The sequence below is a fragment of the Bubalus kerabau genome, chromosome 11, assembly GCF_029407905.1.
Source record: "Bubalus kerabau isolate K-KA32 ecotype Philippines breed swamp buffalo chromosome 11, PCC_UOA_SB_1v2, whole genome shotgun sequence".
In the NCBI taxonomy this organism is placed as follows: domain Eukaryota; kingdom Metazoa; phylum Chordata; class Mammalia; order Artiodactyla; family Bovidae; genus Bubalus; species Bubalus kerabau.
In genome coordinates this window covers 31752544-31896722 of record NC_073634.1, presented here as the reverse complement: position 1 = coordinate 31896722, position 144179 = coordinate 31752544, and the positions used below count along the sequence as shown (strand labels likewise).

Here is a 144179-nt window from a genome sequence, read left to right as displayed (position 1 = left end):
CGTGCACGAACACTGACAGGCAGATGGATTTCCAACAAGTGGAAACAGAGAGCTACACTGGCGAAAGGAGCAGCCAGCAAGCATTTTAATCGTGATTTGGCTCATCTCTGCTGGTTCCGACTCCACAGAAGTTCATCTTTAGGAAGCACCTTCTACCAAATGGAAAGCTGGCAAGAAGTAATGCTTGAGATTGCTGACACTGAAACAACCAGAGCTTACTTAAAATTGAAAAAACATTTCCCCCTATCATTTGTTTGGATATGTCTCAAAGAACCCCAAACAGAAAAGCAATATTTAAATTTGATTTTGTCCCAAACATTCTTGCAATGTGTCCAGGATTGGTGGAAATACACTAAGCATTTTTGAAAAGATTATCTGACCCAAGTAGAGGATTGTTCTCTTTCCATGAATGAGAAAATTTAGATATGGGAGTGATGAAAAAGAGAGACTGAAAGAGACAAAGGGAATGACTGGGAGTGTCCTTCACTAGAAAAAAGTATTGGGAGGAACTGGGTGGAGTTGGAGAATTTGGGTAGAAAAGCTTTCAGAGAGGGGAGGTTTAAATCATTTGACTGGGCAATAACTCCATCTGGCTAATAATGGGCATCTGTAAAGAAAGAGCCATAGGTGATAGAAAGGAACGACTATAGTGCTACCATTGGGTGGTAATCTGACTGCTTAGTGACAGCGAATGCAGAGATGGGAACAAAGTAACAAAAGAAAGGGAGGTGCCCAAGATGCCGTAAGAAGCCAGGCTGCAGGGGTTTTTTTCTTCTTCAGTCAAATATAGTTTTTCTCTTCCCTTTCCACCATCTCTACACCTCTGCCCCACTCTGCAAGAAATATCCGTGTTCACAGGCCCAAGTTTGTTTAGCTTAGTCCTCATTCACCACTGAATGATTCGTGGAGACTGAGACTGGTAACCACTTTTTAGCAAGGACTTCAGCATTAATCAATCAGAATTGGAATGATATAACTTGGTTCCCAGTCAACCCAATTACAACCACAGATCTCTTTGAGCTACAGCACAGTAATGTGGTGTCTTGGCGGTTCTGCTGCTGATTAATGGACTGGACAGAGAAGTGTTGGAAGGGCCAATGCAACTCCTGCAATAGTCCACTGCTTTTCTGCCATATCGGCTTTAAAAAAAAAAGCTGATCATACCAAACCATGTTAGCCAATTACCTGTATTGTTTGCCTGAACTATAAAGCACAACAGTACATCTTGTTCTTTTGCAATTCATTATTAGAAGAAAGAATATAAAGAAGAATTAGACCATGCCTATAATATTCAAGATAGCTAGACAAATGTGCATACTCCTACACTGCCCATTGGAACATGTCATTTGCACACTGATATGGTAATGATTATTCTCAAAGTTAGATGCAGTATCACTCCCTCTTCCTCTCCCTGCCAAGATTCAGTGTCTATCAGGCAGTGGGACAAGGACACGGTCTTGCCAGCTGCTGCTGCTGCTAAGTCGCTTCAGTCGTGTCCGACTCTGTGCGACCCCAGAGACGGCAGCCCACCAGGCTCCCCCGTCCCTGGGATTCTCAAGGCAAGAGCACTGGAATGGGTTGCCATTTCCTTCTCCAACAGCTGATGCTAAGGAGGACCAAAGATTCAAGGACCAGCTGTACATATAGCTCATTCACCTGCCTCTCACAAATCACCCAGTCTACACACATCATCGCCACAGGAGGAATCAGGTTCTCCAAGGTCGTCCTAAGGATGATTGTGGAGGGTAGCTGGACCCATGGGATTTTGCCTTGTTTTCTCCACAGATACCTTTGCAATGGCTTTTGGGGGCCTGTGCACTCTCAAGAAACTGATGCCTCCTGTGTGAAAATGTAGAGAGCCTGGAAGAATGGAACATATCATGACTAATCTCTGAATACCTCACCCTGGAGCGAATTGTTCTTGCTTTCACAAATAATTCAGTGCTCAGTCGATCAACACATTTAAAGGAAGTTTCCAAACATGTCTGAAACTCTAGGTGCGGAGACTTTAGTGCCAATTAACAAGGGCAGTTCAGAACAGAACACAACAGAGGTAGGAAATGAGGAAAGTGAAGAAGCAGTGTGATACAGTAGAGACAGCCAGCTCTGTCAGCAGCTAGCTGTATGCCTTTGGTGATTATGCCCGCACCTCAGTTTTCCCAACTCTAAAACGAAAGGAACTTGGTGAGAAAAGCACATTTACGGTGTCTCCCTGTATGCTCTCCCTGACATTGAATTCCCTGCGGACATGCGGCTGCCAGCCCTCCTCGTCATGCTTTCCCTCGCCAGCCCTTTCTGGCCTCCACGGTTTTTCACTAGGGATGTTTTATTGAGAAAGACTGGTGGCACCTGGCACAATATCATATGCTGTCTCCCAGATTCCTGAATAATTTCTTCTAGGTTGGAAAGGAGTCTCTTTCATTTTCAAATACCTGTATCTAATGTCAGCCTTGCCTTGAGGAGCAACACCACAGAGTTGGAGGGTGGAATCTTTAGTTAGCTTCTCTGAGGCCATGTGCTAATAAAACAAACAAACAAAATAAAATTTAACAAATCTTTTGTGCATTTGTCTTTGTTGTTGTTACTGCTGCGGTTTGATTGTCGAAGAATATGTTTATAACGTCAGGACCATAGAAAGGGGTAAAACACTTAGAGCAAGTCAAAACCTTGCCGGATAGGTTGCCAGCTTTTTTGATCTCTTATTTCACACAATCTCATGTCTGTTTTTTATGGTAGAAGATATATATTGCTATGTTCTCCTAAGGCCATTTTCCTCATATAGAGTGCATCTCAAATACTTTGGAAGGAAAAATGATGTATTTTTTGTTTTGTTTTGTTATTATTGTTATTATTTGTAACTTTGAGAGCCTATAATTTTTATTCTTTCAAAATAAATCCTTAAGTCCCCTTGTATTTCACACCAACTCGGTAAACAAAGGAAAATGGTATTCAAAAATCTTTCCTTTCCACTTATCTTTCTGAATTCTCCTATATAACTGAGGAATTGCCATATTCTGAGAAGTTGGGGGAGGGGAGGGAAGAGCATTCCTCTAATTTCAGGCCTCCTAAATCTGGGATTCCTTATGTTGCTCAAAGAACTAAGCATTCTGAAAATTCTGCAAAAATTAATGCAAATATTGTTCTCCCGACTAAATGTGGTCATATGGTCCCTTGGACTGCAAGGAGATCCAACCAGTCCATTCTGAAGGAGATCAGCCCTGGGATTTCTTTGGAAGGAATGATGCTAAAGCTGAAACTCCAGTACTTTGGCCACCTCATGCGAAGCATTGACTCACTGGAAAAGACCCTGATGCTGGGAGGGATTGGGGGCAGGAGGATAAGGGGATGACAGAGGATGAGATGGCTGAATGGCATCACTGACTCGATGGACGTGAGTCTGAGTGAACTCCGGGAGTTGGTGATGAACAGGGAGGCCTGGCGTGCTGCGATTCATGGGGTCGCAAAGAGTCGGACACGACTGAGCGACTGATCTGATCTGATCTGATCTGATGGTCTATCTCTTACAGGAGGATTTATTCCTTCTTTCTTAATTAAATGAGAAATAAAAGGAAGTCATGCACAAGCTTTCAGAGCAATGACTATAATATAAAAAATGTAGTTCCAGGGAGAAAAAGAAAAGAAAAAATGTTGAAATGGGAGAATAATAGAAGGTCTTACTCAAGTAGATTCTTATGCTCCATCCAAGTGCTGAAAGAATTAAGAAAAGCTCTAAAGAAAGGTAGAAGAAGGCAGACAATGGAGCAAAGCAGTCAAGGACAGAAAATAAGTGTATAGAGTAATAAATTGGAATCTGGGATGATTCTTAACTAAATCACTTGCAAACTGCAATTTTCAGATAAAAGATAGGGTTGAAAAAAACTCACTGCTAGAAAAGAAAACAAAAATAATTTGTAAAGAAAGCCCATTTTGAATAAAGTCTTCAGAGATAAGGTCATCTGGCTAGAAAAGAGTTAAAACAAAATAAAGTGGCACAGGTGAGGACATTTGCTAAAAAAACCAAACCATCCTGACTCTGCTGCATCCACCCAGTGCATGTGCTGCATCCACCCAGCTGCAGCCTCCCAGAGGCAAGTGTTTCACCACATGTGCTCTACTTCTAGAAGGGACTGGGTTTAGTCTACTGTGTTAGTTCCATGTTCCTGTGTAACAAATATTCCAAAACAGAGCTTACAACAAAATTTATTACCTTACAGTTTCTTTCTGTCAGAAATACAGGTACAGCTTAGCTGGTTTCTCCTGCTCAGGGCCTTTCACAAGACTGCAATCAAGGCATCAGCTTTTTAAAAATAACAATAAAATACACACATACTTTTGAAAAATACAAAAACACACAAAATGACAATTGAATTCTCACCCTTTGACTCCCTCCCTACTCCCACTCAACTTTGAGGGTAAAGATTTTTAACTGTTTCTTAGATATTCCTTCAAATATTTTAAATGTGAATGCATTGAGTGTCTGTGTATGTATTTACGTATATGGAATCATAATAATATTGTTATACATCTTGGTTTTTAAAAAAACATAATGATATGTCTGGGAACATGTATAGATGAGACCCATCTCATTTTTTTTCTTGACTGCATAGTATTCTTTTAAATGGCTGGCTGTTTCATAATTTATTTACTGAGTCTCCACCTAATACACATTCATATCCATCCCTCCCACAACTTTTTGGCTATTTCAAACAATGCTGCAATGGGCATGCCTATCTCTGCGTACTCTGGTGAGTTTCTCTTACAGACGAATCCCTAGCAGTGAAATTCCTAGGCCAAAGGATATGTTCATTAAAATTTTTTAAAGCCCCTTTTTATTATAAAATACAAATACAGAAAATCAAATAAAATAAATGCAGAGCTTAATGGATTGTTATAAGGCAATACCCCCTTAACCATCACTCAGGTCAAGAAAGAGAACTTTGCCAGCCTTCCATGTGCTCCATGATCACAACTGCCTCCCTCCCCCATAATAACCACTATACTGATTTTTATAGAAATCAATTTCTTTTGTGGTTTTACCCCCCAAGTGGCACCCATAAATATGATAGTTTAGTTTTGTCCATTAAAAAAACTATTGATATATCTTTCAAATCTCTTTAAATTTGCAGTTTTCCCTTCCAAACTTTTCTTTTCCATGCAAGGGCTGTTATCACACGAGCCCAAATGCTTTTAAGCAAATGCCTCTTGGCTGTTATTCAACTTTTCCATCCCCTGATCTTTTGGATACACTTTCTCATGGATTTCTCTGCTTCCTCATACATAGGTGCTGATAACAGGCAGGTCTTCTGGCTATCCCATTTGGTTGGTATTTTGATGTTCACAGAGCTACTTTATCACCTAAAGCTTTACTGTAAATATTTTCAAGGGTTGTGAGTTTTCCTATCCAGTTATTTATTTTGGGGAAGGGATCAGGGGAGATTCAAATCTATGCTACCACTTCCTCCATCTTCCCAGAGTTTCCTCCTCATTTTAAAATTTGGTTCAGTTCATTTCAGTAGCTCAGTCGTGTCCAACTCTTTGCAATCCCATGGACTGCAACACGCCAGGATTTTCTGTCTATCACCAACTCCCAGGGCCTGTTCAAACTCATGTCCATCGAGCTGGTGATATCATCCAGCCATCTCATCCTCCATTGTCCCCTTATCCTCCTGCCATCAATCTTTCCCAGCATCAGGGTCTTTTCCAATGAGTCAGTTCTTCACATCAGATGACCAAAGTATTGGAGCTTCAGCATCAGTCCTTCCAATGAATAATCAGGACTGATTTCCTTTAGGATGGACTGGTTGGATCTCCTTGCAGTCCAAGGGACTCTGAAGAGTCTTCTCCAACACCACAGTTCAAAAGCATCAATTCTTTAGTGCTCAGCTTTCTTTATGCTCTAACTCTCACATCCATAAATGACTACGGGTAAAACCATGCAGGTCAGGAAGCAACAGTTAGAACTGGACATGGAACAACAGACTGGTTCCAAATAGGAAAAGGAGTACCTCAAGACTGTATATTGTCACACTACTTATTTAACTTATATACAGAGTACACATCATGAGAAACGCTGGACTGGAAGAAGCACAAGCTGGAATCAAGATTGCCGGGAGAAATATCAATAACCTCAGATATGCAGATGACACCACCCTTATGGCAGAAAGGGAAGAGGAACTAAAAAGCCTCTTGATAAAAGTGAAAGTGGAGAGTGAAAAAGTTGGCTTATCATGGCATCTGGTCCCATCACTTCATGGGAAATAGATGGAGAAACAGTGGAAACAGTGTCAGACTTTATTTTGTTGGGCTCCAAAATCCAAAGTCACAGATGGTGACTGCAGCCATGAAATTAAAAGACACTTACTCCTTGGAAGAAAAGTTATGACCAACATAGATAGCATATTGAAAAGCAGAGACATTACTTTGCCAACAAAAGTCCATCTAGTCAAGGCTATGGTTTTTCCAGTGGTCATGTATGGATGTGAGAGTTGGACTGTGAAGAAGGCTGAGTGCTGAAGAATTGATGCTTTTGAACTGTGATGTTGGAGAAGACTCTTGAGAGTCCCTTGGACTGCAAGGAGACCCAACCAGTTCATTCTGAAGGACATCAGCCCTGGGATTTCTTTGGAAGGAATGATGCTAAAGCTGAAACTCCAATACTTTGGCCACTTCATGTGAAGAGTTGACTCATTGGAAAAGACTCTGATGCTAGGAGGGATTGGGGGCAGGAGGAGAAGGGGACGACAGAGGATGAGATGGCTGAATGGCATCACTGACTTGATGGACGTGAGTCTGGGTGAACTCCGGGAGTTGGTAATGGACAGGGAGGCCTGGCGTGCTGTGATTCATGGGGTCGCAAAGAGTCAGACACGACTGAGCGACTGAACTGAACTGAACTGAAAACCATACCTTTAATTAGATGGACCCTTGTCCGCAAAGTAATGCCTCTGCTTTTTAATATGCTGTCTCGGTTTGTCATGGCTTTTCTTCCAAGGACCAAGTGTCTTTTAATCTCATGGCTGTAGTCACCATCTGCAGTGATTTTGGAGCCCAAGAAAATACTCTTTCTATTGTTTCCCCATCTATTTGCCATGAAGTGATGGAACTGGATGCCACGATCTTAGTTTTTTGAATGTTGAGTTTTAAGCCAGCTTTTTCACTCTCCTTTTTCACTTTCATCAAGAGGCTCTTCAGTTCCTCTTCCCTTTCGCAAATTAACTAAAATTTGGTAGATGTGATCAAATTACCTGGAGGATGATGTGCTTTCTGTGGACATTTGCCTAATTTTTAAAAAGTACTTATTTACTTTTTTTTTTTAATTTTATTTTATTTTTAAACTTTACATATCTGTATTAGTTTTGCCAAATATCAAAATGAATCCGCCACAGGTATACATGTGTTCCCCATCCTGAACCCTCCTCCCTCCTCCCTCCCCATTCCATCCCTCTGGGTCGTCCCAGTGCACCAGCCCCAAGCATCCAGTATCGTGCATCGAACCTGGACTGGCAACTCATTTCATACATGATATTTTACATGTTTCAATGCCATTCTCCCAAATCTTCCCACCCTCTCCCTCTCCCACAGAGTCCATAAGACTGTTCTATACATCAGTGTCTCTTTTGCTGTCTCGTACACAGGGTTATTGTTACCATCTTTCTAAATTCCATATATATGCGTTAGTATACTGTATTGGTGTTTTTCTTTCTGGCTTACTTCACTCTGTATAATAGGCTCCAGTTTCATCCACCTCATTAGAACTGATTCAAATGTATTCTTTTTAATGGCTGAATAATACTCCATTGTGTATATGTACCACCGCTTTCTTATTCATTCATCTGCTGATGGACATCTAGGTTGCTTCCATGTCCTGGCTATTATAAACAGTGCTGCGATGAACATTGGGGTACTCGTGTCTCTTTCCCTTCTGGTTTCCTCGGTGTGTATGCCCAGCAGTGGGATTGCTGGATCATAAGGCAGTTCTAGTTCCAGTTTTTTAAGGAATCTCCACACTGTTCTCCATAGTGGCTGTATTAGTTTGCATTCCCACCAACAGTGTAAGAGGGTTCCCTTTTCTCCACACCCTCTCCAGCATTTATTACTTGTAGACTTTTGGATCGCAGCCATTCTGACTGGTGTGAAATGGTACCTCATAGTGGTTTTGATTTGCATTTCTCTGATAATGAGTGATGTTGAGCATCTTTTCATGTGTTTGTTAGCCATCTGTATGTCTTCTTTGGAGAAATGTCTATTTAGTTCTTTGGCCCATTTTTTGATTGGGTCATTTATTTTTCTGGAGTTGAGCTGTAGGAGTTGCTTGTATATTCTCGAGATTAGTTGTTTGTCAGTTGCTTCATTTGCTATTATCTTCTCCCATTCTGAAGGCTGTCTTTTCACCTTGCTAATAGTTTCCTTTGATGTGCAGAAGCTTTTAAGGTTAATTAGGTCCCATTTGTTTATTTTTGCTTTTATTTCCAATATTCTGGGAGGTGGGTCATAGAGGATCCTGCTGTGATGTATGTCATAGAGTGTTTTGCCTATGTTCTCCTCTAGGAGTTTTAGAGTTTCTGGTCTTACATTTAGATCTTTAATCCATTTTGAGTTTATTTTTGTGTATGGTGTTAGAAAGTGTTCTAGTTTCATTCTTTCACAAGTGGTTGACCAGAGTTCCCAGCACCACTTGTTAAAGAGATTGTCTTTAATCCATTGTATATTCTTGCCTCCTTTGTCAAAGATAAGGTGTCCATATGTGCGTGGATTTATCTCTGGGCTTTCTATTTTGTTCCATTGATCTACATTTCTGTCTTTGTGCCAGTACCATACTGTCTTGATAACTGTGGCTTTGTAGTAGAGCCTGAAGTCAGGTAGGTTGATTCCTCCAGCTCCATTCTTCTTTCTCAAGATCGCTTTGGCTATTCGAGGTTTTTTGTGTTTCCATACAAATTGTGAAATTATTTGTTCTAGCTCTGTGAAGAATGCTGTTGGTAGCTTGATAGGGATTGCATTGAATCTATAGATTGCTTTGGGTAGTATACTCATTTTCACTATATTGATTCTTCCAATCCATGAACATGGTATATTTCTCCATCTGTTAGTGTCCTCTTTGATTTCTTTCACCAGTGTTTTATAGTTTTCTATATATAGGTCTTTAGATTCTTTAGGTAGATATATTCCTAAGTATTTTATTCTTTCCGTTGCAATGGTGAATGGAATTGTTTCCTTAATTTCTCTTTCTGTTTTCTCATTATTAGTGTATAGGAATGCAAGGGATTTCTGTGTGTTGATTTTATATCCTGCAACTTTACTATAGTCATTGATTAGTTCTAGTAATTTTCTGGTGGAGTCTTTAGGGTTTTCTATGTAGAGGATCATGTCATCTGCAAACAGTGAGAGCTTTACTTCTTCTTTTCCAATTTGGATTCCTTTTATTTCTTTTTCTGTTCTGATTGCTGTGGCCAAAACTTCCAAAACTATGTTGAATAGTAATGGTGAAAGTGGGCACCCTTGTCTTGTTCCTGACTTTAGAGGAAATGCTTTCAATTTTTCACCATTGAGGATAATGTTTGCTGTGGGTTTGTCATATATAGCTTTGATTATGTTGAGGTATGTTCCTTCTATTCCTGCTTTCTGGAGAGTTTTGATCATAAATGGATGTTGAATTTTGTCAAAGGCTTTCTCTGCATCTATTGAGATAATCATATGGTTTTTATTTTTCAATTTGTTAATGTGGTGTATTACATTGATTGATTTGCGGATATTGAAGAATCCTTGCATCCCTGGGATAAAGCCCACTTGGTCATGGTGTATGATCTTTTTAATGTGTTGTTGGATTCTGATTGCTAGAATTTTGTTAAGGATTTTTGCATCTATGTTCATCAGTGATATTGGCCTGTAGTTTTCTTTTATTGTGGGATCTTTGTCAGGTTTTGGTATTAGGGTGATGGTGGCCTCATAGAATGAGTTTGGAAGTTTACCATCCTCTGCAATTTTCTGGAAGAGTTTGAGCAGGATAGGTGTTAGCTCTTCTCTAAATTTTTGGTAGAATTCAGCTGTGAAGCCGTCTGGACCTGGGCTTTTGTTTGCCGGAAGATTTTTTATTACAGTTTCAATTTCCGTGCTTGTGATGGGTCTGTTAAGATTTTCTATTTCTTCCTGGTTGAGTTTTGGAAAGTTGTACAAAAAGTACTTATTTACTTTTGACTGTGCTGGGTCTTCATTGCTGCACAGGCTTTCTCTAGTTGCTGTGCATGGCTTCTCACCACGGTTATGGTGGCTTCTCTTGTTGAAGTGCACACACTCTAGGATGTGCGGGCTTCAATAGTTGCAGCTCACAGGCTTAGTCACCCAGTAGCATGTGGAATCTTCCCAGACCAGGGATCAAAGTCATGTCTCCCGCATTGGCAGACAGATTCTTAACCACTGGACCACCAGGGAAATCATGGACATTTTCTTTAAATTAATAGACTTCCTATTCCTAAATAGCAGAAAGAAAAGAGTGAAATCTTAGGAAGAGACTGTGTGTCCTGTGCATTTTCATTCTGAACCAATGTCCGTGAATAGATATCAAAGAGGTTTGTAAATAAGAGCTGGTAGGATCCTCAGTTCTGTAGGATCTTTATGCACTGCTCTGAGATGAACAGTGCAGCGGGAGGACAGGGCAACACACTGCCTTTCAGAGACCAAATCAGGAGGACGTGCCTATGGACCTTCAGTGTACGATTTTCAGAGACCAAATCAGGAGGACGTGCCTATGGACCTTCAGTGTACGATTTTCAGAGACCAAATCAGGAGGATGTGCCTATGGACCCTTCAGTGTATGACTTTCAGCGACCAAATCAGGAGGATGTGCCTATGGACTCTTCCATAAGCCACAGTGCCTTTGAAGCAGAAACTGAAGATCTCATGGGGTCAAGTTTTAATATTAATATGTTAAAGGAGTCTATTCGGGCATCTCTCAAACCACAGGTCATATGTCTGTGTCTTTCAGCTGGGAGGGACAGTTGGTTTTTATTATATTCCTCTATTTCAACAGGGTTCTCATGAACAATGTGCAGCCACTGACAGGGACTTTTGTTATGTTCTCAAAAAAATATTGCCTTTTTTTGTCCTCATATTTTGTTTATGTCTATGCTGTTGAATTGAGTCCAAAACCTCTAAAATTAGCAACTCGTATAGTATTGACTAGTCAACTAGCGCAGTTATCTAAGAAAAAGAAAACATTCTGTATTTGACTATCTTTCCAGACTGATGTGAGGAAGGCTTCCTAGTCATTGACTAATTACGTATTTTAGAATATTAGACTCAGCAATCTTCATATGTTTGGGTCAACATGCTTGTCCCTGTGAATTTCGTGTTCACTCCCAATTCACTGAAATATGATGCCACCTGCTCAGTGGCTTGAGTATGTAAAGGTGAAGATCCCGTTTACACGTCCATGGAGCCCTGCTGGCATTAAACCTGTCACTAGAAAACTCAGGATGAAACTTCAGTAGAGGCTTTTTTGAGGAAGTTTGGAGTGCAGTGATGAGTCCTTAGAAAAGAAGAACTTAGAGTGGACAGTTCAGTGAAAGATTAAAGACACTCTGGACAATTTTCTAATTTTAACCTGCTTTTTAAAAAAAAGCTTTTCCTGAGTGAATGGGTGCAATCCTGCCTTTTTGGAAAATACACCAATGAAACGTTAAAAAGCATCATTGTCTAGAACTAAGTAATTTCCTTAAATATATATTCCTGTAATATTTGTGTTAATTCTGTAGAGTACTAGCCCACTATCTAGAAGATCCCAAAAGGACTATTATCTCCTAAAAACTTAAACCCATACACTCCATCCATTCCTTATCAATCCACTACGTGATTTCTATCCATCCATCAAGAACATTCATAAAGCTAACTAAACTGCCACCGGACAGCTGCATTAAGTAGTATAACCTACAGGACAGTAGGCATTTCTCATATAGTTATCAGAGTAAAGCCTCATCAATTATTTACAATACATTTCCTATACCCAAGGCGCCATGCTAAATCATATTCCATGTTTGTGGAGTAGTTTAATAGTTAATTATTACCTAAGTGCAAGTCTCACAATTGACATTTGTGAAGTATGAAATGTCAAAAGCTGCATTTTTAAGTGTGATGCACAGAAGATACTGTTAATTGCTAAAATTTATTTGGCCTAAGAGACCTATTTCCTCCTCGCTGCACTGGCTACACAATAACTGGAGAAGGGGAAGTCTTTTCTTTCTGTTGTGTTTTCAACATATACCCTGTGACAAGAAAAAGATGACAAAGAACGAAGAGAAAAGAGAGTTTAGTGAGGGTGTAGAAATAGGGAAAAGAGAAAAATGAGGATGGGTAGGGAGTAACAAGAGGGTTTGTTGATTGGGATTCTGCAGGAGGAAAGGAAGGATATATTGGTTGTTTTGTTTTGCATCTGTTTATTTTGAGCACATAGATGAGTGCTTAAATGTACACAGAAAACCAAAATCAGGGAAGAGAATGCAGCAGCAGACAAGGAGTTTTGAAGGAATGTTCTAGACAGGTGTTTACTTCAGTTATAGCTGTTTTATTTTTTTCAGTAAGGACGTTTATACAGCAAGAAATATCTGGGTAAGAAGCATGGATTAATGACAAATGGTGATGTGAAATACTGACCTGTTTATTATTAAAGAGCCATGTAAACATCAACCTGGATATTTGTAGAATCATGGCAGTCTAAACCTCGAAAAGTTATTGCTTTCTCTCCTGGAAACAGTACACATCAATACAAATATGAAAATCTAGAAAAGCTCCAGAAGGGTCTCAGAAATGACTTGAGGACTGATGACTTACTGAATGGGGTAAAGCACGGTGGAAGGAAGACTGAACAGGAACATGATTAGATTTTATGAAACTATGAAGTTTATATACTGTGTAATCAGGAATGATTCACCAGATTTTCCACCACTAAAACTAAAAGGGAGAAGGAGCTTTTGAACTTTGAAAGGAGTAATTTTAGAACACGTAAGAGGGGATTCTACTTTTAGTCTCTGAGTTATAAATTCATCATACCAAGAAGACTAGAGACATGAACGAAATAAATGCTACTGCAATGTAGGTAACTGCATGGATAAAGAATTCATAATGAGTTGTTAAAGGAAGCAGGAGCTGCTTAGGATGTGTCTATAATTTTGTAAAGATGATGTATTGAAGACTATTTTTATCCTTCTATAAAAACAGTCCTTGGTTTGGCTCACGGTTGTCTTCTGAATAAGCCAAACGAGATCCAACCTATTGTACTATTCAGTACCTCACACAGTGCCTGGTAGGAAGTAGGCTGTTAGTCTTTGCTTGGTTTGCTGATTCTCTTTTGTACATCAGAGAAGTATGGCCTTCAGAAAGGCCATGTTGTGACCTCGTATCCTAATATTTAATTTGGATGAGGAAGTCATTTGAGCAATGCAGATAATTGTCATTAATAAACAAATGGAATGAATTGTTATTTAGCAATGGGATGTGAATGATAGGATGCAAGACTGGTTAAGTTTCCTGAGTTCCACTGTGGTTTCTGTGACTGTTCAAGGAGTGGTCCATTCCCTTTGATAAGTAAAATGACACTGATAAACAAGGCTGGGCCAAGACAGACAGATGCCTTAATGGGACAACTTTGTATTGCTTCAAACACATATAGAAAAATATGTGCTTAATATTTATTTAAAGACAGCTTCACAACTGCAAGTGAAAGAGTATAGAATCTGTCTCTCTTCTATTGGCTTGAGCCATTTAATTCTGACCCAAACTTGTACCTCTGCTCAGCAGAAGAAGAGCTCTACAGCTGACCACATCCCACCCGAATCTAAAGGCAGGTGAGTGAAATCCTGTTGTTCCTTGTGTAATTCCCTTGGGAGTCTCCCAACCCAAGCAGCTTCCTGAGAGGTTCCAAGTAAGCATAATTAATTCTATTTTATTCCATTTCAGTATACAGACTGATTCAGTATACAGACTGAGTGTACATTTCATTTATAGAATGAGGCCTGGAGTTCTACCCTTAATTCAACTCTTAAGATAAAACAAAAAGAAGAGAGACAAAAACTATCCACTAAATCTAAGCTTTTTACTAAAATGACTTGCAGGAGCAATAGATGATCACAACATTGGCATTCGATGAGGGGTTTCTGTGTTATTTCTGTATCTACGTAAATTCGTCCACTGTGGGCAGAGCATGCTTAGTCAATGCAGACAGAAACAGTGCATGGTTGATAAAAGCAGGTAATACTGGGACTTCCCTGGTGGTCCAGGGGTTAAGACTCCACCTGTCAATGCAGGAGACACCGGTACAATACCTGGTCCAGGAAGATCCCACAAGCTGCAGGGCAAGGAAGCCTACATGCTGCAAGTACTAAAGCTCGCACTCTAGAGCCCGTGCTCTGCAACGAGAGAGGCCACGACAATGAGAAACCCATGCACGCTAACTAGAGAAAGCCTGAGTGCAGCAACAAAGACCCAGCGCGGCCAAAATAAAATTAATTAATTAAAAATTTAAAAAATGATTGAGGGAAAAAAAAAAAGATTAACAGTGGGTCACTCTCAATCTCCTCTTTCTTTGGCCCATGAAGCCAGCTTAATGACCACCATACTTTATTCCCACATTGACTCATGGCGAGAATCCATTTTCAAGTTTGTGAGAGAAAGCAGCATCCTTGAAAGAGGGCTCCTCATTTACCGCTAGCCAACAACCCAGGAAATTCAGGGTATTTTTTTAACCTATTCTATTTTTTTTAGAATAACTCAATATGCATTGTATTAGACTGGTCCATATGAAGTAGCCTATTTTCAACCATTTTTGACCTGCAAAGAGGCTAGTCATAGTGAAAACTGCATTGTTTCCTTGGTGGAAAGAACATGGAGGCCCGCTTCTGGAATTCGGAATTCAAGTATCAGTACTGTGACTATGTCAAGGAGCCAGCTAACCTCCTCCAGGTCACATGTGCTCATTCAATAAAGACTGAGCTTACAGTCTATGTGAGACTCTCCAGAGAACACAAGATGTGTGACACACACTTTCTGTCTTTTTGGACTCATAGTTTATTTGGGGAGAAAAAAATTCACCTGCAAAAAAAGCTATAATCCAAGGCAGTATATGATGGCTTTGTACACCTTTTTTTATTAACTCTGTCCCAAGTAAGAAAAACTACTTCTGCTGCTATAATCAGAAGAGCAATATAGAAGAGAAGACAGTTAAGCTTGGGCTTAAGGGACAGTTAAATTTCATTAAGCAGAGAAATGAGGGAGGGCAGTTCAAGCAAGTGATGGCAGGAGCCAAGGTGCAGAGGCTGAAACACGGTGCTATTTGTGTGACTGGACAGATGGTTTCTGTGGGCAGGCTAGGAGACAAGACTACAGACCTGTTTCTACCATGGCATATAGGGGCAATTTTTTATTTCAATCGCTACACTGAATGAATGAGAAGGGCTTCCCGGGTGGCTCAGTGGTAAAGAATCTGCCTGCAGTGCAGGAGCCTCAGGAGATGAGGGTTCAATCTCTGGGTCAGGAAGATCCCCTGGGGGAGGGCATGGCAACCCACTCCAGTATTCTTGCCTGGAGAATCCCCTAGACAGATGAGCCTGGCATGCTACAGTCCATAGCATGTAGCATGGACTGTAAAAAGAGTCGGACACAACTGAAGTGACTTAGCACACATGCACGAATGAAATAAGGAAGATTGGTAAAAAGAACCCCAGAATGGAAATCAGGAGACCAGACATCAGCTTTGTCACCAATTACCTGGACTCCCTCAAACAAGTCACTGTGGAGCTGAACTGTCCTCGGCTGTCAAACAGAGGTATTCTGACTCATCTCTACATGCTCCTACAAGTTACAAGGACAAAATGAACAATCAGAGGGAAAACTCTTGAAAAAGGAAACTGCTGTGCCTTTCCCCCTAACATGAATTGCTATGGATTAAAGTCAATTTAGATGCTCTTGGTAACAGCAAACCTGTGTACCTTTTTCTTCGAGTGCTTACTACATGATAATCTCATTTCTCAGGTACAAGTGGAAGAAACTGGAGGAAAAAACTCAGAATTATGATCACCTGGGTCAGCCAGGAACACAACAAAATCTCGGATGAAGGCGTGGACAGAGATGGTATGGAAATATTAAATGAAAGCCTCAATATCAAATCATAGGTTCATCACAGTACCTGGAGAGACATGAGGAGAGGAAGCCTCCTGGAAGTAGGAGATCAGAGGGAAGAATTCACTGAGCCCCAGGATTACAGACTACATAAACCTCTGGCACCCTTCCAGTTCTACACCCTGCCCTTCCTCCTGCAGCACACGACCCATGCACAGGTTACTGATGCGGAGAAGGAAGAAGCATTGTTGTCCTTGCCAGTGACTTACCTGGAGCCAATCTACTTTGGCAGCCAGCCACCAGGGCAGAATGGGCGTTCCTCCATTACAGCTTCTTAAATGAGTCTTGCTCGTTTTAGCCAACTTTCCTTGGCTCACAGTTCCAGGATGAACTCTACCAGGTTAGAGTATACAAACAGCTCTGCATTTCCCAGATGAGAGTTGGCTTAACAGCTTCTTCTCTGTGGACTCAGATCAGGTCAGATGCCCACTGAGGCACCCCCTATGCAGATCCCAAGGAATGTGGCTGCTCCTGGTGTTTACACTCTGTGGGTATGAGAAGGCTATAGGCAGACAGACCCATCCACGTGGTGCTGCCACCAAAGCCACAGGGCAGAGCAGCCATCTTCTGGGGTGTTTTTCTTGGCACTCTTGACCAAAGTCATTGCCATCTGTCAGGTCAGTGACTAGATGAGCTCATTTCCTCTGGTGGGATGAGTTATCCTAGAAAATCTAGAAGAAACTCCTACAGAATAGAGACTCAAGGACTCCAGTTCATCAGGGAGTAGCTCCCCACACATCTCCTTCCTGAGCAAGCACCAGAGCTTCAGCCTCAAGTAGAGCTCATGGCAACTCCAGGAAAAAAAATGAGGATCGGATGGCCATGGAGTTGGGGCTGGGTAGCAATGCCCTTCACCTGTTGTTTCTGTTCCCTAGTCAATATGATTTGGGGCCAGGCTCAGGTTTTGCTGACTGGGAGAATCCCAGGCTCCCTCATCAACTTACTGCGGAGAAGCAGGAGTCACAAAGGCAGAGATCCAACCACAGCAGGAAAGGATGTAACTTCATGCAGAAGAGTAATGCTGGTTAGCAAGTGTGAAGAAGACAAGCACTAATGTTGCTCTGTGTCAAGAATTAGAGTAACACTTATCTGATCCCCTTGAGAAATTTTCTCTTAAAATTCAAGTGAGCAAGAAAGATCCAGTCCATGGAAGTTCTCTACTATGTAAGTCTCCTGGTCTGGGAAACCATATCAAAACACCCCCATTTAAATCTGGAGGTGAAAATAGCGGGCCTGTCACTGACATCAATATTATTTCAGAAGGACTGGCTGATGCTCATGACGTGTTTTATTGTTATGGCATTTGAGAATCTGTCAATGTTCTGGGATCATAAAAGGAAGATAAAGGTTAGTCCTGAGGGACGACTCCATGAAGACGAGCACAGAGCCTGACGGTGAGCTATTAACAGGACTGGCATTTCACAGCACAGCTTCCATGAGTGAGATCAGAGTTCATTAATAATACCTTGGCACACAACGGGAGCTGTTTGCCCTGTCAAGACAGGCGAGGGTCTGGGCCTCGGAGCTGGAGATTCTCACGCTGAGGCATCCGTGAGGACCAGGGTCAAGTGAGGTCTCTGAATAATGGATATAGCAATCCTCTTGACTGATTCCCAAGGACAAAGCATGAATAAGAGTTAGGGGCATGGATACACTGCATAGGGGCATGTCACCACAAGTTTGCAGTGTACAACTTGTGTACTTGATTACTTCTGGTTTGTTCATGTATAATGATGTATATTTACAGTAAACATTTATGTCCCCAATGTCATCACCTTCTCCCAAAAGTGGACGAGGCTGAACATTTTAGGAAGCCTGCTTTTGCCATCAAAAGTAGCGCCTGGAGCCAGGAGATACATATAGAAGACATTTCCACTCCTCAAACAGGATACTTTTGGGGATTGATCGGATGTGTAAGATTTTTACTTTCTGGTATCTACCCTCTAGAAATGTGTCCAAAATAGTTTGACTAAAGCACAGTTCTCAAAGCAACAGAACAGACATTGGGATGGTCGGGCAGGATCTATCCTTGGGCTTCCTCTGATTCCTCTGGGTAAGGTTATTGGGTTGGAAAGGTTTTTCTTTGTTGGCAAATTTTCTCCTTCCAAAACATCCCAAATGGTTCTGTTTACCCCGCCCTGTGTCCCCTTAGTGCTTACGAACCCCCTTCCCTTGCAGTTGTTTATTCCATGGTGCTTTGCAATTATTCTCTTTCTAGTAACCCAGAAGCTCCCTAGCGCTGGGGCCTGCTGCCTCGCCAGGATTTCCCCAGAGCTGGGACCACTTCTCTTCCAACCAGCCTGGGACACTCATGGGTAGATGCTCATCCTTCACCTCCTGTCTCTTCCCTCGGCCCCCTGGGAAGTGGGCTGCTCTTAGCTGCTTGCCCTCAGGTTGCTGGCCAACCACGTGCTTGCAACAGGACCACAGATAAACAGGCCTTCTTTCCATGGCAGCAAATTCAGTCATGGCTAGAGCTGATTCACAGACGCTGGAGTCCACAGCGAGTTTTCAGTGGTTCATCTAGTCTGCTCCTTCTCTCTGTTCTCTCGTGTGCTCTTCCTGCCCCCACCCTTCTGTCTATCTCCTGCTTATTTTCAGTAACCTAATCAGAAAGCCTTTGATGTGGAAGAAAATGTTCTTCATCTGCCTCATACATTTTGCACAAAAACAAAAAGTAAAATACACTGGCACTGTCCTGAGTCTTTGCCATTGGTGGGGTCATTGCCTGTGAACTGGTGAAGTTGGGAGGTTGGAGTGGATGTGGTGGTTGGATGCTTGTTAGCAAAGTTTGGAGCCTCTTTTCTGAGCCACCCCATATCACAGCCCCAAGTTATTTGGATCCCTTTTGGGGCAACTGCTTGGCCCCCAACTGCTTTTTGAAAAAAAATGAATTGGCTGCATTTAGCAAAGTAGAGTTAGTGTTTTTAATAGCCTGAAAAATGATATCCAGATGCTCGACACAAAGGAGGGGGGCCCTTCCCTCTAATTTCAAGCCTGCCACAGTGATCCTCAGCCTGGTCCCTCCCATCTGGACAGTTGCCCTATGCTCTCTGGGGGTCTACCTTGGGAGACCGCCCAGGAGCTCCAACTGGCCCCAAACCCAAAGAAAAAGGCAAACCATCTGGAATGCATCGTCCAGATTGACTCCACACAGCCCAGGCACCCTGACAGCTTCTTGGGACGGTTGGCGGCTTGGATTTAATCCATCAGGCTCTCCAGTCAGAGGCCTCCAGACCTCTCTTTGTCTCCTTCCAGAATTTAGATTCCACAGAGGCACAATTAGACCTGCTAGTCACTTCCAAGTTTGGCTTTCTCAGGAAAAGGACTAAGGTGTGTTCTGAGTGACTCATTCCAGCCACTCTTGGACTAGGAATAAATGAAGGGAAGGGAATGGTTTTAGCAAGAACCTTTTCCTCACCTCCCTTTTCATTCCCACTGCCACATCCTGACAATCTACTGCAGTCCAGATGGTTGACACTTACTTGGAGGGGAGAAGAAAAAGCTGTCCCATTCTAGGATGTTTGAGGGACACTTCAAAATGGCAACCTGACTTCCCACACCATCTCACCAGGCAAGGTATGCTTGGGAGAAACAAAAGAATCAACTCTACAGTGGAGGGAATCACTAGAAAAGAGGTTCAGAACCATCCTCAAATCAAATTGTAAAAAAAAAAATAGAGAGAATGAAGTGTTTTAAAATTTTTTTCCCTAAAACTGTAAACCCCCATCAACTGTCAATGCATTTATTGCATTTTCTCCCCAAGGCAGTAAGCCAAGGATTGCTAAATTTGCATAGGCTAAACATGTTTCCTACCATCTTGTCTCTACTTCTGATTTGTTTCTTCACAGACAAGAAAAAGGTAATTTCACCCAAATCCCTGACCATGGGAACGCAGATTCCAAGTTAATTGGATCCAAATTTAAAAGACTATAGAGTGTCTGATATCAGGCTAGCTCTCTCAAACGGTGAGAGTGGAATGACAATGAATCCCAGAATAACCCAGCACAGTCATCTCAGAGTTGCCTTCAAAGCCTCCGGTGTGTTTGGCGAACAGGGGCTATGTTTCCTGTCCCTGCCTAAGTCTACCTGGCAGTTGCTTCTGTGTCAAGCACTTCTCCCTGCTTCTCCCAGACCCGCTCACCCCGCTAGCCGGGGTTGACCAACTGGAACTAGCAGTTTCCGGCCTAAAATCGAGGTCCAACACTCCTAGCTCATAAGTCTCAGCAGAGATGAGTGGAGCAGACCACGTTTCTCTATATTGTCCTGTTGTCTCACTCCTCATGTCTCCACCACAAAAGCTATAGAGGTGTATCTAGATTTGGAGTAGGGAAGAGATCATCTTGCCTGACAGCAGACAAATTAAAATTCAACAGCAGAAGTCCTCTGGTCATGTCACATAGGGAATGTCTTATTGGCTCCTTTCCCCCTAGGTTCCAGCATCTTTCTATGTCACTCAAACTACTCCAGACTTCTCCAGGGTCCTCTCTTTTGTATTCTTTCCTTCATCTCCAGTATCTACCAACTCCTTATGCAGAGTAATCTAGCCAATTCTTTGTCTCCTATAAGACCATGTCTTTGGAGCATCACTTCCAAATGAAAAGAGGCCTGTAAGGTACCATTGTGGATGGGTCAGTGTATCCCTTCCCCATGGTGGGGAAAACCCACTCGAAGCATTGTCCTCTTTAGGACGTCCTTGTGCTGGGTCTCACTGGGCAAACCAAGGAATGTGGCTAGGGTTATATGGGGTTGGGGAACTGATCCAATGGAGAAACTGGCCCATGATAGGTAGACAAGCATCATCCCAAGGGAAGGACACTTTAAAACGGCAACCTGACTTCCCACACCATCTCACCAGGCAAGGTATGCTTGGGAGAAACAAAAGAATCAACTCTACAGCAGAGGGAGTCACTAGAAAAGAGGTTCGGAACCATCCTCAAATCAAATTGTAAAAAAAAAAAAAATAGAATGAAGTGTTTTAAATTTTTTTTTTAATTTTTAAAATTTTTTGATGAAAATCTCAGCTTTGACTTATATGAGGTCAAACCTGGGATTTCCAGTCTGGCAGGCAGAGCACAGACCCTGGGAATTCAAAAGATAATTAGTGCTCAGAAGACCTCTGAATGGACAAAAACCATGTAGGAGGCTGGTCCATGGGCTGTAGGACCCAACCACGGGGTTTGGGTATAGGCCAACACTCCGGCCCAGGAAGGGGACCAACAGAAGGATAGTCCCCCAGTGCTGGATGGTCATTGAGAGTGAGCTCCAGCCTCAGAAGGGGACTTAGTTACTAAGCAGAATAAAGGGCTTAAATGTCAGACACTAAGGTCAAAGCCCTGGTGAACGTGGGAAGATGTAGAAAGAGCTATTCCTCAGGGCCAATATGCATGACCAGTGGTCACCAGAGGCCTCAGATCTCAGCTCAGTTACCCGTGAGGATATGAGGGGAGTAAGTAGGCGCCCTGGCTGTGGGAATAGGACCTGGTTGTCAGTCCCACTGGATGGTGGAGCGAGTGGGCTGGGCTGGGCTGGTCTATTTATGTCCTGAGCCAGCACAGCCAGTGATGTTGGGCTATGGAGGATAGCACAGAACAACGTGGACACTGGTTATCTTCAGCCATAAAGGATAATATGTTTATCATTGGAATGGCACCTCCCTGGCACTCTGACCATGCACCAGCTTGAAGCAGTGGGAAAGCACCAGATTAGAGGTCAGGTATCTCTGTTCTCGTCCGGCTTTAGCTAATAATCAGTTGTGGGCCCTTAAACATGTACTTTTAATTCTTGAGCTTCAGTTTCCTCATCGGTGATCTGGACATTGGACTAAATTAGTGGTTTTCCAAGTGTGGTCCTCAGACTGGCAATATTAGCGTCACTTAGCAACTTTTGAGAACTACAAATTCTCAGGTCCCACCCGGAGTCAGAAACATTGGGTCGAGACCTAGCAGTCAGCGCTTTCACAAGCCGGCAGGTGATCCTGATGCACAACAAAGTGCGAGATGCCCGGGGCTAAATAATTTCTAAGTTCCTGCATGCTCAAACGCCTTTGGATCTGTTGCTGCTGCTGCTAAGTTACTTCAGTCATGTCCGACTCTGTGCGACCCCATAGACGGAAGCCCACCAGGCTCCCCTGTCCCTAGGATTCTCCAGGCAAGAACACTGGAGTGGGTTGCCATTTCCTTCTCCAATGCATGAAAGTGAAAAGTGAAAGGGAAGTCGCTCAGTCGTGTCCAACTCTTAGCAACCCCATGGACTACAGCCTACCAGGCTCCTCCATCCATGGGATTTTCCAGGCAAGAGTACTGGAGTGGGGTGCCATTGCCTTCTCCGTTGGATCTGTTAGGAGATGAAATCAATCTCTCTGCTTCTCTCTCTCTCTCTCTCACATACACACACACACATGCACACACAAAACACAAGCCACATATAACTTGGCCAATAAAATACCAGTCTTCAGATTTTGTATTTAAAAGCCCTGTGAGCAGGTCTTTGCTACATGTTCCAGAAACCTAGCCTACATCATTTTTCTCCTCAGCCTGTCACTAAAATCAGAGCCTGCCTCTGAAATGAAGACATTAGTGTTTCAGTCAGCAGGTGGCAAATTGGACCATAAATTCTTGTCTCCTCTACCTCCTGCCCAATTAGCCAGAGATAAGATAGGAAGATTTAGTCTTTTCCACAAGCAAGGTCACAACCTGGAGCCCTAATAGAAGCCAGTTTCCAGCCTGGCTCTCCTGAGGCTCCTGCAGCGGATTGGCTAAGAGGCAGGTGGATCTGCCTGGTAGCAGGGATTTAATAGGCAAAGCGGTGCAGGGAGGAGAACCAACGGGGAAGAATAGCTGTGCTAAGCCTGTTGCCTTCTAGTTAAAAAAATTTATAGATCTATTTATAACCTGTCTTGCTCCACAAAGGATTTGAGGCGCTGCCTTCTTGCTGAAAAAAATCCTTGATGCCGTGGACATCCCCGCCTGGAGCAGAGGGTCCAGTCTTATTTGTACAGCCTCTGTGAAGGATACAGTGGCTGCTCCAGGAAGCCTGTTCTAGAGTACCCCTCTTCCTGCTCATCCCCTTCCTTCTACCTGCTTCCTCAGAGAAAAGATAGTCACCACGATCCTGTTGCTTTTTGTTTTTAAACTGCATAACTTGACACCTGGCTTTACAATTTCCCGTTTAGGTCAAATAAACAATACCCACTAGAAAATGTTTGAAAGCCTGGTTTGAGGAGTGGTCCTGGATGGTCTATACATAGAATTCTTCAACTTCCCTCAGTGATCTATTCCTCATGGGAAAACACCAACAGAAAAAGCATCAGCTGGATACATACTCTGAGTTGATTTAGGTTGGAGTAGGTGAGATTTAAATAAATTACTACATGCAATAAGTAAGATTTAAATAAATTAGTAAGATTTAAATAAATTACTACATGGAGTAAGTGCCTGGAAGAGAGATAGGCCCCTAGTAAATGATCAGTGGTGTCTAAACAAACAAACAAACACAAATATCAGTAAATGGACATGGATTCATACCAGAACCATCTATGTTCTTTTTGGAAGAAAACAGATTGGTGCTATGGGTTCAGCTAGGTTTGTCTCTTGTGATATTAATTGATGCCTACGAGTCTGAATCCCCAACTCTGGCTTCTTTTCCAATTTTCATTTGTCTCCTTAGCCTAGAACAGTATTCAACAATTAAGTCACTCCTAATTTTCCTCTTTTTTCAGAATAAGTAATTCCAGTTCTTCAGTGTGTGCATGCTTGCAAAGTCGCTTCAGTCATGTCCACCTCTGTGCAACGCTATGGACTGTAGCCCGCCAGGCTCCTCTGTCCATGGGATTCTCCTGGCAAGAATACTGGAGTGGGTTGCCATGCCCTCTTCCAGAGGATCTCCTGACCCAGGGATTGAACCTGTGTCTCCTGCACCGGCAGGCGGATTCTTCACCACTGTGCCACCTGGAACACCTGTTGCCACGGTTCTTCAAGAAACCTCCCCAAACGTGGGGGTTTAGTACCTTTATGATATCCCTGGGCCACTGGGTTAATAAAAATAAGCAGAGATAGCCTCATATCACTTTTTGACATTGGCTAAGCTTTCCCATGCTAGGTGGTATTCTGGCTCCAGAGGCCTCGGTTTCTGGATTTCAGATATGCTGTGGTGGTTGGTGCCACCTTTCATCACCTACTCTGCCTCAAGTGGTCCTCACTGGTGTGCATGCGGATGCCCACCCGACTCCTTCTTCTATCCACGCCAAGTTCTTTCAGAAACTTGACAAACCATTTAAAACTTTTTACAGGGAAGAGCCAAGAGCAATGAATAGATAAGATACTTCTAAAAAAGTAAAGAGACTTACTCTATCAGATATCAGACTTATTATTAAGCTTATAGAAATTAAAACTGTTATTGGTATGGGGATATATTACTAGACTAATGGAATAGAAGAACAAACCCAGAAAGAGACCCACACACATATAAATACATGACTGAGAAAGCACTAAAGATAGGAAAGGGAGTTGAGGGACTATTCAGTAAGTGAGACTGGAAAATTAGTTTCCTTTATCGTAAGGAAAAAAAGAAACTTGATCCCTACTATGTACAAAAATGAATTTCTGATAGAATAAAAATTTAAATGTAAAAGGCACAATTTAAAAGATCCTAAAAAAGAACTACAAAATAAGTGTAGAAACTCAGCATTGGAAAGAGTATCTCAAGTCACAAAAGGCATAAACCATTAAGGAAATGAATAGTACATTTTTTCTACATTGCATTTTTTAATTCCTATTAATTAGAATTCACCTTAAAGAGAGCAAAAAGATAAGTCACAGTCTGGGAAAGTATTTGCAACATATATAACTGGTAAAGGATTATTTCCTGCAATATAAGGAGGATACCAATGAATCAAGAAGAAAGAGAAACACCCCAATAGAAAAATGGACAAAAGTCATAAGCAGGCATTCACAGAAAAGGAAAGACAAATGGCTAATGAACAAGTAAAAAGATGCTACAATGAGATACCCATTTCATACCCAACAACGAGCAAAAATTTTAGTCTGCTGCTACTGCTAAGTCACTTCAGTCGTGTCCGACTCTGTGTGACCCCATAGGCAGCAGCCCACCAGGCTCCCCCGTCTCTGGGATTCTCCAGGCAAAAGTCTAACAACAACAAATGCTGGAAAGAAGGTGGAGCAAGCAAAACTCCTTATTAGTGTGAATGTATACAGGTACAAGTACAGGAAAATAATTTGGTATTTCCTGCTTAGGGTCAAGACAGGCATACCCTACCATCCAGTAATTCTACATGCAGGTATGTACCACAGACATTCTGTATCTATGTTTATATCTATGCCTATACCTATATTCATATCCACATTCATGGATATCTGTGTTCTAAACCCAGAGATATGTACAAGAATGTTTTGAGCCACATGTTCAGAATAACCAACCCAAATATCCATCCACCCTAAGTGAACAGGTCAATTTTGATGTATTCCTTTCAATGCGATATTATATAGCAAATCAACAATAGCTACACACCTCATTATGGATGGCTCTCATGAACTACATTAAGAAAAGCAAGACCAAGAAAAATACACTGTGTCCTTTCATTTACATAAAGACAAAACCCAGAAAACCTAAACATGTATTGTTCAGGGACACAGGTATGTTCTCTCGTGTCAGTCAGTGCTCTGGCAAGAAAGAAACGGCATCCACCAGCTGGGTGGCCGGGGAAACTTTTTAAAGGGACTCTTTACAAAAAACATGAGTTGGTTTGAGGTATACATTCTCAATGAGGGGCCATATTATCCCCAAGGGGGCAAAGAAGTATTATTCTTTTCATGTGTACAGCAGAGAAGTGTATAGTACATAAACAGATACATGGTATGTCTGTGGTATTAAAATTTCATGGTGGGGAAGAAGATTAGGAAAAAAATCTGAAAAGGCTACTTGGTGGTTGAGGTGGGTGGTGAAAAATGGGAAAAAAAAATTTGAGAAACACTAGGTTTGGCTAACCGCAAAGAATGGTATAGTGCCCTGGGGCTAGCAAAACAGTCCAGAAGCTTTCCCATCCCTAAGTCTGAAGGAGCTGGTGGGGGCAGGGGAAGGACAGGGAGGGAATAGCTGCATGGAAGGCTGCCTACCTTTGGTAGAGGAATGCAACTGATTTATTACAGTGGGTGACCCAGCAGGGAGGGGCAGGGGGGCTAACACCCTGGCCTCATTCTGCTCATCCTCTGATCTCCTGCCAGCACTTCACTTTAGCCAAACCGATCAGGAAGCCAGGGATCAAGGGAGCCTCCCAGGGCAGTCAATACAGGGCAGCTTCAGGGGACACTAGGAATGATGAAGAAGACTGGAGAATGGATCTGGAGGGGCAAGTGGCAAGGCCACAGCAACCACATGTGGTAAAATTATAAGGCACAAAGGAATCGCTGGAACACATGTCAGGATTGTGGTTACCTCCAGGGCTGGAAACAGAGGGGAATATGGCACTTCAATCATATTAGTAATATATTATTCCTTAAGTTGAGGGGTGGGTTCATAAGGACTTAATTTTCTTAAACAATACATGTTATATTATTTCTATTTATTTGCACATACAATCCATTTCATATTCTATTTTTAGAAAGTTAACATGATAGAAACTTGGTAGGTGCAGTAAAATGAAAAAGAATAGCCATTAGATCTGGAGATGGAAATGGAGGACTAGAATCTAGGTTTTACTGCTAACTAGCTGTTTGAGATTAAGCAAATAGGTTAGTTTCCTTGATGAACCCTGTTAAAGGCCGAGGAACCACCCTCCCCAGCCCCACCTTTTCCCAGGGATGTTCAGATTAAATGAAATTAGTACGTAAAATCATCTGATACACTAAATGGTGCATAATAAATAGTTTTTCTTCTTCCCTATTCTATCTATCCAATTCTATGTCCTATTGTTTACTCTCTTACAAGTTCCTGTGTCCCAGCAACCCCACCTCCTCCCTGACCCCCAAGTGTGGCCTTGCATCCAGACCTGGGTTCATGCTGGGTCCTTCCCCAGCCTGATCCTTTCTCTTGTCCATCAGCCTGGCTCTAGTCCCACCCCAAGCCCCATCCGTACCAGTAACTCCTCCCTTTCCCCTCCAGCACAGTGCCTCCTTCAGTTCAGTTCAGTTCAGTTCAGTTGCTCAGTCGTGTCCGACTCTTTGTGACCCCATGAATCGCAGCACGCCAGCCTCCCTGTCCATCACCAACTCCCGGAGTTCACCCAGACTCATGTCCTTTGAGTCAGTGATGCCATCCAGCCATCTCATCCTCTGTCATCCCCTTCTCCTCCTGCCCCCAATCCCTCCCAGCATCAGAGTCTTTTCCAATGAGTCAACTCTTCGCATGAGGTGGCCAAAGTACTGGAGTTTCAGCTTCAGCATCATTCCTTCCAAAGAACACCCAGGGCTGATCTCCTTCAGAATGGACTGGTTGGATCTCCTTGCAGTCCAAGGGACTCTCAAGAGTCTTCTCCAGCTCCACAGTTCAAAAGCATCAATTCTTCGGCGCTCAGCTTTCTTCACAGTCCAACGCTCACATCCATACGTGACCACTGGAAAAACCATAGCCTTGACTAGATGAACCTTTGTTGGCAAAGTAATGTCTCTGCTTTTGAATATGCTATCTAGGTTGGTCATAACTTTCCTTCCAAGGAGTAAGCGTCTTTTAATTTCATGGCTGCAGTCACCATCTGCAGTGATTTTGGAGCCCAGAAAAATAAAGTCTGACACTGTTTCCACTGTTTCCCCAATATTTCCCATGAAGTGATGGGACCAGATGCCATGATCTTCGTTTTTTTTTTTTTTTTTTTTCAGTGAACAAGGCCCGCACTTTATTTTCCAAAGTAGTTTTTATACCTTAAGTTATGCATAGAGGATAATGGGGGAAGGGGTAGAGTCATGCAGCAAGCCAGGCTTTTTTCCTGTAAACTTATCATATGCAAAAGTTCAGGTGATAGACATCATCTTCTGGCCCGGAGGCCTGTTAACATTTTAAGAAACTTATCTTTCTCTAAAGGTGATTATTCCAAAGTCAGGCGCCAGCCTTTCAAAAAGCATTGAACAAAGCTGCATTTTACATTTCTATACACCCATTATATCAATCAATACACTGCCAAGGACACAGTAGGTAAGGAGTATGGAGACTTAGCAGCAAACATTGGCCCAACAAGTGAAAAACCCTTCACCAATACATTTTCTAATCAATCTTTTAACTACTCAAAGGAATCTGTGTTTAGGCAGTTTAGAACATCTCCTGCCTCTCACAGTTGGGAGGCTCTGAACAATCACATGTGGCCGGAAAAACCCATTCAGGCAGGCTAGAGGATTTCCAAAGGAGTTTGTAGGTTAAACACTGTCACATCCAAGAATTATTAACTGGAGCTGTAAGCTAACTCTTTTTTCAGAGAGAGGTAGTGGGAGACAGCCCCCCGTAAAGTCAGAGGTGTAGGTGAAAACACAAAGCAGAAAGTAGGCAGACTCTGGTTTTGGGGGTAGATGCTCGAGAATTTCCAGGGGGACTCCTGAGGCTCGATCCCGCCTTTGCGTATGCCGAGCCTCCTTCCTCATGACCTTTGTCATGGGTGGAGTGCCTCACGCTGGCTCTCAGCAGTGATAGAATTCCAGTTGAGCTATTCCAGATCCTCACTCAATATGCAATATGCCGGCTCCCAGCAGGGGCCCGATTCCCGCAGCTGCCCCTGGGACAGGATCCCTCTGGGGGCTGAGAGCACAAAGAGGAGGGTCCACAGTGGGTTCATCTTCGAGCAGATGAGAGTCACCACTCCCGCAAATCTCTTCAAGCTTGAGGATGAGGCTGAATTTAAGCTGATCTTCGTTTTTTGAATGTTGAGCTTTAAGCCAACTTTTTCACTCTACATTTTCACCTTCATCAAGAGGCTTTTGAGTTCCTCTTCACTTTCTGCCACAAGGGTGGTGTCATCTGCATATCTGAGGTTATTGATATTTCTCCTGGCAATCTTGATTCCAGCTTGTGCTTCCTCCAGCCCAGCATTTCTCATGATGTACTCTGCATATAAGTTAAATAAGCAGGGTGACAATATACAGCCTTGACGTACTCTTTTTCCTATTTGGAACCAGTCTGTTGTTCCATGTCCAGTTCTAACTGTTGCTTCCTGACCTGCATACAGATTTCTCAAGAGGCAGATCAGGTGTTCTGGTATTCCCATCTCTTTCAGAATTTTCCACAGTTTATTGTGATCCATGCAGTCAAAGGCTTTGACATAGTCAATAAAGCAGAAATAGATGTTTTTCTGGAACTCTCTTGCTTTTTTGATGATCCAGTGGATGTTGGCAATTTGATCTCTGGTTCCTCTGCCTTTTCTAAAACCAGCTTGAACATCTGCAAGTTCACGGTTCACATATTGCTGAAGCTCTTACAAAGTGTAGATGGTAATTAAAAAAAAAAAAGGAATTAGGATATTATTGTAGATGTTGTCATCAAATGCAAAAAAGCAAAATGGCTGTCTGGGGAGGCCTTACAAATAGCTGTGAAAAGAAGAGAAGCGAAAAGCAAAGGAGAAAAGGAAAGATATAAACATCTGAATGCAGAGTTCCAAAGAATAGCAAGGAGAGATAAGAAAGCCTTCTTCAGCAATCAATGCAAAGAAATAGAGGAAAACAACAGAATGGGAAAGACTAGGGATCTCTTCAAGAAAATCAGAGATACCAAAGGAACATTTCATGCAAAGATGGGCTCGATAAAGGACAGAAATGGTATGGACCTAACAGAAGCAGAAGATATTAAGAAGAGATGGCAAGAATACACAGAAGAACTGTACAAAAAAGATCTTCACGACCCAGATAATCACGATGGTGTGATCACTGACCTAGAGCCAGACATCCTGGAATGTGAAGTCAAGTGGGCCTTAGAAAGCATCACTACGAACAAAGCTAGTGGAGGTGATGGAATTCCAGTTGAGCTGTTTCAAATCCTGAAAGATGATGCTGTGAAAGTGCTGCATTTAATAGGACAGCAATTTTGGAAAACTCAGCAGTGGCCACAGGACTGGAAAAGGTCAGTTTTCATTCCAATCCCAAAGAAAGGCAATGCCAAAGAATGCTCAAACTACTGCATAATTGCACTCATCTCACACACTAGTAAAGTAATGCTCAAAATTCTCCAAGCCAAGCTTCAGCAATATGTGAACCGTGAACTTCCTGATGTTCAAGCTGGTTTTAGAAAAGGCAGAGGAACCAGAGATCAAATTACCAACATCCGCTGGATCATGGAAAAAGCAAGAGAGTTCCAGAAAAACATCTATTTCTGCTTTATTGACTATGCCAAAGCCTTTGACTGTGTGGATCACAATCAACTGTGGAAAATTCTGAAAGAGATGGGAATACCAGAACAACTGATCTGCCTCTTGAGAAATCTGTATGCAGGTCAGGAAGCAACAGTTAGAACTGGACATGGAACAACAGACTGGTTCCAAATAGGAAAAGGAGTTCGTCAAGGCTGTATATTGTCACCCTGCTTATTTAACTTATATGCAGAGTACATCATGAGAAATGCTGGGCTGGAGGAAGCACAAGCTGGAATCAAGATTGCCGGGAGAAATATCAATAACCTCAGATATGCAGATGACACCACCCTTGTGGCAGAAAGTGAAGAGGAACTCAAAAGCCTCTTGATGAAGGTGAAAGTGTAGAGTGAAAAAGTTGGCTTAAAGCTCAACATTCAGAAAACGAAGATCATGGTATCTGGTCCCACCACGTCATGGGAAATAGATGGGGAAACAGTGGAAACAGTGTCAGACTTGATTTTTTTTGGGCTCCAAAATCACTGCAGATGGTGACTGCAGCCATGAAATTAAAAGACGCTTACTCCTTGGAAGGAAAGTTATGACCAACCTAGATAGCATATTCAAAAGCAGAGACATTACTTTGCCAACAAAGGTCCGTCTAGTCAAGGCTATGGTTTTTCCTGTGGTCATGTATGGATGTGAGAGTTGGACTGTGAAGAAAGCTGAGCGCCGAAGAATTGATGCCTTTGAACTGTGGTGTTGGAGAAGACTCTTGAGAGTCCCTTGGACTGCAAGGAGATCCAGCCAGTCCATTCTGAAGGAGATCAGCCCTGGGATTTCTTTGGTAGGAATGATGCTGAAGCTGAAACTCCAGTAGTTTGGCCACCTCATGCGAAGAGTTGACTCATTGGAAAAGACTCTGATGCTGGGAGGGATTGGGGGCAGGAGGAGAAGGGGATGACAGAGGATGAGATGGCTGGATGGCATCACTGACTCGATGGACGTGAGTCTGGGTGAACTCTAGGAGTTGGTGATGGACAGGGAGGCCTGGCGTGCTGCAATTCATGGGGTTGCAAAGAGTTGGACACGACTGAGCGACTGATCTGATCTGTCATCAAATGCAATTGGGACTAGTGTTAATCAGTTACTTGAAAACATTGGTTAGAGCAGATAAGACAATGAAACACACAAGCCTTAAGCATCTTGAAAGAAACAAAGTGTTAGTTGCTAAATTGTGTCCAACTCTTTTGTGTCCAACAGTTTAGTTGCTAAATTTGTGACCCCATGTACTGCAGCCTGCCAGGCTCCTGTGTCTATGGAATTTTCCAGGCAAGAACACTGGAGTGGGTTGTCCTTCCCTTCTCCGGGGGATCTTCCCGACCCAGGGATCGAACCAGCATCTGTTATAGCTCCTGCAATTCCCAGGCAGGTTCTTTACCACTAGCGCCACCTGAGGAGCCTTATTTTAACTTAAAACATACAGGTAGGGGGTTATTTACCAGTCTTTTGGTGAGAAGCCTAGGCTTTTCCTCTGAGCCTGAGTTCCTCATCATCTTTCTTGCATCATGTCAGCATCTCTACGGTGGAGCAAGAGCAGTCACTTGAGAAGCCCAAGGTCGCAGAGCTTGCAACAGACCTGATACCAGAATGACTTTGTATTCCTCAGCACAGTGCCGAGTGGAGCAGTGTCCTATAAATTTAGTTGAGTGCACAGAGCAGCTTGGATGGGTGCCTGAGGAGGGCTGGGATGGGAACAAAGAGGCTAATATGTGAGCCGCAGGCGGGTGCCAAAGACAACTTGACTTAAATTATGACACTGCCTCTGGTGGCCATCCCTGGATCAAGCGCCAGGCGCAGCTACACACACCCTCACACACAAAGCTTCAGCTGGCATCTGTCTCTCACAGCCAACTGCTCATTTTGGGATTTACTGATTTTTTGGTGTATGTATTGCAGGGTGAATACAGGAGGCTGGGTAGGAGAAAGGGACATGGATGGTGAGGAAGGTAGACTTTGGCTTCCCTGGCATTTTTAGGCCCTTTTTTGTCCAGTCTGTGCTCCAAGGTTAGAATCTAGTCTGCAGCTATTTAAAAGCCTTGACTTGGCCCTGGAATGCTGGCAAGCTCCAGTGGAATTACAGTTCATAAGTACAATTTCCTAGGGCTGTTGATGCTTCATGTGAGAGGCTTAGCAAACTCCGGAGACAGTTGGTATGCATACATGCATATAAATACATATGTGTGTATGTGTGTCTATGTACGTGCATATATGTGTGTGGATGTGTGCTCCCTTCCCCACCGAGACCAAGTGAGTACAAATTGCACAGGGAACCAGGGAGTGCCTTTGCAGTTCAGGGCTCCTAGAATTTCAAGGTGCATGTGCCGCTGTAGATTATACTTTTTCTCATAAATGTTATCTTATTGTCCCTACCTGGGCAGTGCTCTCCCAGGGGACAGGGGAGGCCATGCAAGTCCAACCTGTTTGTGTTGGCTAGGCCTGCCCTGGGATAAAGCATGGTGGCCACCGGCTCTTCCCTTGGTGCAGGTGGCCAGCTGTGGGGGAGCACCTGAGCTGCAGAGGGAGCAGTGGCAAGGTGAAGCCACACTGGCTACAGTGACTGTGGGGGAGCGGTGAGGTAGAAACGCAGGTGATGCAGAACCCCTTCAGCACTCACTATGCTTTCATTCTCCTGCCTATTCAAGGGCCTGATTTAGGAGAGTTATAGCACAGCTCTGCAAGTGCTGTCCAGCCGAGCAGGATGTGAATTCCTGATGTACTCCTGATGAGTACTAATCTGTTATTTCCTATCAGTACAATTTAGGTTATTGAGAGATTCCGGCTGGGCAAGACGAAGTCCTTCTTTGAGAACAAGAGTGATTAGAGACTGGGTCAGAAGCTTTTAGATGGTAGATCATTCCAGAATAGCTTCTGGATATAGATATTCAAACTATAGCCCAGAGAGGTTCACTGACTTGTCCCAGGTCACACAGCTCATTGGATTGGATGGCATGCTTCATGAAGTCTTTTTTTATTTTTTAGGACTGAATTGTGGAGAATTTTTTCATTAATTTTTACACTAAATAAAGAACAAAGTAGCAACTGGCTTCTCTGTTTACTAGCTGTGATACATGTGCCACAATGTACCTTCTGTTTCCTCCTCTGTAAAGTGCAATAAACAACACCTCCCAAGATCAGTGTGAGGAAGAGAAAGTTAATGCATGTGAGGCTTCTATCTCAAGCACTCAAAGGGCTCTACAAACGCTAGTTCCTCATGCCTTCTCTCATCTTCATTTTCTCCTCCCTGCTCTTTGAAATCACAATAAACAAAAACACGAGCACACCTTATTTCATAGACAGGCTCACCTCAAATCTGGGAGGATATGACAAAAACCAGTTAGAACTGATGAGATCCAAGATGGAGGAAGGCTCAACTTAGTAGACCTTGAGCCTCATTATACACTCATTATAATATGAAAAACATCTATTTCTGCTTTATTGACTATGCCAAAGCCTTTGACTGTGTGGATCACAATCAACTGTGGGAAATCCTGAAAGAGATGGGAATACCAGACCACCTGACCTGCCTCTTGAGAAATTTGTATGCAGGTCAGGAAGCAACAGTTAGAACTGGACATGGAACAACAGACTGGTTCCAAATAGGAAAAGGAGTTCGTCAAGGCTGTATATTGTCACCCTGCTTATTTAACTTTTATGCAGAGTACATCATGAGAAACGCTGGGCTGGAAGAAACACAAGCTGGAATCAAGATTGCCGGGAGAAATATCAATAACCTCAGATATGCAGATGACACCACCCTGATGGCAGAAAGTGAAGAGGAACTCAAAAGCCTCTTGATGAAGGTGAAAGTGTAGAGTGAAAAAGTTGGCTTAAAGCTCAACATTCAGAAAACGAAGATCATGGCATCCGGTCCCACCACTTCATGGGAAATAGATGGGGAAACAGTGGAAACAGCGTCAGACTTGATTTTTTTTGGGCTCCAAAATCACTGCAGATGGTGACTGCAGCCATGAAATTAAAAGACGCTTACTCCTTGGAAGGAAAGTTATAACCAACCTAGATAGCATATTCAAAAGCAGAGACATTACTTTGCCAACAAAGGTCCGTCTAGTCAAGGCTATGGTTTTTCCTGTGGTCATGTATGGATGTGAGAGTTGGACTGTGAAGAAGGCTGAGCGCCAAAGAATTGATGCTTTTGAACTGTGGTGTTGGAGAAGACTCTTGAGAGTCCCTTGGACTGCAAGGAGATCCAACCAGTCCATTCTGAAGGAGATCAGCCCTGGGATTTCTTTGGTAGGAATGATGCTAAAGCTGAAACTCCAGTAGTTTGGCCACCTCATGCGAAGAGTTGACTCATTGGAAAAGACTCTGATGCTGGGAGGGACTGGGGGCAAGAGGAGAAGAGGACGACAGAGGATGAGATGGCTGGATGGCATCACTGACTCGATGGATGTGGGTTTGGGTGAACTCCAGGAGTTAGTGATACACAGTGAGGCCTGGCGTGCTGCAATTCATGGAGTTGCAAAGAGTCGGACACGATTGAGCGACTGAACTGAACTGATCTGATCTGATAATATATTAGCCTATGCTAAATAACACACCCACAAGCTCCAGAACAGTTCTGAGGCCAACTGTAAAAGGCCAAAAGTGGGTCGTGTCCCAATTCCTGGAAATCCCCACCCCTTCTCCAAGATAGTTAGAATATTCCTCCCACTGGTTAGCCTATAAAATTACCTGGCCCATAAAAACTAACCAGCCCCACGGCTGCTCTCACTTTCCCAGAGGACCCCATGCCCTGGGACTGCCTCTTGCCTTCTGAGCCGGTCCACACTCTGTCAATGGAGTGTGTACCTTGCAGGATAAATCTGCTTTCACTTTACCATGGCTCACTCTTGAGTTCTTTCCTGCACAAAGCCGAGGACCCTCACTTGGCAGCCCATCCCAGGTACTCACCCGAGATCTGGGACATGACGATCCTCTCCAGCTCCACTTTCCTGCAACACCTTGAGCTGAAATGCAGACCTGAGTGCACGATGTGGGTGGTCCATCCTTCAAGCCCAACTGACGCTCAATTCAGGTCTCTTCTTGAAAGCTTCGTTAGAGGAAATCTAGAGGCACATGATGACCTTAGCTGTGTCTCCCTGGGCAACATTAATTTGTACAATTCAATTGCCTTTGACTACCTGGGTTCCCAGGTGCTCCTTTCCTCCCCCAAAAGTCATTGTGAGGGAATCTCCCCATCGTTGTACCCCATCCACTCTGCCATGTGGTGGCTCCCTTCTGCAACTTCCTACCCACAGTTCAAGAGCCCAGAAACCAAGGTTGATGTGTCAGGCACCAACCATCATCTGAATCCTCCACACAGACAAGGGGTCCAGAGGCATTGGCTCCAGGCAGGGTGTAGAATCCACACAAGGGAAGAAACGGAATCTCCAGTCCTGAATGCCAAAGATTTGAAGAGAGCAACATCCAGCCGAGAAATGGAAATGCAAACCTGGTCCCATCCAATGTAGTCATCTATCCAAAAGGGCTTTGGCGAGATAGAGAATCCATTTGCAGGCAAAGCAGTGCAACCAGGAAGAAGTCCCTGAGCCTGAGAGCACAGCTTCACCCACATTGTAAGAGGTGGGAGAAGAAGAAGAAAGGGACCATAGGTTGACTGGATAAGCAATGTCCATTCAAGGCTTACTGCTCTGGTCACTCAGCCCAGAGGAGAAGATTCTTGTTCTCTCCATGCTGCTAATTACAACCCTTACTAGGTTGCCGAAATGAAATTTAATGCTGTCTCTGATGAAGGACCTGAGTGAGTTCCTAGGAGTCTACAGCTATTTGTGAGTAACCTTGCTGCATCTCTGATAAGCATTATTCCTCTCACCCTGCCAGTCCCCTCTGCCTTCAAGTTCCCCCCTGCTTGGGACAGATAGTCCTGTGTCTTCCCTGGAATCAGGGGAGCAAATAAAAAATAGCACAGGTGAAGAAGAGAGGACTGAGTTCTCTGAGCCAAAGATGAGAGTCTAAATTGATGAAGCCAGAGAGATAATGCCAAGACAACTGTGGCTTCACACTGGCAAGTAAGTTATGGTAGAAATCTGGACTGTGGGCTGGAGCCCTGCCCCAGAGGCCCCAAAAGGCAGCACGTTCAGCCTCCCTGGCCAGTCCAGCTCAGGCCCTCCAGGGGGCTTCTCCAGGGACCTCAGCTCACCTATCTGGGGCTTTCCAGAACTTCTTCCCAGAACTGAGGAGGTGTTTACTGTTCCTCTTTTGGGAAAGGAAAGCCTAGGGCTTTGGGACCAATCATCAATCCTTAGACGTCTTCTTTGCCATTTCTCTCCAAAGAGATGGGAGAATTGTCTTTCATGTAAATAAGATCTTTAACTGTGTCCTCCTTTTCCTAAACTCAGGGCTTTTTATGTATCCTGCCTCACCCCAGACTTCTGCTTCACTCATTTAGCCATTATCCTAAACTGCCAGTTATATTTTTTGATGATTACAGCACATGTGTTTTGTCACTCCAATTAAGTAGTACATACTTTGTGATTCAATATGGGGAGACTACTATGGTCTAGACCCTTTGCTAAGGGCTTTACAGACTATCTCAGCTAATCTGTGTAACAACCCAGTGAAGTAGGCATCATAATTTACTATCCCCACTTTTCTGGGGGAAGTAGGGGAACAGAGATGTCAACAAACCAGCCCAAGATTCTTGCTCCTGTGTGAGTTGAGCAAGTTAAATAACTTCTCTGTGCTTCACCTCAGTCTCTGTAAAATGGGATGAATAACAGTACTAACCTGCTAAGACTTCTATGAGGTTTAAAGGAGCTGAATGTTTAATTAAGTGCTCAGAAGAGTGTCTGGCCCATAAGTATTGGTGAAATAACAAATGACCTTCTGGCAGAGCAGGGCAGAAGCCAGGTGGTTTGATTTCAGAGCACATATCCCTAACCATGATCCATTTCCTTGTTGATCGTGGCCCATTTTATTTCTTCTGGAAATTTTCTCAGGGCTTTTGATTTCCACTTTACAAAGATGGGCAGACTGAGCTACAGAAGTGATCAGAACAGGGTGACACATGAGCTTCTCTTCCTGAGAATTCCATTGTGACAGTTCATGTATTCTCATGGGCTACACATTGCTTTCCTGGCTTGGCTAGTTATGGTCGATCGGTGTGTTTTAAAAAAAGTAAACCGGAGCAATCTCCTCCATTAGGAAAGAAAGTCTCCCCAACAATGTTCCTATGATCTTGTGATTTAACACCAAGAGCAAAACTTCAATGGGTCAAAAAATGGCTGCAGGCTTGTGTGCTGTGTAGGGTGACCAACCATTCTGGTTTGCCCAGGATTAAGAGGTTTTTTCTAACACAGGACTTTCAGCGTTACAACTGGGACATTTCTTAGCAAACCATTTTGATTTGGTTACCCTAGAAATGGGCCAGACTGGGAGAATCTGAAAGTTAGGCCATGAAAGTTAGGCTGGGGCAGTTATTGAAACCTGGGGTCCAGTGCAGGGCGTGCTCATAGACTACGGCAGACAAGGTGAGGCAAAGAGTGACTTGGGTCCCTCGGTAAGAGGCTCTTCACACGTGACCCACCAAGCTATTATTTTGTTTTCCTTTCACATTTTCACTCTTCCTAAACACTTCTCTTAATGATTTCCTTTTAGGGGAAGGCAAGCAGCAGAATAAAGAGATCTGGCCTTGGCTTTAGGGAGACCCCATGAGTAGAAGAAAGACTATGGACTTTGGAGGCAGAGAGATCAGGGTGTGAATCCTGTCTCTGATGTGTCATTTTAGACCTTTGTGCAAGTGAGTTACCCTCTCTGAAATTTGTCATAAACGGATAATATAAGATCAGTGATGATATATATAAAGTGATTTGCGCAGGGTGGACTGATAGATGCTAAATGACTGATGAAAGAGGCCATAGCTCAAGGTTGGAGCTCCCAATGGACTGGTCCTGATCTGAAACGGGAGCTGAGGTCTCCAGAGAGATGCTGCTGGGTGTCTGATTCATGCCTGATGTTGTCTCTTGGCCAACTTCTTCTCTTCTTACCTTCAACGTCACTTCCCTAAGGAAGCCTTATTACAGACTCATACTTCTTATAAGAGGGATGCTATACTTCTTCACACGACTTTTTGTAATTTGAATTCAAATTTACTAAATCTTAAAAATACAACAAGTGACAAAAAGCAGACTCACAGATATAAAAAACAAACTAGTGATTACCAGTAGTGAGAGGCAAGAGGGAAGGGGATTAAGAGGTACAAACTGTCCTGTATAAAATAACCTACAAGAATATATTACACAATCTGGGGAATATAGCCAATATTTTGTAATAACTACAAATGGAAGTCAGCCTTTAAAAATTATGCATCACTATAATGTACACTTGTAACTTATATAAGATTATACATCAACTATACTTCAATTAAAATAGTAAAAATTAAAAAGACAAAAATAAAAACAAAAATGTACTCGACAAATTATTCAATTTCTGTCTTTCCCATCTGACCACAAACTCCCTTAAGGCAGGGACCATGTCTGTCTTGTTCACTGTTTTAGATTTAGAAGACAAATGCTCAGCATACAGTAAGCATTCACTAAATGCTGTTGAATGAAATGAAAGGATGAATCAAATGACCATCAACTGTACTAGAAGACATAATTTTGTGAGGGAACTTAGGCAGCAGTAAGCCACTAGATGGAGCTACTCCTCTGCATGAAAACTATCCGACACAACTTGTGGGAGAAATGGGGCTTTGAACACTGGGTTGTCGGCCTCCAAGCCTGTGCTCTTTCCAGGGTTTTTACTCTGGTAGTCCAATGCAGCCCGTGCGCATGCTTCCTGCTGCGACAGTCTCCCCACCCTTACCCCGACCTTCTTTCCTCTCACGGCTTGCTGCTGTTTATCACATACCCAGGCAGAATCCTCCACACAACCACTGGTTTCTAAAACACCAACTCAGAGAGGGGAAATGAGAGGCAGAATAGACTCAGTGTCTCTTAGACCAGACATTTGATTTAAGTCCTGAGTTCATTCATGAGCTAGCTGTAGCATTCTGAGGAAGTGGCGAACGATCTTCAATGTACCGATCAGTCATCAGTAGTTCTTCACTCAGCATCTATGTTGTATACACAGGGCTGAGCAAACACAGATAGGCTTATAATCTAGTAGGCGACACAAGACATGCCTATACAGGGCATAATACACTCTAGTACCTAAGAGCTTGTGGATGATACATATAATAAGTGTACTAGGAATTCAGAGGCAGAAAGATTCCTATGACTGAGGGTAGTCGTAGATTTGAAAAAGTCAGGGTCGACCTCCATAGAAAACACATTTAAAGATATGGGTACCAAGTAAACTTGTCCCTTTCTTCTAGAGGTGTGGACTAAGGACCAGTTGCTTTGACACCACTGAGAGCTTGTTAGAAGCGTAGGACTGTGGGTCTTGTCTTGGACCTGCTGAACCAGAATCTGCATTTTAACAGGATCTCCAGATGGTTTCAGACTTATGGGGACTAAGTATCAGTATTCACATGTCCCTTTAAAATGAAATAGTACTCTATCTAAAATGCTCCTCAATTTTACTGTTCAGTTTAACTTTAGATTTTTGCTTCTTTTAAAATTAATTTTTACTGGCGTATAGTTGCTTTACAATGTGTTAGTTTCTACTATATACCAAAATGAGTCAGTCATACACATACATGTATCCTCTCCCTTTTGAACTTCCTTCCTATTCAGGTCACCACGGTGCATGTGGTTTGCTTTTACAATAATGGTATGAAGTACTTCAAATTTCTGCCATTTCTGTCTATGACAACCTATGAAGATTCCTAATAGCCACATTGTCTGTGGCCTTGTGATTCACTAACTGAAAGGAAATCTTTAATTCAAAGCACCTTCACATGTATTTATACAATGGAAACTATGGTTGAAGAAACTAGGCTTTGCATATTCCTAAAGGATGTTTTCTGAATCACTAAAGTGTATGACTTCCGTGATGGTACAGAGGATAAGAATCCGCCTGCTAATGCAGGGGACTCGGTTTGATCGCTGGTCCAGTAAGATTCCATATGCCTCAGGGCAACTAAACCACACCTCACAGCTACTGAGCCTGCATGCCCTAGAGCCCCTGCGCCACGAACAGGAGCCACCACAGCGAAAAGCCCATACACCTCAACAACAGCAGCCACTGCCCACTGTCATTAGAGGGAGCCTACGCTCAGCATTGAACACCCAGTGACGCCAAAAATAAACAAATAAATAAAAATGGAAAATAAACAAAAGAAGTTTATTTTATTCTTACTATACCTGTTCAATATCATCTTGGTACATTCTAATTCTTTTCTAACCTATGTATGATAGAACCGAAACACTGGATCATCTCCTCAGGTCACACCCTACCTATCCACACTATGTCTTCCTCTAGTACCTTTGCTGACCCAACATATGCCATGAAAGTAGAGCCAATAACTGGGGGAAATGTTCTCTTCTAACAGTAAAGTGTACAACTTCTCTGACCCAATAATATCAAGTCAAATGATCTGATTAAGTGTCAAGCCTACATTTTAACATTGAAAAAAATATTTTTGCTTAAACTCAAGCATGATATTAACTCTACTCGTATCAGCTGGATAAATGAAAATTCTTGGAATATGAAATCTGTGATAACTCTGGAGAAAGTTAAGACACCAGCATATCATAATATTTGCTTTGACCTCTCAGTAGGAAGTGATGGTGGCCTTATGTCTAACGGTGGTCCCATTTCTCTTATCCACTCACGGAAGTTGGGTGAGTCCATTCAGAAGGCAGCGTGGTAAAAGGAAAAGAGCACTAGAAAACTAATGAGGAAACAAGGGATCAGGTCTGAGACATGCTAGCTGTATATCTTCACCTCTCTGAGTGTCAGTTCCTCATCTATCAACCTGGGATGTGAGCTAGACACTTGCTAAGGTCCCTCCCTGGCTTAGCATTGTATAAGCCTAGTTAAGTAGGAGTTAGAGCATGGTGGTCATTCATTAAAACCAGATTATATACTCCCAAAGAGAAACAGCCCATACTGTCTTCACTTACAGATAGAAAAGTTGAGAAGGTTGGTTACCACAGCAATTTACCTTCACAGAGTCGTTTACTGATTTCATTCTGTGAAGTGACGGTATCATGAACCGGCACCTGCACAACTCCCGAATGTTTCCTTTGCTTCCATTCTCCACGAGGGGACAGTGCCAAGAGTAGTCCTTATCTGGAGAAGCAATCAGAGTTCTCAAGCTGCCTTTCGGTCTGCTAGAACAGAAGGTGCTGACAGGGGTGGGAGTGAAGGCAGGCTTCCTTTCAGTTTACTAATTCTGTAGCCGCCCTTCACAAACTCCAGCAAATATTTTGCGATGTTGCAAGGTGTTACGAGAAGTGAAAAGCAAGCTGTGATTCAGCTGGTATGAAGACTTTGCAAACAAAAAAGAGTGATCTGTTTTGCAACAAACTATTATTCTGCCAGAGTCCACAGACTGGAATACTAAAAGAGGTAATTCTGCAAGACATCGCCATCACAAATATTGGAGTTGCCAAATAAGACTAATTTCAAATGAATTGGCCCAGCAGGTTCCCACTTGTGGACCTCAGACCCCTGGGAGTGGTGGAGTTACCTGAGGGGAATCTGCAAACCCACATGCATGTTCTGTCTGTAGACTAAGTGAAAAATGTGCACATCCATATGGATTCCTTCTCAAATATGCATAAATGTTTTTATGATGAGTGAAATTATCGTACAATGTTGCTGAATATATCTTAGCTTTTTGTTATGTATTTTCTTAATCAGGTGGATACTAAAAAAAGTAGAGTTAATATCATGCTCAAGTTTAAGCAAAAACATTTTTTTCAAAGTTGACATGCAATCTTTATACTTGGATCATTTGACTTTGTTATTGGGTCAGGGAATTTGGACACTTTACCATTAGGAGAGAACCTTTCCCTCCAGTTATTGGCTCTACTTTCATAGCATATGTTGGATAGTACACTCACCATTTGGTTTCTAGAAACTTAAAACCTAAGAAGACATTTTAATGGCTACTTGAACACAGCTGCTCTGTGGGAAATGTCACCCCTAAATATAAGGTATGAGCAGTGGATACATGTCTTAATCCACACATTTATGTAAGAAATAGAACCTAAATTTTATTCCAGTCTTCCATTTCTTGGCATTGTCAGTAACTTAATCTCAGTGAATTTGTAGATTTTAACCTCCCCTTACCCCTGACTGTGTCTAGTTCCTAGGAGGGGTTTATGAGGTGTCAAGGTATGTATGTCGTGGGGGAGGGGGAGTGGAGGGAGTGCTGAATCTGCTCCCCAAGGTTGTTCTACCACATACACTGGTATTTACTGAGACATCCATTACCCTGGTTGCATGACCCCTTCAGGTTCAGAAGCACCCTCCATTTCTCAGGCATCCTCTCAGGCACAAGGAGAAAAGCTTTATGTCTCACTGGGGCATGAAAAATTCTACCAGCCTACCTAAAGCCCCTTCATCAGGGAGCCACCATGCACCTAGTCCTTCTCTGAGGTCTTGAAATCTTCCTGGGGCCCTCCTGAGGGTGTAAGAAACATTTTCTATATTCCCAGACGACCATCTAGGATTGTGCCTCCTTTCCAGGGTGACGCTGTAGAGTAGTGCACAGGACCTGGAAACATGGTATTTTCCCAGGAATTCATCTCCTGCCCCTCAGGGATAAAGAGCTCTTTTCTATGCTAATTATCTTTTCCTCCAAATATTTTGTCTATGGTATAAGTTTTCTTCTTTAGCCTAAGTACAACTTTTGAAACCAAAAGCCGTTTTCTCTGACACTCATTTCTCTACTTCTAGCTATCACATCTCTCCTCTGGGTAAGAAGCGCAAACTAGGCTAGTTGCCTGAGTGAGGGGAAGAAAGAAGGCAGTTAAACACAGGGAAAGGGATAGGCTGTACTATCCTGCCACATGTATAAATTAATACAGATTTCATGCGTCCAGGGCCTGCAAGAGAGGAAACCAGCCCCAAATGAAATCAGACACTGAGCAAAGAGTGAACTTTTGGAGAATAATTAAAATAAGACTCCCAGCAGTGGTGCAGTTTTTCTAAGGCTCTTCATGTTTTCTGCAGTGTTTGCATTCAAGACTAAATGACTTTTAGACATGATGCTGAATAAGAAAAGGATCTTTTCCAGGGATGAGGTGAAGGTTGAAAGCTCCTCTGTGGAATATGAAGGCTCTCCAACCAGTCAGGCTGGATGTTGGGAGAGGAAGGGTAAGGAGGGGAGGACAGGGGAGGTGCGGTACACTGCTGCACATTTGTGGCTCTGCTCTCGGGCTCTCTCTGGAACTTCCATGCCCCTAGGGCTGTTGGAGAGGCAACTGCCACTAACTCTGATATTCCTGCCCTAGGTAGATCTGAAGTGTGTTTGTTCAGTTCGTTCATTCTTTAATAACCACTGAATTCCTATACTATGTTCTGGAGAACAAGCAACCCTGTTTTGGTCTTGGTGACTTTATTTAAGAGTCTTGTTGAACAGAAAAGGCATGGTCACTGTATTTCAAGACCTTACAATTCAGTTGGGGAGGGAGTGGAACCCATGGAAAGGATAGGAGAAGGAGTGATGTCAACATCATGATGGGAAAATGCAGGCTGTAGTGAAACACTGCGGCAAGCCTGAAGGTGTCAGAGAAGGCTTCCGGGGTAGGAGGAGGAGGAACAGGTAGAACTTGAGAGAAGTAGCACCAGAGCTTTGGGGGCAGGGCAAACTTGGGAGGCTCTGAAACAGCCCAAATTTCCAGTAGCCATACCTTTCAAATTTGCTGATTATGAACACATATATTTCTCATTCAAAAGGCTTCTGTTAACTGCAAGCCTAAGCCAGAATGTTCCATTTCCCTGTTTCTCAACTTGTGCTAAATCAAGAGCCCAGGGGAGAAATGGGTAGGTGTGTGAGTGGGGCGGGTCCTTCACCATGCAACAGCCACAAACTCTCCTCCTGGCCTCTTAGAGACAGAATGGCAGTTGACTTAAAAGATCCTATATTTCACGGACTTCCCTGGTGGCCCAGTGGCTAAGACTCCATGCTCCCAAGACAGAGGATCCCACATGCTGCAACTAACAGTTAACATGCCACATCTAAAGATCCCACGTGCTGCAACCGAGATCCAGGGCAGCCAGATAAATAAAAATAAAATTTAAAAAAGATCCTATATTTCAAGAGAAGAAGAATTTGTTGTCAAAACCAACAGACACCAGAGAACTTTTGTAAGCAATGTATTTTTATCATTAAACTCTTGGCCAAAGCTCATGTGTTCCAAATGGGCTATCTTAGCTGAGTATGCTCACCTGAGTTTGAGGAGAGAGTCTTGAAAATAGAGGTTTGTTGCAAATAATCCACAAAGAAAGCAAGTTAACACTTATTTTATAGATGAAGGATAGTGTGAGAAGGCAGGAGGATCTCTGGCCCACTAAAGCATGAAACAGGATGATGTTTCTCCAGCTGGGTAAAACTTAATATCCTGTTTGGGGAATCTCAACGACATCACCTGAAGGTCAACTTGGTGATGTGGAAACAAATCAAAGGATTGCATTGGCAAGAGACCCCAGCGTTCCAGATCACACAGGAAACAATGATGTACTATTACTCTTGAGTGCATGTAGCAAGAAAATAAAATCCTAGGGTAAATAATTGGTACAAACTAAAGACATTTGCATTAAACTAAACAGTCATCTAGATTGAATTACTTAACAGTTTAATCCATCAGTGTAGAATAACATGAGCTTTAGCTTAGGCCAGTAAGATAACCCTGAGAGACGTCTGAATGACTTCTGGCCAAATGTGGCCCATAAGGTGATTAAGGAATTACGAAACAATAAAAGTAGCAGCATGGGAAAACACTGTACCACTACTGTGCAGCCACTAACCTTTTATACCTACTCAAGATTTTTCCCCAAATGCTGATCATTTCTAGAACTATCTAGAACAAGAGTTAGCAAAATTTTTCTTGAAGGGTCAGGTAGTAAATATTTTAGCTTTGCAACTCTGCTGTTGTACAAGAAAGTAACCACAGACAATCTCTTAATGAATAGTCATAACTGTGTTCCAATAAAGATGTATACACAAAAACAGGCAACTAGTCTTTGGGTCACAGTTTGGGTCGTAGTTTGCTGACTCTTGAACAACTACATAGATGTAGAAAAATTGCAAGCTCATTTGAAAGGATTACGAGTTTTCTGAGCAGCTCAGCAGCCCAGTTTCTGCAGGGCCGAGATGAGGGTGTGTTGGTCCATTTGTCAGCAAACCGTGCCCTGTTTCTACAAACATTACATAAGCAAGCCTGGATGCGGTGCTGTCACGAGGCTAGGTGGCTTGCAGGCAGCAGACCTGGTGCTGGGTTCAGAGAGTCAGTCTGAAGTGCACACTACTTACACAGGAGTAGGCACACTAAGCCAATCCCAGTCTTTCCACATTTCCACCACTATGGTAGCTTTGTAAGCTTTGTAAGGTAGCTTGGGGATTCTGGAGCTGACTTGACCAACTTCGAAAGGCAAAACTGTACACCAAAAAGTTTCATTTCTGTTCTAATTCAGATTCATTAAAACAACTCTTCTGTCTGGGTGAGTCAGTGTGCCTGCCATATTTGCAGCTGCTGTTGAATGGACAGCGCAACCCATCCTCTGTCACTACTGGCCACTGAGGCATGTGTAACGTGTGCCCTGAACTGAAACGTAGAGCTGGGCCCTAATTCTCTTTCAGTAGTTTGAACTGAAACACTAGAGGGAAGAAATAATTGGTGGTAGAGATGAAGCCAAAAAGGTCACGTGACCTCGGGAATTAGAATGGCCCTTTGTGGGCCTTGTGCCAGATGTGTTCACTATAAAAGCAGAAGTAAAAAAGAAAGCGCTTCTGTTCCAGAGGACTGGCTGTTCTTCAGGAATCTTTATATTTCAGTGCAACCACTCTGTGAATTTATAATAGCCTCCCTTTCCCTTTTCTTGACTTGTCTTGATTGGGCCTTTTCTCAGTAAATCACATGGTGCTCAATCAGGCACATTTCTTGCCACAAATGACATTTGGTGTTTCAGATCTACCACCCATGAATGTAAGACTCTATACATTCGACTATGATCTAACTTCTATACCTGCTGGACGTAACAATCAAATTTTCCCTGTCAATGACTTTTAAACCTGTCCTTTCCATTCCCATGCTTCCCAGTATGGCCTAGTTTATCACTCTATCTGAATTTCAGCCACAGTTCTGGAAGGCTCCTCTGCCTCTACTCATTCCCTATTCTTGTCCATATGTTGTCAGAGCTCTGAGATTAATATTTATAAAATCTACTTTCATCAAATCACTTCTCAGATGAAAAGTCCATAATGCTTTCTGCCTGCCTCCTGGATTCAATATGATATCAACAAACCAGTCTTTTAGGCTTCATAATCTGATCACACCTTATTTATTATATTTGTATCTCCCATAACCCTTCAAGATGAACTTCAATTTCAACCAGTTAATCTCCAATAACCTCGTTAACATCTTTCTCTTTGTTCCTACTTCCCAATTATATTATCTATAAGAAAGGGTGGGAAGGAAAAAAAGGCTGTATCTGTTCTCTTCCACCTGATAGTCCACATTCCAAAGGGTAAGTGTCTGAATACAATTAGAAACATGACAAATATTTAAAGTACATGAAATTGAAGCTTCTGGATAAAGACAGTTGAATGAACAGCATATCTGGATATGATATCTAGGAATGAAACATACCTAGTTTTCATCCTTCTCAATCTCCCCACATAAAAATACAGTAAAGGAGTGGCATAAATCCTAAGGATAAAAAGAGTGAAAGAGGATACCAAAAGAAACAAATTTTGGAGAGTAGAAAGCAGACAAATAGTAATGGACTTGGCAAACTTTGAAAGACCACAAATAAGTTAGTAAACAGACATTAAGTATAAGCACGCTCAGTTCAGTTCAGTTGCTCAGTCATGTCCGACTCTTTGCAACCCCATGGACTGCAGCACACCAGGCTTCTCTGTCCTTCACCAACTCCTGGAGCTTGCTCAGACTTATGTCCATTGAGTCGGTGATGCCATCTAACCATCTCATCCTCTGTCATCCCCTTATCCTCCCACCTTCAATCTTTCCCAGCATCAGGGTCTTTTCTAATGAGTCAGTTCTTCGCATCAGGTGGCCAAAGTATTGGAGCTTCAGCATCAGTCCTTCTAATGAATATTCAGGACTGATTTCCTTTAGGATTGACTGGTTTGATCTCCTTGCTGTCCAAGGGACTCTCAAGTCTTCTCCCACATCACAGTTCAAAAGCATCAATTCTTTGGCGCTCAGCTTTCTTTATGGTCCAACTCTCATATCCATACATGAATACTGGACTCTAGAATCCTCAAAAAACTCAAGGATCGATGGCATCTCCGGAAGAGGGGTTAAATGGGGTGTTAAAACAAGGAAGACTGGTTGAATTAAGGTTGTTTGAGGATCAGGTAGCTTCCTGGATTTCTCCTCTTCCCATACTCCACATCACTGGTTGATCATACCTCCCACACTCTGGCCAAAGTCTAGAGGTTTAGGCTTCAGAGATGGGAAAACAGATGGATTCTGGTTGGAGGAAAACCAGTCATGGTTGAGGGTGGGTAGTACTTAAAACAAGCAATATAAGTGGATGCATGTATATTGAATACTAAGACTTTCTGCTTCTTCTGCCACTTTATCCTTCAGCCAAGAGAAACTGGAGGACTACTCTGTGCAGAATATGACCATCTCAAAAAGAAGTATCTAAATATACTGACTTTAGGAGTCCCTTTGCAAATACCTTAGATAGATCACCCCAAATCAGTGATTCTAAACTTAAGACACATATGGCGTATGGCAAAGTCTGGAGACATTTTTTATTTTCACAAAACTTGGTGGGGTGGGGCGTTCTAGCATCTAAAGGGTAAAGGTTAGGGATGCTGCTAAAATATCCTACAATGTGCAAGAAAAGCCTCCTACAACAAACGATTACCCAATCTAAAACATCAACAGTGTTACTGCTGATAACCTCTGCCTTACATGAAACTCATGGTCAACTTCTACCAACACGAGCAGAGTTTCCAATAGTTTCCCCAAAAAAGAAAAAAAGACCAGACACTTGAGGAAAACAAGAAAAGAAACCTAAACAAACAGATAAAAGCACATGGAGGAAACAGAGACTGCAGGAAGAAAAAAACTACAAAACTACACTTGCCTCCCACTTCTGACCATGATGGACTACCAAGGACCAAACAATTAGGAATCCAGACAAGTCTAGAAAATTGCTTTCTGATATTGGACAACAGGACTGCCTTTCACATCTAAGTCCTGGATTTGGCTTTTGTTTACGAGGATCCAGTTTTAATTTACTGAAGAATTTCCGCACTGATTTATAATGCCACTTGCGTCATCTGCCACCTTTCCACACATGCATTCATCTACTCTTAGTTGCTGTTTCTGTCTTTGTGCTGGTATAATACTGTCCTAATAATTCAGTTTTATAACAAACTTTGATATTTGGAACATCAAGTCCCTCCAACTTATTATCATTAAAAGTGTCTTTTGGCCCTTTGCTCTTCCATATAAACTTTATGATCAGCTTGCTGAGTTCTGTCTTGTTCAATAAATTTTGTAACTTTCTCCAAAAGGACTTGGACACCATTTGTTATATTTACTTTTATATAGTTTCTATTATATATAGATTCAAACTACATTTAGTTTTTGCTGGTATGCTTAAATACATTCTGCTTTTGTATGCTGATCTCCTTAGCAATAAATTGCATAAACTCTTTATTCAGTGTAATAATTCATTGGGGATTCTTTGGGGAGCCACAACACACTGAAATATTGCAAACACTTAGTTTTGTTTTTTCCTTCTGACCTCTACACTTTTTCCTCTTTGTCTTCTTTTACTGCACTGGCTAGAATCTCTAGTCCAATGTGAACAGAAATGGTGAGGGACTTCCTTGGTGGCTCAGTGGTAAAGGCTGCACTCACAACGCAGGGGGCCCAAGTTTGATCCTTGGTCAGGGAACTAAATCACATGTGGTACAACTAAGACCCAGAACAGCCAAATAAATAAAAAGGCAGATTCTTTACCATCTGAGCCACCAGGGAAGCCCAAATAAAAATAAATATTTTAAAAAAGAAGTGGTAAGAGTAGGCATTCTTGTCTTGTTACTAGTTTTATTATTTTTTTTTTTTTCTGTGCGGGCCCATAGACGGCAGCCCACCAGGCTCCCCCGTCCCTGGGATTCTCCAGGCAAGAACACTGGAGTGGGTTGCCATTTCCTTCTCCATTGTTACTAGTTTTAAGGGTGATACATTTAAGACTTGACATGATGTTTGCTGTGGACTTTGATGTTACCTTTTAGGAGGTTAAGAATTTCCATTCTAGTTTTCATTGTTTGTTGGATTTTACCAAAAATGATCATATAGTATTTTTTCCATTTATTTGTTAATGTGGGTAATTAATAGATTTTTTAAAATGTTGGCCAATCTTGCATTTCTGGGATAAACCTGCATTGGTCACAAAATATTATCAACTGTTAAGAACGGAGTAATTAGTTTTCTAATATTTTCATCTTTGCTCATGACTGATAATGCTCTGTAATTCTCCTTTCTTTACAGTACTTGCCTGATTTGGGTAACAAGGTTATACTAGCCTTATAAAGTAAGTTGAGTAGTCCCACTTTTTCTCGTTTAAAAAGGTTTGTGTAAGTCTGGAATCACTTATTAGAATTTTGGTATAATTCACCTGCAAAATTATCTCATTCTTATGTTTGATTCTTGATAAAATTTCTTTAGTGACTATAGGATCTTTCAGGTTTTTAAATTTATTCTTGTCAATTTCAATCATTATTATTTTTATAGGAAAATATCCATTTCATCTATTTTTCAAATATACTGACATCTGTCCACAGTATCCTTTTTCTTTGCTGTATCTAGAATTAAGCTCTAATATCTATTAAAATTGTCTTTTTCTGATTTTTTAAAAATCAGTCTTGCTATAGGTTTTAAAGTACTTGTCTTTACAAAGAATGAACTTTTGTTTCCTATTGTACCTTAGTTTTACATGTGATTCATTTATAATCTTATTTTTATTAATTCCTTCCCCTTACTTTCTTTGGATTTGTTTTCTAACTTCAGTTCAATTCTTAGCTCACTATCAGACTTTCTTTTCTTCCTAGATAAGCATTTAAAGCTATACACAACCCTCTGAATTCCACTTTAGTTGTATCCCACAAGTTTTGATAAATTATTTCATTATTTGATCTTAAGTAAATTCTAATTCAACTATGATTGTTTGGACTCAGTTATTTAGAAGCATGTTTTATCCAAATACAGTTGTCCCTCCATATTTGCAAGGGACCGTTTTCAGGACCACCCCCAATACAGCACAGTTTGCAGATGTTCAAGTCCCTTATATCAAGGGATGTAGTATTTCCATATAAACTATGTACAACAAGACACGGGTGCCCACTCTCACCACTACTGTTCAACATACTTTTGGAAGTTTTGGCCACAGCAATCAGAGCAGAAAAAGAAATAAAAGGAATCCAAATTGGAAAAGAAGAAGTAAAACTCTCACTGTTCACAGATGACATGATTCTCTACATAGAAAACCCTAAAGACTCCACCAGAAAATTACTAGACCTAATCAATGACTATAGTAAAGTTGCAGGATATAAAATCAACACACAGAAATCCCTTGCATTCCTATATACTGAGAAAATAGAGAAATTAAAGAAACAATTCCATTCACCATTGTAACAAAAAGAATAAAATACTTAGGAATATATCTACCCAAAGAAACAAAAGACCTATATATAGAAAACTATAAAACACTGGTGAAAGAAATCAAAGAGGACACTAATAGATGGAGAAATATATTGTGTTTGTGGATTGGAAGAATCAGTATAGTGAAATGAGTATACTACCCAAAGTAATCTATAGATTCAATGCAATCCCTATCAAGCTACCAACGGTATTTTTCACAGAGCTAGAACAAATAATTTCACAATTTGTATGGAAATACAAAAAACCTCTAATAGCCAAAGCAATCTTGAGAAAGAAGAATGGAACTGGAGGAATCAACCTGCCTGACTTCAGGCTCTACTACAAAGCCACAGTCATCAAGACAGTATGGTACTGGCACAAAGACAGAAATATAGATCAATGGAACAAAATAGAAAGCCCAGAGATAAATTCACGCACCTATGGACACCTTATCTTTGACAAAGGAGGCAAGAATATACAATGGAGAAAAGACAATCTCTTTAATAAGTGGTGCTGGGAAAACTGGTCAACCACTTGTGAAAGAATGAAACTAGAACACTTTCTAACACCATACACAAATATAAACTCAAAATGGATTAAAGATCTAAACGTAAGACCAGAAACTCTAAAACTCCTAGAGGAGAACATAGGCAAAACACTCTCTGACATAAATCATAGCAGGATCCTCTATGATCCACCTCCCAGAATATTGGAAATAAAAGCAAAAATAAACAAATGGGACCTAATTAAAATTAAAAGCTTCTGCACAACAAAGGAAACTATAAGCAAGGTGAAAAGACAGCCTTCAGAATGGGAGAAAATAATAGCAAATGAAGCAACTGACAAAGGATTAATCTCAAAAATATACAAGCATGCAGCTCAATTTCAGAAAAATAAATGACCCAATCAAAAAATGGGCCAAAGAACTAAACAGACATTTCTCCAAAGAAGACATACAGATGGCTAACAAACACATGAAAAGATGCTCAACATCACTCATTATCAGAGAAATGCAAATCAAACCCACAATGAGGTACCATTTCATGCCAGTCAGAATGGCTGCTATCCAAAAGTCTACAAGCAATAAATGGAGAGGGTATGGAGGAAAGGGAACCCTCTTACACTGTTGGTGGGAATGCAAACTAGAACAGCCACTATGGAGAACAGTGTGGAGATTCCTTAAAAAACTGGAAATAGAACTGCCATATAACCCAGCAATCCCACTGCTGGGCATACACACTGAGGAAACCAGAACTGAAAGAGACACATGAACCCCAATGTTCATCACAGCACTGTTTATAATAGCCAGGACATGGAAGCAACCTAGATGTCCATCAGCAGATGAATGGATAAGAAAGCTGTGATACATATACACAATGGAGTATTACTCAGCCATTAAAAAGAATACATTTGAATCAGTTCTAAGGAGGTAGATGAAACTGGAGCCTATTATACAGAGTGAAGTAAGCCAGAAAGAAAAACACCAATACAGTATGCTGCTGATGCTAAGTCGCTTCAGTCGTGTCCGACTCTGTGCGACCCCATGGACTGCAGCCTACCAGGCTTCTCTGTCCATGGGATTCTCCAGGCAAGAACACTGGAGTGGATTGCCATTTCCTTCTCCAATGCATGAAAGTGGAAAGTGAAAGTGAAGTCGCTCAGTCGTGTCTGACTCTTAGTGACGCTGTGGACTGCAGCCTACCAGGCAGGCTCCTCCATCCATGGGATTTTCCAGGCAAGAGTACTGGAGTGGGTTGCCATTTCCTTCTCCAAATACAGTATAAGAGCACGTATATATGGATTTTAGAAAGACGGTAACGATAACCCTGTATACAAGACAGCAAAAGAGACACAGATGTATAGAACTGTCTTTTGGACTCTGTGGGAGAGGGCAAGAGTGGGATGATTTGGGAGAATGGCATTGAAACGTATATTATCATATGTGAAACGAATCGCCAGTCCAGGTTTGATGCATGATACAGGATGCTCAGGGCTAGTGCACTGGGATGACCCAGAGGGATGTTATGGGGAAGGAGGTGGGAGGGGGCTTCAGGACTGGGAACACATGTACACCTGTGGTGGATTCATGTCAATGTATAGCAAAACCAATACAATATTGTAAAGTAATCAGCCTCCAATTAAAATAAATTTATATTAAAAAAAAACTAAGTACACCTTCCTACCATATACTTTGAATCACCTTTAGATTACTTATAATGCCTATGCTGCTAAGTCATGTCAGTCGTGTCCGACTCTGTGTGACCTCATAGATGGCAGCCCACTGGGCTCCCCTGTCCCTGGGATTCTCCAGGCAAGAACACTGGAGTGGGTTGCCATTTCCTTCTCCAGTGAATGAAAGTGAAAAGCGAAAGTGAAGTCACTCAGTTGTGTGGACTCTTCGTGACCCCATGGACTGTAGCCCACCAGGCTCCTCCGTCCATGGGATTTCCCAGGCAAGAGTACTGGAGTGGGTTGCCATTGCCTTCTCCATATAATGCCTATAATACTATTTAAATAGTTGTAAATACAGTGTAAATGCTCTCTAAATAGTTGCCAGCACATGGCAGATCCAAGTTTTGCTTTTCAGACCTTTCTGGAAATTTTGGGGGGAATATTTTCAATCCGTGGTTGGTTGAATTTGTGGATGCAGAACCCAAGGATAGAGGGCTGACTATACACACTCTAAAAAAAATTATCTGTTGTTGATTTCTAACCTGTGTTATGATTAGAGGTTAGTCTTTCTGATATAAAATTTCTGAAAATTGTTGACATCTGTCTTATGGCTTAGTACATGATTTTTTGGTAACTTTTGTACGCTTAACAATGCATATTATTCAGTTACTGACATGATCTTTTCTGTGTCCATTAGATCAAGTTATTAACTGTATTGTTCAAATCCTACTGAATGTTTTATATTTTGGCTGTTTGATCAATTAGTGCAAGAAGTATATAAAATCTTTCATTAAAACAGTTTCATCAATTTTTCCTTTATGGGGGAGCCTGGTGGGCTGCCATCTATGGGGTCCCACAGAGTCGGACACGACTGAAGCGACTTAGCAGCAGCAGCAGCTTATACTAGTTATAATTAGTATATTAGCTGATATTAGTATATAACCAAGACTTGTTTTTATCTTCTTGGAAACTTGAACCTTTTATCAGTATGTAATGGTTTTTTTTTCCCTCTAGTAATGCTTCTGACCTTAAGACTTACTTTCTCTATATTAATATAGCCACATCAGTTTTCTTTTAATTAATATTTGCCTGGTATACTTTACCATCCTTTTACTGTAAATGCACATTCAGCATATGGCTGGAACTTTAAAAGACCTGTGACAGAATTTGTTTCCTTTAACTGGAAAATTTAGTATATTCACATCATTTGTGTTAGAGATACATTTGAATTTATATCTTCCATATTACTCTGTCTCTTCTGTTCTCTAAATGTCTTTTCCCCACACTCTCCTTTTTTGACTTCTTTTGGATTGATATATTTTCCCTTACTCCATACACCTCGGTTTGGAAAATACGCTTTATTCTTTGTTAAGAAATTTTAACATGTACTGCTTTAAAATGTATTTTTTAACTTAACCAAGTTGAACATTTGTAATATCTTTTTCTTCTTGAGTACTTAATCTGATCAACTATTTTATTATTTTCCAGTATTTTAGTTAACTCCACAAACTACATGTTAACATGTTTCATAATCAATGTTTGTCTGTACTTACCTGCATATTTATCATTTTCTGGAACTGACCATTATTTCTTGTATTTCATTAATTTTTGAGCTCATTTTCTTCTTCCTGAAATATGCCTTTTGGAATGTCCTCTACTGAGGATTTGGTTGGTTTAAACTCACCTGCTTGCCTAAAAATGTCTATCTCATTCTTGTTCTTAAGGAGAGATTTTAATTTTCTACCCCATGTCTTCCCAAGGCTAAGGCTAGGATAAAAACATATTCCCGCTGCCTTTTTTGTGTGTAAGTGGGGTTTTATAGTAAATCCACTGAAAACAATGCTTTGTAGGGATCCATGCTTTATGCACCTATGTCTAATCTAACCTTCCCACCTTGCTCAAGTCCAGGGCTTTGTCTTCTATGCACATGATGCTTTAAGTAGGTTTTAGACACTGACAGATTGTTGGTACTAATGTACATTTTGGACTTCTTTTTCTTCATTTCTGGGCTCTAAGAATCATTATTTCCTGCCAGTTGATACATACACAGAAATTTTATATACTTATAAGAATATGTATACATGTAAATGGCACCCCACTCCAGTACTCTTGCCTGGAAAATCCCATGGACAGAGGAGCCTGATAGGCTGCAGTCCATGGGGTCGCTAAGAGTTGGACACGACTGAGCAACTTCACTTTGATATATGTAAATAAGTATTTTCCAGGATTTTTATTGTATGACTAAGTTTCTCTGGCTATCTTTTCACAATGTTGTTGGAGACTTAAGTCCATCTATTTGATCTGTACGTCTAAAACTGCAAATCTTTTAGCAGGATGGAAAATTAAAAACCAAGAAAGAACACCATTGCCCCCTGGTGGAGGAACTTACTATGAGACCATATAAAGGAGACCCACTATAACTCAACTTCTCATTTCCTCATTTAGTCAACAAGGCAGTCAAATCTTTTAACAGGTCATTCAAATCTGTCCCTTCATTTCCATTCTCTGAGTATCACCTTGGTCTAGTTTTTTGTTGTTGTTAGAATTGCTGTTTTTGAAACAGTCTCTCTCTTTAGTTACTATTTTTTCAATATATTTTCTTTGTACATTACTTTTATAATACTACATTAATTGATGGTTTATCACATTCTTGCTTATGGTTATGAGCAAAAAACTTGGAGCCAATAAAAGTAGTATGATTAGGGATGAGAACACAGTATAGATTCAATAAATGTTAGCTGAATCAAAACAAGTATTTAGTATCAGTTATTCACTTAACAAATTCATCTGGGAGGCAGCATAAGCACAGAAGTCCCCAAGCTCTTTTCCTGCACTAACAGACTGATGAATGACATTCACATGTATCATTCTGTTGGCTTACTTAGATTTTTAAGAAACTTGAAACTATTTTTAATTGCAAAATACATGAGCAATATTAAACAATTCAAAGTTCTCAATAATGATGCTGGAGACCCAGGTTCTCATTGTGGAAGAAGATACAAATATCAAATGGGTAAAGGCAAGAAAGAACCCTGTGGGGTTGGTTTGGAATTGAAGGTATTAGAGAAACTGGTGATTTCTAATAAATGTTTCTAGGTTCTTTCTGTTGAAGGGCCCTATAAGCAATGACAAGCCAGCAGGTCTAGATCTTAGTTTCTAAACACCATTGTCCACTAAATGAAACTAAGAATCTTTGGAGAAATGGCTGATTTCCAGGGATGGGTGAAGGGAAAACAACACGATAAACTTGGAACATTTTGTGCTGGAGAGTAAGAAATTTCTCATAGGAACGATAAAAACATGTCAAAAAGACTCAGAAGCCAGCCTAAAAGGTCTCCCACTGACCAAATATGGAACAATTTGACATTAAAACAAATGAGAGTAACAGAGGAATAAAATAGGAATTTATGAGTTCATACTAAAAGAAGTGAGAAAAGGAATCTTTTCTTCATAGTAGAATGCCAACTAATGTGGGGGAATGACAGAACTGGAAAACCATCATTTGGCAGCCATCAGAGTAACAATTCAGCCAAGAAGCATCACCAGATGCTAAACTTAGTGTATGAAAGTTTGCTGAGAAACAGAATATTTACAGTCTCAAAGTATCTCCCCACAAAATGCTTGCTAACTTAAAAGAAAAAAATTAGAAACTTTACAGTGGAAAAATCTAGCAGATACCACCAAAAATAAGTGATCAAAATGAACAGCTTGTGAGGGAACAACCAATACCATGATTCGATGCACTCAAAAGGACACAGTGTCACTTCTATGATATTCTTGCCAAAAAGACATAAGCTCAATTTAACCATAAACAAACATCGGAAAAATCTCAAATTAAGGGACACTTCATATACATAAGTAGTCTATGTTTTTCACGCCCTTGACATTTCTGAGAGAGAGACTGAAGAAGTGCTCCAGACTGAAGGAGACTAGAGACTTGACAATTAAATGGAATGTGCTATTCTGGATTGAATCCTGGACCAATTCTCCCTGGCCATTACTGGAACAAGCAGTGAAATGTGGAAAATATTAGATACACTGTATTAATGTGAATTTTCTGATTTTGATAATTATGCTGTGGTTATATAAGAAAATATCCTTATTCTTAGAGAATACACATTTAAGTTATTTGGGGTAAAGAGGAATCACCTGTAAGTAATATTCAAGTGATCAGAAAAAAAGCATTTATTCTACACTTATGATAAACAGATAAAGGGAAACCTTTTCTTTAGAGTGGTATGACAACTAATTAATATAGAAAGAATAATGTAGGTAGAAAAATCACAATTTTGTAAACATCACAGTAAAAATTTATTCAGACAAAAATCATCAAAAGATGCTAAATCTAGGAGGGAAAGGTTTGACAAGGAATAGAACATCAATCAACCTGGTCTCAAAGTTTCTCCTCACAAATTATCTACTAATTGCAAAAGTTAAAACAGGAACTTAATGATACCGTGGAGAAACTGGACAGCATCTTACTCAAGTGATAAAATTAACATCACGAATAAGAGGCGAGGGGACATTCTGAGAGCCTAGATATGACACTGAGAGGACAGCAGTCACAGTGTTTCGGCCCATACTGCATAATCCAAATCCAACCATAAGGAAGAGTCAGAAAAACCCAACTGAAGGGCAACCTATACTTTAACTGTCCTGTATTCTCCAAACAAATACTATAAAACACAAAGAAAGGCTGAAGAACTGGTCCAGATTAGAGTCATGATAATCTAACATAAGATCCTCAGTTAGATCATGTAGCTGTAAAAAAATTTACCAATGGGACAACAAATGGAACTGGAACAAGGACTATAGATTAGATGAAAATATTAATGTTAAATTCCTGAATTTGATAACCATACTTTACATGCTTGTTCATATGAAGTACTGCTGCTGCTAAGTCACTTCAGTCACGTCCGACTCTGTGCGACCCCACAGATGGCAGCCCACCAGGCTCCCCCATCCCTGGGATTCTCCAGCCAAGAACACTGGAGTGGGTTGCCATTTCCTTCTCCAATGCATGAATGTGAAAAGTGAAAGTGTATATGTAGTATTAAAGGGTATGATGTCTACAATGTATTCATCATGTGGTCAAAAAAATGTGTAAGGAGACAGAAAATGGTAAAGGAAATAGGAGAAACATTAACAATCTGAAGTGCAAAACAATGTATATATTTGTTCTGCTTGAAATTCTCAATAAATAAATATGTATCTATGCATGTAAATACATATTTCTAGGATATGAAGATTATTAGTACTCTCCTGCTCCCCCAGGTAAAGGAATTAGAAGCTACTACGTAGTTGACATGAGGCTGTAAGGGGTTAAGTCTCTCTTCTGAACCCTTAGTTCTACTCCACAGAGAAAAACCGTTATCAGTGGCCTTCAGATGTTTTCTATTTGTATACATAAACTTCTGCACAAATACGTAAATCTTGTATTATTTTGATGACTGCATATTTTAATGAGTGAAAGTACTTAAGAAGTGTTCTGTTGGTATTTGTTTCTGACATACATACATTAAATACAATCTGAGATTAAAAAAAATGTTATTTAACTTGATAAAGGCTAGATATGATCTTAATCCTGTCATCTTAATGTTATATTTTCTATTTTTTAATTTCTTTAAAAATATTTTATGTTTATGTTTTATTTTGGGACTTTCTTCCTCTTTTAATAACTTCTATTCAATTGATGGCAGTCACATTGTTATTTCAACAATATGAAGGTCTATAACACTTACACTACTCTGAGGTATAACACTGACAAATATCTTCACAGAACAACCTGAGTCTGGCCATTGGATCATTTACAGTAGAAGGCTAGTCAGGCATGAATAGGAAATATGAATTGTGGAAATCCACATCCCAGTTGATACCTGAAAAATGTACTTTCCCCAAGTTGACCAATATAGCTTTTAATGGATCTGGGTCACCCTCTTAACCAGGTCCTATTATGTTCCCCTTGTGTTGATTTTAGTTTAAAATCCCAAGCTAAACCGTGAGAAGATACTTCTTGCCCTCAGAGCTATTGTTATTATATTTTGCAATTATCGCTGTGATCTTTCTGGGTAAGAATAAGAACGTATCCTAGGGGGAAAAAACCTTATAGATAAAATTAAACAGTTAAAACTTTAAATACTTTCCACAGTAATTTTAAAACAAATAAAAATGTGGTATCTATACCATGTGTTTCATCATTGTATCTAGTCTACCATTTTATAGTGATATGTATTTATACTGCACTTGGCAATGGGGAATACTTTTCTTGGCCTCCCACAGTAAGCTTGTTTCAAAAGCAGAAGTCCTGTACCTCTGAAGGCAGCAAAAGAAAAGGCTTTGTCTGAAACCTGAAAGTGAACAGACAGCCCAGAAATAAACCCACACACCTATGGTCAATTAATCTTCAACAAAGGAGGCAAAAATATACAATGGAAAAAAGACAATCTCTTCAGCAAGTAGTGTTAAGGGAAAGTTGGACAGCTGCATGTGAATCAATGAAGTTACAACACATAGAACATACCCTCTCACCATACACAAAAATAAACTCAAAATGACTTAAACACTTAAGTATAAGACGTGATACTGATACCATAAAACTCCTAAAAGAAAAGCCAGGCAAAACATTCTCTGAAATAAATCGTACCAATGTTTCTGAGGTCAGTCTACTAAAGCAATAGAAACAAAAGCAAAATTAAACCAATTGGACCTAATCAAACTTATAAGCTTTTGTATAACAAAGGAAATCATATACAAAATGAAAAGAACAACCTACAGACTGGGAGAAAATATTTACAAATGATGTGACTGACAAGTGCTTAATTTCCCAAAGACACAAACAGTTCATATAATTCAACACAAACCCCAAACAACCCAATCAAAAAATGGGCAGAAGACCTAGACACTTCTCCAAACACATGAGAAGATGCTCAACGTCACTAATTATTGGAGAAAAGAAAATCAAAACTACAATGAAGTACCACCTCACACCAGTCAGAAAGGCTAGCATTAAAAAAATCTACCAATAACAAACGCTGGAGAGGGTGTGGAGAAAAGGGAACCCGCCTACACTGTTTGCAGGAATATGAGTTGGTACAGTCACTTTGGAAAACACTATGAAGGTTCCTCAAAAAACTAAAAATTGAACTAACATATGATCCAGCAATCCAACTCCTGGGCATATATTCAGACAAAACTACAATTCAAAAGACTGACACATACAATGGAATTTATTACTCAGCCATTAAAAGAATGAAATAATGTCCAATTAACATGTCGGCCTTAGAAATTACTGTACTAAGTGAGGTCAGAAAGACAGATACCATATGATTTCACTTAAAGGCAGAATCTAAAATATGACACAAACGAACCTAAGAAACAGAAAGAGACTCACAGACAGAGAGAACAACCTTGTGACTGCCAAGGGGGCGGTGGGGTGGGGAGATGGACTGGGAGTTTGGGGTTAGCAGATGCACAGAATGGATGAACAACAGGGTCTCACTGCATAGCACAGGGAAAGTATTCAGTATCTTGTGATACAGCATAATGGCAAAGAATTTAAAAAACAATGCATATACACATATACCTGAATCATTCTGTTGTACACAGCAAAAATTAACACAACACTGTAAATCAACTACACTACAGTTAAAAAAAAAACTCAAAGCAGTCTTTTAGCAGTCTACATTATATATATATTAAAAAAGGAGTCAAAATGTTTGCTTTGTTTATTTATTTTTGGTGGGGGAGGGAAAAGAAGAGGAGGTTAAAAAAATGTTTGGTGTCTGCTTCAAAGCACTTTCCCAAAGAATGGTGATTCATTCAACTATACATCATTATGGATGCACAATGTTCTTCTGGCTTTCATGATGGCCTGAATTCAAGGTGATACGTGTTTTTCTGAAATCCAGTGTATTTTTTTGGACATATGTGGGTTGTCCCCTGAGTTCCTGTTCTCATATGAAAGGTATTGGCACTTTGGCTTCACAAATGAATAAAAAATAACATAAAAACAACTTTTGTTGAATTTGGGTCTGGGCTAATTTATTTAAGGAACTATTTAACGATAATGGGCTCAGATATTTAAATGCCCTATGATGCTGCCATTAATTAAGGAACCGCTGATCCTAAAACTACACAACCAACAGGGAATGAGGGAAGGGTTACAAGTCTGAATGCCAAATTCAAAGCCATATATCAATAACTTCCTTCTTACTTTTGCGCTATCTATAATGTAGAGGGAAAAAGAATAAAAATTATATGAGTAATGATAAATTAAAAAGTGCATACAGAACCAGGAAAATATTTTTGTTAGATTTGTTACTTACTCCAGTTAAATAAGATGTTTGTAAAGAAAAGCGTGAGGCAGAAAACTAGTTACATTGCTGCTGAACTTCTTGACAGCAAAAGAAAGAATACCAGTCTGCTTCCCTGGTTTACTTAAGACATGTTATCTTGTAACTTGAACATCTAAGTTATGCCTTGAAAATTCAAAGCAAAAAGTAAAATCATACGGAAAACCAGAAATTTCAATACATCTAAACAGACGTTTGCTTGTAGTTTTTGGTATCCAAAACCTTTTTCCCACACATAGCGCAGATGCCTAAAACAAACAAACAGAAAACTCATGTAAGCAATCAAGTGTTAACAACAACTAATTATACCAATCAAATATTTAACCAATATCAATGATTTGGTTTATTTAAGTCACTGCTGAAGGTAAAAAAAAAAAAAATTAAACAGCATCAGAAAAGAGAAAACGAATATACTTTTAACTATGACACATTCTGTATACTTTGCTTTAGAAAAAACAGCATTTATCTGACAAATAAGGTTTATGAAGGTTTCACTTTTCACTTTCATGCATTGGAGAAGGAAATGGCAACCCACTCCAGTGTTCTTGCCTGGAGAATCCCAGGGATGGGGAGCCTGGTAGGCTGCCGTCTATGGGATCGCACAGAGTCGGACACGACTGAAGCGACTTAACAACAAAAACAACAACTACTCTTTTACTGTGTTATCCAAATCAATATCCAAAGAAGTACATTTGATATGAATATAAAAGTGGTATTAAGAGAAACTTACCCTTTTTGTAGGCACAGCCCTGGCAATAATGAGAACCTGGCTGGTGTACAGAACTTTTACAAATTCTGCAAGTGGAGAACTTATTCTTTCCATATGGATCAAACCTAGAGATTTTTTTTAAAGAAAGAAAAATGTACACTACAATAGAAATACTCTTAAATAACCTCACTTAAGCAACAAATGTGATTAATTTATGCCCTCCGGTCCCTCTATAAAACTCTACAATTGATGGGCATAGCACTCTTCTAACTGGCTACTCTCTTAACATACCTGCACACTTCTGCCCCTTCCATGTAAGCTGTATGCTTATAAAGAGTCATCTGTACTTAATCCCAAACCTGTTTATAATAATTATATTTGTCAATCTATTCATGTGATACAATTAAATATTATGGAAACTCATGAAATGAAGAGTACAAAAAAAGTAACTGATTCTATTAAAAACTAAGTGAAGACTTTAGGATGACTAGAAAAGAGTGAATCATTAAAACTGCTACAGCATTAGTCATGGGTAAGAAAACTTAAAAATTGAGAAAAAATTCTAAATGGAAGGACTTGGCACTTGAAAAGTATCAGTTTTTGAGCTACTTTAAAGATACTGAAAATATATATTCTGGTTATGATTTATATAAGGCAAATGATAAAGCAGACTCATATTCAAAAAGTCTTGTTTCAATGTAAAATGATTGATGAAATATATGTACAGTTATATGGTTTGACTTAAAATAAGGTATGTGTATCTCTTCATGACTGCCTAGTTTAGCTGATATTTTCAATTAACTGATGTAAACTTTTTTGGATAAAAAGTTTCTATTAAATGAAAATGCCACCTTACTGTAACTGGAGTGCAAAATAATTTCAGAGGAAATACTTCCCATCAAATTGGCAGTAACTTTTTGTAACTGAACTCACATACTGAACACCAACACTGTCGAGACCTGGTTTCTTCTCTTGGGTACAATACGATAGCTCATTTTCAAAGGTTAATTTTTCTAAATCCAAAAGAATGTCACTTTACTTCCCACAAGGGAAGTAAGAGCGAACCTGATTCTTCCTTTGAATAACAAGCTCAATTTGTTTGAACTTACAAATCTAGAGATTACTTTTTCTTAGAACTATATATTTTTCTAAAATGTACATTTTAATATCTCAGAAATCTTATGTACACTTCCCAAAGTGAGACATTTAAAATACCCCAAAGTAATAGCTACTTATTAATGTTACTGAAGTAAGTTTGGGAGCATAAAGGAACTAGGACCTAAAACTGTACGCTCTATAAAAGGAACAACTTGGTCAATAATAACTGAATGATCTTAGAAGACATCAATAGGTCATTCAACAATACACAATGAGACAATGCACTGAAGTTTAAGTCTATTATGCTATTTTATACTCATTATTTAATAAACACCTTTTATGTGTAAGGCACTTTATGTATTAGAAGCTTTATAATTAAAAGCCAAAGATGAACTTGACAAAGCTTCTGTCCTCATCCAGTTGACATTTGTGAGAGGAGATAGACAGTAAGTAAGGAGACAACCACACTTTTAAGACAGTAATACCTGTTGTAGAGAAAATTCAAAGAGGATACTGTGGTGGACAGGAGGGGAAGGAAGGAAGGAAGACATTCGTTTAGATGCTGGTTAGGGACTATCTCTGAAGAAATGACATTTCAGCTGCGACTCAAGTAACCAGAAGGAGCCAGCTATGTGAGCTCTTAGGGATGAGTTCTAGGAAGAAGGCACAGTAAGCAAAACCTCTTTCAATGAGAGTGGGCTTGGCAAATCTGATTCAAGAGTTGGCTCAATGGAAAGTCACAGAGGTAGGAGGGGCCAGACCATAAAGGATCTGTGAGAACATGGCACAGGGCCTAGATTTTATTCAATGTAAAAAGAAACCCAAGCAAAGGAGTTACATATCCTTTAAGGAACCATGCTGATTATTATGAGAATGAAGTATAGGGAATCATAGAGGAAACAGGGAGACAGAAGTTATTACAGTATTCAATAAGAAATAATAATGATGGTTTAGAAGAGGGTATTAGCAGTGAGATGAGCAGAAGAAGGTGGATTCGGGTTGCTTTTTGGTAGTAGAGCCATAGAACTCGCTAATGGATATGGGAAGTAAATGAAATGAAGAAATCAGTGAGGAATTTTGGTTTGTACAAGTAAATTGAACCCCAGAGCCATGACGAGAAGACTATGATTAGACTGAAGGAAAAAGAGGATACCTGTCAAACATCAAATTAGAAAAGTCAAGGAGGCAACTGGATATATGTCTGGAGTTCAGAAAAGTCATAATGAGATATACACATGGAAGTCATTAACATACAGTTTGAATTTAAAGGTGCTGGACTAAAGTCACTTGAGGAGAGATAGCAAATTTATAAATGGGGAAAAAATGTCTAGGATTGAGTCTACAAGTACTGGATTGAGAAGGAACAGTTAGTGAGTTAAGAGGAAAGGAGAATGTGGTATCTCAAAGCCAAGAGAATAAATGGTTGCAAAAAAAAAAAGAGAGAGAGAGCACGCTGTTGAAGGTTAAGAAAGGTAAGAACTGAGAAGTAGCCAACAGTTTCAAAGTTCATGTGTGATCTTGACAAGAGTAGGTTTAGGAGTGTGGTAGAGAGAGGCCTGACTACAGTGGCTGAAGGAGTGAATAGAACTCAGTACACTGAGAAAGTACTCTAGATACGGCTTTTGAAAAGTTCTGCTATAAAAGGAAGCAAGAAAATGGATGGCAGCTGGAAGAATTTATGGGGCTTTTAAAACTGAATATAGTAGAGCATAGTGTCAAAAACTGTTTTTACGGTGGGACACATTTTTATCCCCATTCCTCGGTAAAAAAGCAATGTTCAGGAAAGTTAAGGAACTGTTTTGACTTGCTTAAGGTTCTAGAACTAGACAGTACAAAGTCTAGATTCAAATTTATGTCTGACTTTAGAGCTCATGATCTGTCCACATTTGTCTGCTGCCTGTGATTCATAAAAAAACTAAGAACTACTAAAAATAAGTACTATTTTCTGGTCAAATTATAAAAATAATACATAATATCTTCATATATTGATACAGTGAAAAGAACAGGGTGAAACCAATAGGATGTAACAGATAGCTTGGTTATACACCCTGGGAAGTACCTAAGTCTATGCTTTATTACAACAGAATGAGGCAAAACAAATTCATTCCAATAGACTTAATAGTAAAAAGAGTGGAAATTTATCACTGCTGTACAGATGCTCTTTTACCTACCTTGCTTTTTTTGAGGTCAAAGCCTTATTTTCGTTCAGCTTTCTTCCACCACTTTCTGTATTGAAATATACATACATTTTAGTGGGTTATTTCTACACATTTCACATAATAACATAGACATGCAACATATAACAATTAGAATGTTCATTTTTTGACTTCTAACCAATCAGTTCAGTTCAGTTGCTCAGTTGTGTCCGACTCTTTGGGACCCCATGGACTGCAGCATGCCAGGCTTCCTTGCCCATCACCAACTCCCAGAGCCTATTCAAACTCATGTCCATCAAGTTGGTGATGCCATCCAACCACTTCATCCTCTGTCGTCCCCTTCTCCTCCTGCCTTCAATCTTTCCCAGCAGTAGGGTCTTTGCAAATGACTCTGTTCTTCGCAATCAGGTGGCCAAAGTACTGGAATTTCAGCTTCAGCATCATTCCCTCCAAAGAAATCCCAGGGCTGATCTCCTTCAGAATGGACTAGGTTGGATCTCCTTGCAGTCCAAGGGATTCTCACGAGTCTTCTCCAACACCACAGTTCAAAAGCATCAATTCTTCGGCGCTCAGGTTTCTTCACATTCCAAATCTCACATCCATACATGACCACTGGAAAAATCATAGCCTTGACTAGACGGACCTTTGTTGGCAAAGTTAACATCTCTGCTTTTTAATAGGCTGTCTAGGTTGGTCATAACTTTTCTTCCAAGGAGTAAGTGTCTTTTAATTTCATGGCTGCACTCACCATCTGCAGTGATTTTGGAGCCCCCCCAAAATAAAGTCTCTCACTGTTTCCATTGTTTCCCCATCTATTTGCCATGAAGTGATTGGACCAGACACCATGATCTTAGTTTTCTGAATGTTGAGTTTTAAACCAACTTTTTCACTCTCCTCTTTCACTTTCATCAAGAGACTCTCTATTTCTGGTGGTGTCATTTGCATACCTTAGGTAATTGATATTTCTCCCGGCAATCTTGATTCCACCTTGTACTTCATCCAGCCCAGTGTTTCTCATGATATACTCTGCATATGAGTTAAAAAACAGGGTGGCAATATACAGTCTTGACGTACTCCTTTCTTGATTTGGAACCAGTCTGTTGTTCCATGTCCAGTTCTATCTGTTGCTTCTTGATCTGCATACAGATATCTCAAGAGGCAGGTCAGGTGGTCTGGTATTCCCATGTCTAGAAGAACTTTCCAGTTTGTTGTGATCGACACAGTCAAAGGTTTTGGTGTAGTCAATAAAGCAGAAGTAGATGTTTTTCTGGAACTCTCTTGCCTTTTCAATGATCCAACAGATGTTGGTAATTTGATCTCTGGTTCATCTGCCTTTTCTAAAACCAGCTCGAATATCTGGAAGTTCATGGTTCACGTACTGTTGAAGTCTGGCTTGGAGGATTTGGGGCATTACTTTGCTAGCATGTGAGATGAGTGTAATTGTGCAATAGTGTGAACATTCTTTGGCATTGAAATGAAAACTGATCTTTTCCAGTCCTGTGGCCACAGCTGAGTTTTCCAAATTTGCTGGCATATTGAGTGTAGCACTTTCACAGCATCATCTTTTAGGATTTGAAATAGCTCAACTGGAATTCCATCACCTCCACTAGCTTTGTTCGTAGTAATGCTTTCTAAGGCCCACATGACTTTGCATTCCAGGATGTCTGGCTCTAGGTCAGTGATCACACCATCGTGGTTATCTGGGTCATGAATATCTTTTTTGTATAGTTCTGTGTGTTTATGCCACCTCTTCTTAATATCTTCTGCTTCTGTTAGATCCATACAATTTCTGTCCTTTATTGTGCCCATCTTTGCTTGAAATGTTCCATTGGTATCTCTAATTTTCTTGAAGAGATCTCTAGTCTTTCCCATTCTATTGTTTTCCTCTATTTCTTTGCATTGATCACTGAGGAAGGCTTTCTTATGTCTCCTTGCTATTCTTTGGAACTGTGCATTCAAATGGGTATATCTTTCCTTTTCTCCTTTGCTTTAGCTTCTCTTCTTTTCTCAGCTATTTGTAAGGCCTCCTCAGACAGCCATTTTGCCTTTCTTTTTCTTGGGGATGGTCTTGATCACTACCTCCTGTACAATGTCATGAACCTCCACCCATAGTTCTTCAGGCACTCTATCAGATCTAATCCCTTGAATCTATTTGTCACTTCCACTGTATAATCCTAAGGGTTTTGAGTTAGGTCATACCTGAATGGTCTAGTAGTTTTCCCTATTTTCTTCAATTTAAGTCTGAATTTGGCAATAAGGAGTTCATGATCTGAGCCACAGTCAGCTCCTGGTCTTATTTAGAGTTTCTCCATCTTTCGCTGCAAAGAATATAATCAATCTGATTTCGCTATTGACCATCTGGTGATGTCCATGTTTACAGTCTTCTCTTGTATTGTTGGAAGAGGGTGTTTGCTATGACCAGTGAGTTCTCTTGGCAAAACTGTTAACCTTTGACCTGCTTTGTTTTGTACCTCAAAGCCAAATTTGCCTGTTACTCCAGGTGTTTCTTAACTTCCTACTTTTGCATTCCAGTCCCTTATAATGAAAAGGACATCTTTTTTGAGTGTTAGTTCTAGAAGGTCTTGTAGGTCTTCATAGAACCTACAGCTTGTTCAGCATTACTGGTTGGGGCACAGACCTGGATTACTGTGATACTGAACGGTTTGCCTTGGAAACGAACAGAGATCATTCTTTTGTTTTTGAGATTGCTTCCAAGTACTGCATTTTGGACTCTTTTGTTGACTATGATGGCTACTCCATTTTTTGTAAGGGATTCTTGCCCACAGTAGTAGATATGATGGTCATCTGAGTTAAATTCACCCATTCCAGTCCATTTTAGTTCACTGATTCATAAAATGTTGATGTTCACTCTTGCCATCTCCTGTTTGACCACTTCCAGTTTGTCTTGATTCACTGACCTAACATTCCATGTAGACTAGCCTATATCAACATTTTCAAAAATCTTCATTTAAAAGCCAGGTTTTAAAGACACTACTTAAAAATAAAACAATTTTTTACGAGGAGAATAAAATTTGGATAAAAGGCAATCATTATAGGAATTCCCTGGCAGTCCATGGTTACGACTGCACTTTCACTGCCAAGGGGGTGGATTCGATCCCTAATCAGGGAACTATGATCCTGCAAGCTTCACAGCATGGTTGGGGATGGGGGGCAGGGTGTGGTGGTGGGAAAAAGGCAATCATCTTATTCCTCAGACTCAATGTAGGACTTTGGAAATGGGTCTATATTTACTCTATCTAATGTAAAATCCAGACGCTACTACTTTACTGCCAGTGACACTGAATAGTGAAAATATTTCTTTTTGTTCCCTCTGAAAAAATCCTCACTGTATTTAATGATTATGACGGTGAAAACATTTAAATAATTTGTTCAAGAATATAAAAATCAGGTGAGGAAAAGAGGCTTTCAATACTAACCCTAATTAAGCTTAATCAAATGAGAGTTGGACTGTGAAGAAGGCTGAGCCCCGAAGAATTGATGCTTTTGAACTGTGGCGTTGGAGAAGACTCTTGAGTGTCCCTTGGACTGCAAGGAGATCCAACCAGTCCATTCTAAAGGAGATCAGCCCTGGGATTTCTTTGCAAGGAATGATGCTAAAGCTGAAACTCCAGTACTTTGGCCACCTCATGTGAAGAGTTGGCTCATTAGAAAAGACTCTGATGCTGGGAGGGATTGGGGGCAGGAGGAGAAGGGGACGACAGAGGATGAGATGGCTGGATGGCATCACTGACTCGATGGACGTGAGTCTGCGTGAACTCCAGGAGTTGGTGATGGACAGGGAGGCCTGGCGTGCTGCGATTCATGGGGTCGCAAAGAGTCGGACATGACTGAGCGACTGATCTGATCTGATCTGATGATGCACTTGTTGCTTAAAATTCATTTAATTATTTTGCTATTTCCTTTCTACCAAATCAGGAACCCTGACACATCACTGAAAGAACGAAATAGAAGAATATATTAAACTGTTGGGAGATCTAGTATTCTTTAATGTTTAATAAATAAAGTATGTTGTACATATAACAATATTTCATTTTACAAATCATACGAAAATGAAAACATTATTCACAGGAAGTATCTGATTCAATATCTATGTTCTAAAAGGAAAAATACCTGTGGTATTCCTTGCACCATCTTTCCATGTATCTGGAGTGATAACAGTACCAAGTTTCTTTTCACCTGTTTTAAAAAGATAGTAAAAACAAGGGAGATTAGTGTTTACTATCTAATAAATACACTACATTGTGCCTAAAGTTCACAATGGTATCACCAGTCATAATATGTACAAGCTTGTTAATGTTGGGGTCAGGGCCACTAAACTGACACTTAAGATATTAACTGTGGGCAATGGATAACTGACTCTCAAGTCAAAACTGTGGATATAATAGGCTTCCTCTGTATGTGTATAAACAAATCTGATAAATCTATTCATTCCATAAATATTTACTAAGCATCTCTGATGTATAAGCCATTGTACAAAGTACAGAGAAAAGTAAAATGAGTTAGATATAGGTCTAGATTTCAAAGAGTTTATAGCACACTGATTTCCCCAACAGTAGTCCTTAGTCTGAGTCTTACAGGTAGGCCACAGACGATATATGAATAAGACAAAACCATACACAAACTTTTTGTATATTCATTTTTAAGTAGACTATACTAAGTCCATAGCTTTCATCACATTCTCAAAGGGCTCAGAGAACCACCCCCAAAAGTTAAGAACTATTCAACTAAAATATAAGCTGGAAAATAAACAGTATAACAATTCACAATTGTAGTATTAGGAGAAATCCCATGGAAGAAAAAATAACCTTGATCAGGGAAATCCAGGAAACCTTTGTGGGGAAGGCAATAGAGAGGGTTAGTGGCAATGGGACTGGTAAGAGGAGAAAAGAGGATGAAGGTAACCTGGATAAACAACACATCCGGGGGAAAAGCATGGAAAACTCAGGTCAGGCACACAAAACAGTTTGGTTTGGCTGAAGTGAAGAAAATAAGGGTTAGTGAAAATGAAGTTTAAAACGTAAGCTGAGGCTTTATTGTGGAGGGTCCTCCCGAATGCCAGGCTCCAAATATAAAAACACCAATTTTCTCTACTCTGAGAATTTAATAAAGAAACCATCCATGGTCATTCTTTCACCTAATATAAAAACTCTGATTCAAACTCACAGGCGTTTGTGTTCAAAGTTTTTATATACTATGGGGATATAAACAAAACGGATCATGTTAATTATTATCACGATATGAGGACTTGAATCTTTTTACAGAAGAGTCAGACATACCTAACGGTAGGAAAAAGGTACTTGAGGATATGACAGCTCTTTTCAAACCTATAACCAGTTTGTGACGTCAAAAAATCATATTTTCTAGAACTGTCCAGGGTTAGCGTTAGAGTCACCGAATGGCAACTATAAGGAGGAAAGTGTTAGTCGCTCAGTCCTGTCTGACTCTTTGCGACCTCATGGACTGTAACCTGCCAGGCTGCTCTGTCCATGGAATTCTCCAGGGAAGAATACCGGAGTGGGTTGCCATTCCTTCTCCAGGTGATCTTCCGGACCGCGGGACGGAACCCGGGTCTACCTGCACTGCAGGCAGATTCTATAGATTCTGAGCCATCAGGGAAGTCCATAAGGAGGAAGGACTTCTCTAAAAGCCAGTGAAAACTACAGGGACTTCTTTGAAGATGGTAAGATTCTCCTAGGCCCGTGCCTCAGTACTCTAGGCATTCATGCAAAGAGCACTTAAGTCATTGGGTGGGATCCTCATTTAGGCTTGTTAGATAAAGCACAGGACAGCCAGTGAGATTTAAATTTCAGATAAGCAAAGAATACTTTTTCAGTAAAGAATGTCGTAAAAGTGCGTGCTTTGGGACAAAGCACTTAACAGTAGTAAGGAGCAGCAAACAGGGTCAAGTCTCAAATACTGCATAGGACATATTCACACTAAAAGGTATTCGTTGTTTACCTGAAATTCAAATTTATCTGGGCGTCCGGTACTTTTATTTGCTAAATCCAGCAACTCCAGATGTTGTGGAAGTGATTTTTAAGATCCATTCCAACCCTGAGGGTCTGTGAAGCGAGGGAGCCTATCAAGAAGCAGTACAGGATGATAGCCGGGGTCAAGGGGAAGCAACCGAAATAGAAAAAACGGGGGCAAAACTGAGACCACCCCGAATCCAACAGATACAGGACTATACGGTCATTGGGGAGGGGCCGGAATGGTCAAATAGCAAGACAGAAGGACAGAGACTAGAATCAGAGGCCTGTGGCCGAAGGAAAAACAAAGGGCAGAGTTCCCGGGGAGTTCGAATTAGGGTCTCGCAGCCTCTTTCTCCCGGAGAAAAGTCTCCTTAACTCACATTTTTCGCACACCATCCTTTCGCGATGATACCCTCAGCCGCAGAACAAGCAGCAGCTGGAAGATACCAACACTACAGCCAAGAAAGAACTCCCCTTCCGGGTTACTAAAACCCACTTCCGGCCCCACGGCCCTTCGCCCCGCCTATCCTGCACCTGGAAAGCAGCGGGAGGAATAAACGCGAGCGAGAAGGCGGGGCTGGCTTCTTGGTCCGCCCCTCCACTTTTGCGATTGGCTGTGAGGCCTTGGGTCTCCGCCCCACAGGCTGCGCCTGCGCAAGGCTCAGGGCAGTGAGTGGCACCTGATGGTGGGAGGTAGTAACCCTCGCTTCCGTTCGGCGGGCGGAGGATAGGTAAGCCCAGCCGAACGCCCCTACATGCGAGCCTCCCGAGGCTGCAAGCCACTTTCGCCAACTGCCCAACTGGCCGGAAATCTCTGTCCCCGGCCAGTTGGCGCCTGCCTGCCCCTCGAGCGCCGCCCTTCCGGCGTTACCCAAGGGTTGCCGTGATGGACTGGCGTCTTTCAGATACGTCTTTCTGTGTCTGTACCTCTGTTTCCGTTGGTCTCCACGTCTGTGTTCTTTGATTATGTTTCTCAGCTCGTTCCTCGCTGCCTACACTCCGGTCGGCTGAGGCAGGCTTAGGCAGAGTCCAGAGCGATACAATTTGGGATGAAGCTCCAGGTTCATGTCCCGCCAAGGCTAGGAGTCGCTCAGAAGGGCCTTCTCTACCTCTGCAGGGCTTGAGGGCCTGGGTCAGGTCTGACTGCGGATGCCGGGTTCCTGGCCACCTGAGAGGGCACCTGACCAGAGTTGTCCTCGGCTGGCCAGGACCTAACGCAGGGCTGGTTTCTCAGAAGGGCAGCACTGGACCAACTCTTTGTTCATTCACTCATTCCGCAAGCTATCTAAGTTTGGGTACCGCTCACTGTCTTAGGTCCAGATCTGCTTGGTCAGTTGGGATTCTGAGGGTGGCCCAGAAAATATCTGAAGGGTTGTCTATTGAGAGAATATATTCTAGATCTCCCTCCCCGGCCCTCAACTGAGCGTAGCACCTGTGAGAAACATTTCCTTTCTTGCCATTCATTCTCTTTTCGACCCCCTTGGTGCGTATATATCAGCGAGGCTAGGTTTTGAAATGGCTTTAGCACTTGAGAGCTTGAGACCTTGGAGTATTTCTTAATCTGTTTTAGCCTGTTTCCTTATCAGTAAAGTATTAATATTTGCCTTTGAAAAGTATAGGTGTGAATTAATGAGAACGTTGGGATAAGGTGTGGATTCGCCCTTTTGCCCTAGTGGGTGTCCTCTGTGTGTGTGTATCTATAAAATATATACATATGCATATATATATGTGTGTGTGTATATATAGGCTTCCCTGGTGGCTCAGCTGTAGGTAGAGTGCTCAGTCACTCAGTCCTGTTCGACTCTGCGACCCTGTGGACTGTAGCCCGCCATGTTCCTCTATCCATGAGATGTTCTGGGCAAGAATACTGGAGTGGGTTGCCATTTCCTTCTCCACAGTGCCTGCAAAGCAGGAAACTCAGGAGACCTGAGTTCGATTCTGGCCGGAACAATCCCTTGGACAGAGGAGCCTGGCAGGCTACAGTCTGTAGGGTCGCAAAGAATCGGACACGACTGCGTGAATGAGCACATTGTCCATATCTATATGTATGTTTATATAAGTTTTTCTGGACTGTTCACCACAGTGTAACCTGTGGACTATTACTTTAATAAACTCCTTACTTAACATCAGTCCATACCACGTATAAGCTCTCTGTTAGGTAATTTGTAAATATGTACATACATCAAATATGTGTTTTATAGAAAGAAAGTAAATATTTTTCTTCCTTTCATTCATACCCTGCTTTTGGTTGGAATCTGGCATCTGTAACGGACATTGCCATTTTGGTATTTTTGCAGCGCTGGGATTCCTTGGTTTAGCATAATGTTCTTTGAAGGCTCTTGATAACACTGGCTACCATTTGAGTATTCCAGTGTGTACCTGGTGTTACTTGGCATTTGCTAGAAAATGTGAACTACTGTGATGTTAGACAAAGGTCTGTAATGGTAAAAAATGCCAACAGTCCAGCCAAAGTGTATTATGGGGTTCCTAGAATGCATAGCTTATAATTCCAAAAGGGCTAGTTATTAACCTATTTCCTTTGTTTTCACCTCTGATTTTGGCAAAGAAAAAAAGGAAATGAAAAGTACAATGGATTGCTTAAATAGTCCTAGCACATGAGCATGTTGCAGAAACTAAACACAAATATTTAAGAAATTAGTTAATGTGTCCTTTTTTAGGCTGTGAGAACAGTTTGTACCATATTAGTCTACATGTATATTTCCACATATGCATCTCCCTGTGCTCTAGATACTTAGACATTTTTGCCCATAGAAAACTGACTTTGGTTCATGGCTTATTTTTAGATGTCTAAGCATTTAGGACAATGCAAAAAGTCATTATTGTCTATGTTCTTTTCTTAATTTGTTTTTCATTAGATAGCCACTCAAGAAAACACCATGAAAGATACTGACATCAAGAAACTACTGTATACCCATCTTTTATGCATATTTTCAATTATCCTAAGCATCTTCATTCCATCATTCTTCTTGGAGAACTTCTCAATATTGGAGACACACTTGACATGGTTATGCATCTGTTCTGTTTCTGTCACTGCCGTCAATTTAGTATTGTATTTAGTAGTGAAACCAAATGTGTCTTCTAAAAGAAGTTCATTATCATACAAGGTAAGGCTTATTTCTTGATAAATGATTTTTAGATGTAGGTAATTTTTCTTTTACTTGAAGGATTAAGTATTAGTCAAGCACTTATTAGGCTATTTACAGTGAATAAAGAAGCTGATATTTTCACCCCCAAATCAGTAGTGTATTGCTTGCTGAAAGATTGTCCATAAGGTTTGATAGATTCTTGCCATGAGTTCATTGGATATCATAGCATTGTGAACCTATATAGTCATGTTTTATGTCATCATAAAACATGATGAAGATAAAAGCATGTAGCAATTGCACCTTTAAACTTTATAAGACATATCAGTTTATTTTCATGCATCTTTTGCATTTCTGAAAGACACAATGGGTTTTTTAGACATTATAAAATAAACCACCTCGGTAGCTCTTGTTTCAAACATGGCCTTCCTTGACTAAATAGTAGTTGAAGTTTCAGATATTGGAATTTATTTTCTGGAATATTTATTACAGTGTAACACAACTATTATTTGAAAAGTCCTCACTGAACATTATTCAGTACTATATGTATGCTATTAGATAATTTAAAACATGTTTACTGCCCTTTGATATAAGAAGCTCAGTGTGTGTTTTACCATTAGATCTTCTTGAAGTCAAGTAGGTCCCACATGCTGATTTTCAAACATGCAGACCTTTTTTATAATAACATAAATATGATTTGGGGAATTATTTAATATTGTAATTTTTGTCCAGTTTTTCTAGGAATTTTGTTTTAAAATGAAAAAGATTTATTATAGTTTTTATTTTCTATAAATATTTTACGTGTAACATTATCACACAATAAGGACTATTTGTTTTTTGTGTATCCTAGCACTCTTATTGGTAAATATTTCATAAATACTGCTTAACAGCATAATTCAGTACTCTTGCCTGGAAAATCCCATGGACGGAGGAGCCTGGTAGGCTGCAGTCCATGGGGTTGCTAAGAGTCGGGCACGACTGAGCGACTTCACTTTCACTTTTCACTTTCATGCATTGGAGAAGGAAATGGCAACCCACTCCAGTATTCTTGCCTGTAGAATCCCAGGGACAGAGTAGCCTAGTGGGCTGCCGTCTATGGGGTCACACAGAGTCGGACACGACTGAAGCAACTTAGCAGCAGCAGCAGCAGAGGAACAAAAATGTTTTCTGACTCTGCTGTTGGTTAGGTGTGTGGAATATGGAGGTCGATTCTTATCTTTTAGGCTTTTTAAAAGTGTTGTGCAAAGCATATGTGATCTGACTTGAGGAGCATATCCAAAGAATAGTCCCCTGTACCACTCAGTGTGGGACCAAGTTGTATTTGTAGATAAAATTCAAAGTATCTGCTGTCCTTCAGGCACTCTTGATTCTTTAAATTGTTCATTTCTTTTTTTAGGTAACCAGATTTTTGAAATGCTGTATCTACTTTCTTACGTCTTGTTTCTTCTTTCATGTAATTTTTGTTCTGTATGGAGCACCACTAATAGAGTAAGTCTGAAATGTGTACCTTAAGCCAATTATATTTTAAAACAGTCATTGGTAAAACCAAATGCTGATTCTGTTGGTGATTAGAGAAATAAAATGGTGTGTTCAGTTAATGGATCACAGAAGGATACTGACATCATTGCCTTTCCTTGCCAGTGTTATTTATTTTTTTAAAAGACAGTGAAATAACTTAATTCACTAAATGCTCCTATTACCTAGCCTTCTGTTACCCAGTTGCCTGAGGAGGGAGGTACATGAGAAATTGTCATATACCAGTAAGTGTATGATACTGGTAATCGTAAGTCCTTAGAACCTGTAAGGAAACTGATTATAATGATACATATAAATTAGTTATAAACAGCATATCAGTTCGGTCAGTTCAGTCGCTCAGTCGTGTCCGACTCTTTGCGACCCCATGAATCGCAGCACATCAGGCCTCCCTGTCCATTACCAACTCCCGGAGTTCATGCAGACTCACGTCCATTGAGTCAGTGATGCCATCCAGCCATCTCATCCTCTGTCAACCCCTTCCCCTCCTGCCCCCAATCGCTCCCAGCATCAGAGTCTTTTCCAATGAGTCAACTCTTCGCATGAGGTGGCCAAAGTACTGGAGTTTCAGCTTTAGCATCATTCCTTCCAAAGAAATCCCGGGGCTGATGTCCTTCAGAAAGGACTGGCTGGATCTCCTTGCAGTCCAAGGGACTCTCAAGAGTCTTCTCCGACACCAGAGTTCAAAAGCATCAATTCTTCGGCGCTCAGCCTTCTTCACAGTCCAACTCTCACATCCATACATGACCACAGGAAAAACCATAGCCTTGACTAGATGGACCTTTGTTGGCAAAATAAACAGCATATCAATTCCTAGTAAATGTGATTCTAAACTGCTCGAAAAGTTTGTTTTCTTAAAAGTCAGTAGATTGCTGTATTGGAGAAGGCAGTGGCACCCCGCTCCAGTACTCTTGCCTGGAAAATCCCATGGATGAAGGAGCCTGGTAGACTGCAGTCCATGGGGTCCTAAGAGTAGGATATGACTGAGCGACTTCACTTTCACTCTTCACTTTCATGCATTGGAGAAAGAAATGGCAACCCACTCCAGTGTTCTTGGCTGGAGAATCCCAGGGTTGGGGGAGCCTAGTGGGCTGCCATCTATGGGGTCGCACAGAGTCAGACACGACTGAAGTGACTTAGCAGCAACAGCAGCAGCAGCAGCTTGCTGTATTTAATTACATAATAAGCTAATGTTTATAGTTGAAAGGTAAAATTTGACTAAATACCTTTTCTAAACTGAAAAATTTTTAATTAGGGAAAGGCAGATTCTTGAATATGTCTTATGCACACAGTAGTTGAAGAAAGTTCAGCTTAGCAGTGATAAATGATCATGGTGAAATGAGTGATGTAATACACATACACACACATAGCTGTGTGTGTATATATTTGTGTGTGTGTGTGTGTATCTGGTTATATGTACACACAATAAGTTAATAGGCAGTTATTTTCTAGAGAGGGTACAAGCCCTTGGTAACAGGAAATGGTAGTTTTCTGTCTAATCCATTTAGAGTAGAGTGGATGTCTGGAGCAGTGGTTCTCCAAGTGTGGTTCTAAAACCAACAGCATCAGCATTTTATCAAAATGCAAATTCTCAGGCCTTAGTCAGAAACTAGTTTACTAGTTCTTCATATGGTTCCAGTATAAGCTAAATTGAACCACTGGTTGCATAGAAAGTTCCAGAGACTATTGAGGGAAAAGTTAGTGATCTAGAAGTGGGTTTTCTTGCAATGGACAGTTTCAATGTCAAAGGGCATTTAACACTTCTGAATTCTATAGTTAGAGCCACATATCTGCTAGATTGTTTTTTATAGTTTGCATTTCATTAGTAACATTTTTTATAGTCATCATTTTGGTAAGACAGTAGGTTTATATTATTAAATCTGTTTAAATAAAAATGACACAAAATGTGTCCATGCACGTTTATGTTTAAATAAAAATGACACAAAATGTGTCCATGCACGTTTAACAGTTCTTAAAAAGTTAATGAAGGTTTTCTTTTTTCTAGGTTGGCATTGGAAACATTTTCACTTGCGGTTATTTTGTCCACTTTTACTACTATACCTTGTTTATGTTTGTTAGGACCAAACTTCAAAGCCTGGCTAAGAATTTTCAGTAGAAATGGGTAAGTTTTAATTTTATATTCTAGAGATGTTTGAAGTATTAAAAAAACTGACTAATTAGTATTAAAAAACTAACGAGGTCCTTTTCTATTCAGGGCAACTGTTTCTCAGCCCTGGATGGTTCCCAGAGATGCCTTCCGGGCCCACTGCAGCTGGGGACTGGGACCAGGGGAGGGTTGTGTGCACTCGAGGGGGACCCAAGCAGGCAGAACTATAGGCCTCTCCCTCCACTTCAGCATGAGCAGCTCTGCTTTCCTTTTTTCCCCCTGTATGGTAGAATTTCACTTAGTCTTTTGTGGAAAAAGAAAACTGCTACCGAAAGAAAACTTTGGAAACACTCCTTGGGGACAGTTGTCACTGTGATAAAATTGGTGCCCATAAAATTGCTTCCATACATCTTATTATGTAGAATTGGCATTCATTAGCCAAAAATGTTTAGTGTTAACAACCATAGTTTCTTGTTCACCCTCTTTTGTGGTGAGACATCCAAGTGCAGGTTTTATAGGATTTTATTCCCTTGGTAGCTGTGTGTATTTTTAGCATCACTAAGTTAAAATTTTAGCTTCTTAAAAAGCATTGAAATTACTTATATCAGAAATGGTTGAGTCATAACTAAGAAAACTAGAAGTTAGTTGGTACCCATGATTTTGTCCTATTTATCATCCAGCAGCAAAAACTTCTTGAGCCTTTAACTCTGTTTACAGTTTGTACAGAGTTTGTACAAACAGAGTTTTTGGAGCCTGAATCAGCTGATTCTCTCCCTAAGGGGCTTGGATGTTCGAGGGGCAGGGATGAGATGAGCAAAAACATAAGACTAAATTTGTGTAAACAGTAAAGTTTTAGGAACTCAGTAGCAGGGAATATCCCTGAAGAGTGAGCTGTAATGGGGATGATCTATGAAAGACTTAGATCAGGAGTAAGAGATTTGGTGAGACTCAGGGGAAAGGGGAGACACTGCGTGCTAGAGGAATGAGTGAAATCATAGAAACTGAAATGAATGTGATATTTTTGTGTGATTTGGAAGAGAACAGCCCAAGTAGAGCAGATACTTGCTGTGTAGCTAGACTCCATACGTTACTGACTTTTTCCTTTTGAAGTGCATACTGTTTGTACACCTTCAGGACCATCTTCTAGTGTTCATAAAGTCTCTAGAAAACAAAAGTGTATCACCGTTTGAATACCTTTTCCTACATCATTAGCATATTATTCCAAATAGCATTGATTTCTTTTAGCATTTTAGTTTGAAAATTTTAAACAGTGAAAATCATTTGAAATCTTACTGGTTTGGATTGATGATTTATCCAGCTTTGATTTCTGTTTCTGATGATAGCACCGATAGTGCATTTCGAGTGATATTGTTATCTGATTGGACAGTCAGTTCTACTATATGATGCATACCTAAAAATCCTTGCATTATACAGAACTAAGCAGTAAACACAGAGCTTGTGAAGAAAATGGGATTGAGGTGCAACACTCAGAAACTTGGTCAGTAACACATCATAAAAGATATTTGGTATTCAGAAGAACATGTGCCCGCGTGTTCAGTCGTGTCTGACTCTTTGTGACGCTGTGGACTGTAGCCCACCAGGCTCCTCTGTCCATGGGGATTCTCCAGGCAAGAATACTGGAGTGGGTTGCCGTATCATCCTCCAGGGGATCTTCCCAGTCCTGGGATTGAACCTGTGTCTCAAGTAGATATGGGAGGGGTTGCGTCTTGTAAGGAGGGTTGTTAAAAAGTTAAGGCGGATGGTGGAAGGTGTGGCTCAGATACGTGAGGGGAACTGAGACAGCTGGGAGGCAGGTGTTTTTTTAAACAGTATGGAGATATAATTCAGACACCATATATGTCACCTATATAGTGTCCAATTCAGTATTTTTAATGTATTCACAGATATGTGCAACAGATATGTCAGTTTTGAATATTTTCATCACCTAAAAAAGAAACTGTTTCCTTTGGCTATAATTCCCTTATTCCTCTCCCCTAGCCGTAAGCACCCTGGAGAAGGAAATGGCAACCCACTCCAGTATTCTTGCCTGGGAAATTCCATGGACAGAGGAGCCTGGTGGGATATAGCATGGGTCGCAGAGACTTAGCAACTGAACAAGCCCTAAGCAACCACTAATCTATTTACTGTCTGTAGATTTGCCTGTTTTGGACATTTCATAACAATGGAGTCATATAATATGTGATCTTTTGTGATTGGCATTTTCATTTATCATGATGTTTTTGAGGTTTATCCACGTTGTAGCGTGTTGTTAAGTCATGTCTGACTCTTTTGCAACCCCATGGACTCTAGTCTGCCAGGCTGCTCTGTCCAGGGGATTTCCCAGACAAGAATTCTGGAGTGGTTTGCCCTTTTCTTCTCCAGGGTATCTTCCCTACCCAGGGTTTGAACCCTGTCTCCTGCTTGGCTGGCGATTCTTTACCACTGAGCCTCCTGGGAGGCCAGTTGTAGCATGTTTTAGTACTGTATTCCTTTCTGTGGTTGAATAATAAGGATGGATATGTACTGCATTTTGTTCATCCATTCGTCAGCTGATAGACATCGGAGTTTTCACTTTTTGCTATTCTGAAAAAGTTGCTGAAGGAGTCTGTGTGCAGGTTTTTGTGTGGATATATTTTTAAATATGAAACAGTTTTTTATTTTATGTTTTTAAACTTTACTGAGGAATAATTGATGATATAAAATTATACATATTTAAAGTGATTTGATATACATTGCAGAATGATTTCAAGATCAAGATAAGTAACGCATATGGATAAATGTTTTTACTTGAGTGTATGCCAAGCAGTGGAGTTGTTGGGTCATATGGTAACTCCACATTTAATCATTTGAACAACCGCCAGACTTTTTCAATGTGGCTGTTCCATTTTACATGTCCATAGCAGTGTGTGAGGGCTCCAATCCCCCTACATCCTCACCAACAGCTGTTAGTATTTGACTTTTTAATTATTGCTATCCTTATGGGTGTGAAGTATTATCTATTTGTGTTTTTTATTTGTATTTCCCTTTTGACTAGTGAGGTCAAGCATCTTTTCCTGTTCCTATTGGCTGTTATATGTTTTCCTTAAAGAAATATCTCTTTAGATCCTTTGCTCATTTTTCAATTGAGTTTTTTATGTTTTTATTGTTAAGTTGTTAGAGTTCTTTATGTATTCTGGATACAAGTCCTTTATCAGATGTATGATTTGAAAATATTATTTACTCTCTTTCTGTCTGTTGTTTTTTCACTTCCATGATAGTGTTCTTTGAGACACAAAGGTTTTAATTTTGATGAAATCTAATTTTTCTTTGGTTGCTTGTACTTTTAGAGTCATATTTAAGAACACATGACCAAATCCAAGGTGTTGAAGATTTACTCCTGTGTTTCCTTCTAAGAGCTTTCTAATTTTAATTCTTAAATTTGGGTCTTTGATCCATTTTGTGTTAGTTTTTATGTATGGTGTGAAGTAAGCGTCTCCGACTTTATTCTTTTGCACGTGGCTTCCAGTCGTGCTAGCATCATTTGTTGAAAGGCCGTTTATCCCTCTGAGTGATCTTGGCACCTCTGTTGAAAATCAGTTGATCATAAGCACATGATCCCATTTCTGGACTTTCAGCTCTTATTCCATTAATGTATATCCTGATGCCAGTACAACATTGTCTTGATTAGCTGCTAGATGTTTGAGGAGTGTGCATGTTGTATGTATTCATACGCTGCTCAGTTCAACTGGGTGCAGTTTTTGTGTTCACTCAGTGTTTCTCACAGACAAAATCACTCCTATTGTTCTTTAATATAGCAATCAAATTGGAATAAATTCAAAATTTCAAAACAAGCATTATAGCAGAACTGACTAAATATGTATAAATTCCTAATATTTTAAAATTAAATAAAGTCAAACTTTAAAACTGAAGGGAAACAGAGTAACCATTCTTAGTTTCTCATAGTAATTTATCATGAACTTATTATATAGACATTTTCTGAGCCTCTTTCTTTTGATAATTAATTTTTTTGAAGTATAGTTGTATTATATGTTACAAGTGTATAGTATAGTGACTCACAATTTTTAAAGGTTTTACACCATTTGCAGTTATTATAAAATATTGGTTGCATTCCCCGTGTTGTACAATATATCCTTGTAGCTTATTTTGTACGTGATAGTTTATACCTCTTAATTCCCTGCCCCTGTATTGCCCCTCCCACCCTGAGAGTTGAGTGAGATTATGAAATAGTAAGTGCTCAAGAAATGTTTGTCAACTGGATTAACAATTGTCAGGAGACATTTGTATACTTCATGCTCCCAGTCCTGACTACCATCTGTCTTAGTACTTTTCTTGGTTTAGGTAACAGACCAAGGAGTGCTAAGCATAGACAACCACAGGGAAGGAAGAATGGTTTTTACAGTAGATTTAATGTGAAGTTGATTTGAACTTTGTCGTGGGGAGCTTAAGTCTTCATGTCTCTACCATACATTAGTGATATTTCAGTTTCCTCCTATCACTTCCCTATCACTTTTATCACACTTGAAGGATTTAGTATAAATATGTCACATGTCCAATTTTGAATGAGGTAGGAAATAATCTGATACAGTAACTTGTTTAATGTTAGAGTTAGCCTTAAATGTTCACTTTTATGCAAAAAATTTTAAAAATTCAAATATCTGGTGATTCTGCACTGTTAGTATGAAATACCTAAGAAAAACAATGACTTGTGTGTTATTTTGAAATTATTTGAATATATTAACATTATTTATATTGAGTTACAACTTTAATTTAAAATAATGTTATAATTTAAGGAGGTTATATAGAACATATGAATAATACTTTTCTTCCTAACCAGTAATCATTTTCAGCAGAAATTAAAGTTCTGATTTGAAGTACTTATGCTATAGTTCTAATTCACTGAAAGTATTTTAAATACCTTAAAGTACTGATTGAAGATTTTAGAACTTTAAATTTTTTTTTTTTTTGCATGTATCCATTTGCTGTTTTTTTTTTAATTTTATTTTATTTTAAAATTTTACATAATTGTATTAGTTTTGCCAAATATCAAAATGAATCCGCCACAGGTATACATGTGTTCCCCATCCTGAACCCTCCTCCCTCCTCCCTCCCCATACCATCCCTCTGGGTCGTCTCAGTGCACTAGCCCCAAGCATCCAGTATCGTGCATCAAACCTGGACTGGCAACTCGTTTCATACATGATATTTTACATGTTTCAATGCCATTCTCCCAAATCTTCCCACCCTCTCCCTCTCTCACAGAGTCCATAAGACTGTTCTATACATCAGTGTCTCTTTTGTTGTCTCGTACACAGGGTTATTGTTACCATCTTTCTAAATTCCATATATATGCGTTAGTATACTGTATTGGTGTTTTTCTTTCTGGCTTACTTCACTCTGTATAATAGGCTCCAGTTTCATCCACCTCATTAGAACTGATTCAAATGTATTCTTTTTAATGGCTGAGTAATACTCCATTGTGTATATGTACCACAGCTTTCTTATCCATTCATCTGCTGATGGACATCTAGGTTGCTTCCATGTCCTGGCTATCATAAACAGTGCTGCGATGAACATTGGGGTACACGTGTCTCTTTCCCTTCTGGTTTCCTCAGTGTGTATGCCCTGCAGTGGCATTGCTGGATCATAAGGCAGTTCTATTTCCAGTTTTTTAAGGAATCTCCACACTGTTCTCCATAGTGGCTGTACTAGTTTGCATTCCCACCAACAGTGTAAGAGGGTTCCCTTTTCTCCACACCCTCTCCAGCATTTATTGCTTGTAGACTTTTGGATCACAGCCATTCTGACTGGTGTGAAATGGTACCTCATAGTGGTTTTGATTTGCATTTCTCTGATAATGAGTGATGTTGAGCATCTTTTCATGTGTTTGTTAGCCATCTGTATGTCTTCTTTGGAGAAATGTCTATTTAGTTCTTTGGCCCATTTTTTGATTGGGTCATTTATTTTTCTGGAGTTGAGCTGTAGGAGTTGCTTGTATATTCTCGAGATTAGTTGTTTGTCAGTTGCTTCATTTGCTATTATCTTCTCCCATTCTGAAGGCTGCCTTTTCACCTTGCTAATAGTTTCCTTTGATGTGCAGAAGCTTTTAAGGTTAATTAGGTCCCATTTGTTTATTTTTGCTTTTATTTCCAATATTCTGGGAGGTGGGTAGAACTTTAAATTTTTATCATTCATCCTGTGTTTTAGTATACAAAACATAGTAGAGTATTTTCCTTTTGTTTTGCTTATTTAAAGTAAGCCCTTGTGTTATTTTTGAAATATAACTAATTCAGGTGTTGACTATGAATAGCTTGGAATTGGGCTGAGATCTTGTTCAGTATTGAATCAATATTTTGTACTATTTTAAGTGAAATATCATTATATCCTAATTTTTAGTGTATTTATTTGCATGTTTAACACTGAGTCGATGATAATCAAATAAAGACTGAAGACACCAAAGCTCTGAATTTGAGAACTATGTAAGAGATGCATCCCAAGAGTAAAGGGCCAGTTGGACACTATTCAGATTGAATATGTAATTAAATGACACTGTTTTCACAAGACTTTTTATTAAAGGCATTAAAGTTATTTTAAATTTTTTTTTTTTTTTAAAGAATGCTATTTTAAAGAGGCTTGAAGATAGAAAAGTCATTTGGTTTCCTAAAAAATTCTAGCGACTTCTTTTTGGTATACTTTATTACTGAATATACTCAATTTGTACTGCTGCTGCTGCTGCTAAGTCACTTCAGTCGTGTCCGACTCTGTGCGACCCCATAGATAGCAGCCCACCAGGCTCCCTCGTCCCTGGGATTCTCCAGGCAAGAACACTGGAGTGGGTTGCCATTTCCTTCTCCAATGCATGAAAGTGAAAAGTGAAAGTGAAGTCGCTCAGTCATGTCTGACTCTTAGCGACCTCATGGACTGCAGCCTACCAGGCTCCTCCGTCCATGGGATTTTCCAGGAAGAGTACTGGACTAGTTTACTTCAATTTGTTGCTTTGGTGTTGTAATTATTGTGGGGCCTTTTTTTTTTTTTCCCATTTGTTGACTTCCTTATAAAGGAAAATAATAATTCGACTATCTTCATCCTACATTTTTCATTCAAGTTTGCTTTTTCTTTTATTAGTTTATTTTATGCTTTTATTTGAATGTTTCAGAATCTGATCACTTTTCATGAAGAAGTTTAATTTCTGAATACGTTCCTGAATCTGTGATTATCTTGCCAAGGTAAAGACAGCCTATAAGCCCTATTTGTATAGTGAAAACAATAGGCCTCTTTTTGCCATCTTTGTGTTGAAATGGACTTTATATTGAAAAAGACCACTGTGGATATTAAAAGTGAAAGGATGGTGAATGACCAATTTTTATATGTATTAAAATTAGGTAATTTAGTCTTAATGTGGGTACAAAAATTTAGTAGCAAAGAGGCATTGGTTTTAATATTTATTCAGTGGGGGAAGGGGAAAGTTTATGTAAGACTTCTGTAAATATCTTTAGCCACTAGGAGGAGTTGTTTAGTGCCTCTTTTTTAGATAGAGATCAACAATTAAAAAGATCAACTCCATCTAAACAAGCACTGTTTTGGTGACAGCCTGTCTGAGCCATAGTATTTATTGTTAACTATCTCAGATGACTGATACAGTGTCTGGAACATAAATAGTAGGCATTTGAAATGGTTTATTTATTTCAATTAAGATTTGATTAAATGAATTTCAGTGGAGTCAAATAATGTGGACATTTACTTAGAACTCACTGTCACGAAGACTGATCTGCAATATTCAGTCACTTTTAAGTTTGTTTGCAGAATAGTGCATTATGTATTCTATTCTCAATCATATATATATATATATATATATATATATATATATATATATATATAACTTAACTATGAAGAAATCAGCCATTAACCAACGAATTCCAATGGCTTTATTATGGAAATTTATAAAATGAAAATAAATCAATGTCAGTGCTGCTATAAATCAGTGACTAGAAAGGAATTTATGCTTTTTGTTTTTTACAAAAGAATATTATAAAAATTCAAATAATAGAAAAATATCAAAAGTTAAAAAGAACAGCCGTTACTAACAGATTTTATATGTTCCAGATTTTATCTATGAAAAAATATATGTAATTTAAAAACAAAACTGGTTATACTAGTCACTGCTTTATAATTTGCTTTACTTCTCACTTATTGGGCTGGTAGGGAAATGGCAGCAACTTCTCTTCTCTCCTTAAATCTTCCTAAACTAATCATTGGGAAAGAATGGGATCACTATGATTTAATTAGCCTAATCATCAGAAATGAGATGAATGTTGGCAACTAATCATCATTATAAGTATTCCATGTACCATGATTTAACTAATTTCCTATTGAGGGCTATTATCAAATTTTAATGATATAAATAATGTTGTTATGAACATCTTTGTACCATATAACTTTGTATACTTGTACACTGATTTCTGTATACCAGATTTCTGGAGTAGAATTCCTAGGTCAAAAGAAGTTGATAGACATCACCAAATTAAAATTCTAATTTGAAATATATACACACACAATATATATACTTTATTATTATATACATATATATATACACACATATAGCTTCCCAGGTGGCACAGTGGTGAAGAATTGCCTGCCAGTGCAGGAGACCCAGGTTCAATACCTGGGTTGGAAGACCCCTGGAGTAGGAAGTGGCAACCCACTCCAGTATTCTTGCCTGGAAAAATCCATGGACAGTGGAGGCTGGCGGGCTACAGTCCATGGGGTTGCAAAGAATTGTACACATCATCTGAGCACATCTGACGTTATATCACACAACTGAGCGCACACATCATCATCAAAACTCACACACATACAAACACCTCAACAGAGTGCCCGTTTCCCTGAATCCCCATCAGTGCTCTTTATACTCTTTATCAGTCTCCCAGGGCTGCTGCCTACTGGGTTTTACCCAGGAAGCAGACTGTTCTACTATAGTTTCATCTGATTCCTAATGGGATGCATAAGCCCTGGTCAAAAATTTTTTTTAATTTGTAGAACCGCCATTCATTAAATTGCAGCTGAATATTTCTGATTATATTGCAAAGACACCATTTCCCTTGCCTTGGCTCTCTGCCTCCATTCTTTCCTTCTGCCTCATGTCACCGAAAATTTGATAGAAAAGAACATCCAGTCCTCAAAATGCAACTTCAAGATATGAAAAATTGATGTTGGTTAAGATAGAAAGGCAGCTTCAAATAACGCATTCATTTTATCCAAACAAATGGGTAGTTTGGGCAGCCTGACCATATGAAGTATGGGCAAGTTGAAAAGAAATGGTCTGACAATGCCTAAAAACAAACTACAGCAGAAGAAAAAGGCATGTAGAAGATAAGGAACTCAGCCTGGAAGAAAATACTACCCAAGGAACAAAAACAAAAAAGCTCCACACAGTTTACTACCGAAAGAAATGTTATTAAGGATATTAATGCAATAAAATAAGAGCTCAAAGATGAGATAATTAAAGAAAATGAGGTGGAGAAGGAAATTGAAAAATTAATGAAATAAATTCAAAATCCAGATCATACTATTAGATCATAAATTAGAAACATAGATAAATTAGAAAATCAAGTTGTAGCAGCAAGAAAGGTTTGAGCTAATCAAAATGAATGAAAGCTAATGGGGGTTGGGAAGAATAAAGCAATTAGAGAAGAAATGATAAATATAGAGAACATACAAAGGAGATCAACTTAAGACAAGTTCCAGTTCCAGTTCAGTCGCTCAGTCATGTCCGACTCTTTGTGACCCCATGAATCACAGCATGCCAGGCCTCCCTGTCCATCACCAACTCCCAGAGTTTACTCAAAGTCATGTCCGTCAAGTCGGTGATGCCATCCAGCCATCTCATCCTCTGTCGTCCCCTTCTCCTCCTGCGCCCAATCCCTCCCAGCAACAGGGTCTTTTCCAATGAGTCAACTCTTTGCATGAGGTGGCCAAAGTACTGGAGTTTCAGCTTTAGCACCATTCCTTCCAAAGAACACCCAGGACTGATCTCCTTTAGGATGGACTGGTTGGATCTCCTTGCAGTCCAAGGGACTCTCAGGAGTCTTCTCCAATACCACAGTTCAAAAGCATCAGTTCTTCAGCGCTCAGCTTTCTTCAGAGTCCAACTCTCACATCCATACATGACCACTGGAAAAACCATAGCCTTGACTAGACGGACCTTTGTTGGCAAAGTAATGTCTCTGCTTTTTAATATGCTGTCCAGGTTGGTCATAACTTTCCTTCCAAGGAGTAAGCATCTTTGAATTTCATGGCGGCAATCACCATCTGCAGTGATTTTGGAGCCCAGAAAAATAAAGTCTGACACTGTTTCAGTACCCCTAAAATATAAAGCAAAAAATAACTCAAAGATATGATAGAAGACAGTTCCCCCAGATGAATTACTGAGTACATATATAAGGGGGTTACCGTATCAAGAAAAGAATTGAATGAATTAGAGTTCAGAACAGAATATAAATACTGTATAAATATCATAGTAATGGAAGGTATACAGTGGGTGAAGGGAACATGGAGAAAGATGTACCCCCAACCACTCTGGCTACCCCCAGATCCTGAGCCTAGTTGCTACAACCTCTTCAGGAAGGCTTAAACAAAATTCTACATACTAAGCAATGAGTCTATACCTTATGCCTAGTCCTTTTTATCTTCTAGGCCCAGAACGCTGATAGCCAGGCTTATACCATCTAGGCAGAATACTGAAATGATTTCTCTCTGAGAAAAATGGTACCAAAACACCTATAGATACTGACATTTGAAATTTCTCTTAACAGGCAGGGTTCCTACCCGGTTCCTGGAACAGTGAAGCCCATCAGTTGAATCATGCTATTTGTGTACAGTGATCATCCAGCCAGCTGTTTAGAGTTTCACTTTTTTGTTGTCTTTTTAAAAAGCACATTATTGAGATATAACTTCAAGCCATAAAACTCACCCATTTAAAGCGTACAGTTCAAGGGGACTTCCCTGGTGGTCCAGTGGTTAAGACTCCACGCTTCCACTGCAGGGGACAGAAGTTCAATCCCTGGTTGGATAACTAAGATCCCACATAACGGCCAAAAAATAAAGCAATAAAATGTATAACTCGATAGTTTTTTGTATAGGTACTGTTTTGTAACCATCAGCACAGTCTAAGAACATTTCACCACCCCAAAAGAAATACCTGTTAACAGTCGTTCTCCATTCCCACCCTTCTCTCCCACCCACCCCCTTACTCTCCATCCCAGGCAAATACTAAAGTACTTTCTGTCTCTATAAATTTACCTTTTCTGGACATTTCATATATAGTGTTTTACATTTAAGTAGAATGGTAACTGAAGAATCACTAGACATTTAAGAACACCTGTAAGCTGAAAACCAGAAATGGAAACAACAAGAAAACTCAGTGGAAATAAAAGCAGTGTAAGAACCAGAAGATAACTTTAAAAAAATATATATTTTTACATCCATAAACGTGAACAGGAGGTAATCAAAAGGAATATTCAGAGAAGAAAGCTTCTTGGGAATTAAAAAATTCAACAGAAGTAGGGACAAAGTTGAAAAGATCCTTTAGTCAAACAAAAAGGCAAAGATATGGGAAATGAGTTAAAAAGTAAGAAGATTAGAGAATTTATTCATAAGGATAGTATCCCCAGCAAAAGAGTAAGAAAAACAGAATTCTTAAGGGACCTGGGCATCAAACAGCAAGTCTTCAAATGAAAATTTCAAGAACTAAAAACCTGAGAGTCTAAATTAAGAAAGCCCATGTGTATTTCTGGCATAATGGATGAAAAGACCCACTCCAAGACATGTTAATGTGAAATTTTAGATAACAAGAAATAAAGAGATGATTCTAGAGGCTCCCAGAAAGGATGGAGGGAGGGTGGGGTGTAGAGAACATGTTACTTATAGAGAACTGGGAGCCAGATGGCCCTGAACTTCTCAAGCAGGAATCAGAAAAAAATGGAGCAATGCCTTCAACATTCTGAGACAAAATGATTGCCAACAATTATAGTAAAGTCACTGTCAGACTTTAAACATCTCTAAAATCTGTTTTCTCGCTACATTTTCTCAGGAATATATTAAAGGATGTACTTTAAAAGAAGGGGGCGATAGAAGGAAGACGTCTTGAAATTCAGGAAAATGAAGACCCAGGAGCACTGAGAGAGGCAAAGGGAATTCACGAGATGGTGTAGGGCACTCACAGGAACACAGTTGTGCCTCAGGCTTTTTAATTTTAAAAAGATAGGCTACAGATTTCTTCTAATTTTTAAATTAGGTCTTGGTTCCATTTTTTAATGCATTTGTTGTACGTAAGATCATAAACATTCTTCATACATCAAACAAACAAAATAGAGGACAACCTCTTGGATATTTGCCCTTCCCTGGAGAAGGAAATGGCACCCCACTCCAGTATTCTTGCCTGGAGAATCCCATGGATGGAGGAGGTTGGTGGGCTACAGTCCACGGGTCGCAAAGAGTTGGACACGACTAAGCGACTTCACTTTCATTTTCACTTTTCTTGGATATTTGCCTTTATTTTAACAAATATAAGATGACCACAAGTGTGCTTATAACAATGAAAAAAAAAGTGTGACGACATGGATCATGCCCCTTAGCCCAAGGAACTTGGAGCTTAGATTAGACGTGTACATAGATCTTATTAGACTTAACTCATATTGCTGACTGGATTTAAAACCTTCAGAGACTTCTTTTGACTTAAAAAATTTGACTTTTAAGGCTTTTATAAAATCCTAAGCCTAAATCTACCACAATGAGATACCACTTCATCACTACTAAGATGGCTATAATCAGTAGTAGCAAGTATTAGCAAGGATCTGGAAATTGGAACCCACATACACTGCTGATGGAAATATAAAGTAGCTCAGCTGCTTTGGACGATGGTCTGGCAGTTCCTCAAAAGGTTAAGCACAGAGTTATCAGCAAGTCTATTCCTTAGTATATCCCCAAGAAAAATGTATGTCCACACAAAACTTATACATGAATGTTTATAGTAGCATTAGATGTAATAGCCCAAAAGTCAAAACAACCCAGGTGTCCATCAACTAATGTGTGGAAAAAATAAAATGTGATATATCTGTATAACAAAATATTATTTGGCAATAAAAGGGAATGACATTTTTACGTGCTACAAAATTGATGAACCTTGGAAACTGGACTAAGTGAAATAATCCAGTCGCAGAAGACCACACATTGATTTCATTTGCATGAAATGTTCAGAATAGGCAAATCCATAGAGACAGGAAGTGGATTAGTGATCTAGAGGGAAGGGGAAATTGGGAGTGACTGCTAATATAAAGGCTTTTGTTTTGTGGGTGATTGTGCAATTCTGTTAATATACTAAAAACGTTGAATTGTGCACTTTAAGTGAATCATATGGCTGGAAAAGGTTTCTGTGTAGCATTTTTTTTTAAACTGTATTCAATAAAGCCATTATTTTTTAAAAAATCCTACTATAACCTACTTTTCCAGTGTTGTTACCCATTCTTCCACTTGGGCTCAACCAATTTTACTTACGTTCTTTTAACCTACAGTATATCTCTTTCTCCATTTCTTCAAGACCAAATACCGCTCATTCTTCCAAATTCAGCTGAACTTCCTTTCATAAAAAAAGAAAAAAAGTAAAACTCTTCTTAGCAGAAAGTAAACTCTGCTCTCAATTTTGTATCTCTCGGCAAATCACTTTACACATTGCAATACCAAGAAGTGTGTGTTTTGATGAAAGGTAGTCAACATTTCTCAGCAACATAAAGTAAAAAATTACCTTAGACAAACCTTTAAATTGCCTGAATCGTACAATTGTCTCTTTACATTCAACTCATCAGTTTTTTTCACCTCTTAAGACTGGAATAGATCTCTGTTCTGTTGAATGTTAGTTGAAGAAATTGACTTTTATTTTTAAGTGTTACACAGAATAGAAAAGAACAATTAAGCCCAACAAATAACACAGATTTGGATGTATGGGGATTGCCTCCAATCTTCTTCCAGCCCCAGTTTTCAATAGAAACAGGCTGAAGCTCTTAACTCGTGTAGGTGAGGGAAAGGCAGTAATGAGATGGGTAGGTGATGGGATGTTGGTTTATGGACTGACTTGTCATTCTGGATGGTTTTAATTCAGTGTACATTTTGTGTATAGTCATTAGCCTGTTTCTAAAGCAGTCATCTAACAAAGCAAATGTTTCCCCCCTTTACCACACTTACAGAAGAAACTGCTTTTCATAAACTTCAGAATAACTAAACACTGCATTTGAAACAATTGAATATTTGGACTCCAGTTACTGCATTTTTGGGGAGTGGTTTACTCCACTGTAATGAGATTCTTATTCCACCCAGTTAAGTGATCACATTAGGGGCAGACTGAAGCCAAGACTTTCTAAGAGACAGATAGAATTATGTCTTTCCACCTTTACACTGTAAGATGTGCACTTAATAAATAAGAATGGTAGGCCAAAGCAGTGGATCTTTTGTAATATTTTGTTCTCATTCTCTACTCCTTCCCCACCAAATAGAGTTGATTTTCTTAAATGAAATGTGCCATAAGGGACTAGTTGAATAAATGATGCTTCCTTGGGACAATGGAATACTAGTAAAACTGTTAACAGGGAAAGATACAGAGCAAAACCGTGTTTATGACATGGTACATTTGAGTTTTGTTTTGAAGGGTTTATACATACATGTGTGCATATAAGTAGATGTGCATATATCATTCTAAACAAAATTGTGTGGTTTTGTGTGTATAAAATATTTCTGGAAGGATATGTACTTAGCTGGTAATAGTCATTTCTGGGAAAAGGAACCAAAGTTGATAATAAGGGTGAGAGGAGGACTTAGCATTCATTGCAAATACTCTTTTGTATTATTTGACTTTCAGTATGTGTATATGTTACTTTTCCAGCTGAAAACCACTTATATCTTCTTGCCAATTAATTGTTAATGATTCATAGCAAATATTTATGTGTCAATTTGAGATGCTTATTTGAAATGAACAGAACATGTACATATGTATGGTGTTAATATGTGCTCTTTGTTTGATTTCCCAGCAGCTGAGATCTGTTCCACCAATGATTTATACATTTGTGTTTTACAGAGTTACATCCATTTGGGAGAATAGTCTTCAGATCACTACAATTTCTAGTTTTGTAGGAATATGGCTTGGAGCCTTTCCTATTCCACTGGATTGGGGAAGACCATGGCAGGTTGGTTTCAACTCCTTAAAGCAGCAAAGTAAATGTTTGTACAGTGAGGGTGAAACTGATGACGCCGACGAGTGTATGTATAAATTGTTTCATTGTTCAGTTAAGTAGGGATGTCGGTTCCCTCTGTCACTGTAATCTGGGGGACTTATTGGGGCCTCACTGCTACAGGTATCCAGATTAGCCTGTTTCTGTCTTCCAGCACTGTTCAACATATAGCAAAGTTGATTTTGAAATAAGTGTTTGTGAAATTAGAGGAAACTTATAAACATCAGATTTTTCATTTTCTATCACAATAGTGTATAGCTATTAAGCTAGGTGAAGCACCGTAAGTATTCTTTTATCTGCATTTTACAGATGAGAAAACTGATACCTAGAGGACATGTGATATTTCCAAGGTCACTGAGCTAGTGATGAATACATCTTTGTCGTAATTTTTAATGGCTTTGTAGTAAATCATTATATAGTTATTCTAAAATTTAACAAATTCGCTATTGATCATTTACATTATTGCTAATAATTTACTATTTTTACTATTTTACTGTTATAAACAATGTTATGATAAAGATCTTTTAATCTGTATCTTAATGGATGTTTCCAATTATCAAGATAATTTCTCCTAAATCAAGTTTAGTATTAAAAAATAAATGTACTTTTTCCAAAATGAGAATTTTTTTCTTGATTACAAAGACAGTATACATTTATTTAGAAAATTTCAGCAGTACTAATAATTATAAAAAGTAAGTAAAAATTATCAAATATCCAGCCACCCAGAGGCAGCTCCCATTTGTGTTTTGGTGACAATCTTTGCAGCTCTCTTTCTGTATAACTATTCGTAGTACACATATTATTTTTAATCTGTTTCTTTCCCCTTCAGCAGCATATTGTGGAACTTGTTCCATGTCAGCGACAAGTTGCATGGGTGCAATACTGTATTACTTGTGTAAAATCATATATGAATTTCTTATGAATGGATATTTAGATTATTTACAGTTTTTGCTATTAATAATTATCATAAAACATACATCCTTGCAGTTTCATCCAGTTTTCTCCTTAAATTTTTCTTAGTTTGTCCAGTTTTCTCTTTAAAATAAATTCCTAGGTAGTGAATCTCTGATATGTGTCTCCCTTTCCAAAGACCATTGAGGGAGCTAGATTGTATGTCTTGCACTTAACTGCCTACTTTTTAAGTCCATTCTTTGTGGTTTCTATTAGATGTTGTTTCTCCCTAACAAATGAGTTGTTTTTTACATTCAGTAAGTCTGGTAGGTTGGCCCTTCCCTGTAATAGTTCTTCACCTACTTATATGTTATAGAAATCCCTGGAGGTTTGGCATGTGTGGTGTCACTGATACCATTCCCAAGGTTATAGTATTAATAAAGGTTTCTTTTATGTTCTCTTGGCCATCTCAGTGATTGCTGGGAAATAGAGATTCATTTGTACTCAAGTTACCATCTTATGAAACTTAATTTCATTCAATAGTGTCATAATTTCTAGATTGGAGGACAATCAAAATCACTGAAAAGTGTTCATAGGAAATTGTGTCTTAATCCCTTATTTCAGATATATGAAATTAAATCTAATACAAAGTATCAGTATATAACGCACCATGGGCTATCAGCTTATGAGTTGGTAAGGTAACGTGTAATTAGCTTGTTAGTTTGCATATAGATGGAATATTTTGGAGTGTAAAAGTTTGATATCTTGTTGTTGTTGTTGTTCAGTCACTAAGTCGTGTCCAAGTCTTTGCTATCCCATAGACTACAGCACACCAGGCTTCCTTGTCCTTCACTATCTCCTGGAGTTTGCTCAAACTCATGCCCATCGAGTTGGTGATGCCATCCAACCATCTCATCCTGTGTTGCCCCCTTCTCCTCCTGCCCTCAATCTTTCTGAGCATCAGGGTCTTTTCCAATGAGTTGATGCTTTGCATCTTACACCTGTATAAATCGTCTTAAGACTATGCAGGGACATCCCTGGTGGTCCAGTGGTTAAGACTTCGTCATCTGGTGCAGGGGACATGGGTTTGATCCCTGATTAGGAAACTAAGATCCCACATACTATGTGCTGCAGCCAAAGGTGGGGGGAACGACAGGCAAAAAAGACGATGCAGAAGTAGATGTCGAATTATGGGGAGTAGATGCATCTGTCTAAAATCTGGGTTTAGGTTTGTGAAGAAAATATATATTTCAGTTATTTACAATCCAATTATCCATTTTTGATTGTTTAGGCTTCTAGCTAGTGACTCTCATTTTTCTACCTCAATTCTTATTTACAGTAAGAGGTGAACTGGATCCAAATTAATGGTATCAGACTTAAAATTAATATAAATTTTCTACTTGAATTATTGACTTTAAAAAAAATTTCTAGCTAGCTAATTTAGTATGTAACAAATGTTGGTCTTCATTAGGAATGTTTCATTTGACTGGAGTATTACTGGTTATTTAATAATCTTTACTATTGGGTTGTTTTAAGAGTATTCCAAGTTAATGAGCCACTTATTTACTATCATCTTTCAAAATTATGATAGATATGTATTCACTATCATCTTTTAAAATTATGATAGATATGTTAGAAGTGATGTATAATTAATCATCTTTTATTCACATAATAATTACCTGCCTCCCCAGTTTAGTGATCATTTACTAATTTAACAATTATAAACTAGAGAAATGATGTCTTTTTTTTTTCACTTTTTATTTTCATCAAAGTTTTCTGTTCTGTTTTTTTATCTTTGTAAACCTAACTACACAATAAGTACTCAGTGTGGCTCATGATGCTGACAGAATCTGCCAGAGAAACAATAAACCAGGTAAAAGATTATGGCATTGCTTCAGAATGGAGATTTTTCTAAAGTAGAATTTCAGAAGAAGAAAACCTCTGTCTATACTTTATTATTTAAACTTTAATATTATAGTATTAGGAAGAGATTTTAGTTCTGTATTTCTTGTAGCCCAATAAAGATTTGATATGTTTGTGGTAAAGTAAGCTTTTCTGGGTTGTGATCTGATTTTACTCATGTTTAATAAAAAGAAGTAAACTTGGAGAAGCAAGAGTATCTGGTTAAGCAATTACACTTTCTTTAAAAACACATACACACAAACCACCTCACAAAAACTGTCACATATTGTAGTTCCATTTTTCTACTTTGTACTCAATCTGACTGTGTATAAAGTGCCCGAGGCCAAGCATAAGATTATATAATGATGTGAGTTCTGTATTGAGCAAGTTCAAGAATGCTTATAGTTTTTAAGTTGTTTCAGAATTTAGTGACTGGAAAGGCCCATTGAAAATACATAACCTTAATGAAAAGGTTTTTTCACTTACTAATAGGAATTTTAAATAATTTTAAGTAATGACAAATGACAAAAGATTCCAGGCATCTTTATATAATTGGAGGAAGCCTTCCATTTCTAGGAGGCAGCAAGAGAATTTGGTGAAAGAGAATATGGTTGATGGCTGCCCACTCTGTTGTTGGTCATCTTTATTGTTTTCTTTGAAAGTAATTCAAAGTCATCTTGCTTCTCTTCCCTGCCTTAATTATTACATTATAAACATTGAATTGTCCATAACCCAGACTGGCTTCTTCACCCCCAGAGAAAACTTATAGCTGCAGTAACTGACAAAATTTTTGACTATGGTAAATCTATTTACATTATAATTTGATGCTTCCATCTGCTGTAAAAGTAACTAATCAGTAAGTATTTGTTGAGTTCTTACTGTGTACAAAGTACATATTAACTATATAAGTTATAACAGAAATATTACCAGGACTGAAATTTAATTGTTTGGTAATGATAATTTAGATCCAGATTGTGAGTTAGATTCTGATTCAGATTTAATATGCTCTAAATATTTTCAGAATATATGGTTATCAGCTTTTCATCTGGAAAATATCTTAATTCTTTACTTATCAAAAATCAGCACTTCACATTATTAAAACAATTAGTACAAAGTTAAGAATTGTTGTTAGTCATTCTAAACAAAGGAAATTTACATGAAGTTTTTAAACCCACATGTTTTATTAATAGGTAGATAACAGGATTTTTAAGAGCTGAGGCATCAAATTACTGGGTTCAAACTTGTTGCTGCTGCTGCTGCTAAGTCGCTTCAGTCATGTCCGACTCTGTGTGACCCCACAGACGGCAGCCCACCAGGCTCCCCCGTCCCTGGGATTCTCCAGGCAAGAGCACTGGAGTGGGTTCCCATTTCCTTCTCCAGTGCATGAAAGTGAAATGTGAAAGTGAAGTTGCTCAGTAAGTGTCTGACTCTTCGTGACCCCATGGACTACAGCCTACCAGGCTCCTCTGTCCACGGGATTTTCCAGGCAAGAGTACTGGAGTGGGGTGCCATTGCCTTCTCCGCTGACACTTGCTAGTGAGGATTAAATAATTCTGAATTACTTAGTTTAGAACCCAACAGTTAACTGCTTAACTGATGTTATAGGCATTGGTGACCTATAAAAGGAGTAGGTTAATGACTGTTTTTTCTTAGCATTCCCAAAAAACTGCCAATTCATTATTTGAATTCTCCGGAGAATGTGCTTGTTTTATTCATTCTGCACAACGGTCCTTAAATTGGTAGAGTGGATTGTTAACTCATCTTTTTGTTTCTCTGGTATTTGGGTATTTAGGGTATTTGGATTTCACTTAATTTTCAATCCTATCTGACATTTCAGATGGCAGTAGAAGGAAAACACAGTATCTCTTTGTTTATGTACCAGGCATGGGGCTTGGCACTGTCACGCAAGTAACTTAATCCTGGTAACCATAGTGCAAGGTAGGTTTCATCCTCATTTCTACACATAAGAGAGCCAAGTGTGGGGAGAGGAGTATGCATCTTGTTGAGCATTTCTTGACTGATTAGAGGAAGACTCGGAATCCAGTGCTCCAGGACACCATGATTCTCTTTATCCCTGTTCTTCTTTAACAATGGCCATGGCTTAGATTTTTTTGAAAAAGGTCAAGTAATTATTATATTGTATTTCTTTCCCCACGTGAGAATCTCATTTAAATGCCACAACCAGTCAACTGGTAGTGTATGTTAGACCAAAAAATTTAATATATTTGTAGGAGAGTATTTGAAGCTAATACATGAGGATTTTGTACCTAGAATACCAACAAATACCTTTAAACTCTGGACTTCCAGTTCTACTATCTCCAAAATGGAATTGAACACATAATCAAATCTCTTCTGAGTGTATTTGTTTCTTATAAAGTTAAAATGCAAAATGGATGGAGATTGTCTTTAAAACAATTTAAAATTGTTAAATATTTGTATTTATTCCAATCAGATACCAGATAAATGAGGCATTGTTGTATTTAAAAATTATTTTTTGTTTTCTCTGGTTTTATCAGGTTTAAAAATTAATATCTGTGAGACATATATTAATATTAAAAGTCACAGGTGCCACAGGTAATACTTTAATAAATTGATGCTGGAGATCATTAGGAAAATTAAATGAATCACAGCAAATAATGGTAGAGAAAGGGATGAAGCCAAGATTATGGATTTAATTATTGAAAGAGTGCATATTTTTAGGTTAATTGGTGTTTCTGTTACTAAAGGTCTTACACAGTGTTTTAGACAAACCAAAATAAAATATTAATTTATATGAATGTGAGTTACATACTTCAAGCATGGGAAAAATACTAATACTTAACTGATAGAAAGTGGTTTGCGATTTAAAAGGTGGGTTCATTGTAGGGCAGTGATACTGAAAATGATATGCCAGTAGGACTTCCATGTAATAGAGGAGAGTGCTGGCTGAGGTAAAACTCATTTGCATGGTCCTGGCAGGGACCTTACATCGTCACTTTGACAAGAAGTTCCAGCCGGAGACTGTGGACCTCTCCGCAAATAGCTCTTCCTAAATCTGTGTTCTTAGTCACAGGAGAGTGGTAGAGTAATCACGGCTCAGAGCAGAGTTACAACCAACTCTGGACCAACCAACTCTGAGTTACAACCAAGCAGAGAAATTACCCCGATGAGGAGACTTATCTGCTCATGTATTCTTACACGAGATGGTAGCATCTACTTTATGTACGTCTGGAGAACACAGCATTAAAACCAGGTTCAGAAGAAAATATACATGATCATTTCAAACCAGTTGAAGTTTGGAAGTAAGTAGGTTTTGAAAGATGAATTGTATCAGTCATGCAAATGTAAATCTATGGTAAGCATGATAAACAAAACATATTAAAAAGTAGTTTGTGTGAAATTTAGAATTGCCTGGGTTTTATCTTCATTTTTATCTGAAAGAGTCAGTAATCCTAATGGTTGTGGATTGTTCTAAGTGTTTCTAGGTTTTCTGATCTGCAGATAAGTCAGTTTTCCCTTGAGATCTCTCATATCACATACCTCTCCAAAAATTATATTGCAACACATTTTTTAAAGTTTGTGTTATTAAAATTTATCTAAAAAAGAATCTTAGTTTGCCCCTTAATTGCTTGGTTTATAGTAGGGGCTCTCAATACATAGTTTTGAATGAAAAGAGCCATTCAAATGGAGACTCTTAAAAATGATAGAAATGTCTGCTGTATATAGTAGGTGTAGTTTTTTAGAAATACTTTAAAAAATAGCTTTAGAGATGGTGTATTTGAGGAATGATAGTGTTGTAGATTGTAATTACAACTTATTTCATATGTGCCTGTTTAAAAATATGAACTGAAAGATTATCCATTGTAACTCATTGACTGGTCACTTGTCCTATGTGCCAGACCTGTGTTTTAGGTATGATTGTGGGTACCACATAGGACTTTACCTCATTTGGTCATTACAGTAACCCTGTGAGGTGAGTTCTACAGTGATCCTCATTTTGCAGATAAGAAACCAAGGCACAGAAAGGTTAGGCAACTTGCCTAGAGTCATATTTTTGTTAACTTTTTTTTTTTGAAGTATAGTTGATTTACAGTGTTGTGTTACTTCCAGGTGTACAGCAAAGTGATTCAGAATATATATATATATACACACACATAGAGAATACTATTCTCTATTACTTAGAATGTGCTTTCAAACTTGGTATATTAGTACATTTTCCTTTTCTAAAATGTAAAGCAGAGTTTTATAGCAGTGCCTGACCAGAAGAATGTAGTGTGGTCTTCAGGTAGAAATAAGCTTATATAATTTTGAAGTGTCTTTCAAGCAGCAATAATAATGATTTTTCTAACAGAAAAACAAATATCTGTATTATTTTAAAAGTTTTTTAAAGCTTATTAGGGTGAAATTGTTTTATTTCTAAGAGAAAAATAACCTATTGCCAGTACCATGTACTAAGATCCTATGTATCAGGCCTTTGTTAATGCTGATTATTTTAAGCGAACACTGACTTTTTTCAAGTGCTGAGACAAATACGGAATTATTTGATTTAGAGCAAGGATAATAGTAGTACTGTAAAGCAGGGCACTTTTTTCACATGATGTAGCTACTCATTTTTGTGAAGTTTTTCTTTTTGACAGTAACTATAGTAATTTTACCCAATTGCACTATATTATCTTTTGTTATGCAACAGAAAATTTTCTTTTATTTAGTGATTTTTAAAAAAATTCTACATTTATAAAAAATTGGATAAAAAGATGGTCCTTTGGTGATAAACACATGTGACTTTTACATGAATGTCTTTGAGTTTTCTATTTTCCTTAAACAAAACAAGATAATTATATAGCTCCATCTCAGATGACCATCATTTGGAGACATGTTTATAGCAACGAAGTTGAATTGTCTGTTCAATAGATACTGTGTGTGTGTTCTTAATCCTATTTGTAGTATGAGGAACGATAAATAGAAACATCTCTGTATGTGAGATGATACATTTAAATGGAAAACTTCAAAATCTATGAAAATACTTGACAAATCTAGGATTGTTTGACAATTCAGTATGATCTGTTGCCACAGGATAGTTTTTAAATTGTTTTAAAGCAGTTACAAGAAGGTTAGTAGCAAGCTGTTTGAGGAAGGGTGGTTTGTTGGCAGCCTCCCGCCCCTCCCCAACCCCAACTCCCTCCAGTAGCCTCTGTGCCATTCCCTATCTTGGCTTATAAAAATCATGAAAGTCTGCCCTTATATAAAGAAAATCTCTTGTTAAAAATGACTGTGTTACAGATAAGGATTACTTACTTTAAGGAAAATCAAGCAGGAGAGTGTGACCTGTCACTAGCAAACAGTGTCCACAGCTAGTCCAGCATTCTGATTTGTTGATGGCATGGATTCCTTGAGATGTTGAATAGCAAGTGTTTCAAACTTTAACCCCTCTTTAGGCAAAACTTTTAAACTTTTTAATATCTACTTCATTGCTGGCATTCCACTGGAGGTGAGGTATGGCAGCTATTTGAAGAATGTGTGTGTAAATGTATCTTTGTGTTTGGAAACAAAGAGCCACACTGAAATTACAAAGTGATTAAAATAGAATTTAGTAACCCAAATTGGAACCTGGCTGGATTCAGGAGGGATTATGACTCTCCCTACACTTGACCATGTGCTCGTTACCAAAGCGCAGGCGCTCACAATTGGCCGATGATGCATAACCTCAGGGCAGTGAGAAACAGGAAAGTCGAGTGTTAGTCCAAATGTTTACGTAGAGTGTTAAATAAAAACTACTAAGGTAAGAAGTTCAATGCTTTACATAGGTAGTAAACTATGCATATTATTTTATTTGTAACCCATGTGTTGAGATGGGACACTATTAAAGTAACAATCACTTAAAAAGCAACAACCAACAAACGAGTATTCAATTTGGTACGTGAACTGAATGATTAAAATCAAATGGAAGCAATGCCCAAAGTAACTAAGATAATTCACAATAAAAACCATTAGTTCAGGCTCTACTTATTGGAAAGATGATAATTCAACATAGGCTAACCTAAAATGTACCTTTAGAGATCGAATAAGGATATAAGCAAAATATTAAATAAGATGTCAGGAAGTCCCTAAAACTATGTTTAAGAACTTAAAACTGATTACTTACATGCAAAAAAACTAAGTTTGAATTCATTCATACATGATCTTATTTGAAGCAGTGTATTTTCATTCACTAGCAAAATTCATGTCAGTAAGATATTTTTGAAGTATTTTATTTTCCAGATATTTCACTATGTTGTTCCAGTGATTAGCCTGAATTTCTGTGGAAACCTAAGTTTTAAGTGAAGACATGCTTCTGAAAATAAGGCAACTTTTCTATAATCTGTTTATAAACAGAAAAAAAGAAATCTTTGGTTTTAGTTAAAGTGGCTGAAAGGGTTTTGCAAAAAAAAAAAAAGAGAGAGACTAAAGAACCAAAGCAATGAAAAGGCTCTTCATAAGCAATAAGCAATGGGAAACTCCAAACCCCACCAAGGTCAGTAGAGTACCTAAGGCACCTCAGGTTCAGATGATACAATCATCTTTGCTTAGAGTTCTGGTAATCTATATACAGGATTTTTACCATCTTAAGAACATGAAGCCGAAAAGGTAATGTCCAACAGTGATTACTGTAAGAAAGAAGAAAACCATAGCAGTTGCTAGGAAGAGAGATTAGAATCCATATTTAAAAGATGAGAAAAATGAGGCCCAATCAAGAAACAGATGACACTAGGGTTTGTGTTTCTAGAGTCCTAGTCCATTTCTCTTAGGGCAGGGCAAATTCTAGATTTTAACTTTATTGGCTAGGAAACCAAGTGTGAAGAGTTTCAGATATGTGAACTGAGGAAGAAAAAAATTCCCATCAAATCCCCAAAGGCAAGCTGGAAATAAATATATAATACGTTACTGTCTTAATTCCTTTATATCATGTGTTGGACAACTTGGCTAATATACTAATTGAGTTATACAGTTCTTTCAGTTCTATCTAAAAATAGCAGACCAATATTAAATGAGAAAGTTACATCAGATTCCATTTGAGCATACATAAGGCCATGATACTTAACACAAACCACCACTTCTTGGGAGAAAGAAGATATCCACTGTCCAGTTCAGGAGAGAAAGCTCCTGACCAGTTATCCAGTAGATTCTCCACTCTTCAACGGGGATGATGCTTATATTTTTTAAAAAACCTCTACAAAGCTCACATACAAGACAATACATCCTAGATTTGTGACTGCTATGAGCATTTAAGGCTGTCATTTTCAAGTATAAAAGTTTAGTGTTCCATTACCCAATCTGTGCAATAGACATAGCTGTAAGCTCAAATCATGGAAATTAACAGAAGCTCACCAAAGACAGACAGAAATCATAATTTAGGCAACAGCAAGTTTAAATGTATGAAAGGATGGGGAAAAAAATTATGTATTAGATTATGCTTCTCTGAACTGCATCAGTTGTTCACACTGAATCTTTGTCTAACACACTGTCCATTGCATGGCATTTGGACTAAGGTAGATCAAGAGCAGACCAAACAAGGAAGCTTAATTAGGTAACAGAACTATCATTAAGATGGTTCACCTCTAACACAGTTATACGGCCTGTTTCCCTAGAGAAAAATTAGAAATGGCTCCAGTATACCAAATGAGCTTCACAGATAAACATGAAAAAAATTTTTTTTAAAGCAGGACCTTTCACCTTGGGACCACCATGCACTGCTCACGGATGATCAATAAATCAATGTTATTTACTTCTGGCTAGAGGTAATATTGTGAAATATAACATGACTGGAGAAAAATGGGTATTTGGAAGCCAGCACGTCATTTAACTTATACTCTAGATGTGTACGTTAAGTTGTAGTTCTGTAACTTCTACTGTGGTTTCAATATCTATGTCTGAAAGGTGACATCAGTTTTATTATGAAAGCAGCTGCTTTGTTATAAATTCGATGTAACATGCTTGAATTCTAGGTCATTTGTCTTTACATGATTTAAAGTTTCTTGTGGTTTGGTCAGCATACACACTTTTTGTCTCATTTGATATACAAGCCAATGTGGAAATTAAAAAAAAAAAACTACCAACTAGTTCAGAGAGCTAAGTTGAGTCCAGGATTATGACAAAGTCTGACCCAAAGTTTTTAATCTGTAATCTCAGCATGTATCTCATGCAGTCTGGGGAGCATCAAACTAAATCTACAATCGCCAGAAGCCTTGTTACAGTTGAACGCACATTAACTAAAGTGTATACATTTTTAGTGTTCATGATAAATGCAGTTATGACCTTATTACACTTTTGGCATTCTTTAAGAAAGCGCGTTAAGCTTTAATATAGAAATATTTAGGTTACACTTGTGCTCAAGTAATAGTAAAACATTTGTTCTTTTTGATCTCATACATTCTCTCCTCAGGAATGGCCCATCTCCTGCACGCTTGGAGCAACCTTTGGCTATGTGGCTGGCCTTGTTATTTCACCACTCTGGATATACTGGAATAGAAAGAAACTCACATACAAGAACAATTAATTGGAGCAAAGGGAGAAGAGATTTCTTTGTGCAGATTCCATAAAGACTGTGCAGAAATGTATATGGTCTAGGCCAGGCAGTTCCACTTAACAGCACTGTTTTTTAATGTAGTTACATGATGTGATTGTAGCTTTTTAAACTATGAAACCCCTGAGAGATTGTACCTTCTAGTTGAAATAAAGTATTTATAATAGATTGTGGCTTCAGATGCTGTTTGCTGCTTCTTGGACCTTTAAGAAACATTCTTAATGAACTTTTATAGAATTCTGAGGACAGGGTTGGTTTTTTTTTTTCCTTTCAAGTTTTAAACTGCTTCATTATAAGAGGTCTGGGTACAGCTGTAGCATTTCATATGCTTTCTGAGAGAAATGTACAGTTTCCTTGGCCACTGAAGATGTTTCTCACGTAATCAAACAACAGTTTATACATCTTGATCCTATTCTTTTTTTTACTGTGTGTTTCTTTGGAGTTAAAATGGCTATGATAGCCTCATCAAAAACAGTCTTCAATCCCTTCTGTGTTAAAGCTGAACATTCCACATAGCAGCACGCACCTATCTGGGAGGGAGAAAAAGAAAAAATCACAAATATATAAAATCTTTTTTACACAACTGGTACCACACAAACATACCATTATAAGGAAAATCATAAAATGCAAAAAGAATGAAATCATATTTATGATTCCCTAGAGATAGCTAACTTAAAATATTAGTGTATATCCTTTCAGACTTTCTCTGAAAAATTATTTCAATCATCAAATGTTTACTGGATACCTATTAAATGCCTGGCACTGTTTCTAGGTGCTGGGAATCATGTCTATGAACTGAGCAAAAGAGCAAAACCCCTGCTGTGTGATGCTCACATTTGCCTAAGTTCTACTGGGGGAGGAACACATGAAGGAATACAGAAATGGTGGCACATGCTGTGGGTTAAAACATGGAGGGAGAGGGTGCAGATGACAGTGGTGATGGTCAGTGAAAGCTGCTCAGCCAGGTAAAGTCTGAGCAGTGAGGGATACCTACTGGCAGGGTTTCCAGCCATACCGAGCCACAGACGTAAAGATCCCTGATGCAGGAACGTGCTTGGAACATACAGGGGGCAGGACGGAAGCCAGAGTGGCAGGGGAGAGGGTGAACAGGGGTAGTGGCAAGAGATGAGGTCAGTGAGGTAGCCTCAAGATAGTGACTTCGAGTAAGGACTTTGGTTTCTACTCTGAGAGGGGCCCCATCCATCCATCCATCTGTCCATTCATTGAAAACTTACAGAGCACTAATTTGCCAAATCAGAGGAAGGAATTTGTTCCTTCCTACAACAAGGAACAAAATTAAGTCCCTATGCAACTCTCAATGAAATGTATTTTAGAGGAAGAAGACCATGGATTAATAAATATAGAGGTAGAAGTGGTTTGGAGAAAAATGGGGAAGGAGATAGGGAGTGGGGACAGGTCAGGCAAGATCTCATTGAGAGAGTGATATTGGAGCAGAGATCTAAAAGGAAGTGCTTTCCTAGTAGCTCAGCTGGTAAAGAATCCACCTGCAGTATAGGAGACACCAATTCGATTCCTGGGTTGGGAGGATCCGCGGGAGAAGGGATAGGCTACCTACTCCAGTATTCTTGGGCTTCCCTGGTAGCTCAGCTGGTAAAGAATCCACTTGCAATGCGGGAGACCTGGGTTTGATCCCTGGGTTGGGAAGATCCCCTGGAGAAGGGATAGGCTACCCTCTCCAGTACTGTGGCCTGGAGAATTCCCTGGGATAGGGAGTGGGGACAGGTCAGGCAAGATCTCATTGAGAAAGTGATATTGGATCAGATACCTAAAAGGAAAGGATGAACAGTGTCTACATCAGGAAGACTCCCAGGCAGAGGAAGCAGTGAAAGGGCAAAGGCCTGGAGGCAGAAAATGGGAAACAGCATGGAGGCCGTGTGCCTGGAGCACAATGAGTGAGGCAGAGGTGGCTGGGCCTGGATGCCACAGTGGGGGTTTCATTTATTCAAAGTCAGCTGGGGAGCCACTGAAGGATTCTGCACAGAGCAGTGAGCTAATGGAGCTTCTGTTTTTAAAGACTCAATGGCTGATGTGTGGAGCACAGGTTAACAGTCACAGAAGCAGAGAGGGAAGGAGCCTGGTCCAGGCTGCCAAAGGAGGGGACAGTGAGGAACATAGGTATTCTGGATATATTCAAAAGCAAAAAAAACAGGTTTTGCTGAAGTGTTCACTGTATGGTATGAGAGGAAGAACAAGGTCAAGTGTGGCTTCAAGGTTTTTAACCTTGAGAAACTGGGAAGACAAGCCTGGAGGATAAAATTGGGAATTCTGTATTGGATGTGTTACTTTTGAGATGCTTACCACCAGGACGGACTTGTTGGATGAAAAGTTGGACTACCAAGTCTAGAAGTCCAGGCTGCAGATGGGAATTTGGGAAGCTCAGTAGTAGATTGTTCAAACCACAAAACTGACAGAAGCTCAACAGGCCTAAGGACTGAGTGTGGATATAGAAGGAAATACATCCAAGCAGCTGAGGGCTGATCCCTGGACTCTCCAACATTCAGAGACAGGGAGATGAAGAGAAGGAGAAGAGGCCAATGAGAGAGGACAAAGCCCAAGAGAGGGCGTTCAAGGAAGCCAAGTGAAAGTGTTTCAAGAAGGGACCAATTGTGCCAAATGCTGCTGACAGGTCTAAAAATGGGACCATAGTGTTTTGCAACCGTTTTTTCCCCTTAAACTATATAATAAGCATGAACATTGTAATAGGTATATTAGTAAAAATTTTAATAGGTGCAGGATTTTTTGTTTTTTGCTATTATAAACAATGCAGCAACTTTATGGCCATCTCTTTAAGCACATCCTATATAATTTTTTTAGGATATACTCCTACCTATGGAATTGCTTGATCAAAAGCGTTCATGCCCTTAAGCCTTTTGCATGTTGTTGAGGCTGCTTTTACTCACTGACCAATAGAACAACAGAGTACCCACTTCCTTGACCCATTGTGTGTTAGTCGTTCAGTCATGTCCGACTCTGTGCGACCGCATGGACTGTAGCCCACCAGGCTCCCGTCCATGGAATTCTCTAGGCAAGAATACTGGAGTGGGTTGCCATTTCTTTCTCCAGGGGATCTTCCAAACCCAGGAATTGAGCCCAGGTCTCCCTCATTGCAGGCAGATTCTTTACCATCTGAGCCACCAGGGAAGCCCTTGCCTGCTGGGACAGTGTTTTTGCCAGTTTTATAGATGGAAATTGAACTACAGTTGACCACTAAGAAGTATGAAGGTATTTCTTATCTTCTATGGCAATCTGCATTTTTTGAAGAATCTGAGTCCCTTTTCCTATTGGAGTATGAATATATATATATGTAGAATTCCCAACATATGTATACCTGTTGTTTTGTGATTAATCCATATGCAATGGGGCTCCTGTACACTAAGGATATTAACCCCTTTTTCTGCCATAAATGTCAAGTTTGTTGTATGACTTTTAATTTTATTTCTGGCATTTTGATGTATTAAATTTTTATGTAGTTAAATCATCAATGTTTTCATTTATGACTTTTACCTTTATGACATTTAGAAATTCCTTCTCTCCCAAGATGACAGAATTTAGTACTTGGAATTTGTAAAGTGACTTGTTAGTGAAACTATTTCTCTTTTGCTTTAGGAAACACTATTTTCCAAAAAGTTTTCTTGCTTTTTTCTGCCTCTTGATATTTTTAAAAAGACCTTATTAGATTTCATTTCCACAAAAGTCCTATTAAAGTCATAACATCTAAAAATAGAATCCAATAATGTTAGGGCCAAATGGAGAAAAAAGTATGCCTTTCTTTGGGGAGAGGAAGACTCTAAGTTAGGAGGCATTTTGTGCATCAGAGTTATATTTTTAGAATGATAATATTTTCCACCTTTCATAAAAAGATTGCAACACATTTCCTCTCCTACCTAGCCATAATTTTTTGTTTTTTAACTGCAGATTTAAATTGCCCTCCAATTGCACTCCACTGCCTACTCCATGAGTCTTCACTGAAGACAGGGCCTGATTAAGAAGCCCCTTTTTCTGACACCTCTTTCTACACATGGCTTATTAGGAAAATATTGTTGGCAGTGTAGCACAGGTTTAAAGGCTGGAGTCAGGTCTTTACTGAACTCAGCTCTGCCATTTATTACCTGCAGGACCTTACAAGCTACCTGACAAGTTATCTGACATTGCCATGCCTCTGTTTTCTCCTCCAGAGCAACTGGTCAATCGAGGATTAAATAATCGAATGCATGTAAAACACTCAGCACAGTGCCTGGCATATGGTAAATGCACAATAAATATTTGCTTCTGTTACTACCTTAGCTTCATTTACGTTTATTTTTAAATTCTGTAAAGGTTGCGTTACCTCTTTTGCTAGTTTCTGTCCTTGCTCCACACATATAGGTTTTTCCTTCATATCATTCAGTCTTGCTAAAGTTTTGGGGTCATCTCGGAGATCAATCTAGTTAAGAAAAGTTGATAACATCCCATCATAGCGTCAGTCTTTAAAGATAAAACGTGTAGTACCATTTAACCCCCACATATAAAAAAAAAAAGATTACAATGGAACTTGATTTTTAAAACAGACTAATATAGTAATTGCTTTGTTTTGACACTACCTTTCCCAAAAGTGTGACAGAATTTATTATAACTAACAACTGAGATTAAACACGTATCTCATTTGCTAAACCTTGGGGCCATCATCTAAGAGCAACATCACGAGGCAGGCCAGAAAGGTTATTCTTGAATGGGTAAAATCAAAGCATACATACCTGAGTTCCTATTAATAAAAAGGGTACATTTGGTGCGTATTCTTTAAGTTCTGGCACCCACTCTTCTTTCACGTTTTGAAATGAGGCTGGATTCACCACAGAGAAGCATATAAGGAAGACATCAGTCATTGGGTAAGATAAAGGCCTCAGACGATCATAGTCTTCCTAAGGAAGAAAGCAAAACCTCATTATTTCCATCACTGTGAGTTTACTAATAAATATGCACATTAGATTAGATGGTCAAAAAGCATGCTCGGGACTATTCCACAAGTGAAACGCGTGGCATTCTACATCCATCAACATAATTCCATTCATTTCTGCTGCTCTTCTTTTGGAAGTTCTGAACACCAGGGGGGTAAAAAGATGACAACATCATTAACAACTACAAGGAAACTTGGAGAAAATACATTGTGATGACCACAGTTCTCACTGGAAGCATCTTTAACTGAAAAGTTTGCACACAGAATTGATTGTGGCTAAATATCTAGGTACAGTCATGTATAATAACTAATATTATATTCTGAATGTTACTATGTAAACATACCATGTTACTTATTTAATCCCTGAAACAACTATATGACATAAGAACCACTCTCTCTGTGTTGCATTTGTGTAAACTGAGGCGCCCAAGTTAGATGACTTGTGTAAGGAAGCATAATAAGCAAGTAAAGGAGACAGGATTCAAACACGGGCAGCTTCACTCTAGAATCCACGCCTTAACCACTATACATCTCCACTGAGACCTTAAATCTTTGTTTTCCCTGTTTATACAGTTTTCTTAATTGTGTGTATGTGTTACATGTGCATGTTTGTGAGAAAAATTAAAGATAGAAACACATGGAATAAATCTACAGAATCCTTCTTACTCCCCAGTTTCCATTTCTTTCCTGAACTGCAGATTTTTCAGATGTGTCTTTTCTGTTGTTTTTTGTGCATGTATATGCCTACATATACATGTGCATGTATATGTATTTAAACATCTGTACATAGAAGATACCGTGCAATCCATGTTGTTCTGCACCTTTCAGCATGTCTTGGAGCTGGTCCCAGACTAGAACCTGTGCCATATGATTTTAAACTGAAGTGTAGCTGATTTACAATGTTGTGTTAGTTTCAGGTGTATAACAAAGTGATTCATATATATATAATGAGTATATGTGTGTGATTATGTATATATGTGCATGTGTGCGTGCTAAGTCACTTCAGTGGTGTCTGACTCTTTGAGACCCTATGGACTGTAGCCCACCATACTCCTCTGCCAATGGCGATTCTCCAGGCAAGAATACTGGAGTGGGTTGCCATGTCCTCCTCCAGGGGATCTTCCTGACACACATATATATAATCTATTCTTTTTCAGATTCTTCTCCCTTGTAGGTTATTACATGTTGTTGCTCTTCAGTCGCTAAGTCATGTCCGACTCTTGGCAACCCCATGAACTGTAGCATGCCAGGCTCCTCTGTCCTCCACTGTCTCCTTGTATGTGTGTGTGCTAAGTCCCTTGAGTTGTGTCCAGCTCTTTGTGACCCCATGGACTGTAGCCCACCAGGCTCCTCTGTCCATGGGATTCCCCAGGCAAGAATACTGGAGTGCGTTGCCATGCCCTCCTCCAGAGGATCTTCCTAACCTAGGGATTGAACCCGCATCTCTTTTATCTCCTGCATTGGCAGGTGGGTTCTTTACCACTAGCGTCACCTGGGAAGCACTATTTCCTGGAGTTTGCTCAAATGTATGGCCATCGAGTCGGTGATACATCTAACCATCTCTGTTTCTGCTACCTTCTCCTTCTGCCTTCAATCTTTTGACAGACATACAATTTTAAACTGCTGCTTGATATTCTACAGAAGAGCTGCACCATCAATGGCTGTTTTAACATCTCTCCATCACAAAAGGCAGTGAATATCCTGTTTGCTTAGATTATTTCCTAGGACACAAAATTCTGCTTGCTTACATTCCAGGGAGTGAGCAGAATCAGGATTCCATTTTTGTCAGGGCTAGCCTCTCATCTGGTTTCAAGGAAATTTTATTTTTGGCCTAAGCTGCCACCCCTCTTAAATGACCCTTCACTACTAGGACTGCATGAATGTGGAACTAAAGGCGTATTAAAAATATCTTCCACTCAGAGTTTCAGTGGTAGTATTTCCCTCATGGGACGATTTTCCTTTCATGTCATCTTCTGACATTTTTCTTACTACAGTGTTACACTCAAGCATATTATTATCTCAAACTCTTGACTTTGGAGTTAACCCTTCTGGTTTTTTGCAATGCTTTCTAAGGGCACATGTGCAGTCTGGGGCCAAGAGTATTGAAAGATTTCTCAGGTGCTGGCTCAGGACAAGATGGGAAATGCCACCCCCAGTCTTCTTGAACATTTGTTTTTAAAAGTGGAGGCTTCTAACCGGTTTCGAAAGCAGAGCTCTAGTGTTAAGAAATTATTAACGAAAAAAAAAAAAAAAAAAAGAAATTATTAATGATGAGCTCAAGTAGAATGGGTGTGAAATATGTTGGCACCCCAGTCAGTTACAAAAGGACTATTATCAAAAACATGTTTTAGAATCAGTTTGAGTCCATTCACGTAGAATGGCAAGCTAGTGGGAAGCTGCTGTAGAGGGCCAGGAGCTCAGCTCAGGGCCCTGGGATGACCTAGAAGGGTGGGATGGGAGATCCAAGAGGGAGGGGCTGTGTGTATACACACAGCTGATTCACTTTGTTGTACAGCAGAAACACAACATTGTAAAGCAACTCTACCCCAATAAAAATAAAAAACTAGATAAGCAAAAAAACAAACAAACAAAAACATCAGTTTGAGTGTTAAATAGTACAATTTGTTGCATTAAGTATACTTTCTGTACTCATGTTAAGAAGGAGAATTAAAGGGACAGCATCTGATCTTAGCATTCCACCTAGCAGCTGTCCCTTCCTGAGCAAACTTGCACATAGCATGGTCAGGGGAGGAGGGTGGGGTTCTTGCTACAAAGTCCTCTTCCACCATATTTCGAGATCTAGTTTTCACAGAATTAGTAAATGAAGATACTATCTCATAGGATTATGAGGAATAAGTGAGATAACGCTACAAAAGCACTCAGCAGAGTGCCAGACGCATAAAAATCTCTTTCAATGCTTTAACATACATTCTTCAATCTCATGGAAAACTGGTTCTCCTATTTTCTGCCATCCACACAGGGTCCCATCAATCCCATATCAGTCCTGGCTCTGCATCTCTCTCTCTCCAACCACAGGGAAGAAACTCTTCTAGTGAGAAACACAAATTTTCTACCCTGGCATCAAAACACACAAATGAAACTAAGGTCTCTTGAGGACAGTATAATTTTCAGATTTCTATAAAAGAATGATATATTATTACTGTACTAATTAATCATTTGGGGACTCAAGAGCCTTAAGACTATTTACAATGTAACCCCCCAAAAAGAATTATGTATTTTTCAAGAAAATCAAATTAGATTTTTTAAATGAAAAATTTATCTCATCAGGGAAACAGAACATGCATTCTTTCTCGAGGAGGGTATTGAAAGTGAAAGTCGCTCAGTCATGTCCGACTCTTTGCGACCCCTTGGACTGAATTCTCCAGGCCAGAATACTGGAGTGGGTAGCCTTTCCCTTCTCCAGAGGATCTTCCCAACCCAGGGATCAAACCCAGCTCTCCCGCATTGCAGGCAGATTCTTTACCAACTGAGCTATGAGGGAAGACTAACTGAATGGAAAGTTCTCTAGAAATGCTTAACATTCATCCAAATATTCTATAGAACATAAGTCTACTGCAAGCATTCTTTTCATAACCTCAATGAGAGACATGTGGGCACAAAGGAAGGAACCTAGACTAATCATTTCTAGATTTGCTAAATTGTAGATTTTTGTTGCAAAAGTTAAAATATGAAGAATTGAGGTTGAAAAAAAAAAGACTAGTGTGTTTAGAACACCTTGGAAAGAAATGTTACTTAAGTCTGAACTATCTAATATGAACTTCTTCTGCCTATAATCTCCAGCTAAACCACTGGCAGTGATTATCAGAATGAAACCTTTCTGCTTCCATCTAGCCTAAGTAATTAGAAGTCTAATAATAGATAACAAATTAAAAAAAAAATGATTCCCTGTGCATACTGTACCACGCATCATATACAATTATTTATATCCACTGCACAGTATCTTGAGAGAAGACAATGTGCAATTTTAGATTTGGGGATAAACAAATTGAGGCATGTAACCCTTTCCTCCCCAGCTATATATTTAAAATTTGACAACACAAAGAAAGTTAAATGTAGAACTACCCTTTCTTTTAAAAATCCTAATTCCTTAAAGTCAATTCTCATGTCCTCCTAATTCACAAATTGATTATATTTTAGTCCAAAAAAACTTTTTTAAAGGTAGATGTTTAAACATTTCAGCCTGGTAATTTAAATATTCTCAGTGTATTAAAGACAACTGTCTTATGTCAAAAGCTGAGAAACAATGGTGAACTTGGTCAACAGGATTGCTGAACTGCTTAGTAAAAGCTCTAGTTTCTTAGAACGGGCTGAGTACCAGTGGGATCCATTTTCTTACAGTGGGTTCTGGTAGCTCAGTGATTGATTAGACTCTCCGTGCTCATCAAGAGTGCTTGACCTGTGAGGATGACTGGCTTCACCCTTCAACAGTATCACAGTTGACGATCTGACAAGAGCCCACAGACAATGAGGCCAATGAAACATGCTCTGAGAGGAAACGAAACACCTTCAGGTGCGACAGAGAACTGGGGCAAGTGGCCATCAGTCAGGAGACCCCTTTTAACGCCCAGTTCAGCCAGCAGTGCTCCTCAGGGTGCCCGCTTTTTCATCACCTTTGTTCCCTTTGTGTGGAGCTGGGTGCTCCCTCCCACTTTAGTGAGTTCTGTTTAAAATACATGTTTTTAGAATGTGTACACCTACTTAAACTACATATCCAAAACATGTACCTTAAGCAAACCACTCACATTGGGTGGTGTAGCCTCTGCCATGCTTTTTGTGGTTTTCTATCACATACTGGTCACTGAAAATTAGCAAAGAGGTTCCAAGGACATGTACACACAAATGAAATAATCATCCCCTCTGGAGCTCATATTTCGTTGGGAATTCAAGACATGAATACAGAAAAAGATAGTCAGATACAGCAATGGGAGAAAGAAAAGTGTAAACAGCAGCAGGTGAACATATACATGCTTGATCAAAAAGACACTAGTAAGCAACTACTGTCTGTCCAGAATGTGCAACCATCAGGGAAATGAAGTCAGGACAAGATTCAGCCATTTCTAACTTGTAACACGCTTTATTTGTAAAATGCTCTTAAGACACCTGCATGTTGAAAATGTGGCAACGAGCTTGAATGAGCACCAACACCCACGGTGTGCCCAGGTACCTCACTAGAACTTTGCATACCTCAAAGCCATAGCCTAGAACAGAAGAAACTGGTGCTGCTGCGAGAACATGCTAAGGTTGGCATTGAGGAGGAAGAATTGATAGAGAGGAGACCAAAACATTTATAACGGCTTTTGCTCTTAGAGAGGTCACAGCAAGGGAAACAAACCTATGCGGATATTATATTACAAGTCAGAATGTGGTGAAAACCAAGGGCAGTAATTAGGAGGTGCTAAGAAAAGACTTCTAAGAAGAGGTAGCATTTGAGCTGGCCCTTACAGGAGGTAGAGGACTGGAACATGTGTGACGGGCCAGCATGTGCCCTGTGTCAAACCACTTATGTCTTAGAGCTTTTGTTTACCAGTCTGTGAAATGGGAGATTATCAATGACAAGTGCTTTGAAGACTATAAAGTGCTATAAGAATATATTATGCTTCCGAATAATCCAGGATGTTACTTTAGAAAATATTTATCAAAACCTGTAAGAGTTTTCCTTTTTAACAACCTGGAATGAGAAGTGGGACCACAATTGAATAATTCTTTTAACAGTCAAATCCCAGACTCCTACTACTTCAAGATATATAAAATATATAAATATAAAATGTAAGGCAACTGAGTAAGAATGTCCCTGACAACTGGTGGCTTGTGGTCAATGAAGGAGGAGTCGCCTCCATCTGAAACATCTGTTTCTGCTGAGAAGCCCAAAATAGGTATCAGGCATGGCTCCCGAACCACTCCAACCCCTGAAGGGTGCTCCTCTAAAGCCAAGAGGACACATGGGCTGAAGCTGGCTTCTGAAGACAAAAAGCATTTTGTCAGAAATCTTATAAATTCTCAACATTTCTGTAATAATTCTCGGTAATAGCAGTCAATGAAACCTCATCTTCTTTGTGCAGTTCTTTCGTTGTTTTCATGTTCATTTTGTATTTCCCTTTGTGAAATATCACTTTTCAGCCCCTTAAAAATAATTTTCCAAGGAAGCTGGGCTGGGTTCTTTGGAGGAGTATTTTGGTAAGTTTGGTTCAAAATGCATTGACAATGAGTTTATTGGACTAAATAAAATTTAGGGAGAATTTTTTTTAAGTGCTAGAAATTCCTAAAAGGTCATTGTTTTTCAAAAACTTAAAAAAATTTTTTTTTTACTTTCTTAACATTGTTTTCCCTTCCTTTCTTCTTTTCTTCCACCCTCTCTACCTCCCTCCTTCCCTTTTTTAAAAAGCATCTTCTGTTCAGTTGTGAAATGGTGTTTACTTATCATAAGCCTGATTAGTTCCTGGCGAGAGTTCTTGAAATTGAAGGCTCAGCTTCTAACTTTAAGCAACTGTCATCTTCATATATTTTGATTAGAATAAATCCATTTCCCAGTTAATGTACTAATTATCTAGGAGCTAGTGAACTAGATCTTTGGCTTCTTTTCCATTATTATCTTGCTTTTGGCTGTCTGACTGATGGTAGCTCCTGTTGAGGTTAGCTGGAGGGAAATAGAGAGAAATGTAAATGTGTGGTAGCAGAAAGACAACCAGCTGCAGCACCGACTGTGCCGTTACCTAACCATGTCTCATGAACCTGCACTTCCTCATCTCTAGAAGGAGAGGACTGAACTAGATTGCCACATCACATGGGGAGACACGCTCAGACTAACACTTTTTACCCTTGTGAGCAGCCCTAGTAACAGATTTAATGTGGGTGGAGGTTTAAACTACCGAATAAAAATTGAGTTTTAGGGTACTGTTTTATCTAAGCTGACCCCCCAAGGCAGGGGATCAAAACTTAGCTAAATATGGCCCTTCGGCAAGCTTCATTTCCCCATCTGTGAGGGGAGAATAAATATAGCATACACATGTTAAGATAAATGAGAGAGCTGGTCAAGTGTTTTGAGCTCTTCAACAAGACAAGCCTGACTTTCCAAAAAAAGACAAACCACAACTTCAGAGCCAGCGCAATTTCTTTTGTGCGTGGTGAGATGACTTCCTTCATCGTAAAGGATTTAGAGCTGCAATTCTACATTGTCTGGAGCTATAATTGCAAGTCTCTTTCACTGAAACAGAGGTCAGCTGGCCTTAGGCAGTCAGAAGGATGGTCAATGTCAGGTCACACTTCTGTGCAGTGCGTTCCTTTTCTAACTTCTTTCGGTACAAATTTCACATTGATGGAACAGCCATGCATTCCTGTATTCCAACAAATACTACCCACTAGGTGCTAAACCCTGCGTGCTCCAATGAGAAACAGTTGCGTACCCGGCCCTCGTGGAGTTCACCGCACAGCAGAGGCACCCCACTAGGGCAGGACTCCTCCAGGTTCAGGGGACACCGGGAAAGTGCAGGAGTTATTTCTGATTGTCAACATGAATGTGGGAACCCTGCCAGCATTTGGGGATTGGGAGCCAGGGTGCTACCTGACCTGTGTAATGAAAACTGGCCCTGGGTCCCGCATGACTGATGAGTGTATCTTGCTAGGTGCTGAGTGACTCTAGGACCTATCTCTGCTGCATATGAGACAAAGGTAGATTTACCTGGTGTTGCTCAAACATTACAGGAGTTGCTTACCACTACCGAAAATTGTACACCACTGGCAATATTACTTCTAGTACCCTAACTGCTAAAACTAAAACGCAACCCTGTTAGTGAACTTTTGGACTTATTGCTACAGTTGTTCACCTGATGACTTCATTATGATTTCTGAAGTACTCAGCCCTGGGAACTTAGGAATTTAATACTGAAATAAATGCTTTTATTATGAATTACTTTCCTTTTATTTCTCCTTCTTACTACTGCCAGGATGTAACACTGATTTAAAATTTATGTATACAGAGAGGTTATATTACCTATTCATTTGAAGATAAGTATAGGAGAACTCTATTTTAAAAATTGTTATCAAAAGGGGAGAAAGAGATTTCCCTGGTGGTCCAGTAGCCAAGACTCTGTGCTCCCAATGCAGGGGGCCCAGGTTTGATCCCTGGTCAGGGAACTACATTCCATATGCCACAACTAAAGACCCTGCATGCTGCAATGAAGACCAAAGATCCTGAGTGCTCCAATTAAGACATGGCTGCTGCTGCTGCTGCTAAGTCGCTTCAGTAGTGTCCAACTCTGTGCGACCCCATAGACAGCGGCCCACCAGGCTCCCCCGTCCCTGGGATTCTCCAGGCAAGAACACTGGAGTGGGTTGCCATTTCCTTCTCCAATGCATGAAAGTGAAAAGTGAAAGTGAAGTCGCTCAGTCGTGTCCGACCTTTAGCGACCCCATGGACTGAAGCCCACCAGGTTCCTCTGCCCATGGGATTTTCCAGGCAAGAGACATGGCAGAGCCAAGTAAATAAATAAAAGGGGTGGCAGTGCGGATCCAATGTATCAATACCAAGGACTTCCCTAGTGGTCCGGTGGTTAAGAATCTGCCTTTCAATGCAGTGGATATGGGTTCGATCCCTGGTTAGAGAACTAAAATCCTACATGCTTTGGGGCAACTAAGCTGGCTCCCCACAACTAGAGAAAGACTGTGCACCACAAGTAAGACCCAGTTCAGCCAAAAAATTAATAAATAACCACTGGACTGGCGGTCCAGTGCTTAAGAATCCACCTTGCAATGCAGGGGATGCAGGTCTGATCCCTGGTCAGGGAACTAAGATCCCACATGTGGCCAAGCACTAAGCCCACACACAGCAACCACTGAGCTTGTATGACAATTAAAGAGTCCATTCGCCGAAGTGAAAGACTCTGTATGCTGCAACTGAGACCCAAGGCAGCCAAATTAAAAAAAATATATATATGTGAGAGAAACTGAGTCAGATATTTAACAAATTGGAACAAAAATGATTATGAACGCAAACTGGGATATGCTGAGAAGGAGAAGAGCCAGGAGAGAGGGCAACCAGGATGAACAGCTTCAGTCTGGTTGGTGTGAAAAGACCTCCTGGAGGGAGTGATGTCTAAGCTGAGATCTGAGGGATGCGCTGAGGAGCCAGATATAAGATTGCAGGGGCAAAGGGCCCAAGGCAGGAAAGCCCTGACTGATGCGAATGCAGGAAAGGCCAGCATGACAAGGTGAGACTGGAGAGGGAGCCCGCCTGGATCCTTAGCGCTTACTACAATGGAAAGTTGTGGAATGAGTGCCTTGTAATTTGTGTTTTTTTAAGGCAATTCAGTCTGCTTTGTGGTGAATGAATGAGGTGGCCAGGAGTACAAGGAGAGACAGTATAATAGTAATTCAGGTGAGAGAAGATGGTGGTTTAGATTAAGTGGAAGCAGCTGATAGCTAGAGAAATGGTGGATTCTATTCTGGAATTAGACTCAAGTTTGGGTGATGGATGTGGAGGTTTAGGCCTTTAGGTTGGGGAGGCTTCTGGAATAATCCAGGATTTCGTGCGTGCAGCTGGATGGGTAATGCCTTTTACAGCAATGAGGAAGACTGAGGGTGGAGAAATTGGTCCACAACTAGAGAAAGAGACCAATTTTGGGCCCATTAAGTTCGAGATGTTGAGTAGACAATGGAAAAGTGTATCTGGAGAAGCTCTCTGCCTCTGAGTTCTGGACTCAGCTCTGGAAGTCTCCTTTTGGCTGAACCAGATGCATCTGAAATTTCTCATTTCTAAAATGAAGTCTTTCTTCTTCCTCAAAATTTTAAATCCTCCTAGGTTCACCATCTCATGGAAGGACATCACAACTCAATCAGGATCAAACCAGAACTCTGGAAGGCCTCAGTATCAACATCAAACACAAAGTAAGTCAGTCACTTGCCCAGCCAGTCTGTTGTCCCCTCTCCACATTCCTCACTGGGTACCTCAACTCACTTTTCAAACTTTGGTCTAAAAATCTCTTGGTCCAACAAACTTTCTTCAAACCCGCAATTCAGATTAAGGTCCCTCTGCAACACAATGTCATCCCATTTCTTACATTGTAATCGATGGCCTCTTTTCTTTCTTTTAAATCTGTATCCTTCGCAGGACTCCCTGAGGGCAGAGGACGACTCTTCAAAGTCTGGTTTATAGTAGCTGCTTTTAAAGTCTTGCTGAATGAATGAGGATAGCATGTGGGAGGTGAAGTCAGAAGAGCCAATTGCAGCCAGATCACAGAGGCCTGCACCTCCTTCACCAGCCACAAAACTGGAGACAGTGGATAAAGCATTTGAATTCTCCACTAACAGGTGAATTTTTCAAGTTGCTGTTACCACTTTCAGCCAAGAATCCAACCGCCTGTCCAACCCATCTTCCTAAATAATAAGGTGAGCTCTAAGGAGCAAAGCCTCAGACTGAGCGATTCTTCTAGTATTTTACCTCCTGCTACTGTTTTTCACTGCCACCTTTTTTCCATTGTCTTGACACTTTTTCTACCCTGGATGAAGGAGATCATTGACTGTCTACCCAGCATCCTTTTCCTGCTTGTTCCTTCTTTCCAAAACTAGTTTAGTTCAGGACCTATCTCTCCTCTATCCAGACACATGACCCCATATTTAGCTTAAAGTAAGTCTTGGTTGGATTTAAGCCAGTCATGGAGTTTCATTCCTTACCCCTTGGCCAAAGTAAGTATGGAAGGATTTACCACTCACTGGCCCCATCTCCAATACTTTGGCCACATGAAGTGAAGAACTGACTCATTGGAAAAGACCCTGATGCTAGGAAAGATTGAAGGTGGGAGGAGAAGGGGATGACAGAGGATGAGATGGCTGGATGACATCACTGACTGGATGGACATGAGTTTGAGCAAGCTCCAGGAGTTGGTGATGGACAGGGAAGCCTGGCGTGCTGCAGTCCATGAGGTCACAAAGAGTCAGACATGACTGTGTGACTGAACTGAACTGAACTGGCCCCATCTCTGCAGCCCCTGAAGAGTGTTCAGGGACTCTGCCCAATGCTGTGGTCCCTGTATCACAGGGGACCAGTTTTTGCCCAGGGCTAACTATTTCAATGCAGGCATGGATAATTTCAGTGCAGGCCTGGCACTTCCAGGGGAGCAGCCCTCCTACCCTTCCAACACCTGAGTTGCAGAGGATCCTTGGGCACTGTGGATGTAGGTCACCTGGGCTTCCTGTGGGCAAGGGTGCCAACACAGAACTAGGAGTTATGGATGGGCCAAATCCAGAGGAAACACATTTTTCTTGACTGTGGACTAAGACCTACATTCTTTGCCTTTGAGGCTGAGAAAGAGGCTGCTGCTGCTAAGTCACTTCAGTCGTGTCCAGCTGTGTGTGACCCCATAGACGGAAGCCCACCAGGCTCCGCCACCCATGGGATTCTCCAGACAAGAACACCGGAGTGGGTTGCCATTTCCTCCTCCAATGCATGAAAGTGAAAAGTGAAAGTGAAATCACTCAGTCATGTCCGATTCTTAGCGACCCCATGGACTGCAGCCTACCAGGCTTCTCTGTCCATGGGAATTTCCAGGCAAGAGTACTGGAGTGGGGTGCCATGGCCTTCTCCAGAGAAAGAGGCTGATGATGACTAAAGTCTGTCATTGGCAGACACCTTTACACACAGACTTCTAATACACTAGGGACAAACAGCAAGAGAAGACTCAGGAACTACCCTCTGATTAAGCCTGAAACGCTGGTTTACTCCACGCCCACCGAGGCAGCCACGCTACACAGAGGAGTTAAATCATAATTAGCAAACATATTTGGAATCTGAATACTTGAATTACACTCCCTGGCCAAACACACGGTACAGGCAGATGGGGGAAGGAGGCTTCCGGGCAGGTAGGCAAAATCAGGATGACCTAATGCCATTCACAAATACTGCCACAGAACAGACCCTTTAGGAAGTACACACAATTTCCGTTGGACCTTGATGGAGGTGGCAGTTGCGCAACACTGTAAATGTTCTGAAAAGAAGTGAAGTGAAAGTGTTAGTGATGTCTGACTCTGCGTCCCCACGGACTGTAGCTGCCAGGCTTCTCTGTCCATGGAGTTCCACAGGCAAGAATACTGGAGTGGATGGCCATTCCCTTCTCCAGAGAATGGCCAACCTGGGGACTGAATGGGAGTCTCCTGCATTGCAGGCAAATTCTTTACCATCTGAGCCACCAGCAAAGCCCATAAATGTACTACGTGCCACTAAATTGTACACTTAAAAATGATTACTGTTATGTTGCGTGAATTTCACCTTAATTTAAGGAAAATACATGGGTTCACAAGTGTGCAAAGCCAGGTCTTTGTGGGCACCCCCACACATGTGTACACACATACACACACACAGATTTCTATGAAATTCAGAGAGGTGCTTGCACATGGCAGAAATACTCTTCCCCTGAAGAGAGTCCCTGGCAGAAACTCCCAAGACATCCACTCCTCAGGAGGTGAGTTCATCCCCATGACACGCTTCCACGTTGTGGAGCACAACTTACCCTCCTTCAGGCACGTCTCACACCCCCTACTCTGCCAGTTCTGCATAACCTGCTTCATCTTCTCCCTCCATTTCTGGTCCCCTTGTTCTGCAGGAGGCTCCCAGCAGAGCTCTTTGCCAGGCTTATTATGGAGTGACTGAAGCGACTTAGCAGCAGCAGCAGCACCACGCTACTTTAGCCCTATTTCACTTCACAGCAGAGAAAGCACAGCAAGCACAGCCTTGCTTCTGCTACCACACTAGTCCGACCAGCCCACCAAACCTTCGGCTCCCAATATACTGATGAGGAAACTGTGGCTCAGAGCAACTCATCACTTGTCCAAAGTCACAGTTGAGTTGGTCAGAAGTGAGGCAGGAAGGCAGTTTCTTCCATCAACTAGTGTAGGACCCTCATGGCCTTTTTGTTCTAAGCAAGCAGTAGATTTTAGACACAGACCTTTTAAATCTCTGAATCATAGTCTTACTGGCTATGTGGCCTCAGGCAAGTTACTTACTGTTTCCATTTCCTTCTTCTATAAAATGGACTCAACTGTTGGAAGATTAAACAACAGACACTGAGCCTGTGTGGTGGCTGCAAACTTATCACCCCACCCGATGGCACACATTCTCTGTTCAGTTTCAGGAGATTTGATGCAAAGGAATAAATTGGAGGAAAAGGAGGACTGAGGGGAAAATCGACTCTGTGAAAAACACGCTGAGAAATTTGGCTGCTGACTAAGTGCATGTTTACCACGGCAGGCAAGAACTGAAATTCGAGGTTTTACTGAAATAACTGAAGATAGCTAAATCAATAGACCCCAAAAGTACTGTTTTAAAAGAATGGTTAACGAGACTTGAGAAGTGAAAAAGAGTCAAGAGGCGTGTGGACTTTGATGTGGCCGCCCAGCCCTGCGCTCACCACAGGCAGTTTTCAGCTGCTGCCTGTAAAAGGTTCATTGGACCGACATTTGCACCAGTATCTTTGTGCTTCCAGAAACTCAGCCAATCCAGGAGCTGGATTGCCCACCACAGAGAATCTGGCTAGAAGAAGATGTGACACTGGCCAAACACACCAAGAGCCAGAGCAACAAAATCAAAAAGCAGCAGATGAGGAAATAACAAAGTTTTCAAGAAAAACCTCAGTCATTTCCAGCGGTTTCGAATGTGCATTCTCTTTCCTAGATCCTCTAAAACACTTGAAGGCAGCGCTGGGACAGGAGCTGCCCCCCAACTAGGGCAGAGAGCAGCAGCCAGGCAGTGGGTGAAGTGCTGGTGAGGCCGTGGCTGGAGCAGTTGGGTCAGTTAGCATAGGGGTGGAGGCAGTTTTCAACTGCAGAGGTGTGGACCCTAGAGTCTGGTCAAATCGCCAGGAATCTGTGAGGTTCCAGCTTTCAGCACCGCCCTAAGTCACCCACTAAGCTGAGTCCCATCCAAGCTGACATGTCAGCCCTTTTACGGAGTCTGTGTTATGTGCTTCCTGGAAAATCAAACAGTGTACATCTCCTTTCAGAGAGCCACTAGCTCAGTTAAGCAATCTAGTAAGACCCTGGCAGCAGGGGAAGTCACTAATTAGAATAATGACTTACAGATCTGGAGCCTGTGGGCCTGGTCTGAGGTCCAGCATTGCTCTCCTGGGCTGTGTGTGTAACTCATGCAGGTCATTTCAGTGTGTCTGTTTTCTCATCCATTTAAGCAAAGGCAGGAGGAGGGGTAGATAGTATCACCTACTTCAGAGGTTGTTGTTATGATCAAATGGGATACACAGGTCCACAGAAGGCCCGCTGATGTAGGCAGAAAGAGACACATGTGCTAAGTGCCACAGGGACTCTTATGCTGTGTCTACTGCCTGAGGACTAGAGAAGGCTGCATGGAATACCTTGTCCTACCCATCTTCCCTCTGAACCTCAAACGCACATGCTCCCATCACCTCCTCACCCAAGAAAACTGTCCTGACCCTCCCTGTCCCCATCCTCAAAGTGGAATTGCTCCCTCCTGCTTCCCAATGTCAGTATCTGGGGATGCAGTTAATAAATATAGGGGAACTATAGTAGGACACCCTAATAGTTTGACATAAAGCTACATGTTGAGAACTAAAGTCATGAAAATGAAACCATAATCGTCATTAGTCATCTGCAATACAGGTCATTACTAAGAGATCACATTACTAAGAAATCACGGACATGCTTGAAAACACCTGACTCTAATCAAGGTGAATAAAATGTAACTAAAGGAAGCTGTAACCTAATCAGTTCAGTTCAGTTCAGTCGCCCAGTCATGTCCGACTCTTTGCAACCCCATGAATCGCAGCACGCCAGGCCTCCCTGTCCATCACCAACTCCCGGAGTTCACTCAGACTCACGTCCATCGAGTCAGTGATGCCATCCAGCCATCTCATCCTCTGTCTGTTTTAGCCTGTCTGAAAAAATGTTGACTTAAAAATCATTATCTATAGAGATACTAAGTAGACTCTTGTTGTTTATTTGCTAAGTCATATCTGCCTCTTTTGCAACCCCATGGACTGTAGCCGGCCAGGCTCCTCTGTCCATGGGATTTCCCAGGCAAGAATACTTAAGTGGGTTGCTGTTTCCTTCTCCAGGGGATCTTCCCAACCCTAAGTAGAACCTAGCAAAGGGGAAATTGCATAATCAGAAATATTCATGCCCATCCAGCCTTGCCCAACAGTAAGATGCTGGACCTGGTGGACAAACAGATCCTGGACACTAGAAAGCCAAGCTCTCACATGGAGGGGACAGTTAACCATACGGTTCCAGGATCCAGATGAAATTCATATAGCCTCTACCACCTTTTGTTCCAAAGCCTGAATCCCAAGAAAGCTTCTAATGAATTAATTTTCCCCGGTCCCTTAATGCTAAGGGAAGGTACACTGGATAACAGGCACTGAACAGGTATCTATCACTATAGCTTTGCTCTTCTTATGTATGTTTTCTGACTATGAAAACAAATTGGAGAAGAATTCAGTTAAATCTTAGCCAACTGAACACATGCATCTATCTTTGATCTTTCCCAAATCCTCTGACATATATAGTAATTAAAAAAAAAAAGGCATAAAGCCACAGGAAAAATTAAACAGCCACATCATTTTAGAAGGTAGAAAGTCAAAGAACAAGTAAGAACTGATATGCAGACCCTGGGAGCCAAATCCTGGATCCTGGGCCAACAACAAGGGGAAGTTATAAAGCACCTTGTTCTGCTCAACAGAACCCTTTAAAGGTGTGGGAGCTCGCACAGTGTGTTCTGAAAGTGGGTTGAAAGCGGAGCCACAAACAAGGGGTGGGTTGACAGTCTGCTTGTAAAGCAGTTACACCCCAGATACCGTTCTCTATCATGATAAATGTTCTCCCCAACCCTGACAAAAGGCAGAGATATTTATTTCCAGGAAAGTGTAGAACAGAGGGTTCCCTGGGTGGGAAGACACAGGGCCCTGTTGAACATACCTAACACACGGGCCAGAACAGTGGAGCCTAGCAGGACCATCTCAGGCAGCAGAGTAGAAGATTCTTTTCTGGGGAACATGACCAGTGCAAGAGGAAGGACCAGGTTCCCCAGGGAAAAGGCCCAGACAGCTCGCCCCACAGCAGTGGTTCTCAAATGGGGAAACAGGAAGTAAGGGGCGATGTGCCCCAAGGGAACCCTTGGCAGTGTCTGGGACATTCTTGACCATCATGACTGGGGTGGGAAAGACAATAGGGATGCGCTCAACATCCTACAGTTCACAGGACAGCACCCACAACAAGCTGTCCAGCTCAAAATACAATGGTGCTAGGCTGAGAAACCCAGACCTTCAGTAAGGACCAGAGTCATCCAGGCCCATGTATACACAGAGCTTTCCACATTCTCCAGTGTCACTCTCATAAATATAATTAGACACTTGAGAAACTGCCACAAAAGGCAGAGACTAAAACAAAAGACTGTGGGAAAACAAAAATTTCAAAAACCTATCATTAATACCCTCAGAGACTTCTGATGTTTGCTTTATGTAACTTTATCTCTTTGTTGTTAAGGTGTCTAATGGTTTAGGATGTCTATCTTCTTTGTGAATTGTACCTTTTATCATTAAAAGTATTCATCTTTATTTAAAATAAATTTTTTAAAAAAGACAAAAAAAAATATACCCTCAGAGAAATTAGAGAAGATACTCAAACCAAAAGAAAGCCAAGCCAAACTTAGAAAATGCTAAAGAAAAAAAGAAAGGCACATCCAAAGAACAGGAAAAGGTTCTGCTAGAATGACATTAAACAAACAAATAATAGTAAGGGTAAACTTGAGGAGCTCTCCCAAAATAGAGCAAAAAGACACAGAAAGGGCAAATATAAGACAATTGTGGCTCAGCTGGTAAAGAATCCACTTGCAACGCGGGAAACCTGGGTTCGATCCCTGGGTTGGGAAGATCCCCTGGAGAAGGGAAAGGCTACCCACTCCAGTATTTTGGCCTGGAGAATTCTATGGACTGTATAGTCCATGGGGTCACAAAGAGTCAGACACAACTGAGCGACTTTCAGAGAACCACCCCAAAGCTCCAATATCTAAAACCTGGAAGTTCTAGAGTAACAGAAGAGATTAACTGGAAGTGAAGAAATCAAAGAAATAAACCAGGAAAATTTCTCAGAACAGAAGGACACGAATCTCTGGAGTGAAAGGGCTCACAGCAGTTGGCTGGACCCTAACCCAAAGACCATGAGTGTGAAACTCCAGACAGGAAAACCAGGTTCTTGACAATGAATCCAGATCCAGATTGGGATCAGACTGTCTGACAGCAGAAACTGAAAGTGGAAGACAATGGAGCAATGCCTTTAAAGTTGTGAAGAAAAAAATGATTTCTAATCTATTTTCAAAATGTCAATCAAGTATGATGGAAATAAAAACACATTCAAACACCCAGGCAACAAAAAATTTGCCTACAACGCACCTTTTCTCAGGAAACTAATAAAATAGATGCTCTACCAAAATGAGGAACTAGACTATGCAGATAAGAAAAATAAAAATAAGGATGTAATACATAAGATAGAGCCAAAGGGAATCCAATAATGATGAAGGAAAATCCCAGGACGACACCTGTGCAGCAGCTAGAGGCAACCAGCCCAGTCTGAAGCAGAACAGCAGGCTCGTGGCAAAAGTCTCCAAGAAGACACGGACAGAAGACTTGATACATTGTAATGCCTGGAAAGGCAAGTTCAGGATGAGACATACAACGAAAACTTAGCAAGGGCAGAAGCAAAATAATTAGTAATTCCAGGGAAACAAAAAGTAGCACAAAGAAGGAAAAGTAATTATAGTACATTACATGGCTCAGCTGTGCTAACACAGCAGTAAGGATATAATGATGGGTCAATAATCAAATGAAAATGACCGTATTGCTCCTGGGGATGGGTGGATGGGACGTGGAAGATACTCTGAAAGAGAGCTAAAGCCTCATCATTCACAGTGTGAAGGCAACAGAGGATTTCTTTTACCAAAATAAACTGCTAAGAATTGAAAGTGCTTGCCTTGGGGGAGTGGAAGGACTTTTCTACAGAGAAGTGGAGAGGAATCTTTTGTTTTTCCATAACAGGATCTTATAGAACTGTTGACTCTTTAAAACTTAAGCCATTTGTATATATAACTTCAATAAAACAAAGCAACCTTTTTTTGTAAATTGAAGGAAAACAGAATAAAGTATAAAGAAGTAAATTTCTAAAAATATTCACCATCACTACCTAGAGCCAACAGATTAACATTTTGACAATTTTGTATCAATTTTTTTCTTACACATTATACATATGTATGTTTTTCAAAGTTGTAATCATGCTACAGTTTTGATTCCTGCTTTTTCACACTTAAAATACCACCAGCCTTTTTATATATATTTAAATATCTGCTGAAAGCAGTTTTTAATGGCTATGATTACTCTAATACACACTATGCTATCATTTAACAAATCCCTTTTTACTATGCATTAATGTGTTTATATTTATCACTGTTATAAGTATCACTATGAATAACATCATTTTATGTAAATCTTTGTGTACACTGAATGTTTCCCTGGCATAAATTCATAGAAATGGATCATTGAAAATGTAACTATCTTTGCCAAATTAACTTCCAAATGGACTGTATCAGTTTTTACTGAACTGATACAGTTCAGTACATAAAGTATCCTCTTCCCTGACTTCTGAATATCAATTTTTCTCATGTTCAATTTGATAAGTGAAAAAACATTTTTATTTTCATATCTCTGCATATTGTGTGTCCATTGGCTATTGGCTTTTCTTCCTTGTGAGCTACTGGTTTATGGCTTGTGTCCATTTTTCCAATGAGACCACATGGTAAGTTAATCCCTCCACAGTCTTGTTTGTATATGGATCTGTATGAATTAACACAAATCAGACCCATGGACCTGATGATGTGTGAATGCCTCAGTGAAATCAGGTTTCTAAGTCTCAATGGCCCCACTGAGGTCTGAGCTCTCTGGGAGGCTCCAGGCAAGCAGCATGGCAGCCAGGCACCTCTATGACACTCCTCACACTCCTACCTTTTCTTGGCACATCCCATTTTCTGCTTTCATTTTGTCATATGGACTTCCCTGGTGGCTCAGGTGGTAAAGAATCCACCTGCAATGTGCGAGACCTGGGTTCCATCCCTTGGTTGGGAAGATCCCCTGGAGAAGGGAAAGGCTACCCACTCCAGTATTCTGGCCTGGAGAATTCCATGGACTGCATAGTCCATGGGGTCACAAAGAATGGGACACGACTGAGCGACTTTCACTTTCATAGTATACATCTTCTCTTTGCAATAGACTCTAAGCTCCTACAGAGGATGGATCTTTGTGTTCCTCATGTCACCTATATTTAACAGATACTCATGTACCTAAGGGTGTGGATGGTGGGAGGTGGGGGAGGATTATGAACACAGGCAGCAGGAGAACTGGAACACTGAGAGTAGAGGGCGACCAGCCCCGACCCCTTCTGCAGGCTGGGGTGAAGACTGCACCAGAAGTACGTGACCAGCAGGACTTCAGAAAGTGGTTTCCGGGGTTCAGGCAGAATGTTCATGTAATGAAGACTGACATAAACGAATAAAAAGGACAGGCAAGGGTTATTCAGCCACAAAAAGAAATGAAGTACGGGTATACTCCACAACATGAGTGAACTTTAAGAACATGATGCTGAGGGAAAGAAACCAGACACAAGGGTTACATATTGTATGATTCCACTTGTATGAAATGGCCAGAACAGGCAAATCCGCAGGGACAAAAAGCAGATTAGTGGTTGCTAAAAGCTAGGGGGAGAGGAGGATGGAGAGTATTAGTAGGTACAGGGTTTCTTTGGGGAATGATGAGAATGTGTTCTGGAATTAAATAGTGGTGATTCAACTTTGTGAATATATAGAACCTGCTGAATATGAATAATACCTCAACTTTTAAAAAGGAAAGAGGAGTAAACTTATACATCGAGTAGTCTGGCCCACAGGAGACTTCTGAGGAATCACTTTGTTCATAATACCAGCTTCCCTAGACTGATGCTTCCACAATGCCTGACCCAGCAGCAGGATGTGTGGGCTCCCCACCAACCTCCTGCTTTTAACAGAGGGACACCTAACATAAAACACACTTAAGGGATCCTAGAGATCCAGACTTGCTGGAGAACAGCACACATCGTGTCTTGTATTTTATCCAAATAGGCCTGGAAGCCTTTCTGCTAATGGCATCCATGAGTTAAGAAATGAGTTTTACTGTGCTTCAGTGGACACCTTACAATGACCTCCTATAACCTGATTTTAAAGAACTTCAATAACATCCAGACAGGTCAGAATCCCCTTTAAAATGAGCTGATGGAGGAGATGTAAAGTCCTGGGAAAAGTACTTTCCATGATTATCTTTCTGATAATCCCCTAAATCCAACACACACCTGGTTGTGAGCTGTGCTGAGTGTATGTGCCACTAGCAACCTGCTCCTCCCCTATTCCCAGGGCTTACAATCTGGGGGCTGAGCAAGGATTTACACAAGAATAAAATGAAATGCTAGACTACAGCCTATAGATGATTTTCTCAGCTGAAATTCAAAGAAGGAGTTCAATCCTTAAGAGGGCTGGAGCCTCAGAGGAGGAGCTCATGGGATGCCTGGGACTCAGAAGGACCTTCTCACTTTCTGCAGACTGGATAAAGCCCAGAAATTCCCTCCTGCTGGACAAGGCCCCTGTCTAGAGACTGCAAGAAACCCTCTCACCTCCAGCCCTTCCCCATTCCTCCAGGGCCAGGGAGGCCACGAGAAACACCTTAATTAGGAACCCTTAATCAGCTAACTGGGAAGGACAGCTCTTTGAAAATTAAGCTGGGGTAAATGGAATTTTAATCAAGCTGGACAATAAGAATTAAATGCTTTCCCTCAGTGGCAGCTCTTACAGGGGACACACTTGAGCCAACTCATTTATAATCCCAACCATTAGCTCATTTGAAAGACGATGGTCTTTCTACACTGGAACAAGTTTTGAAAAAAAGAAAGCGCAAGAGAGAAAAAAAGAAGGAAGAAAGAAAGGAATGAAGGAGGAATTCAAAAGTGGGGGAAGGGAGGGGGAATGGAGGAGGAGGACACTTACATAGACAGCCATGGTCAGCCCGAAAAGTAATTACAGCTGAGAAGAGTGTCTGAGTAATGGCCTGTCCCAGTGACCTGCCTGGGGAGTTTCAACACAAAAGGATGTCATGCCTACCTGTTGCTCTGTAACTAATTTAGCACAAACCGAACAAGCATTGTCCTCAGGGGCGGGCCTGTCACCTCCCAGAGTGCTAACCTCAGCTACGGTGAACACAGCAGGGCCTGAGCCTCAAATCTGTCTGGCTGCTTACAGTACAGGGGAGAACATGGCTTGACACCTGGGTTTCATCAACGTATACTCATGGAGCCTACTGTGTCCACACCCTGGGCCAGACAGCAGACCACTGGAGCCAAGGGCAGCTTAGGAAGTTCTGCTTCCGTTTTCTGCTGCTGATACTGCCTCGGCCCCATCTCCACCAGACAAGTGAGGAAGGCGGCACCACTGCCTGAATGATTCAATTCATTCCAACATATACAGAGCGTCCCAACCGCATGTAAAGAACTAGAGATGAGGGTGTGTGTAGGCGTGTTTGGATGGATAGGGGTTAAAAGATGAATAAGCTATGTACTACACTCTGGAGACAGTGTGTAAGTAGAGCAGGTATACAGCACGTGTGTGTATACACATGTGTTGGGGGAGAGGAGGTGGCTTGCTATGAGGAGATACATGAGGGTCACAGTTATTCATTAACGGTGGCTCTGATACTTCAGTTGTATCCGAATCACCTGGAGGGCCTGTTATACCAGAGTTGTCCCGGATTTTCTGATTCAGGAGGTCTGGGTTGAAGCCTAAGAGTCTGGATGCCTAAACAAATTCCCAGGAGACACATGTTGGCTCGAGGACCACATTTGAGAATCAGTGTAGTTTAATTCAAGGCGTTCCCAAGTGGCGCTAGTGATAAAGAACCCACCTGCCAACGCAGGAGACGTAAGAGATTCGGGTTTGATCCCTGAGTCAGAAAGATCCCCTGGAGGAGGGTGTGGCAACCCACTCCAGTATTCTTGCCTGGAGAATCCCACGGACAGAGGAGCCTGGCGGCTATAGTCCCTAGGGTTGCAAAGAGTCGGACATGACTGAAGCAACTTGGCATGCACGCATGTAGTAATTCAAACCCTTGCTGAGCATTGAGTACATGTAAGAATCCAACCTGGCACTTTCTTCACCTAAAATCGACCTGGAGAATCCTAGGCAGCTTAGCTCTTAGGAGCAGTTCATTGCTTGGGAAGGACAGAACCCAGCCCCCTCTGCGCCCCCTGATGAACAGGCACCTACTCCCTTGCCCCTTGTGCTGAACTGTGAGCTTCTAGCGGCAGGGCCTGACCTGTCTTGTAAGCCCCGCCCCTGGCACAGGTACCGGTGGCCCAGACTGGTGCTCAAGGAATGTTGCTGACTGAGTGAATGAGGTTTTCCTCCAGTCCTGGCAGCCTCAGTGGAGGGATGCAGCCCAGGCTGTGGGATGTGGGAGCTGAGGTGGTGCCAACGGGATACTCAGGAAGGCAGGCAAAATGAGGCGCGGGTGGCAGAGGGAGCACATCCAGGGCATACCCGATGGAAGAGGGACAAACAGGTTGAAAACAGCAATTTTTACCTAAATAAGAAAACCCCTAAAGGGAGAAAAGAAAAGCCTGGGGCAGCCCCTATGGGATGGAAAAGACACCTGCCATTTGCTGGCTGTCACGGCCCTGCCCAGTTGCCGCCGCACACGTACTCCAGTCAAGCCAGGGCTGGCAGGCGAGCGGGGGTGGCAACATGAAGGGGCCCAAGCACAGCCCGGTCCTCCTTCCCGGGAAGAGGTGACACAGGCACCGGCACGAAGCTTCTTCCACAGCCTCACTGGCCATGCAGCCTCCACTACCACGCAGGGCACGGCCTCTTTCAGCAAGAATGGAAGTTAATGAGCACATGGAGAAAACGCCCTTAATCTCCCAGGTGGGGGTGCGGTCTCCTTAAGGGCCATTTCAGCAGCAGCCCCTGGTGTCCCAACTATAGATACCATCCCACCCACTCTTCCAACCAGAAAAGCAACAGGCCTGGAATACACTGTTAAATGAAATCGCAACGGAGTGTACATGATGTAGAGGAGACATATAACACCGTCGAGCTGATTCACGTGAGCGATTTAACATGAAGAACCCAGGCCTTGGAGTTGGGCGGTCTGGCCCTCAACCTTCGTTTTGCCTTTTATCAGCTGTTGTGGTATGAACAAGTTACTTAACTTCCCTGACCCTGCACAGGAGACAGTGGCAACCGGCTTTCTTCACTCACAGAGCAGGTGAGAGGCCTCACGGAGGCATGACATGAAACATGTTTTGTACCCTGTAAGAATACCATTCAATGACGAGGGTGTCATTATTGAAGCCCAGAGTCCACCCTCAGTCTGGAAAGGGCTGGCTTGTGTGGGGATGGGGACAAGAGGTGGCTAGGCCTCTACTCAGTCACTTGAAATGAAACAGCAGGCCCTTCCCCCATGTTCTGCTCTTTCTATTAAAATCAACAGGTAACTCAGCACCAGATTAATATCTCTCTAATTACTAAGCTGTCACTTACCAGGTGAAAAACTCCATAATTTAGTACTCATCCCTAGTCCACATGTTGGCACTGAGAGCAGGGATCTGGGGTACCATAAAAAGACACATTTGGGACACCCCATTCCTGCACTCCATGCTCTTCCTTTCTATCCAGAATATCAGTTCTCCATGCACCTCTGCCTGTGTGACCTCCTTTAATCCATTGCTTCTCAAGCTTTCACTCCACAGGAGAGAAAAGAGATATGTGTTCAGCACACAGTGGGTGGGGTAGAGGGGCCCTGGGGTAAGTGACTGAGGTCAGGCTGATTGAGCTGGAAGGGACAACCTGAGCCCAGGGCTGTCCATCCTAGGCCCCACCCAGCTGCCTTGAGGCTGAGAAAAATCCCTTACTTGGGAGCTGGAAAGCTCTGATTTAATAATCCCCATTTTACAGATAAGGAAACTGAGGTTTTGAGAGGTCAAGACCCTTGTTGAGAAGTGGATCCTGGCAGTCCAATGTGGGGGCCCACCATTGTAACCAGCCTACTGTGCCGCCTTCTATCTCTTCCTGCAAGCCAACAACTTCCAAAAGCTCGTCTGGACCACCTCCTCTCAGCTGGGACCATGTGGCACTTGGTTTCACACGTGGAGTGTTCCCTATTGCATAGGTGGACCTTTATGCCATCTGATCCCCCTTTTCTCCTCCCCCAGAAGACTGACACACAGAGCCAGCCCTGAATCAACATCAGCTGAACTGAACCGGGGTGAAACCCCCAAAGCTGGCCTGGACCATCGTCACAGACTGAGTGCCAGGCCATTTGGGACCATCTCTAACCCTGATGGAACCCTGCAAGGTGGCCATTATCTCCCCACTTTATAGGGAGGGAAGAAGCTGGGCTGCCTGACGCTCTCACAGAGAGAGGAGGAGTGGGATTCAAAGATGTTCCAGATAATTCAATACCCATACATTTACTGCCAAGCTGCCTCCTCCCCAGGGGATTTGAGACTGCGAAGCCGCAGGAAAGATGCTTGAGATGGCATTGGGGATGGGCCCACAGGTGATACTAAAGGCCCCCAGGGTCCGAAAGAGGGGATAACACTGTTGGCCTGCTGCTTACCTACATGCCTGTCACTCCTTTGAAACTTAAGAGACTCCTACTAAATTTAAAAAGCTTTTTTTCCCAAGAAAGGGGGTATGCCAGAAGCTCTTATTTAAGAGCAATAACCCTAGTCTTTGGTTAACCTTTTAGCAGAAATGGGTTGACAGCCAAATGGGAATCAACTCAATTTAAGAAATATTCATTGGAGGCTTACCACGCACCAGACACAGGGCTACAAGCTGGAAACAAGGTGGAGAAAAAGAAATACAGTTGCCTGTCCTCACAGAGCTTAGAGGGAATGGAGCCAGACCTGCAGGCAGCGGATCTGGAAAGACTGAACTCAGGAGGGCTGGGAGACCCGGGCAAGGGCTCTGACGGCTCGCCACGGCCAGCCTGCCATGGCCAGCCTGCCACCGTGCGCAGCCTCCCTGGCTGGGTCTCCCCTCGCTTCCTCGTGCAAAGCAGCCGTCTGCCAGAAACTAAAAGAGGAACAGCAAACTGCTGAGGGCAAGGAACGCTGCTCCTTGACCCAAGCATGCCAAATTAGGGCAAAACCAAGCCCTCTGACTGAAAAGAAATTCAGCTGAGGTGCACAAATTTTAAAGACATGTGTGGTCTTGGGCTTAGTTTCTTTGTAACAGCCTGTCTTTCCTCCTCCTTGTATATTGCTATTCTGTATCTGAGGCCTCTCAGTAGTACCAGCTGCTGCCAACACATGTGTCATTGCTAGAAACTGATAGCCCCATGGAGAGTGGCTCTGTTTTGTGTTGTTTTAATACCATTAGGGCTCATCTCTTGAAACCCCAAATTCCACAACAAAACCGCAAACACCCAGCTCCCCATAAGGCCTCTGACCCCTGAGCTTTAAAGCAGTGCTTCCCACCTTTTTCACATCCTGGCACACAGAGAAAGGAACGCATCTGCTCAGCTCCCTGGAGGCTGCACACTGCCCCGCCCCCCCAGAGCCGAGCGGATGCTATCTGGGCACACCTGTAACACCGTTCCTGATACACCTGCTGCGGAGCTTTGGTTCCCAGAGCATAAATGTCACCAAACTTCAAGAGAATCATGACAGAAGTGAAGCCAGATGGATCAGAGGACCACATCCCAAACCCGTATCAGAGTCCCAAGCCGGGGGACACAGGACCTCTGGCCACCGCAAAGGCTTTGGAGCCAAAAAAGGCCATCCACCTTCCCCAGGCGGAGGTGGAAACCAGCATTCCCTATGATGCAGTGCAGGCTAGAGATATAAATAGCTTCTAAAAAGGTTAGCAAAATGCAGAGATGACAAATGTACAGTAGGTTACTAAGGGAAACCAGGGTGCTCAGTGCCAGCATCTCACCTGTTGCGGCTGATGTCTGAAAGGGACACTGCCGCTCCTCTCAAACTCTGCTCCCTGGCCCCTCAGGACGAGTGAGGGGGTACAGGGACCTGGAGGCCTGGTGACGAGAGTAGGCACTTCCTGAGTCCCACTGATCTTCCCCGCAGACTCCTCCAAACTAAGGAAAACCTTTCTCTGGGTCTGGTTTTCACAAGCCCACTCCCTCAACTCCCTCAGCAGGGAAGAGTCCACCTCGGAAGGTTTCTTGAGGATGCTGGCCTGAAGGCAGGAGCTGTTCCATGAGTGGCGATTCCCTGGGCTTTCCCCTCCCCCTTCCCGTGACCCTGGGCTCTTGGGTGCTGCCCAAGGAAACACTGAAGGCGGGGCATTTCAGAAGGCGGGGCATTCCCAGGCTGCAGGCCCTGGAGATTCCCTTCTGGAAGGGAAGTGCTTTCCTGGGCACCCAGAGGGCTTGCAAGGGAGCCACAGCTGCTGGGTTACAAGTAAGAAACAGACCTTGCCTGTCCCTGATCCAACCCCCGGGGACACCTGAGCTAAGGTATTTATAGCTCTCCTGTATGCATCCTTGAACTTGTGTGTGTTCAAGTTAACACATATAGCAACAGTACACCCCAAAGCACACATATGGATGTGTACGCACTGAGGCAGTGACTAAATCTGGAACTCTTGGGAACCCAAACTCAGCCCCAACACACACCCTCTTGAGTGTGGGTATTCCGGGACCTGGGATAAACTGGGCGTCTGTCCTTCCCTCTTCAAGGTATCAAGTTCTGCCTTCCTGCCAAGGATTAAGAGATCAGCCGGGTGCTGGAGAGCAGCTTGCCAGGCAGCTCTCACCAGCTCATCTGCCAGAGCCCTTTCCACTTCCCCCAAGCTCCCTGTACAGAGGCAGGAGGGGAAAATCTCACCCTCTAGCCCCTCTGTGAGCAGACAGAGGGGCTGCAGAGCCGACCTCAGAGCCCTGAAAGCTGGGCAAGAAAGGAGAAGCACTGCAGAGGCCCAGGCCAGAAGCCAGACCCTCCAGCAGGCCCCAGGGAGGAGGAGGGAGTGTCCTCAACTTCCACTCTGAAAAGCTTGGCAGTAAAATATTGGGCCTGCTCCTGGGCCACCCAGGGTCTTGGCCCAGAGAGGGGGGCTTCCCTTTGGCCTAACACTGGTGGTATTGAGGGATGTGCCCAGGCACAGCGCGTGACCAGACTAACTGCCCACCACACTCACGTTCTCTCTCTCTCTGCCAGCAGCAGAGGTGAAGGGGGAAACTGCCTGCTCTGGAAGGCAAGAGGTCATCTGCTACAGCCACCTCTTGAATTGTTCTAATATGTTCTTTAATATATAAATTGGGCAATTGTTACATGGCTTTGAACTCGACTGGGGTCAAAGAGGGGACCCAATGGGACTTCCCTGGTGTTCCAGTGGTTAGGACTCCACGCTGCCAATGCAGACGGCTTAGGTTCGATCCCTGGTTGGAGAACCAAGATCCCACATGCCAAACAGGGCAGCTAAAAAATAAAAATTAATAATTTTTTTTTAAGAGGGAACCCAAGAGTAGGTGCCCAGACTAGAAGTCCCAACCAACCCGGGGAAGGTGCTGTTGCTATGACTCAAATACAGAGAGCACCCAAGTATACAAGTGAACAGCGTACTTTATTTTTCAAAACTTTTTATATTTTTTTCTGGCCTCAGGTAGGATCTTAGTTCCTCAACCAGGGATCAAACCTGGGCCCCCTGCATTGGAAGTGCAGAATCCAAACCACTGAACCACCAGGGAAGTACCCCAAGTGAACATCTGAAAGTGCTGAGTTCCTTCCCCATTCCAACCTACCTCCTAAAGTAGCATCAACTGAAACCTACATATCCCACTTGGTTCTCACATTCTACACTGAACTCTTCATTTTGCTAAGAGTTCTATCATTGGGGATGTAGGTTCTGATCGAGAAAGGAAAACCATCTGACACAACAGGGCATTTAGGGAAGGGAGCATTCAACTGTGTCCATGTACCCATGGGGTACATGTGATGGGGACTGTGGGAATTCTGAAGGACAAAGTTGGCACCATGGCTCCACTCAAAAGGCTCTAGGATCTGGCATCCTAGTGGAATTTCTATCAACTCCAAGTATAACACGCTGCCCTCTCCCACCTGCGACCCCTTCACCCCACAAAACTGCCCACAGTGGAGCACTGTAATTTCTCCAAATATTTATTACACATCTACTACTATGAATGAAGGATAGTGTCAGCTGCTTTCCTACACATTAAACAATTTAAGTTGGCCTACAACACTGCAGTGCAGATTTTAATTATCTACATTCTTACTAGATCACAAAGAAGGTTAATAATGTGGTAAGAATCACAAGAACAGTTCAGCCAAGTAGAGATCTGGGCCCACGCTAATTTGGTTCCAAAGCCCATGGGTTTTTTTCTGGTGCCCATTAGACTTTAAAATTTCTCTATATATGTATATGTGTTTCTTGATCACTATTATTATTGTAAGATTAACCTGATATCAATTCATAAAGGCATGAGGCCTTAATGTCCAAGTATAACTCAAGTACCTCCTATATAACACACATGGCATCTAATTCAAACACTTTCACTTATGCTGTCATTGGCCATGCCCTCTCTTAAATTTATTCTTTGTAGCCCCCATGTGCTTAGTGCAGGGCTAGGTACCATAGAGTTGCAAAGAGTGGGATATGACTGAAGAGCCTGAGCACAGACACACACAGGTACAAAGTGGGCACTCATTTAATCTCATTGAGGATTATGTCGCTAAGACTGCTTATTAGTAATAAACGCTTGGATGCTGAAAGATGAACTATTGCCAAGAAAAGTCTTAGACACTGGGAGAAACACCAAGGGGGCCTAGTCCACCTCTTGGTCAACAAAATAGGTGATCCACCGATGGGTTAAAAAAGTAAACTTTAATCACTAATAGGTTATCCCACTAGGTATACAGCTTACAATCTCCACTGGACAGAGCAGTCGATTCTTTGGACCTGGGTTCTTTCCTCTACAGGACTGGCATATAACCCCCACACAGAGAATAACTGTGAAGATTCCAGGGACCATGTCTAGAGACATACAAGCAACCCAATCAACCCAGGTGGTATCTCAGCACCTCCCATGGCTTCCTGTGTATATAACCACCTCTAACTAGGGCAGATTCAGACCCATGTCCTAACCCCAGCAACACCCTTCAGCAGCTGTGTGACCTTAGATCAGCAACCTAGCTTCTTTAGGCCCCTTTCCTCATCTGCAAAGATAGTGGATTACCTATCTCATGGGGTTGTTTAGTGGAGAAGATGATATAATATTTTCATGTGGATGACCCTGGCCTGATATGTACGATAGAAGAAAGTCAGCAAATATTAGTCACATTTGAATGTGCACAGAACAGCTCTAACATATACACGTCCTGTTGAACAGGGCTTGTGGTCAAAAAACAGTCATGGTGACAAGTAACAAAGAAAAGGGAAGAGGTACTAGTGAGAGAAGTTAAAATTAGAGACAATCCTTAAAAACCTCTCTCCTTTCAACCAATAATTTCAACCTGTTGTTTACCAGCTGTACTGCTTAAACATTGGTCTTATTTGATTGAATGGGTTCTGCCTCTTGCCGTCCATGACAGAAGGAGTAGCTACAAGGCAGGTAATGAAAAGCGGCCCTGGAAAGCTAAGAACTGGTTATACTGGGACTTTCCCGGTGGTCTAGAGGTTAAGACTTTGCCTTCCAATGCAGGGAGTGCAGGTTCTATCTCTGATCAGGAGCTAAGACCCCATATGCCTCCAGGCAAAAAACCAAAATATAAAACAGAGCAATACTGTAACAAATTCAATAAAGACTTCAAAAATCGTCCACATTAAAAAAAAAAAAAAATCTAAAAAGAACCGATTATACTGACCTGGGTCAGTTTGGTGAGAGGGGGTGGCCTTAGGCACCTCTCTCTGCCAACAGTCTCTCTTTTGAGACTACTCTATAGAGTCTATTCTAACAGTCTCTCTCAGAGGCTCCGCTAACTTCACAGTACAGAAACCAGAGGTCACATTGAGGTGCCCCCCCGAGAAGACCTTTTCCAGAATCTAACCTGATACTACAATTCTGAAACCCAGATCTAGATGAGTTACAAAGAAAACCTCCTCTTTATTGACCAAGTATGTGCCAGACTCAACACTAAGCATCTAGCATACAATATACGCCCAGGGGAATGGTCTGAATTTTTTACGCCCCATCTTAGGCATAAGGAAGCTGCGCTGTTGGGCATTCCCTACAGACTCTCTCTAAGGCCCTCAACCGCCCACACATCCTGAAGAACTCAAGTCAGGATGACACGCAGAAACTTCCATCTGAATTTTCAGGTCTAATCACAGGGCTGGATTTTGCAAAACTTCATCACACATCTTGGGCCCACAGCAAAAGTGGGTTTGGGAAAAGGGTGGAGCTGGGACAGAGTCAGAAAGGAGATGTCAATCCTTCAGAAGCCACCTCTAATTTGTCAATAATGGTTAGAGACTGACAGGAGGAGGGTGCATTTTCTTTCTGCACAGTGATCTCTACCAAAGAAAACCCAGACAAAGTCACCTGGCCTTCCTAGGGAACAACAACAACAAAAGCTCTTCCTCCAAGGTTCAGGCTGAACTCCTAACCCTTCCTTCCTCTCCCTGCCCCAGGGAGTGGCTGGATGGTTGTTGTTTCTTTTCTTTTTTTCCCTGTGGTCCTCAGTAACACCACAAATTACGTTTCCAGGGACTTGAGTCCCAGAGTGCAATGATGTTGTAATAAACATAACCAGGACCAAATGCCTTCCCATCATATTAGATGATGCCATTTCCCACCAATCAGGCTCCTCGGGCAGGCAGACCACTCACCAATGAGGGACCAGACAAAGGCTGTGAGGGGAGACCTGGTCATCGGCAACTAAAAATAAGGGCGCTTCAGGATTGGCTGCTGCCACTTTGCAACAGGAGTTGGGACCCACACACCAGGCACCACACAGGAGGCACACACAGGCAAAAACTTTCAGCCCAGGGGTTCACATGGGGTGGGCTGGTCTGCCTTTGTTGCTGAGGTTTTATCTTTTTCCCAATGTGCTGACTCAAAGAAATACTCGATCCAGAGGGACCCTCGCAGACACACCCTCGCTCCTAGACACCTCAGTTTCTAAAGGCTCTTCGCGATCATCCTAAATTGGGGAAAGGAAGGGGGTGTTGGCCAGGCCAAGACACTCACCTGTCCCGCTGTGTCATAGAGTCCCAGGAGGTACTGCTTGCCCCCCACGGTGACGCTGACTGCAAGGGCAGAAGTGGGGGCGGGGAGAGAAGCTCAATTACCTAGACTCTGGGGCAATTCTGTTCCCCACCAGGACCCTCCCCTCCCAAACCAGCGCTCGCAGGCGGGAGCTCCCAGGGAGATGCCACCCCTTTTCCCAGGCTCACAGTGAAGTGGGGGTGAGGCTGGGATGAAGTGGCCCCCAGCTGCCCACTCCCTTCTCCCGAGTCCCGTAGCCACGTTTCCCCCTCGGGGTTTGAGACTGTTGGGAAGGCGACTGTAGGAAGGTCAAGGAGGTCGGCCCGGAGCACCGAGGGGGTTGGGAAGTGCCGGGAGCCCCGACGCGGGACGCGGGACTGGGCTCCAGGATTGGGGGGGCGGGGTGGGAAGAGGAGTAGGTTCAGCTGGCAAGGGGGCTGCCCGAGGGATAGCCTGGGGGTGGGGCCGGGCGCCCAGTGGAGGGCGCGGCGGGGGAGGGGCGGGGAGCGCGCGCAGGGGAGGCGGCGAGGGGGCTCATCCAAAGTTGCTCCAAAGTTCCCGGCCTGGGGAGCTGCCCCTTAGTCAGCACTTCCGAAGCTTACCTGCGTAGTGGTCGAAGACGGTGGGCACGTACTCCTCCGGGAAGGCGTCGTTGGCATAGCTCATGAGTAGGCACGTCTTGCCCACCGCCCCGTCACCGACCACCACGCACTTGAGCATCAGCGCGCCGGGCCCGTGAGCCATGCTGCGGCCGGCCGGCCTCCGGGCATGGTCCCCCCGGAGCCCCCGCCCCGGCCCCGGGCTTAGCCCCAGCCCGCCTGGGGGGTCCGCCGCCGCCGCCGCTCAGCGCAGCAGGGCCGACCCCCCGGCCCCATGCAGCGGCTCCCCCCGCCCAAGGGGAGGGGGCTACGGGCCCGGGGCGCTGCCGCCGCCTCGGTCGCTGCCCGGATCCCCGCCCGGGCCCCGGTCGCCGCGCCCGCCCGCTGCCCCCGCCGTTCGGCGCCCGCGCCCTCTCCCCGGCCCGGCCTCCCCAGGAGGATCCACTGGATCATAAGACTGGCCGGCCCCGGGGGAGACGGCAACTTTGGGGAGGGCAGCGGAGGGGAGGGGCCAGGCGGCTCACCCCGCCCCGCGCCGGGCCGGGGCCCCCTCCCCGCTGGGCCCCAGAGGAGGGCGGGCCCAGGCGCCTCCCCCGATTGCGGGCAGCCAGCCTCGCGCCCCCGCCCGCCGGCTCCAGAGCCCCGCGCCCCGCCCGCAGCCGCCGCTCTGCCCTGCCGGCTCACCCTAGCTTGGCTCCGCGCGGGGGCTGCGGGGAGGGGGCGTGGAGGAGGAGCCGAAGAGCAGCGTAGCTGGGAGGAAGGTGAGACTGGGGGAGGGGGGCCGAGAGACCCGCGCTCGGGCGGAGCCGAGGGCTCCTCGCGAAAGTACCCGCAGCGCCCAGAAGCGTCCCAAGGCCCCGAAGCTGGGAGAAGACGTGGAGCCCTCTTGGGGGACCACGACGACTTTTATGATGACGCAATAGTCGTGCAAAATTATTCGTATATATTTAAACTCCACCCGGAAGGCAGGATCCATTCTATTAGCCTCTAAATGCACAATAGAACTAGAAATCGGGAAGGAAGAAAGGCCAAGAGAGTTTGAAAAAAAAATTTTTTTTTTCAGGCGCACGGGGGTGACAGGGGAGGGGTGGCGGTAGTCCCTGAGCTGGAAAGTAGGAACTCCTGAATTGAGGCTTGGTTTCCATTCCTTCCCCTCCACCAACCCAACCCATGCTGTCCACATCATTTGCTATGAAACTGGTGACTAAGGGAGTTACAGCATCTTGAACCACTGACGCACTCTCCACCCCCCGCCCCCCTTGCCAGCAAAGGTAGACTGGGCGACTCTGGATGCTGCGGGTGTACCTGTGCTCCCCCTAGAGGCGACATTCTCTGAGGCCCCTTTACGGTCCCAGTATCCCTCGAAGGTGTTAGGTTGGGATCCCTGAGGAGTGTTACACCCCAGAGCTCAAAGACATGGCCAGTGAGCCAGGCGACAACCCCTGCCCTCCCGCCTGGACGAAGCCTAGAAACACCCATCTGTTCACTGGCCAAAAGTGCTGCTTCTAAGTTTAGGCCTTGGAGGACAGGGGAGGCGGGGATGATACACTCCACGTTGACACCACACCCTCCCTCCCCTTGCTGACGCCAGATAAATCGCTTCCTGTCATCAGTTCACAGGATCAGAAAACGCTGTGTTGAGAGGCACCGCAGAGGTCAACCATACGGTCTCCCTGAGATTTCTCTCCGATTGTAGGTAAACAAATTGAGACGCAGACAGGTGAAGTGGTTATCCCAAAGGTCTCCACCTCTTTCCAGCATTCAGGTTCTGGGAACACACCGTGGGAAATGCTCAGTTGGTTATGTACTCACGCCATGCTTCCGAGGCCTCAACCCTCAAATCCCAAATCTGATTTCCATTGTCCTGAAAGACATCCTGGTTTGTCAGAAGTTCCTTGTGGAGTCCCACTGGATGTCTCACCAGACCCCTCCATCGTGTTTGAGTGTGAGTATTTACATTGCCAGCTGCTTTAGATTATGCAGTCAATCTGAAAGACACTTTATATGTACTGAATGCCCGGTTAAGGAAGGCAGTTCAGTGTCTTGAAGTCAGATCTCAGTTCAAGGCCAATCTCTGCTACTTCCTTCTACAGGGGAAGAAAGGAGGACTTGCTTCCTTTGCCTGCAGGACCACTTCTTCAGGCAGCATTTGCTGGGACTAGAATTCTGAAAGGAGTCTATTGAGACAGGTTAAGGAGCTACTGCATACTCTCAGCCGAGAGAAGACATTTGGTTTCAACTCTGAC

The 144179-nt window shown here is 41.3% G+C and overlaps 3 protein-coding genes, 1 long non-coding RNA gene and 1 other non-coding gene across 7 annotated transcripts; 1 reads left to right on the top strand and 4 right to left on the bottom strand.

Moving 5' to 3' along the window:
- Positions 1–61156: 61156 nt before the first annotated feature.
- Positions 61157–72287, bottom strand: CRIPT (CXXC repeat containing interactor of PDZ3 domain). The gene is made up of 5 exons (XM_055540001.1): positions 72130–72287; positions 69888–69953; positions 65772–65826; positions 62524–62627; positions 61157–62041 (listed from the first exon to the last, which is right to left on the bottom strand). Exons 1-5 carry the CDS (start codon positions 72143–72145, stop codon positions 61977–61979), a joined length of 306 nt encoding a protein of 101 aa, XP_055395976.1. The 5' UTR covers positions 72146–72287; the 3' UTR covers positions 61157–61976.
- A 236-nt stretch (positions 72288–72523) lies between these two features.
- PIGF (phosphatidylinositol glycan anchor biosynthesis class F) lies at positions 72524–105265 on the top strand. 3 transcript variants are annotated; one of them, XM_055539997.1, is made up of 7 exons: positions 72525–72668; positions 74626–74874; positions 76250–76341; positions 78392–78508; positions 93612–93793; positions 96476–96529; positions 98396–98490. In XM_055539997.1, the coding sequence occupies exons 1-7, from the start codon at positions 72636–72638 to the stop codon at positions 98473–98475; spliced, it is 807 nt and encodes a 268-aa protein (XP_055395972.1). In that variant the 5' UTR covers positions 72525–72635; the 3' UTR covers positions 98476–98490. The 3 variants fall into 3 exon arrangements, with proteins under 3 accessions (XP_055395974.1, XP_055395972.1, XP_055395973.1); XM_055539998.1 differs by lacking the exons at positions 96476–96529; positions 98396–98490 and adding an exon at positions 104957–105265 and having other exon boundaries at positions 72542–72668; positions 93612–93720; XM_055539999.1 differs by lacking the exons at positions 93612–93793; positions 96476–96529; positions 98396–98490 and adding an exon at positions 89302–89566 and having other exon boundaries at positions 72524–72668.
- LOC129623021 (uncharacterized) lies at positions 88146–92093 on the bottom strand. The gene is made up of 3 exons (XR_008700253.1): positions 92042–92093; positions 89460–89525; positions 88146–88851 (listed from the first exon to the last, which is right to left on the bottom strand). It is a non-coding gene; the product is annotated as an uncharacterized LOC129623021 (long non-coding RNA).
- Positions 105266–105418: 153 nt separating the features above from the next.
- RHOQ (ras homolog family member Q) lies at positions 105419–142491 on the bottom strand. Its single transcript, XM_055540000.1, has 5 exons — positions 141937–142491; positions 141317–141375; positions 109852–110016; positions 109446–109541; positions 105419–105627 (listed from the first exon to the last, which is right to left on the bottom strand). The coding sequence occupies exons 1-5, from the start codon at positions 142076–142078 to the stop codon at positions 105472–105474; spliced, it is 618 nt and encodes a 205-aa protein (XP_055395975.1). The 5' UTR covers positions 142079–142491; the 3' UTR covers positions 105419–105471.
- On the bottom strand, positions 137785–137857 carry TRNAG-UCC (transfer RNA glycine (anticodon UCC)). The gene has a single exon. It is a non-coding gene; the product is annotated as a tRNA-Gly (tRNA).
- Positions 142492–144179: the final 1688 nt, after the last annotated feature.

Coding starts and splice junctions, on each gene's coding strand:
- PIGF (XM_055539997.1), top strand. CDS start 72,636: ATGGACTGGCGTCTTTCAGATACGTCTTTCTGT. Junction 93,794..96,475: donor AACTGATGACGCCGACGAGT/GTATGTATAAAT, acceptor CTACACAATAAG/TACTCAGTGTGGCTCATGAT. Junction 96,530..98,395: donor CCAGAGAAACAATAAACCAG/GTAAAAGATTAT, acceptor CTGACATTTCAG/ATGGCAGTAGAAGGAAAACA.
- RHOQ (XM_055540000.1), bottom strand. CDS start 142,078: ATGGCTCACGGGCCCGGCGCGCTGATGCTCAAGTGCGTGGTGGTCGGT. Junction 109,542..109,851: donor TTTTATTAATAGGAACTCAG/GTATGTATGCTT, acceptor TTTCTTAACTAG/ATTGATCTCCGAGATGACCC. Junction 105,628..109,445: donor GACAGAAACTAGCAAAAGAG/GTAACGCAACCT, acceptor TCTCCCTCCCAG/ATAGGTGCGTGCTGCTATGT.
- CRIPT (XM_055540001.1), bottom strand. Junction 65,827..69,887: donor TGGTGCAAGGAATACCACAG/GTATTTTTCCTT, acceptor ATTTCAATACAG/AAAGTGGTGGAAGAAAGCTG. Junction 62,042..62,523: donor GGGCTGTGCCTACAAAAAGG/GTAAGTTTCTCT, acceptor TGTTTGTTTTAG/GCATCTGCGCTATGTGTGGG.